Genomic DNA, 144,179 nt, shown 5'->3' with positions numbered 1-144,179 from the left:
GGGTGGAGACTCGCAGCAGAGCTATGCTAGGATCCTATCATGCATGTCCTTACCTCAGGCTTTCTTTCTTTGTTTCCTTGTTCTTTTGGTTTTGTTCTTTTCTTTATTTTTTCTTTCTTTCTTACACCAATACAGCAGGGCCCTCCCACTTCCCTTCTACTCCCTCATTCTCTCCTCTGTTTCTCTTCAGAAAAGGGTAGACCTCCCATAAATATCAATCTTGGACATTAATCATGATCTATCAAGTTGTAGTAAGACTGGGAACCTTCCCTCATATTGAGCATGGACAAGGCAATCCATAGGAGATAAAAGGTCCCAAAAGCAGGCAAAAGAATAAGACAGGCCCTGATTCCACTGGTAGGAGTCACACAAAGATATATATACAGAGTGCCTAGGTCAGTGCTATGCAGGCTCCCTAGTTCTAGGTTCAGCCTCTTTGCGTTCCTATGAAACCCGGTTGTTTAATTCTGTGGGTTTTCTTGTGGTATCCTTGACCCTTCTAATTCCTATAATCTTCCTCCTCCTCTTTCTCAGGATTCTCTGAGATCCATCTAATGTTTGGCTATGGGTCTCTGTATCTGTTTCCATCAGTTACTGAATGAAGCTTCTCTCATGACAACTGGACTAGGCACAAATCTATGAATATGTCAGAATATCATTAGGAATCTATCCTAGGTACCCAAGGCTATCCAGCAGCGGGCCCTGGACCTCCTACAAGTGTGAGGAGGAGTTTCTTTCTTTCTTTCTTTCTTTCTTTCTTTCTTTCTTTCTTTCTTTCTTTCTTTCTTTCTTTCTCATGACACAGATCTCAAGCAGGACCAGTCATTGTTTGGGCACTCCCAGAATTTCTGTGATACCTTTACCACAGCACATTGTGTAGGCAGAGAAAATTGAGGGTAAAAGTTCTTGTGGCTGAGTTTTTATCTCAATTCCTTCACTTGAAGTCTTGCCTTATTATAGTAGATACCATCTCAGGCTCCCAGCCCCATTCCTAGTCTTAGCTAGGGTGACATTGGTGGCTTCCTGGGAGTTTCCTTTGTATTAGGCTTCTAGCTCATCCCACTCATGCACCCCCCATTTCCAGTTGTCTCTACCAGCATTCTCTTCCTTCACCCTCCTACCTCAGCTCTTCTGTTTCCATAACCCGAAGCCAACCCTTAATCCACACAGAATTCTTATTCTATTTCTCCTTTATAAGGAAACCTTTGAATCCCTTGCCTTGAGCCTTTTTTTGAACAAAAGTTTCAAAGTAGGGTGAAAGAAGGGAAGCAGAATAGAAGAACAAGCTGTAAGATAGATAATTCAAAATGTTATACAACTAGAGAAGCCTCCTCACACATATGTGTATGTTTGCATATAGACATAGATAGAGAGAGTTTAAATAAAGGTTCCATATAATGGTGCCTTTGTTAGTCACTAGAGGCTAACAAATAAAAGCCCTAGTACCAGCAACAGGGTATATTTTTTGAGTTCTTGACCATTGAGGTTCAATATTTATTCAATTACCAAAGGCTATTGCCATTGATTTGGTTACCATTCAGAACCTAAAAGTAAGACCCCATTGCTGAAGATACCGTATACTTGTGTAACAAAACATAAAACTGGTACTTACTTGACAGCTTTAACCCTACAGGCTAGCTTTCCTAGTGATAAAAGATGTTATATATGTGACCATAGGAGAAAAGTAATCATCACTCCTACTCAGCTTCGAATGACAGGAACTACAATAAAGAATGTCCTAGAGCAATCTGCCTACTAGTAAACCTGTGTCAAAAAAATAATGGGAATACCAAACTACTTTGTGCTTGATCTACTCCATAGAATCAAATCTATACTGGGTACATTATCAAGCAAAGAGCTATGGCTATACAAGTTACAAGTTGCAGAAAAGAACCTACTAGTATTGTTCTCCTAAATGAATGTTGTATTATACTGATCCCTACTGACCTATCATTATACCCATAAACCAATTCTTTTCTCAATCTCTCCTCATTGGAGAAGCTTCTATTTGCAGTAGATAGTGATTAACACAGGAAGACATAGCTGGCCAATGTTTATATATTAAGTGACCATGAAAGCTTCATTCTAAATGGAACAAATGGGTACCTCACTCTAAATGGAACATACCTCACTCCTTCCTCCCTGTTCAGGGATGACTGTAGAATAGGGGAGAGAACTAACTTCAAGGAAGCATCATTTTCTGGAACTAGGAGGGCAGCTTGTATATAAGCATACAACGATTGTGATAGCAGGAAGAAAATCTCTACAAACTCAAGCTTGATCAAATCCCAGCGAGGAGATGGGAGTTGAACTCAAAACTCGCACTGCTAGACACAGTTGGCAGTTGCTCGCTCCTGTAAGGCGGAAAAGCCAGTTTTTTCTAAGAGTATAGTCCAGATATAACCTCAATCAAACTTCAGTGGAAGACAACACACCCACAAATTTTGGGCAGCATAAATTGGTCTTGATAGGTTTCCAAAAGTTGAAGGGGTAGGCAGGGGTGTGCACACAATATTGTGTGGGTAGAGGAGAAAACATGGATCTGAGAAGAGTCAGAGGAGGAACAACGGGTTGTAGAAAACTCTCAAGAACCAATTCATTTTTGTAAGTTAAAAGTATAACAAAAATCCAATGAACAGACTCAACTAAAGTATTTTAGGAATCATTTATAGGTTTAAAGAAATAAGAAAGAAAAGAGAAGAAATGTGGGATAATGGTACATAAAGAAACACATATTCAAGAGAAAATTATCACAAAATAAAGGCGAGAGATTAATATAAGGGAGTGGCCAAAAGGAAGAGAAATAAATTTTTAGATTGAAATGTCAATTATTTTCAGAGAAACATTGAGAGGTGGACTGGGATTATAGTTTACTGTGAGATTGTGACTCTTAACAATATTAGAAGTTCTACCCATTGAAGTCTCACCAACATGAATACCCAATGTGAGACAAACAGATACAACATCAATGGAATTGACAAACTGGACAGGGAAAAGCCTCCAAAGCTTTGATTCAATGCAACGAACTATAGGGAATGGAGGAAAGCTGAGGTTGGGAGAGTAATCGTCCTCAGAGAAAAGCAGAGCAGTTGATTATCTAATGCCAAATAGTCACCCCTTGAAACATACATGCAAGTAACTTTATATGGACTGAATGTGCTATATGTATGAATATATATATATATATATGCATAAAATAGCAATTAAAGAAAAGGAGGTCATGAACTTGTACAAAAGTAAAAGAGTGTATGAGAGGGCCTGCGGGGAGGCAAAAGAAGAATATATAATTAAATTATAACCATTTTTTAAAACCCACAAAATTAATCATTTATCTCTTTAAAAATATAGGATCTTATCTAATTCAGACTCACCTTGCTTGTAACCATGGCTGTAATGCTAACATATGAGAGGCAGGAAATCATGTTGTCTTTCACATGCTAGGATTACAAGCCTATACCCTATCATACCCTTTAACAATTTTTAAAATGTATAGTTCAATAGTGTTAAGCATATTTCTAGTCAGCCACACAAGTATATGCCTAGTGCTCTCCATTTTACAAAATTAAAAGGCCACCTCTTCATTCTTCATACCTCCCCATCCCTGGCAACTGTCATTATTTATATCTATCTTTATGAATTTGACCCATAGGTATCTAATATGTTGTGATTTGAATATACAATGATTCCCAGGGACTCATAATTTGAATAATTGTTCCCTAGTTGGGAATGCTATTTTGAGAGGTTCTGAGCCTGAGGAAGTGGGTCCTTGGCAGTATAATATTCTTGACCACTTCTGGTTTCACTCTGTCTTCTGGTGACACACGGGAGCAGCTGTCTTCCTATTGCCATCAATTCTGCCCCAATAATATGGCACCAAGCAGCCATGAATTGGTTGGTAAAACCATCAACCAAATTACTTTTTTTCTGAAATGTTTGAATTGTGCATGTGATAACATAAGGTAACTATTACATTTTTCTAAGTGGACCTCACATTGCTGTTCTCTGGGTCCTCTCCTCCAAAAATGTTGAGGGAACATTTTTCCCTAAGGCTAAAGCTGAAAATAACATGAAAGTAGTAAACCCCATCAAGTGACTGTAATTTGATGGGACCTCTCTACCTTTATTTCATTCAGCCTCATATCTGCATATGAACTGTGTTGTATCATGTGTTAGAATTCCCTCCCCTTCCTTCACCACCCCACTTTCCTAATAGATAAGGTCTCACTCTGTAGTCTAGGGTAGTTTCAGACCTAGTCAATCCATCTGCCTCAGGCTACCAGGTTCTAGGATTATATATGTGAGCTATTTTGACTTTACGATTTCTTTTGACTGTGGTTGATGTTACATGTTTTTAATCCACTCTGGAAGCAGATGTAAAGAGATCTCTGCGAGGTTGATGCTGGACTGGTTTATATAGTAAATTTCATGCTAGCCAATGCTATACAGTAAAACCTAGTCACTCCCAACACCAGCCATCAAAATAAATAATAAACAGATAGATAAATTATAGATAGATAGATAGATAGATAGATAGATAGATAGATAGATAGATAGGTAGGTAGATAGATAGATAGGTAGATAGATAGATGATAGATAGGTAGATTAGATAGATAGATAGATAGATAGATAGATAGATAGATAGATAGATAGATAGATAGATAGACAGACAGATGATAGATAAAACAGATCTCTCTTTCAAAGGCAGAATAATACTCCTTTGGAAATAATGAACACAATTTGTTCCCCATTTACGCATCACTATACACTTGGCCCACTCATGTTTTTTAAGTGACTGGAAATGGTTGTTATGGATATAATGTACCAATAAATGTTTGAGAAACTGTTTTTAATTCCCTTGGATATGTATCCAGAGGAACAATTATGTGATGGGTCAGTCAGCAATTCTATCATTGTTGTTGTTTTAGATATAAAAGGTGTAGTGTTTTTCATTTTAGCTTGTTTCTTTCTTCCATTTTCATTTTCTTCAGTAGTAGATTTATTACTTTACATTCCCAGCAACAAAGAGGGTGTAAATTTCTCCACCGCATCAACAATAAAAATAATTACTTTAATAATAACCATCTGTGCAGTATGTGAACTGTAGTTAAAAATTTGTTTTGTGACATCAGGCTTTATGGCTAAAGTACAGTTCATGTCGCTTAGTGGGCAGATGCTCTCAGGTCTCCCTGCATTCCCATTCCTGAAGGACCCACACAGTGCTTTTCAAACTAGCAAGTCTGCAGTCTGTTGCTGCTCTGCGTCCAAGAGTGCACACCTCAGTCACCTCTGCCACATCTGTTGCAACTAAGAAGACAGTGCAAGGCCCACCACCTACCAGTACATTTTTGAACGGGAATCTAAATATGGTGCACATAATTACCATCTTTTACCTGTATCCCTGGAGAGAGGAAAAGGCATTTATATGTGGGATGTGGAAGGCAGGCAGTACTTCGACTTCCTGAGTGCTTATGGAGCTGTCAGCCAAGGACATTGCCACTCAAAGATCATAGATGCCATGAAGAGTCAAGTGGACAAGCTGACATCTCGGATTTCTATGACAATGTCCTTGGTGATAATGAGGAGTACATTACCAAACTTTTCAACTACAACAACGTTCTTCCTGTGAATACAGGAGTTTTGGCTGGAGAGATTGCCTGTAAACTTGCTCGTTGGGGCCACACTATGAAAGGCATTCAGAAATACAAAGCAAAGACTGCTTTTGCTGATGGAAACTTGAGGTCGAACGTTGTCTGCTGTCTCCAGGTCCATACACCCGACCAGTTAGGAGGGCTTTGGACCCTTCATGCCAGGCTTTGAAACCATCCCATTTAGCGATCTGCCTGCATTAAAATGTGCTCTTCAGGATCCAAATGTTGCTGCTTTCATGGTGGAGACCATCCAGGGTGAAGCAGATGTTATCATTCCTGATCCAGGATACCTGACAGGAGCTTGAGTACTCTACCCCAGGCACCAGGTCTTGTTTATTGCTGATGAAATACAGACAGGATTGGCCAGAACTGGTAGATGGCTAGTTGTGGATCGTGAGGATGTCAGGCCTGACATGGTTCTTCTTGGGAAGGCCCTTTCTGGTGGCTTATACCCCATGTTTGCAGTGCTGTGTGGTGATGACATAATGCTGACCATCAAACCAAGCGAGCATGGCTTCATGGATGGTGGCGACCCACTAGGATGCTGAATTGCTATTGCAGCTCTTGCAGTTTTAGAAGAAGAGAATCTTGCTGAAATGTGGACAAGATGGGTGCTATCTTGAGAAAGGAGCTCATGAAACGGCCCTCTGACATTGTGACTGCTGTGAGGTTGCTAAATGGCATCATTATCAGAGAAACCAAATATTGAGATGCTGTGGCTCTGAGGCTTCTGGCCAAGCTAACCCACGGCAATATCATCAGATTGGCCCCTCCACTTGTGATCAAGGAGAATGAGATCAGGGAGTCAGTGGAGATCAACAAGACCATCTTGTCCTGAGAGTAAGAACTCCCCGGAGTCATTGTCAGACAGAGCTTTTGTGAAATTCTGCTAGCAATAGGCAAATTCAGCTTGCCTGTCTCCTAAAATACATTTTTAAAAGTATATATAATATTTTTCAGTTGCTGTGTGATAGAGTGACACCTGGGAGCCTGCAGGTGGCCTTGTCACAGAGGAGTGAGAACAGGAGGCATTTCTTAAGGTTTGACTGTGTGGGAACTTTCTAAGGAAAAACAGATCCATCTGCATACAGCCTACAGATCTGGTCCTGCAGTAATTTACATGTGTTTTTACAATGTCCTTGCTGGTGGGAGTGTTTTGTATTTAGAAGTTATTTCTGAGACACTACATAAGAAACTAACTTAACCTCGTGCAGTTGAATCATTATAATCAATAAATGTTAAGATGATTGAAGGTTAAGCAGTTGTAAAATGCTAGTTTAAAGTAAACCACATTGGCCACCACCAGAATGTATTAAGAATTCATTACTAATAAGTGCTTGATTGCGATTCAGAAAACATTTATTTTCAGTATTTCTTTGAATAAAGCTTAATTTTTCTTTTTACTCCAACGGAGTATTTTGTATTTCCATTTTGGTAATAATCAGTATATTCTTTCACCCCTATGACTGATTTCATCTCCTGTTGAGATCACTGGGAGTATTTCAGGCTTTTTCTTCTAAATAAAGCTATGACCAGTTCATATCTGTTAAAAAGAAAAAGAAAGAAATTTGTTTTGTTTTGTTTTGTTTTGCACTGTCCTGGATTGAGTTCAGAACCTTGCTGTGCAATCACTCTACTTCCGAGCTACAATCCTATCCACTCGATTTCTTTCGAAACAGGATCTTGCTGAGTTGTCCAAACTGGCCTCAAACTGAAGAAATCTCCTCCCTTAGCCTTCACTGTGGCTGGGATTATAGACGGATATCATGAAGCTTAATGGTACTTAAAGATAGTCAATCCTGTCCTAATGCTATCTGCGTTTCAGGAAACACATTCTGGGTAGCAGCATTCTAAATGAATTAATTCTCTGGTATAAAGAAGACCCTGATTTGGTAATAGAATGTATATTTCAGGTATAAAATATGCACGGTTTTCATAGGTTCTCAGCAAAGGGTATATTTTTCTTTCTTTCTTTCTTTCTTTCTTTCTTTCTTTCTTTCTTTCTTTCTTTCTTTCTTAACAGCTCACTACCTACTGCCTGGCTGACCTTTTGCCTCCTAAACACAAGCTCCATGAGCAAACACCTTGAATTCATAAGATAATGCCCCTTGGTCACTCAAGTGAAAGGATAATGGTTTTGACTTTATTGACTAATATAACTTGTTAATATTGTTTTGATTGTTCCTAAAAACCATACCACATTTGATAAGATGCCCTCACCCTGCACAACCTGACCTCTTCCACCTTTGCATTAACACCTTCCTCTCACACCCAAGCCTAACCCATCGCTGTTAATTTTTAACACCTTACTCTCCTCCTGAATAGACCAACCTAACAGTAACAACCACTCTACTGGCCAGACATATGACCAGACGACTACAGGTACCCTCACCAGAAGCCCAGTTGTCAGTAATCAGAGTATATTTGGTCATATAAGAGGAATCATGAGCTAGAGAAATAGACACAGTAGTGCTGTGTATCTCTCGAGGGTTGGTTAGGAGGAAACTACCTTACTCTACTTTGATCGGGTATGTCCTGAAGATACCAAGGACAGTGATATACTGTGATGTCTTTTTTGTTTGTTTGATTTTGGTTTTTCTTTTTTTCCCCAATTTATTGGATATTCTCTGTATTTAAATTTCAAATGTTATACCCTTACCACCCTACTTCCCTCCCTGCCCTCTCTCCTTGCTACCATGAAGGTGCTCCCTATCCCAATCACCCTTTCCACCTCAGTGCCTTGGCTGTTGATGATGCTGTTCTTTCCATGAGGGTGCAAACATTTCATCTCTTTCAGTCCTTTCTCTAGCTCTTTTATTGTGGTCGCTGTGGTCAGTCTGATGTTTAGCTAGAAGCATCTTCATCTGTATCTATATGACTCTGGGAGAGCTTCTGAGGAGACATCCATATCTGGTTCCTGCCAGTAAACACCTCTTGGAATCAGCAATAGTGCTTGGGTTTGGTGGCTGCATATGGGGTGGTTCTCCAGGTGAGGCAGTCTCTGAAGATCTTTTCTTCAATCCCTGTTCCTCTATTTGACCTTGTATTGCCTCTCTTGTTTTGTTCTCCATTCTAGGAAGGACTAAATCATCCACATTCTGGTCTTCCTTCTTTTTGAGCTTCATAAGTTCTGCGGATGATTTCTTGGGTATTTTGCTTTTTTTTTTTTCCTTTTTGGGCTAGTATCCACTTATAAGCTTATAAGTGGGTGCATACCATGAGTGCTCTTTTGTGACTGGGTTATATCACTCGGGATGATAGCGTCAAGTTCCAACCATTTGCCTAGGAATTTCATGAACTTATTTTTAAAGCTGACTAATACTCTGTTGTGCATATGCACCACAATTTCTGTATCTATTCCTCTTTTGAGGAACTTCTGTGTTCTTTTCAGCTTCTGGCTATTGTAAATAAAGCTACTATAAACATGGTTGAGCATGTGCCCTTTTTAGATGTTGGTGCTACTTTTGGGTATATGCCAAGGAGTGGTATAGCTGGTAGATCTGGGTTCTGATGTTGCCAGGTTGTCTTGGTTTCCCTTTCTTATAATCTTGCACTTGTCTCTTGCCATCTTATTATAGGTGATGCTAGGTGATCTTGTGTCTTACTGAAGGTTGTCTCTATAGTGGGCCTGTGGGTTCGTGGTCTCCAGAGAGAGATTCTTTCTGGGTGTTCTTCTCTCTGGTTAGACTGTGATTTCTGATGGCAGAGCCCAATCTTGATGCAGCTGGGCCGGGTCTGGCCTTGGGCTGAAAGTGTGCACTCCCAGGCAGTACTGCTGCCTGCACCGTGAGAGTTCTGGGCAGCTTCTCCCAGGCTAGACAGTAGGCAGTAGAAGTTGTCTCACCCTGCCACTTAGGATGGAGAGTGCTCCTGCAGCTCTCCCGAGCTCCCAGTGACCTGTGATCAGGCAGACCACCGGTCCTGATAAAACTGGGCCAGGTCTGTGTGTTAAGGCATCTTATAGTACAGTGAACTTATGTGATTGCTTGATCCTTATGAGACAACATCAGCTACAGAATAGGGTTAAGTGTGGTATCTCATGCAGAGATAAGATAGATAGGTCATGTCAAATTATAAGTGTCTGAAGGGGTTTTCCTGAACTTGCATTGTTTTTCAGCTTTATGGAAAATATTTATTCAACACTTTTGCTTTGTTGGTAAGATACAGAGATCATGCAAATGGTGGTTAGTTTCAATTGTCAACTTGACATTATGTAGAAAACCCTCCTAGATATTGTCTAGTTTGAGTTGGATTATGGACATGTGTATGGGAGCTAGTCTTTATTTAATTCATTGAGGTTTAAAGCCTCACAAACTAAAGGCAGTACCACTTCCTGTACATTAGTAGAGAAATTGAGTGCATGAATGAATCACACTTCTCTGCTCTTGACAGTGGCTATAATATGACTAGCTATTTCTGTTGCTTTGTCTTCACATGTAGATGGATTTTAAGCTAAAGATGGGAGTCAAGTAAATCTTTTCTCCTTTAGTTGCTTTTGTCATTCTACTTGATCATAGCCACAGGAAGAACAAGTAAGACACTAGTATGTTCTGATATTTCACAGTGTGCCTTAGGATGACATCTAATCAATTTCCATTTTGCCTCCAAGATTCCACATATGCCATTGAGAGAGCAAGTAAGAACAAAAGAAAGCACCACTTGCTCAATATGTCACTCCACTATTCAGGCAGTGACCTGACTCTGCACTAGAATGTACCCTGATGCCCTAGACATCCTCTGCCATGAATTCCTCTGTCACCTGCACACAGGGATTTTCCCCTGTAGATCTTCAAATGACACAATGTTCTCTGCACTACCTATTTGGTATCTGTTCTGCTTGTTAGCAGAGATATTTCTCTGCGTGTGCTGGAATATCTCATTCTATCAGATAACCTTTGGGTATCCTACAACAGTTTCAATCACTTGAAATGATTCTTGATCTAACAGGAAACTTACTGGTAGCTCATCTTCAGCAAGTCTGTTGCATCAGAAACTATGGTTTCTTTTTATTTTCTGTAGTGCTAAAAGTCAAATCCAGAAACTTGCTCAAAAGGCACTCTGTCACTGTACGCTCAGCCCAAATGAGATCTTAATTAAAATATAGTTCATTTTTATGACAAAGGATTTCTGGCTTTATCAAACCATTAACTTGAGCTGACTTTGGATAGATGCTGAGTCCCACACTATTGAAATCATTTTCTAAGAAACCCTTCAATCACTTCACAAAAATTCATTTCCCTGGCAGCACCCCACCCAAGAGAGATGCACAGAAGAACCTAATTATGGAGTTGAGATTCCTTCTATAAAAAAAGCTGGGCTATGTAGCCCTGGCTTGAAGGCTAATACTAACACTAACTTGTCAACTTTTTTTCATACAGTAACCTTTCCAAAAACCTAGAGACATCTGTATTTATGTTTGTGTGTGTGTGTGAGAGAGAGAGAGAAGGGGGGAGAAAGGAAAGAGTTTCTATGGTCTGAACAGTCACCCTGAACTTGGTGTCATTCTTCTTGGCCACTCTTCAAATATGGTAGTTATGCTACTTGAAATACCCTGAATCACTGTTGGTGAGTCTGGTTTGCCATTTGTTTATTCACACATTCACTTCATGGTAGTCATTTGTGTCCTGGGTGAGCCAGATAATGCTTTTGTCATGCGAGTGTGGAAATGAACGGTACACAGATTCCCGCCTTTCTATTACATGATAGAAACAAGAACCAATGAGCCTGTTTATAACTTAATTATAGAGTTTATTGAAGTATGGCCTTGATAAGTGTAGAATAAGTAGAATATGGATGAGGGTACAGGTGCTCCCATAAAGCACAGAAGGGATGGCCCAAAGACTTGGAGGCCTTGTATCCACATAAAAGCAGCCTAGCCTCCTAATACAAACGGGCCTGCTATCTGTGGAGGGCCAAGTAGAACTGTCATGCAACTAGAAAGAAGTCCTTAGACAGGCAGTGAAGGAGTTAATCAGAAGAAAAAGCAGTAGAATCTGGTCATATTTTAATGCTGCACCAGTGGGATTTCAGCACTAAAATGATTAGGGTTAGATGAGACCAGAGCCAGAGCCAGCAAGGGAGAAGAGAACTTGATTGTGACTCAGACGTGGGACTTGTTTGGTTAGGGTATTTAGATAAAATGGGAATGTAATGTCCTACTTACTTTACATTCAATAGGGAGCTTGGATGCTTACTGCTAGCTTGCCATGTTACCATCCAAATTCCTTCTGAACTAGGCTCAGATGAATATTATATTACCTGAAGGTATTCTCCTCATTGAGAGCTTAAATAAAGTCTGGCCAGTAACTGCCAGAAAAGTAAGGCCTCTCCTAGCTCAGGCTTCTCCGTCTCAGAGGCAGCGAAACTTAAGATCTTGTCCTGAGCTGCAGATTGCTTGTCTTCCAGACTAGGGAAGATGTTATATGATATATTATAGAAACCTCTTTAGATTTTAGTAGGATTTTAAGAAGATCCTTGAGAAAATAAATCTGTAATGCATATTTTATACATAGAAAGGCTTGAAACAGATCTTAGTTAGCAGAATATAATATTCTGGAGATTTCTACAGTCATCATACTCTCTTCCTTGTTTGCACTTGCTCTATTAAAATACCCAAAATATTCCTTCTAGAATTGACACTAGGAACATACCTCTGTTTCTCAAGAAGCTTGCCATGGCTATGAGGTTTCCAATTCACAAAATTAATTTCTCACTGTGATTTGCAAATGGTCTGTTTTATTTCTCTGAGTGCGCCTCGGAGAAAGGTTTAGCAGTAATACTATGGTGAGCAGGCAGGTCTAATCTTCGTCTGTATAAAATTTGTAATCTAGCAGAAAGAAATTAGCATTATAGAGCATACTTGGTGGACCAAACAAAACAGACCCAGAGATGGCAAGGAAGAAGTCTTTCCATAACTAACCACTGGGATGAGAAGATTGGACTAATCACACTTGTCAGGGGGCCTAGAATACTAGCAAGCCCCAGCTAGTATACCTAGCTAAGGTAGGTATATAGAGTTTCAAACCCATGAAATGTCTTCTACAACTTAAGGGAAAAAAGGTACCCTGTGAGTCATGAATCTTCATCAATACATATGGGTGTATAGTGGGTTTTCCCAACAGGGAGAAGTATTCATTGACTTAAATAGATAGATACATTTCCCCCCAAATTGCTAACAAATATTTAGTGTTCTTTTTTTTTTTTTTTTTTTAGTTATAGATGCGGATATTTAGCTACTACAGTAATAATAATACTGATATAGGTTACCTAGTTGAATTTAAATTTTAGAAAAATGAATACTGTTCTAATAAAAGCATGCCCCACATACAATATTTGGAACAAATTGGAATTTAAATGTAACTGGTCGGCCTAGATCCAGAGCAGGCTCACCACAATCAGGACTCATGAACTCCCGACAGAGAGCTGAGCACCCAGAGGAGATGCAGGAGCACTCTCCCTCCTGAGCCCACAGGTGAGCCCCCAATTGCTCTCCACGGAATATCTGAGGAGAGACAACCAGGAATTTCCAGGGCTCAGGTATCATCGTACAGCTTGGGTCTGGACCCCTCCAGACTCCACCTGTGCTCAGAGCTAGAGCCAACCGATCACCATCAGAACTCACAACCCACCTGTAGAGAGCTGAGAAACCAAGACCAATCTCCCTCTGGAGCCCACAGGCACACAGATGCACAGGAGAGCCAAGCTCCAATCACTACACCCAAAAGAAGCAAGAAAATAATTGTTTGCAACAAAACCAAAAAGATACAAGCACACATACATAATTCTACCTCTAACAACAAAATTAACATAAAACAACAACTATTATACCTTAATATCTCTTAACATCAATAGACTATATTCCCCAATAAAAAGACATAGACTATCAGACTAGATATGTAAACAATAAACAGCATTTTGCTACATACAGGAAAATCATTTTAGTGACAAAGACAAGCATAACCTCAGAGTAAAAGACTGGGAAAAATATTTCCAAACAAATGGTCCCAAGAAACAAGCTGGTAGCCATTCTAATATCGAATAAAATAGATTTTCAACCAAAAGTTATCAAAAAAGATAAGAAAGGTCACTCTATACTAATCAAAGAAAAAAATCTACCAGGACGAATTCTCAATCCTGAACACCTGTGCTTCAAGTACAAGGGCTCAACCATTCAGAAAAGAAAAGTTACTACAGCTCAAAGGATATATTGTACCACAAACAATAATAGTGGGAGACTTCAACACCCCACTATTATCAGTGGACAGATCAAGGAAGCAGAAACTGAATAGAGACACAGTGAAACTAACAGAAGTTATGAACCAAATGGATTTAATAGACATCTATATAACATTTCATCCTAAAACAAAAGAATATATCTTCCTCTCAGCACCTCACAGTACCTTCTCCAAAACTGACCATATAGTTGGTCATATAAAAGGCCTCAACAGATACAAGAATATTGAAATAATCCCACGCATCCTATCAAATCACCATGGACTGAAGCTGGTCTTCAATAACAACATAAACAACAAAAAGCCCACATATACATGGAAGCTGAACAACGCTCAACTCAATAACTTGGTCAAGGAAGAAATACAGAAGAAATCAAAGACATTTTAGGATTTAACAAAAATGAAGGCACAACATACCCAAACTTATGAGATACAATGAAAGGAGTGCTAAGACATAAACTCAGACTCTGGGTGCCTCCAAAAAGAAATGAGAGAGAGCATACAGTAGCAGCTTGAGAGCACACCTGAAAGTTGGAAAACAAAAAGCAGCAAATGCACCCAAGAGGAGTAGACAACAGTAAATAATCAAATTCAGGGGTGAAATCAATCAAGTAGAAACAAAAAGATCTATACCTAAAACAAACAAACAAATAAACAAAAACAGGAGCTGGTTCTTTCTTTGAGAAAATCAAGATTTATAATCCCTTAGGCAGACTAACTAGAGGGCAGAGAGAGAGAGAGTATCCAAATTAAAAAAAAAAAATCAGAAATGAGGGGGAGTCATAACAACAGAAACTGAGGAAATTCAAGAAATCATCAAATCCTATTACAAAAGCTTATACTTAACAAAACTAGAAAACCTATAGGAAATGGACAATTTTCTAGATAGATACCGGGTACCAAAGTTAAATCAGGCTCTGATAAACCATCGAAATAACCCTTAAAGAAATAGAAGCAACCATCAAAAGGCTCCCAACCAAAAAAAGCCCAGGACCAGATGGGATTAGTGCAGAATTCTATCAGATCTTCACAGAAGGCCTAATACCAATTTCTCCAAAATATTCCACAAAATAGAAAGAAAGGGAACACTATCCAGCTTATTCTTCAAAGAAACAATTACACTCATACCTAAACCACACAAAGAGCCTACAAAGAAACAGAACTTTAGACAAATTTTCCTCATGAATATCAATGCAAAAATACTCAATAAAATTCTTGCAAACTGAATTGAACAACACACCAAAACAATCATTCACCACGATTAGGTAGGCTTCATTCCAGGAATGCAAGGATGGTTTAATATACAGAAATAGATCAGTGTAATCCACTATATAAACAAGCTGAAAGGAAAAAAAAATAACATGATTATCTCATTAGATGCTGAGAAAGCATTCAACAAAATTCAACAACCCCTCATGTTAAAAGTCTTGAAAAGATCAGGAATTCGAGGTCCATACTTAAATATAGTAAAAGCAATATGCAGCATACCAGCAGCCAACATCAAACTAAAAGGTGAGAAACTTGTAGCAATCTCACTAAAATCAGCAACTAGACAAGGCTGCCCACTCTCCCCTACCTATTCAATATAGTACTGGAAGTCCTAGCCAGAGCAATCAGACAGTAAAAAGAGGTCAAAGGGATTCAAATTGGAAAGGAAGAAGTCAAAATATCACTATTTGTAGATGATATGATAGCAAACTTAAGTGACCCCAAAAACTTCACCAGAGAACTCCTACAGATGATAAACAACTTCAGCAAAGTGGCTGGATATAAAATTAACTCAAACAAATCAGTAGCTTTACTCTACTCAAAGAATAACCATGCTGAGAAAGAAATAGGAAAAAGACATCCTTTATAATAATCACAAACAATATAAAATAAAAGAATCTGTATGACAAGAACTTTAAGTCTCTGAAGAAGAAAATTAAAGAAGATCTCAGGAGGTGTAAAATTTTCCCATGTTTATGGATTTGACGGATCAAGATAGTAAAAATGGGCACCTTGCCTAAAGCAATCTACAGATTCAATGAAATTTCCATCAAAATTCCAACTCAGTTCTTAATAGAGTTAGAAAGAGCAATTTGCAAAATCATTTGGAATAACAAAAAAAAAAAAAAAAAAAAAAAAAAAAACAGAATATAGTAAACTATACTCAACAACAGAAGTTCTTCTTAGAGAATCACCATACCTGACCTCAAGCTGTACTACAAATCAATTTTGATTTAAAAAAATACAGCATGGTATTGGTACAAATACAGGCAGGTAGATCAATGGAATTGAATTGAAGACCCAGAAATGAACCCACACATCTATGGCCACTTGATCTTTGACAAAGGAGCTAAAAACATTCAGTAGAAAATGAACAGCATCTTCAAAAAATGATGCTGGTTCAACTGGCAGCATGCAGAAGAATGCAACTCAATCCTTTCTTATTCTCCTTGTACAAAGCTCAAGTCCAGATGGATTAAAGACCTCAACAAAACAAAGTACACTGACACTAATACTAGAGAAAGTGGAGAAGAGGTTAGAACACATAGACACAGAGGGAATTTTCCTGAACCGAACTTAAATGGCTTATTCTCTAAGAGCAATAATCAACAAATGGGACCTCATGAAATTTCAAAGCTTTTGTAAGGCAAAGGACACTCTCATTAGGACAAAACAGCACCCAACAGATTGGAAAAAACTTTAACAGTCCTACATCTGATAGAGGATTAAAATCCAATATATACAAAAAACTCAAGAAGTTAGACTCTAGAGAAACAAATATTTTTATTAAAAAAATGGTTACAGACCTAAACAAAGAATTCTCAACTGAGGAATATCTAATGGCTGAGAATTACCAAAAGAAATGCTCAACATCTCTCATCATCAGAGAAATTGAAATCAAATTAACCCCGTGGTTACATTTCTCACCAGTCACAATGGCTAAGATCAAAAAACTCAGGTGACAACAGATGCTGGCAAGGATGTGGAGAAAAAGGAACACTCCTCCATTATTGGTGGTATTGCAAGCTGGTACAACCACTCTGGAAATCAGTCTGCAAGTTTCTCAGAATATTGGACATAGTACTACCTGAGGACCCAGCTATACCACTCATAGACATATACCCAAAAGATGCTCCAATATATAACAAGGACACATTGTCCACCATATTCATAGCAGGCTTACTTATAATAGCCACAAACTGAAAAAAAAGAAAAACAAATGTCCTTCAACAAAGGAATTCATACAAAAATTGAGGTACATTTACACAATGGACTACTAATCTATTATATTTATTCTAGAAAATTTTCTAGAAAGTATTCTATAAAAAGATAGCCACATATTCTGTGCCTATAATTTCTGTAGTCTCCACTGTTGCCCTGACCCTCCAAAGTGTAACACCCCTTCCTGTTTCCTTATTTTGTTCAAACTAGGAATTTTCTCCCAATGCCAGGTGTACCCTCCTCTTATTCCCCCTGCCCATACCAGATCCTTCCATCCCTTTTCCAGGGCAGCCCCTTCCAAGGTATATAACATAGACATACACTAAACTTAGAGTATGTTCTATGTACTAATATCATTATAAAGTTTGCCTAGACTGGCCTGAGCTGACTGGGCATCTTGCCTGGAATGCGGAAATAAAATGAATTAAATGGTATGCACTATAGGAACCTTGATTTAGAAGTAATTCAAAGATCAGGATTTTGAAAGGATTTTCCCCAGAGAAGAGCACACCGATTGGTTATCCAACACTAAATGGGCAGACCAGAAAACAGATGTACAAGGAACATACAGACTGCAAGTTGTATGTATGTATTTAGGAACACACACCACTGTTACTACAACCATCACCACCATCACCACCACCACCACCACCAACAACAACAACAACAACGAAAACCCAAAAACCAATGCAATAAGAGGTGCTGAGTTTGAAAGAAAATGGAAGGCTGTATTTTTTTTCACATCTGAGAATGACACTTCATATATCTATGTCTTAATTAGGGTTTTATTGCTGTGAACAGACACCATGACCAAGGCAAGTCTTATAAATGACAACATTTAATTGGGTGATATGTTCATTTGACTGGGTTATATGTTCAGAGTTTCAGTCCATTGTCATCAAGGTGGAAGCAGGCCAGTATCCAGGCAGGCTTGGTACAGGGGAAACTGAGGGTTCTTTATTTTCATTTGAGGGAGGCCAGGAACAGACCAAGCATCCTCAAGCAGCTAGAAGGAAGATCTTCAAGCCCAACCTCATAGAGACATACTTTCTCCAACAAGGCCACACCTTAATATAGTGCCACTTCCTGGAACAAGCATATTTGCAACCAACACATGGAAACTCATGTGGTTATCTAGTACTGTGTGGTGGTAAAGATTCAGACACCATGCATTCAGATTGAATCAATTACAGTGTAGGTTGAAAACATTCATTATAGCTGCTAAAGTCACCACCCACAAGATAGGTGAAGTTTGCATATTGTCAATCAACTATTGTGAAGAACCAGCACAGTCCATAAGCGTGATTATAGTAAGCAATAGCTAGAACATGGAGAAAGTAGGATTAAGAGGTGGATAGGCAAAATATCATCACACACTCTTCTCACCTAACTGCCTCAAAGACAAAGTTTGTGCCTCTGATTGGGGGGACTAAGTTACTATCTACTACATTTTTAACCATCTGTTTAAATTTATAAGTAGACTTATCTGTACATGTGTATAGGTGTGTGTGTGTGTGTGTGTGTGTGTGTGTGTGTGTGTGTATTAGGGTAATGTGCTACATTTTTCTTGTTTCTATAGCCAAAATTACCCGACAAGGAGAAAGATCAGAACAGACATGACAGAGTTTCAAGTAGCAGGAGAGTGTGGCTGGAACTTCTTCTGGTGGACTGGGAACTAGAGTTTAGACAAGAATCAGCATGCATATAACTGGTAAGCACCTCCTTTCTCTAGTCAGCTACTTTTTCTACCTTGGTTGCACCTTCTGAAAAGTCTCTGAGCTTTCCAAATAGCACTACCATCTCTTGACAAGGAACCAAGACCCAGGAGACTCTGTGGGACATTTCTTTTGTTTCCTTATTCTTTCTCTTTTTAAATTAATTATTCAGTTTGTTTACACCTCACTTTTTGTTTATATCCCACTTCTGTTCACCCCCCATCCCACATTTTCCCTCTTCTCCCTCCACTTTGCCTCTATGAGGGTGCTCCTCTACCTGCCTACCCTCTCCTATCCCACTGCTCCAGAATCCTCCTGCACTGGAATTTCAAACCTCCACAGGACCAAGGGCCGCCCCTCCCATTGATTTCAGACAAGGCCATCCTCTGCTATATATGTATCTGGAGCCATGGATCCCTCCCTTTACATTCTTTGTTTGGTGGTCTAGTCCATGAAAGCAAAGGGGATGTGGCCAGCCAATGTGTTCTTCCCATGGGGTTGCTATTCCCCTCCAATCCTCCAGTCCTTCTGCCTGCTCCTCCCCTAGGGTCTCTGGCCCCAGCCTGATGATTGGTTTCAAGCATCTACATCTGCACTGGTCAGCCACACCAGGTTCCTGTCAGCAAGATTCTCTTGGCAATGGCAACAGATTCTTAGGTAGGGCAGTCCCAAGATGGTCCTTCCTTCAGTCTCTACTCCATTTTTTTTTTTTTTTTTTTTTTTTTTTTGTTCCTGATCTTTCTTGGGACAGCAACATTTCTAAGTTTAAAACTTTGAGATAGGAGAAATCAAGATGGAGCCAGAGGAGGAGGATATAGATCTAGGTAGTTGTAATTAGCGATAGGTAGATATATTTTAAAGGTTTCTATACGTCTTTTTATCTCATATAGAAGGGCAGTTTGTATCAATGTCCATTGGATGTATGTTTATTGTGTAGAAGGTTTGTGGCTTGAGAATTTAATATATAAACTTGCTTCTTAAGCTAAAGAAACAAAAACAAAAAATCCTCCAAACAAACAAAAAGCCTTTGAGAGATATGTGGGTGACCACATCCCTTTTTGGGTTCCTTGCCCGTCTACTGCAGGTGGTCTCTGCAGTTTCTATCTCCTCCCTTCTTTGTGCATTTCACATTTCTGCCAGTCATCCTCTTGGGTCCTGGGAACCTCTCATTTCCCTGGGACTCTCCAGTGGCTATTCCAAGTTCCTCATACTCCAGTGTTAAATATTTTTACTCGATTTATTGACCCTCTCTCCCATCCCCTTCAGTGCCTGATACTGCCCCCCCCCACCCCTTTATTTGTTAGTTTATTACAAAACCATACTTTGTAGGGGGTTGAGAAAAACTCTCTGGGGTCCTCCTGTACCTCATTTCCGGGGTGCTGCATTTACAACAGTTTTACACTCTGCTATGCTGAGTGAGCTAAGAATGAAAAAAAATGAAATGGCAGTTAAAATAAATGTTAGGTATATGCAAATGTATGTGCATTCAAGAAAACCTGGGGAATAAGAAGTGGTATTCTTATTTAAAGAGATCTCTCTGGAGCCTCTGGATGGCCTTCTCTGGTGAGTTCTTAGCCAGAGGAGAGGGAGAGAAGAGATAAGGGAAAGCAGTGGAGGAGGGAGGGATGAATCAATACAGCTTCTGCCGCATACCAGCAGGAAAGCTGCAGACAGCAGCCCCACGTGACCAGCCCTCTGAGAAAATGAAGCCAAAAATAGCTCAGAGCCTCACATTTCCTGGCTGGCAGAGGCACGATTTTTCATCCACGGTTGGGAGTGGTGTTCCAGGGGCTCTGAGCCTAGCAACAAAGAAAAAAAAAAATATCAAAGCAGCTCAGAAGCTTTGGCTTGTTCTAATCTGTACACTGGACAACAGCAAATGCTTGGGTGTTTTCTTAACTCCAATGCCCATCCAGAAAATCCGTAATGTGTTTGTGAGGATCATAGGATAGCCCTCGGCAACATTTATCAGGGGAAGATTTTTGGGGGCAGGCTCCCAAAGAGATTCTGCCTTGTGAACATAGGTCCCCAAGCAGAAAGTGCTAGAAAGTACAAGGTGTCCCTTGAGTAGGGGAAGACAGCTGTACTTTTAGTTATAGCCAAAAATTCAGTTGCCCTTTTCTTATAGAAGAATATTATATTGTACTGATAGATTTGTTTGAAAGCAACAAAGCAATGAATGTCATCTTAAGCAATCAATTTTCATGGTTTGCTTCCAGGGCATGATTCTAGGGGAAAAAAAAACCCATAGAGAGGGGTATTTGAATAATCTTAGAAATTCAAATGAATTAAAGGATTTGTACTATAGGAAACCTTCTTTTATAAAAACTACTTTAAATGCATAATTTAATAACCTATTCTTAGAAAACCCAGTCCACAAGTAAGCTGAAGATTCTGTACACTTATTTGTTAATTTATAAATAAATAGATTCCATGAAATATATCTGTGCCCTGCTGTGCAATGACACTGTGATTTAATATCACAGATGAAAACAAGTTTTGACAATCATGAAAAACACCCTTAATTAACCATGAAGAGTATAGTTTCTTCTCTCTGATGTTCTCAGAAGGACCCTTACTCACTCAGGGATAACAGGAAGACAATAAACAACTGAAAAATGAACAAGCAGGTACCATGGGGAGGTCACTGCTATAGAGGACATAAAGAATGCACTCCGGTGCAAGGTCAGGCCTGGGAGCATTTCCGCTGAGGCTAGTTGAAGAGCTGAGGGCAGCTCTTCCCGAGCCTGAAAACTGGAAGAATGTTCTTTTCTCTGAGAGGAGGCAGGGGCTAAAAATAGCAGGACTTTTCCTCCACGAAGTTCAGGTCTGATGTGTTTCCCACTCTTGTGAGCCATAACACAGGACAGAGATTTATGACCGCCAGGGTTCTAATGGGTTATTTTGAGCTTCTAAGTCAGGGCAGACACATTTGTTGCCGTGCTAATGTTATAGGGAGATAAATTCTCAGACCATCTGCCAGTGAAACGTGCTTTGGGTGAGCTAGCTATGGAATGAGAAGAGGGAAGACCTGCAGGCTGATTTCCCGGTACACCCAGCTTTTCTACCGGAGAGCGTTGGAGGAGAGCTAGCTCTGTTCCAGAAACTACTCTATGAAAACATATAAAGAAGAGCCACGCTAGACAGGGTTTCCTAGGTATCCGCAGGGTGCAGTAGCTCTCCATCTTTTGTGAAATACCCAATGAGATACAGTTAATGACAGAAAGACTTTCTAGCAGAAGTGTCTTCATTGTGCGTGCCACACTCTCCTTAATTCTGAACAGCTCTGGTGTCTACTCAGATCTCAGTTCATGCAAAGGGAACTAAGAACAAGGAATTGGGCTCAGCAGCTGGAGGATACCTTCAGCCTCCCAAGTTAAAGTGAATAGGACTCCACAATGAATAGAGATGCAAGGCCACAATCCTGTTTTGAAGTACTTGTTTTGCCCTCTGAATACTTCAGTGAAGAGTTTACATAACTCTCCTTGCAGGCTTTGATAAGGCTACTGTAGTCAGAAATCTCACAAATACTAAAACACTAAGATGTCCTTTCTTTGTGTTTGAATGATGCATGGATATTAATGCTTATCTTTGGTGTGAAGTACATTTTTTCCGCTCAGATTCTTGGCCCTCTCTCAGGCACCAGGCAGAGATGCCTTCTACTTCGAGTTTTAGCAACCTGAAAGTTATCAATACAGGAAGTTGCTGAGAGAGATGGACCTGGACATTATCATTATCTTTTGTTTCAAGATTTTGCAGGAAAAAAAAGAGGTTGCCTATTTCTTGAACGATCATTCCCCATAGGCTTATGAAAAGAGGAGGATGATAAGTATTGATATCCATTCTCTGGCCTGAGATACACTGGCTAAGCTGTCGAGATAGTGTCAAGGCCATGAGGCAGCTAGTATCATGATATGATAGATGTTCTGGGGAAAAGGAAGGCTCAAATGATGTTTTCTAGATAATAGGTCAAACTTGTCCTGTGCCCCAGACCTTATATTCTCTCACACCTGAGGCCAGAACTGACAAATCTTTCATGGTAGTAGCCACTTTGGCCACCAACAACCTAGAAGATAAGAACACTAGTTATTCATTCAGACTTTAAGCTTGTGTTTACATTTTGACACAGTAAGAGAAAGAACCCAGATGGTTTGCCAGAAGGCCTCAGGTGTCAATCATCGGACATGTTTATGATAAATAGCTAAGTTGTTCAAAATAGTCAATTAGCAAGCATCCCCTCCTTCATTTTATTTATGGTGTTCCTGGTCAAGTCTTTTAAAAATCTGTAGTTCTATTTTACAGGAATAGATGGGCTCAGTCCTAGAAATTCCTGTGGTTACAGAAAAACCCCAAACATGAAATTCTGAAGATATTTGAGAAAATGGCCTTGCTAAAAGTTGGAAGAGTGAGCAGGTCTGTTTCCTCTTCCTTTCGCTAATTCACGAAGTATAGAGAAAGATGAGACCAGAAAGCACTATGAATTGATGAACACTTGGAAAATAGTGTGCTGTTTAACTAAGAAGTAAATTAACTGAAAATCTTAGTTGCAAATCAAATCAAAGAGTAGCCATTTTTTTTCCTGTGGATGAAAATAGTTTTGAAACTCACAGAATCCTCTATGGATAGACATGAACACAGCACTAAGGTAATATTCTATTTTCATTGGCAAGGCTGGAGGCACGCTGTGTTCTAGTAGGGACTGGGCTCTGGAAGCGGGGGGGGGGGGGGTTCATCCATCATCCATTCCATCTGGTGTCTGAGCTATGTCGTCAACTTTCTAGTGAAGACTTGAAGTTATGCTTCTGTGAATGAAGGCCAGAGAAAAGCACCCACAGTATAATTGTGCTGAAAACACTTGTCACTTTCATTTTCTCAAACACTGACCTTGCGTCAGGTATAAACCAAGTTTAAATTGCTCACCAGAGTTTTCATGCCTTAAAGTACAAGCAGAAGAAGAGATTCATTTAGTAAAGAACATCGGGTTGACGAGCTAGACCTGGCTAAACTGACATGGTAAAGGAACGGTGGCAGGCAGAGCCACTGGGGTGATCTAAATGTATGAAATTATGGCTTGTGTATCAGAGAGGTCAATATTGTGCAGGGCACAGGGACCTCAGCAGAGATCTCCATTCTGACAAAGATCAAGTGGTAACTTGGAAGAAGGCTAAAGGTTGAGATTGTTTTTGTTACAGTCTACATGCAGGGTCAAGGTCAGCAAGTAGAAAGCCACCCTCGATAGTGAGATGTCTGCCCTGGATGTGGCTTTACTGCAATAGTAGGTAGAATGCTTAAGTAATGTTTATATGGGTCTGGATGAGGGCGATTATTTAATAGAGATAGAAAAAGCAGGCCAAAGGTGAAACTGGGTAGAGGCAGGTACACCATATAAAAGGCGACTTAGACTGTAGCCCCATAAACCTGTGAGTTTCTTCACAGACTCATGAGAGCAGGCTATATCACCTACCAGTCAGTTAGAGCCAGAGCCTCCAGATCTCTGGGCTTGCTCTTTCCTGGAGCTTCTCAGCCTGCTCCTCTCTGCACACTTCCCACTCCACCTCCCCTGGCCTGGCCTTGGACGAGCTATTTTTGTTTCCAAAGACTAGCATCTCTCTACTGTCCTTATGACCATCATACACCACATACCCTCTTTTCCTCTTCTCTCATTTTGTTTTGTTTTCTCTTCTTTTCAAGATATAATCTCACTATGTAGCCAGACCATCCTTAAAACCATGAACCTCCTGTCTCAGATTCCAAACATCTGGTATTCCAGTCAAACCCTACAACAATTGGTCTGTTACTTCTTTGCTGTCCACATGTCCCTTGTTCCTTGGTGCTACCTTTTTATTTAGTCTATATATAAAGATCTATATAGTCAAACAATTGTTAATTTTCAATGTACCTTTTTCTTTCAAAAAATCTATCCTTCTTTATACTGTAATTAATTTTAATTTTCAATTGATTCTAAATATACAATTTCTCTTTAAGTCTCAGTCCAAATATTGTACCACTTGGTAACTGCTAGAGCCTTATGTTTACTTAGGAAAATGTAGTTATGATACTCCAAAGTTTAATATAAAATTAGAAACTACACAGAATACATATATTTATAAAAGTGGATTTGTTAGACTGGCCAACAGTCGTGGGGTTAAAAACTCACAGAGGTTGTCTATAGATGGTTCTGTAAAAAAAATGAGAAGCATGAGAACAAAAGGACCAGTGAGGTGATGCAGTGTGGAGATCCATTAGAGGTATTCGAGGGCCTGCAACCTGTTGTGTAGCTATGACGGTAAAGGTAGAAACTGTCTACAGTGGTAATGGTAGAAAAGTGTACCTGCTTCTGAAAGTGCAAGTGACAGATAACTGCCCCTTCCACTTCCTTTTTAGTCCAGGATCAGACGGCCCATTGCTCGTGTGCCTGGTGAGGGAGCTGGATAGCTAAGGAGATGAACACATGGTAAAGCTCATGTAATAAACTGGAAAATAAAAGTAGGACCTGAGCTTCCACAGTCTCCTCCTAGGGCATGCCCCAATGATTTAAGGACCCCCCACTAGACCCCACATCTCCCAAAGTTCCCCCACATCTGTACCTGCTTAAGAGACAATCAGAACACAGACCATACATGCCTTCACGTATAATGCACGCAAGGCAAGCCTGCACAATGAGAGCTAGAGTATGCCCAAGGTAGGGGACAAAAGGAATAGTGTGGACAGCCCAGGTAATTTGAATTAGCAATGATTCTTTAGGCATTATTTTACATATCTTGGGAAAATTACCCTACTCTGAAGAATTCAGGCCCTGAAAGAAGTAATGATGGTTTAGTATAAGGAACACGGTCCATCAGGAAAGCCAAGACTGCAGTGCTAGGCATGAGGGAGAAACAGGACCTTGATCAGAGACATAAAAGAGCATAGAACTGAGATATTGGGAGTGGGACGGAGCTTAAAGCCTCAGACGGGTGTGATTTGTAATGATAGAGTGCATATATGTAAGCAAAGTATGCATGCCATAAAATGAAGGTTTAAAATAAAATGAAATCTTAATGTGCCACATGTCCATCTTACTCAAGATCTGTTTAGCTTTATATTTATATTGGTCCCTGATATCCTGAATATATGTTTAAAAGCAAACCTACCTTTTCTTTGTGAGTTTTGAGAGCAGACAGTACTTGAGTGATTAATCCCCAGAGTGGCCACCTCTGTTTTCAAGGCCTCTCAGGAGACACCTATATCATGTTCTGGTCAGCATGCACTTCTTGGCATAAGCAATATGTTTAGGTTTTACTGCTGAATATGGGCTGGTTCCCCAGGTAGGGCAGACTCTGCATGGCCATTTTTTTTTCAGTTTCTGCAACAGGTTTGTCTCCATATTTCCTCCTGAGAATATTTTGTTCCCCCTTCTAAGAAGAACTGAAACATCCGCACTTTGATGTGATGACCACATCCTTCTGGAGCTGCATGTGGTCTGTGTATCTTGGGGATTCCTAACTTTTGAGCTAATATCCACTTATCAGTGTGTACATACCATGGATGTAGTTTTGTGATTGGGTTACCTCTCTCTGGATGATATTTTCTAGGTTCATCCATTTGCCTAAGAATTTCATGAACTCATTATTTTTGATATCTGAGTAGTACTCCGTTGTGTAAATGTACTACCTTTTCTGTATCCATTACTCTGTTGAAGGATATCTGGGTTCTTTCCAACTTCTGGCTATTATAAATAAGGCTGCTATGAATTATAAGTTCACAATAAGCATATGTCTTTATTGTATGTTGGAGCATCTTTTGGGTACATGCCCAGGAATGATATAGCTGGGTGCTCAGGTATATGTCCAATTTTCTGAAGAATCACCATACTGATTTGCAGAGTGGTTGTATCAGCTTGCAATCCCACCAACAATAGAGGAGAGTTCTTTCTCCATATTCTTGCCAGCATCTGTTGTCACTGAAGTTTTTGATCTTAGCCATTTTGACTGGTGTGAGGTAGAATCTCAGGGTTGTTTTTATTTGAATTTCCCTGATGACTAAAGATGCTGAATATTTATTTAGTTGTTTCTTGGCCACTTGATATTCATCAGTCAAGAATTCATTTTTTAGTTTTGTACCCCATTTTTAATAGGATTATTTAATTCTCTCGAGTCCAACTTCTTGAGTTCTTTGTATAGATTGGATATTAGGACACTATTGGATGTAGGATTGGTAAGATCTTTTCCTAATCTGTTGGTTGCCATTTTGTCCTAATTACAGTGTCCTTTGCCTTACAGAAGCTTTGCAATTTTATGAGGTCTTATATGTTGATTCTTGTTCTTAAAGCATAGCCATTAGTGTTATGTTCAGGAAATTTTCCCCAGTGCCCATGTATTCAAGGCTTTTTTTCCACTTTCTCTTCTATTAGTTTAAGTGTACCTGGTTTTATGTGAAGATCCTTGATTTATTTGGACTTCAGCTTTGTACAGGGAGATAGGTATGGATCAATTTGCAGTCTTCTACATGCTGACTGCCAGTTGGACCAGCACCATTTGTGCTGGTTTTACTAATTTCTTAGTTCCAGTTGACCAGCATCAATAGTTCCAGTAATGCTTTAGTAGTTCTGGTATCTTGTTAATCACAGTTGATTCTTCAGCCCCAGCTAACCAAAACCACAGAATCTTCACAACCAAAACAGCAATGACCCTGATAAGAGTCTAATCTTCCCTCTGAAATTTCACAAGCCAGGCCTCCATTGTTTGCACTGTTCTCAACATTATCCTCCAAGATCCTATAGAACATCCCACAGAGCTCTTAATATCCCAATGGTTCTTCTAGCCCAAAGTACCAATGTCCTTCCAAAGTCTTCCCCCAAACATAGTCAGGTTGTCACAGGAATACCCCACTATGTTGGTACCAATTTGTTTTAGTCAGGGTTTCTATTCCTGTACAAACATCATGAACAAGAAGTTGGAAGGAAAGGATTTATTCAGCTTGCATTTTCACTTGCTGTTCATTATCAAGGAAATAGGGACTGAAACTCAACCAGGTCAGGAAGCAGGAGCTGATGCAGAGGCCATGGAGGGATGTTACTTACTGGCCTGCTTCCCCTGCCTTGCTCAGCCTTCTTTCTTATAGAACTTAGGACCACCAGCCCAGAGATAGCACATAATGGCCTTGGTCCTCCCTGCTTGATCACTAGTTAAGAGAATGCCTTATAGCTGTATCTCATGGAGGGATTTCCTCAACTGAGGCTCCTTTCTCTGTGATAACTCTAGCTTGTGTTCAGATCACACACACACACACACACACACACACACACACACACACACACACACAAACACACAAAACAAAACAAAAAAACCCAAAACAGGCAGTCCACTCCACAATAAAACTTATATTACATTTTCAAAATGTGTTTTGCTTTAATTTCATCTAGATTAAAAGTTGTGGTCCATATGCCCTAGTTTTCTGGGTACCAAGATTACGCTTGGCTCAACTCTATATCATCTAACTGTTTTTATTATGTGTATAATGATGATTAATTATAAGGAACAATATCTTGGCGGTTTTCCTGGGGAATTGTTTTTTCTTTCCTTTTGGAGGGATTGTAAAAATGATAATTTTAATGATATATTAGTTTATTATATATATAATTTAATATAAAAATATGGGACTTCTTGAAAGTAGCTGCTGCCTTGTTTATAGTGGTTACATTGGTAAAGAACATAGAGATGAGATATCATGTGGTTTATAATAACTCTCAAATGCTTTCAAAGAACGATGTACATATATTCCTCACTATAGAAATAAGACCATTTTTCTAGCTTTAGCCTCAAAAGCCTTGGAGGCACCATGGCTCCAGAAGCATATGTAGCAGAGGACGGCCTTGTATGGCATTCAGGAGAGGAGAGGCCCTTGGCCCAGTGAAGGCTCAGTACCCAAGTGTAGGAAAATTCCATGATGTAGACATAGGAGGGAGTGGGTGCTGAGGGGAACACTCTCATAGAGGCAAGAGTGGGCAGATGGAATAGTGGGATTCCAGAGGGGAAACCAGGAAAGGGTATAACATTAGAAATGTAAGTAAATAAAATATATAATAAAATAATAAAGTAACAATAATAATAATAATAATAACACCCAATATTCAGAGAAATGTTGGTTATCTTTTATTTTCTGTGGTTACCTGTGATTGAGTTCTTCCTTATATTTTGGTAATTCACATTCCTCAAATCCTCTAACATCATCATAAGGTATGATTTTAAATTTGAATCTCGCTGTTTTAGTTGTGATAGTATTTTTGCCCATATATTGTCCTACATAAAATCTTAAACTTTGCTAATTTCAGAACTACCCAAACAAAGAAACTGAAGACTGAGAATAGCTGACAGAAAATATGTATAGAATGAGACAGCTTCACATTTTCCAATTTAGAGATGATGCCTTCTTCTATACTCACAGCGATTATTCTTCAGTATTTCAATGTCTCTTCATACTGTGGCAACTGAGACCTCTGCAGCCTTCACCAGTACATCGTCACGATCCCCACTGTTCTCTATGGAAACTGGGGCTGGTTTTCATTCAGTGAAACCGTCTATTTCTTCCTTTCATTAATTCTGAGAGTCTTTTAATTTAGTCATTGGGAATTTTCCCGGTATAAAATCATACCAAGTACGGACAATGGTTATCTTAAGTTTCTGCCTTTCTAGGAATTCATTTAAAACTTATATACTATGGCATCAGCCAGAAAATCTGGAAACTATTAAACAAATAAGAGTTACAACAGGTGGTTTTTATTATGACTTTAATAGGAATGTCTTTAATTTTTATTAATAGGTTGCTTCTACTACTTACCAATATTTGCTGAATGCATCTAAGATGTTAGATTCTGTGCAATGCCAGATATACAAGGCAAAGTGACACAGTATATGCCACCTGAGAAGTTGGTTTTGATTTTGAAGTAAGTGGCCATACTGTGCAGCATTCATTAACTAGTTCAGTTTGATGCCCTGGGCTGGGTGAGGCATCCCGAGCAGCCATCCTCCAGCGTAGTGAGCTGATAGAATTCCTCCTCAGATCGATAGGAGCTTCTTATTTGTTCGTTTGCATTTTAGGCATATTGCCCAGTCATTTATGAACAATGTTGATTTTAGTCTGTCTTCCACTAATCACTCTTTGTAAATATTCAAATTTCCAAATGCTTTGTCAGGTTTTGGCAATGTATTTTAGGAGGCAAGTTTTAGAAGGATCATAACTTTCCCCCCATACTATGCTATGTGGAGATGAACGTGGTTGGCTGGAACAGACTACAGTAAATTGCATGAGAATTTCTCACCCCATAAACAGCAAACTGCCATACTTTTTGAAATATTTTTTTCTCTAACCCAGCTTTGCTATGAAAGTTTCTGAAGCTAATGCCCTGATCCGTTGCCAAGAAGCCCCATCCTCAGAGGGAAGATTTCTCCTGGAAGGAATCAAGGCTGTGGGGGTGCAGGATATCTTGACACTGGTTATTTTGAAGTCAGACACGTCTGTGCACAAGCATGTGTGCACATGCACCTGTCCGCACACACACACACAAATGTATATTATGCGTGTTGTTCTTATGATAAGAATGCAGCTTTGCACATTAAAATTTTTCAGATGTGTGGCTCCCACGAACAGAAAAGGTGGCACTAGGCATGGCGGGATTGACACAACAGGGACCCGGTTAGGAGAGCTGCTACTTTTGATCCTCCGTCGTCATTAGTGCAAGAATTGCCTCCCACTAACTTCTGCCACCTCTGTCTCATAGCTCCCAGGTGTCCCTGCCAGCTCTACTGAGGAGCCAAGTATGGCGAGCAGGGAAAGCCCCCAGTGGATGGAGTCCTGAGTGAATGTGCGCTGTTGACATGGGCACAGACATGTCAAGGACCACGGCTACAAACATGCAGGGAAATGGCCAAGCTTCCCTTTCTGTTCCATCCGTGGATGTTGACAGGGTACATCAACAATGTCTACCATAGCATCCTGCTCGCTGGATGTTTATAGGCTGCAGACCACTCCCCTAATTTACCTAAACCTGTCTCCTTGATTCAGCTGTATTCCATAAACCCTGCCTCCTAGTTTACCTGGAGGCAATAGACCTGACTCTCTGTTCAGCTCTACGTAATAAACATACTGTGCTTCTAAGTAACAGTGCTTCTCCATCGCAGAACCCATTCCACTGGTCTGCAGTTTCTCTGTCTTTTACTCCCTCCCTCACACCCACCTCCCAATCCCTCCTGTGTCTGTCTGTCCGTCAATTCTTCATTCGTTTACCAAACTTGTCAGGGCAAGTCAGACTGTGTCTAGGAATACAGCAACATACAAAGGACACACCCCCACCCGTTTCTTCGCAGAAATGAGGAACATTCTGTTTGGCCAGAACCATATTTAGTGGGTCGTTCTTTCCCAAATCTTTACCCTCTGTTCCTCCGAATTGCAGTCTAAGGAGACAGCTACCCACTGGATGAGCCCGAGATACACTCTGCTCACTTCCTACCATAAGTGTAGGACTGAACGGGTACTACATAGGGGATGAGTTAACATTGTCATTGATAAATTAGAGTTTGTCGTTAGAGTTTTAATCATTTCCTTTTTCCCCTTTCTTTTTGAATGAGGAGAAATGATAGCTCATCAAACAATAGCCTGACAGTAGCTACTCAAAATGTGTTGCCTATGGCCTGGTGTAAGGAGATTGGGATAACAGATCCTGACACCACACTACTGTCCCTTGGCATTTGAATGGACTTGCATGAGGAAGGGTCCCCGTAGTATTCAGAATACTCTCGTTTATGTCATTCACACAACAGTGGCACCAGACACTCTAGTTGCAAAGTGGGGGTTGTTTATTGCCTGTGATGATTTTAGCAAAAAATACATGCAACACTGGAGCTGTCAAGCCCATGAGGTGATCTTTAGGAAATGCCTGCACAGAAGTGAGTATTGGCAGAAACTTCACATGGGTTTTTCACTTTCTGTTCGCTATTGATAACATTGGAAGCCAATGGAGATGTTTGCCTCAAAGGCCACAGGCCCTTCCCTCTGTCTTCTTTCCTCCCTGTCCTGTATCCACACCCACCACAGCTACCCCAGGCTTCACGGAACTAAGCACACAGTTATACTTATGTGTTGAAGAAACAACACACATTATTTTCCTTACAAAATGAGATGAAAAAATAAATCTAGACACACTTTTCAAGTGTCACTCTTCTTTAAACTTTATATATAGATAAGATAAAGATATGTGTTCTTATTTTTCATAAGTATACTCTACTTAGAACTTTTAAAAAATAAACTTTCTTTTTTTTTGGTACCTCTGGTTTCCTATATATGTCTTGGAAACATTTAAAAAATACATCTTTCTAGAACTCTTCTGTGCAAATAATAAACATAAATAACATTAACATTTCTTACATAATAATAAAAGGCCATTTCAAGGATTTTGTTGTCACCACAATTGGCTGTGGCCCTTTGGAGGTGATACTAGAAGTAACTTGAAGTGACTTGTCCCTGTAAGCTGTGCAGGTCCTGATCTGGCTGAGGTGGGTTGGGCAGGAACTCACCATCCGGCTTGTCCATCTGTAAACTACTTCTGGACAATTGCAAGACACTTCCCAGCCCACTGGCCAGTGACAGTGAGGAGATCCAGTTTAGTGAGCCAAAGCTGGGCAGATGGAAGAGTGACGACAATGGGGCTGTCTGACTAGCACTGGTGGATTTCCTCGAGTCCCCAGGACACTTTTCTGAAATAGCATCTCTGGGGATGGTGGACCCTAAGGCCTGAGAGCCAAGTCCTTCCAGCAAGGTGTTCTCTCTTGATGGCATGTTTGTATCCACTGCACTGGGCTCCCCACTGGCCTCTGGGGAGCAAGCCAGCTGCTGAGTGAACTGGGAAGCTTGAGAGGCACAATCTCTAGGGAGAGACTCAAAAGGTCCCATGGTCTTCCTCTCTGAAAGCTCAGTTTCTGAGTGTCCAGGCGGCTGTCCCTGAGCAAAAGACTCTTTGGGAACACAGAATTTGTTGAGGGATTTCTTGGCCAATTGGCGTCCTAGCTGGAGTTGGGTGGGGAAAAGACTTCCCTGAAGGGCTTTGAAAAACAATCTAGAAAGAAGACACACACAGAGGAAAAAAAAAAAAAAAAAAAAAAAAAAAACTCAATTAGATTCTAAACTGGGCTATGACTAAGCTTCATGAGACTCACCCACCCAGGCCCAAGCACGGCAAAGGCCAAGGGATGTGTGTGCTGCGCTTGCTTATCATTTGGCCGTACCACTCAGATCCTCACCTGGGCAGCAACGCAGCAACCGGTGCGATGAGACAAGTCAAGTAGAACAGCGGGTCACCCAGTAACGTCTGCATGGTCCAGTAAGGGTTAGATGGAGGATAGCATGTGGCACAGGAGGTGTTGTATATCAGAGCCACAGAGAAAAACAAAAAGGTACTGAAGCCACAGGCTAACCAGTTGAGCCAGGTCTAAAAGGAACCAAAAAGAGCTTTTACTTCAAATTAACAGTGGGAAGAGTGAGAGCAACAAGAGTTTATCAGGAAGGTTAAGGGTGTGCCTTCTAGGTCTTATCGGAGATTCTTTTCATTGATGGCCACTTGGCCTTAGTGGAGCAACCTAGGACGGGAGCATGAGGGTAAGGAACAGGGAAAGGCAAAGGCATAGTGGTGGAGGAGACAAAAAGGCAGGCAGATAAATGGCTGCTCAGGAAATTCAGTGATGGGTCACTTGAGGCTAGGCCAGCTTTGAGTAGGTGTTATGTTCCTTCTCGTCACATAGATAAGACAACTTTGTAGTCTCCTATATGTGCAAAACACCTGCTGGGAACTATGTGACTTGTAGAGTATAATGTTGTAGAGTGTAATGTTGCCCGTGGCTCTCACCCAGGTTTTGGTTTCAATACCCAGGTGCAGCAGGAAGGTGAACAGTGCTATTGCTGTGACAGGGGTCCCCCATGTAAATACATCCACGTCGGAGTCATAGTAGGCCTGAAAGAGAGAAAGCAAAATGGTTAAGTTCTGTGTAACTGAATGTGCCTAGAAGCAGCTAAGGGGAAACCTATGCTGGGTTCCTACTTACCAGGTAGGGAATGTAGAAACATACCAGGCTTTGGAAGGCAGCATCCACCATGTTTAACCAGAATGCTAGTGGTCTGTACTCCTGAGACAGAAAAACAAAGAGCGGTCACAGGAAAGGGCTTGTCTCCTCCAAGGAATTTTTGAGCATGGGATACCATAAATACTCCACACCCTGGAGGACAATGTTCTGTTTCCGGAGCTGAGGAGAGCGAGGCTCCAACATGGTAGATGAGAAACCAAAACAGGCAGAGCCAGAGCTGCAGGTAGCCGGGTGACTGGGAACCTTTGAACTAAGAACACAGGTTCTCTAGGTATAGATTGGCAGAGTCATGAATGTGGGAGGGACGTGGAGGAGGGGTAGGAAGAGTTGGAGGGGAGAAGAGGAAAGGGTAGACATGATGTCAGTACAGTGAGTACTCATGAAATCCCCCCACACCCTCGCTGCCCGGGGAGGAAAGGGGAGAACAGACACTGCTCACTATGAAACTTTTCATCAGGAAAGAACATCTAAAATATATACTGAGCATGTCCCCCTAATCTGCATCCCCTCTCGATATGCTCCTCACCCTGGATCTGCGCTCTCCTTCCACTTTGAAACAGGTTTTATGATGAATCCTTTGAAAGTCAATTAACAATTAGCCTTAAATCTTAAACAGTGGATGTTTCTTAGTGATTTTTAAAATTGCCTATTCTTATTTTATGAATATGTTTTCAACTGTATATGTGCAAGATAAGTATTCTGTGCAAGATAAGTATTCTGCCTGGAACAGTAAGTACTCTTAACCACCAAAGTAACTCTCCAACTTCTCATGATGTTGGTAGAACTGTTCGTGAACAGTTGGGAGGTATGCCTTTGGAGGAGGTATGCCTGCTTGCCTGTTGCTATATTCCCCACCATATGTTGCCTGTGGACTCACCCTCTGAAACCTGAAGTCCCCAATTAAGTCTTTTAAGAAGTTGCCTTAGTTATAGTGTTTTATCACAGCAAAAGAGAAGTAACTAAAACACTGACATTGGTATTATGTTACAACTATTATGTTATATTATTATGTTATAGCCAAGCATACTTTTAGAACTCTAGACCCATGGCAAAATGTTCCTGATAGAGACAAATGGACTGTTCAGGTACCTGGGTGACACAAATCTGTATTTAAAGAAGCAACCAGGACCCCACCATCTCCTCAACAGCAGCCCAGAAAGTCCTCAAGTAGTTGCCAGAGGCTTGACTGTCTGCAGGATACACACAGGAACATTCACCAACACTTAAAGGAAAGGCTGGTGACATTTTCATGGGTTACCTCATGTCACATGACAAGTTATCAATGTCCTGTCTCATAGCTGGCTGAGGACAGTAGGTCAGCTGATATGGGAAGTCTGTCATGACCACTGGTGAAACACAGGATCCCCTTTCTCTCCTATGAACTGCCTCCTAAGCTGTGAAGAACTCACTGTCAGCAGAGTAACCATAGGAAGGTAACCTAAAGCAAATACATTCTTACTCTGACATACTGCAGAAGCAATAGGGTGCTTCATTATTTTTGCACGCGAAGCATGACTTAAGGGCTGGCTGGGACAACTGGCCATCAGTTTGCCAAACGTGCTGTGCTGATGTAAGTATATATTTACATCTATCTGTTCACTGAGTGGTTTCCCTGTGAGTCTGTTGTTTAATTCACATTGAAAAGTGACACTTTTTTATCTTTAATTTTGACTGCTTTAGCAAAATCGCTTAACACCTGTGACCAAGGCAGATTTACCAAAGACATTTCTGGCCATAGCTGAGGTGGAATATGTTTTTTATGTGACATACTTGAATGTATTTGCTTTCATGAATGACAGCAATGGCTTTCATTTAGGATGGCCCCCTGTGTACAGAATCTTGGTTTTCATAGCAGCATTTGAGGGATATGATAGAAGCTTCAGGAAATGCAGCTTAGTAGAAGGTTCTTAAGTCACTGTGGCCATGATGCTGAGTGGATGACAACTTCCTATTTGAGTGGATGCCTTTTTTATTTGCTTCCTGGTTCCTGACATGAACAGTTTTCTCCAGTTTGTGCATCTCACCAGTGTCCTGATGATCAGTCACTGTTACCAGAAGGTTCCTTGGGGCCCAGTTTGGACCGCCTTATCCTAGATTGCAAGTGATGGAACCCTGTGTGCAAACAGTCTTTTTTTCTTGTAAGTTATTCTTCTCAGGCGTTTTGTTATAACAGAGCAAAGCTAACACAATATATAGCAGAGCCTAGCAGGCAGCACCCATTCCACAGTTTCAATGTTTCCCCCAGGGGTGTCTATTAGTAGAGATTTGGGGGAATTTTGCTTTCTGGAAGGTTGAAAAGGAGAATAGAGGACCAGGAGGTGGAGGTGGACTCATAAGGGAGCTTACCTCCATGTTTTGGCCACTTTTGTAAAGCTGTGGCTCTCTCAGCAACATGTCAGCTGGAACGTCCTTATCCAGCACCCCAGTCACCAGCTGGGGAAGCGACGAGAAGAGCAGATTAAAGAAAATCAGATACCACTGATCAATCATGGAAGATGCAGAAAAGCCACAGTAAAACTGGAACCAAAACAAGAGACCCACAAACATCTGCAAGAGAGAACAGAGGCATTAGGACCAGTCTTTGTTCATTTGTTTCGTTTTTGTGGTCCCTACAGAGACTCATCTGAAGAACCCAAAACCATTGTAGAGATTTTCTGTAGGTAAGTGGCTAGACAGTGATTTCTTCCCAAAAGACAGCCCTAACTTCTAGCCTTGTTGTGAATCTGCCTCAAGACATTTTCTAGCACAGCCTCCTGTCTTCAAGAGACTCCCAACAGGAATTTGAAATTCCTAGAAACATATCAGAGAGAGGTGAGACTTTGTCTCAGGAGAGTTGGTGATGACATGACCAGTGCTAACCAGTTGAGGTGTAGCTGGGTTTATAATGGCTCTTTTTTCACGAGGGCCTGTGGCGTGTTCCTTGGGGCCTTCTCTTTTCTATCTTCTTATGTACCCTAGGATACAACTCTGAGCCCATGTCCTCTTGTATTGACCCCATTTTCTTTTTGTTTTCTTTTTTCCTCTTTTTTTTTTGGGGGGGGGCCAAGGTTTAACCATGTAGCCCAGGTTATCCTTGAACTCATGGTCCGCTCCCCCATCTGCACTTTCTTTTTGAAAATGAACAATAGAAAACCATCAACAGCTCCCAAAAGACAAAGGCATACATGAGTGCAAGGCCAAGGCCAGGATCTTAAGAAGCAGAGGGCCTAAATGACCTGCTCAGCAGTGCTGGAGCTTAGGTATGTTTTTCCACTGTCACTGGGTCAGGGAGTCGGTGGCTGGAATGCATTTACATTGGGAGCATGGCAGTCTGATGACAGATGTAAAACATCATGGTTCAGATAGTAAATGTCTCCCAGAGGATCCTAAGTTAAAGGTTGTTTCCCAGATCATAGAGATATTTGGACATAGTGGAAGTCAAAAGAGTTGGGCCTAGTAAAAGGAAGCCAGTGAGGGTATATCCTTAAACAGAATACTGGAAACTCAATTCGCTCTGCATCTCTGAGAACCATGGGGTAAGCATCTTTGCTCCTATCATGATGACCTGCCTCACCATAAACCCAAAGGAAACAGGGCTAATTGTCTATGGGCAGAAACCTCTGACACTGTCAGCCAAGATAAAAACAGTTTCCTTTATAACTTATTTATTTTAGTTATTATAGTATAGTGATAGAAACCCAACAGATTATGTATTTTCAGACTCACTGTGTAATCTAGCACAAATCATAGCACCATCTCTACTTCAGTTTCCCTGTCCATGACAAGGCTATACCAGTGAGACCTACTTGGGGCTGGGGTTGGGGGTTGTTGAGAATTAAAGGATCTGATGTCTTTAAAGAACTTATTAGCTCTCTTGAAATCTGTGTCTCTTGTCAGAGGAATACTGTTCCTCATTTAATGTCTTCATTTCTTTCTTTGAGGCTCAGACTCATAGATCTCTTAACATTTACAGAAAACTAATACTTGATCAGAATAAGAGTAACAGATCCAACTTGTTCAAACACAGATGGATCTTGGCGGAGGGTGCAGGGGCCAGTCTCCAAAGGAGATGGAGTAGAGTGCGCCACTGGGCACAGTGAGGACTGGGTTCTGGAATCTGAAGCTACAGCTCTTCACGGCTCTTAAAACAGTTGCTTTATGTCTTTAGCTCTTGGCATAGCTACGTTACATCTCTTTGGGCTTTAGTTTCTTGCTTTGACAATGGCTTCTGAGGATCAGAAGAAATGCTAGTCCGTGTGGGTGGAAGCTATGACTAAATCCCCCAAGTACTGTTTTAATCTATGACTTAAGTTCCCTAATATGCAATCTTCCCCCTTCACACCAACCACTGACAGTCTCGGGCTTTTCATTGATTTTCTCCCCTGCCTTCCGCCCACAGCTCACTCTTGCTCACCCACCGTGGGCTCAGCTTTATGAGTCATAGTAGAGCAAATGGAGTCAAAGGGAACAGGAAGAAAAATACTTAGATAATTAAGAGCCTCCCCTCATAGTACCAAAGAGCTTTATTCCCAAACCTCTGTTACTATGGAAACTGTTCTTCTCTGCTTTTTATTGGAAAGGCCAATTTATTCTTAAAATTAATGACTCTCTCCTGTGAGGACTGATTACCCTTGAACTCCTCACGTGGATAAATGCTCTTAACAAAGCCCTGCATCTTATATGAAGGAAAACAGACTAATTCTCCTCCCTGTGTTCTCCAACAAAGGCAGGCTTAACATGGTGGGCAGAAGGAGAGAGTACACACCTCAGGCTGCCACTTTGGCTTCTATTTACTTCTAAAACTTTGGGAAAGCTTGAAGTATGCTATTCTCACTACCTTCGAAATTTGGCAAACTTGAATTGGGGATTACAGATACCAGCTGGCTAAATTCCTAGTTGTGAGTTTTTGTTGGGGGGGGGGGTGGAATTAAAAAATTATAACCCAAAGAAGTCAAACAGACATGGCCCACAATTTATGATGCCTCAATTTAGGATGTTTTTTTTTCAAGTTTTGATGCAGGAGTGAAAGCAATATGCATTCCCCCAAATTTTGAATTTTGAGTTCCTTCTTTGCCTGGGCTTTATTTTCTCGGGAGATGAAGAATAGTTGTTTTGACTCAAAGCTCCCAGCTGTAAGGTAACAATATTTCAGTGTATCAGGCTACTAAGCTATGATAGTAAATGATCTCAGTGGACTGAGTGTGTTTTTTCAACTTGTGATGAGTTGTTATCAAGACAACAAAACCCTACTATCAGCTGAGAGCAACTATGCTTAAGATGCCATTAAAAGGACCTAAGAAAATGAGGTTGCATTCTATTCTAGCCTACTCCACCAGAGTCATTCAGTTATGCAGAGGAAATTGGAAGCCTCTAGGCTCTGCGTATCTGAGGTCTCACTATACTGTTAACTCAGTACTGGCTTAAAAAGAAAGGAGAAATGAACTCACAAGGGCAGAAACAGCCCAACTTTTTTTTTTTTTTGGAAGTGATCCCAGGCATAGCTTAATCTAATTTAATTTCCAAATCTACTCAATTAGCCATGTCTTGATTGGTTCCAAGCATCTTGTATTCATTTGTTAGAAGACATTTTGGAAATCAGGCAAGTGGTTGGGTGGGAGAGGTTAGGAAAGGAAAATGTGTCAGCCTCCACAATGAACTGTGGAGAACACAAAAGAGCTGTACTGACATCAGCTCAGGGTTAGCATGAAGGTTTTCATATAGAATTTTAAAAAACATTAAACTTATTTTACTCTTTGTCAGAAGAGCACAAGATATTCTTGACCCTGGAGTTCTGGTACCTAGACAGTGAGATTTATGGGACAAGTTTACATCCTCATTTATCCCAAGAATTCAGTTTGTCTCCTTGTTGGTTCACTCAGGCTCAAGCTGCCAGAGGCAGAGCCAAGAGAGCAGCAGTCTAACAGCCCTTCAGGAGGATGTCTAGAAATCTCACAAATGAGTCAGAGTTCTGTGATGCTCCTGTGGGCCATCCTGCAGGCCTATGGAGTATGGAGGACCTAAGATTAAACATGAGGACCATATAGGAGAGATCAGGACGGGCTTAGTATTCAAAGCCCCTGAAAAGACACAAATGTTCACAGCACATGTGGCCTAGGCAGAATCTTTCCTTAATGGAGTTTCCTTTTAAGCTAGCTAGAAAAGTATTTATCTACTCTAAGCAGAGAAAGATGTTCAAGCCTCCTTTTTTTTTTTTTTTTTTTTTTTTTTTTTAAACTAGGTTCAAGGATACACTTGGGGATTTGTACAAGGCATTATGTGAATGTGTCTCTAATAGACACCTTTCAATGCCTCAGCTACAAGCAAGATTAAGTAATTTTCTGATTGCAAGGCCACTAAGTACTCTTCTCTTTAACCTTCCTGGCCTATAGCAGAGAAATCAGTGTCCTACTATAGACAAGCCAGTGAAGAATTTCTACAAAATTCATGCAGAAAAGCTGAAAACTTGAGAACAGAATTAGATGTCAGCTATGGACACAGACTTAGCAACCTCCTGTCAGACCACTTGGTAACTGCTGGCTTTGTCATGATGCTACTTTACAAAGTCATATATGAGCAGTCTTGCGTGGCTTGTCTGTTTACTAGAACTTTCCCCCTTATAAAGCTGTTTTCATTTCCCAGGAGTTAGTCTTCAGATATTATAAGGTACAAGGCCAGACTAAGATCACAAACAAACCCAAAACAGGGAGGTATACAAGAGACCCTGATAGTTTATGAAGACAGCCATCGTACAAATTGTAAAACTCTAAAGACTCATGTCAAATACGTACTGTGTTTTTGTAGAAGAAGTACAGCACCATGTTGGCCAGCCTGGAGTAGCACCAGTGTCCATGGACGATTAGAAGTCTCTCCAGGTATCGGAATCTTGGCACTGCAAAGTCGCTTGCCATCACAGCCTTGAAAAGGACAGTAATTCTCATCACTGCTGATGCCCCACTTGGCATGGGAAAACAAAAGCAAGGCAAAGAAAACAGGAGAGAAAAAAAAATCCATCCTAACACACTGCTAAGTGTACCTTTGTCTTATCAACTCGTTGAATTAAAAAGAAAAAAACCATTCAGTGATCCTTGTTGTTATCGAATGGTACTTTCTTGAAATTTTTTTAAGACCCCAAACACTAGATATATGATTAATGAGTTTATACAGGCTTCAAATTTTCTTTTCTAATGCTGTTTCCTAAGAAGCCACAAAAAATAGAGATGTATGGAATCTCCCTCACCCCACATTTCTCCAACCCCAATGGTACTTTTTTTCTATATTATATCCACATTTCAAAGATGAGCTAAAGCTGACCAACCAACGGGTATCAGACAGACAGAAATCCTGGGAGGTGCACTTTGGAAACCTCTTCCAGGAGAATAAATAGTTTTTATGGAATGACAAGACAAAAGGATCTCTACATGTTTGGCACTCAGGCATTTTGTTCCAAAATATCATTCTCTTGGGTGCTGGGACACGCAGATGGAGAGCATATGGCTGTGAAGGGAAGGGATTGTGTAGGCCTACTCTCAGCCATCTCCTTCCCTCCTGCTGTCTCCAACAAGGTTCACTTGTGAAACTGAAAGAGGCCACATTTGATTTTCTCTTGTCTCCTCACAACAGCTCAAGAAATACTTGTTGAATGAACAAAAGAAAAAATTCATGAGAGATTTCTCAGAGTTACTGTTTTTTGTTTTTTTGTTTTCCTAGTTTCCCTAAGAAAGACTAAGGAAGAAAGTACGTGTCAATCCATATGCAAAGAAAGCCAACAAAGGAATCTTTTATATGATAATCTTTGATGATGGGCACCTATCGAGGAGACTTAGTTGTTACCATTCTTGCTAGGCCTGAGGAAAATACATAATTCCCCAGCCATAAAACTTGTCACTTGAATCTTGTGAGCAGTGGTTGGAAGAGCTGGGCCAGTAACTTTGAGAAAACAAATTTCTAGGTAGGATGTGGCTGAATACTTTTCTATGTACTTCAAGTTACATGCAACGAAGGATGTATTCTGCAAGATGGCCACACCTCTTCTGTTGACCCTGTTGCTGCCACTATCCTGAGCTCTTCTTGTTGTGTATGGGTGTGAAAAATCTATACTGAGTCCCTTTGGATAAGTCAGGCTAGGTCACCAGCCCAGCCACTCTGGGATAGCCACCTCAGGTCAGGAGCTGGAAGGAACCCCAGCTGAACAAAGCTTCTATTCCTGAGACAATCAGTCTCTGTGGACCCCTCTGGTCCACCATGTTGTGGAACAGACAGTAGACAAGCTCTGACAGAGGCAGACACAAAGTCAACACAGCTTCTACTACCATAGCTCTAGCAGGACAGCTGGAAAAGCTAACAACATTGGTACAGGCTATTTCTACATAGAAACAGGTACTGTGTCTTGGCTGGATTTGTGGTGGGTAGGAAAGGCAGAAGGCTAGAAAGACCAGTGAGCTTCTTCAGGAATTCTCAGCATTTGAGGTGTTTCCAAAGACTGTCCCAAAAGCTACCCTGTGTCTTATTAATCCATTTGTTTTTCAGCACCTGAGATCCAACCTGGAGTCAGTGTGTGCTAGAGCTGTGTCCTCCTCTCCTTTTCAATGACTGTCCCCATTTTTGTGAGTTTCTAAATTAACTCCACAGGACAGTGACTAAGTCTGATAATGTCTGTTTCTAAGTCTGTGCCAGACATAGTGGAAATTCACTGATTTTTGAAAGAATGAATAACAGGGTAAATGATTGAAGACCCACAGTGCACATGAAGCGTTTGGTTCAGAAATGGATGTTCCATTAGGCATGTAAGTTAGCCTTTTGTATTTGTGGAACAGAATCTGTAGACTCAAACAAATGTGGATATTCAGTTCAGTAAAAATGTATCAAAAATGTAGAAACTATTCTCTCTAAACAACACAGTATAACTACTATTTACATAGTGTTTCACTGCATTGAGTACAAGAAATCATCTAGTGATGATTCAAAGTATATAGATGGGTGTGTGCAGGGTTTATTCAAATATAACAGTTTAAGTGGGAGACTAATGCATCTTTGAATTGTGATGCTGAAGCAGCTCCCTCTATAGTGAGGGGCAACTGTACCTACCATCTGACTGTTGCTTAATATAAGACCAGAAAATGAGTGTTCTCTGCACAACTTTATATACAGTGCGTTTTCCATAAATCATTTCTGATTGAATAAGTGATTTGAATGGTGTATGAATGGTGATAAAGAATTAAGATTTTTAAAAACCCACTAAATAAATTGTTGTCTAAAATTTTATCAGGCATACATATACATGTGCGCACGCACACACACACACATATGTATATATATGGCTCAAACTTGCTCAAATTTTAGAAGTTGATATAATGTTATATCCAGGAGCAGCACATTTTAAGTTAACTAGTACGTTTAAATTCTGGAACATTCGGAACTGAAACAGAGAAATGAAAAGCACAGATGGAACTTCCACGGGAGTCCGGATGACTACATTTCATCATCCGAGGCATTTTGGGTTCCAACAGTGTCATAAAGCAGCATTTAAAGAATATTGATACTGTTGAGCAATAGTAAACATAATGCTTCCAGGGATGATCCAGGGGAGGCTCTGACTCACCTTTTCTCTTAGAGTCAGAGTTTCCTAAAATATACGTGCGTTGATACAGGCAAAGATATTTAGCACACATGGCTTTATTAACAGAATGACATTATATCTCAGTTTCTACTAGCTTAGCAGAAGGTGAACACTGGACCATATGGAAGGCAAATACTTCAGATGAGAAAACTTGTGCTATAGTGAGATAAGAGAGTCATTTTGCCTACGGGACAGTCCAAATGGTCTTTTACCTGCATGCCCTCTTGGCCTGAGATCCCCACGCCCACATCTGCCACCTGGATCATGCTGACATCATTGGCCCCATCACCTAAAAACAACACAGGCAGGAAAAATCATTGCTTTTGAGATGCATAGAAGCACATGGACATGTTGAGCTTCTTAGGCCCCTGACGGACTGAGTTCTGTGAGAAAGATCAGGGAAAGGGCAGAAGAGCAACTTCCTGGGAAAACTGAATTAACTAATCAAAATTAGGCACAATACAACATAAAACTGCCAATCACATCAACCTGCCCCTAGTAATCAACTAGCACTTAGCCACCATCTTATTCAATGGGCTCTATCCTTTTAGGATATGCATAGAAACGGTCCTTAATGTGATATCTGACACAATAAGAGAATCCAATATCATCATCATCACCGTTCCAATAACTCTACTCTGGTTATTAGCAGCTCTCCAACTCATAGTTGCCATACCAATTTTCTTACTACATCAAGCAGGTTAAACTCTGTTCAGCATTTTATGCACACCGACTAACCCCTGTGGATTAACACACATGTGCTTTAGGGTTCTTTGTGGCAGAGCAAACTTCCATTTGTTCCATCAGGCTGTTGACTGGTGAATGCTAAAACAAGAAGTCAGAGACCTTGACATCTTTTGAAAGTCAGACACAGACATAGCCACTATAATTGAAGCAATAGTGGGCATTCTTAGAATTAGATTCACAGGAACCCAAGGCAAAACACATATGACAAGCTGTAAAAATAAAACTAAGATACACAAATGTCAGAGCAACTCATGATGTGGCTATAGATTGGCCCTTTTATTTCTGTCTTTCCCCCAGTATTACAAATCAAACATAGGGATTTCACAAGTATTATGCCACTGGCCTATATCCCAAGTCCTCTCTCCACTTTTGATTTTGAGACACGATCTCATTGAGTTTGTCTTGATGGATTATAACTTACTAAGTACTCTAAAGTCTACCCTTAAATGTAATCCTTTTGTCTCAACCTTTTCCATAGTTGAATTTCCTAGGTATGACAAAGGTCTGGATTAGGGTGTCTCTTCCTTGTAATTTTATTGTTCTTTATTGGGCTAAGCTCAACATGGATGATCAGTTAGTATTTGTTGAATTAAAATTTGGAAAATAATAGGAATCTCTCTAGCTTCACATAAAGCTCCATCTATAATGAATTACAATACACAGTGGGCTCTCTAAATCTAAACAGCTGGGTTCTTAAGACTGCAGCACACGGTCCAAAAAATGATGGACCATGGGAGATTCTAATGGGAGATTAGCTTCTCCTTTTCTGGAGGAGATGCTACCTTCCCTCTTCCCTGGAGCCTGGGCCAGGGAAGCCATGGTGAGCACTCTGGTCATGTCTCCTAAGCATGTACCCTTTTGTCCATCTGTGCATTTTTCTTAGTGGATATTATTGATCTCTACAACTCTTGGGGTGTTCAGACTATGTCAACCAAGTGCTCACACTGAACACAGGACTCTTCCTAGTAGACAATGTACCCAAGGTGATAGAGGAAAATACTAGACTTTGTGCAAATTATACTATAAATACAAGTCTGACTAATTGGTAAAGATATCTTTATCACTGAGCCTACTAGTTCCTGGGAGTGGATCATAATTATAATGGTGTTATGATGTTACTGCCTTCCTGGCCTCACCAGAAAGTGGCTAAGCCTGTGAAGGAGAATATAGCCAATTTAGAAACAGGAAGAGATGCTCCCTAAGGGGGTACTAAGTGACCTCTACCCTGTCATTGAAGAGAAATCTAGAAGCTTCCCCATCCACGAGTACTTACAAAGAAAAATAATGTTAGATACAGTTCTTAAATGATAAAAACTGTGCTGTATTGAAACGGATATGTGTCTGTCTTTGAAGTATTAATGAGATGCTTATCTCAGAACTTCTCACCAAAATTCAGCTAAGAAGAGTCACTGGGGCTTTTGGTTGGTACAGTCTGGGTCCTTAGAACATCATAAAGCCTTGACACCAAGATGTATGTAACAACTCAAAGCCTTTGAAAAGGGCCTGCGCTAAGTCAAAATATGCTAACACAAGACATCACTGTGGCTGGGCTGTGTAGAATAGGTAGTTATCTAAAGTACTGTCTTTGAAGACTTGGTCAACACTCCAGCTTGTCTTCTTAAATTAGCAATCGCTGATTTTATAATACTACATGTGTCTGCTACCACATTTTCTGGCTGTTAGATGTATGCTTTATGTCTGTAATACTCCACTTTATCACACTGGGCATAATATTGTAAATGGAACAGATGAATAGGCTTTTCTTATTTAATAGTGATAGATGGAAGAGGATCAGAAATCTGGGTCACATTGAGAAGGAGTGGCTAAGTAAGACAGCTGCAGGGCCAGCCTAAGTACTTGCCTATGGCCAGGGTCATTGCCTTGAGCTTGCTTCTGACAAGCTTCACCACCATGCTCTTCTGCAAAGGGGTCGATCGACAGCAAAGGACGGAGCGACACTGCTTGGCAAGGAAAAGAAATTTGTCCTCCAGGCTGTTCTCAAGGGCATAGGCCAGACTTCTCCCATCAATTACAAGGCTTGGGGTGGATCTGGATTCAGAGGATGTAGAGGCTGGGTTGAAAGAGAACCCCACACTCAAGTTGCTATCAGAGTTCTGAGGGGTACTCCTGGAGTTTCTGGAATGCACATAATTGAGGCATTGGTCCAGCAGGGCTGCACATGCTTCCTGAAATTGACACACAACAAATTTCAGTAGGGTCATGTCACTGATCTTGGATATCTGCCTCAACACCCCCAGCTGAAGTCCTTCTAATTCACTTGGCTCATGGATCTTTAGACCCCTGAAAAGGAAGTGCAGCTACAGAGAATGACTTCCTGCAAAGGAGAGAAAGAACTTAGATTCCACAGGATTATACTTTATCACTATGCTGGTGTGCTGAAGTTGAAATGGAGCATGTTCACTTTCAGAGGTATGGGTGCATTACTGCTATACTTCACATGATTAGACTGAAGGTTCAACCTGTGTGCCTTTAAGTTTTCTAGGGCTTTTACCTAAATCTTCCTGCCTCATACTGAACCATCAACATTAGTACACCAGGCCATTTCAAAGCCCTTGCTGCCTGCCTATCTATCTATCTATCTATCTATCTATCTATCTATCTATCTACCTACCTATCAAACACTATATATACACTACATATATCCTATATATATTTTCTCTCCATTTTAAGAAAAGAAAAAAGAAGTCCAATTACTGTGTTTTTAAATTATCTCTGTCACCCCAAACTGAAGCTGAGTTCCAAAGGGTAAACATGGATAGTAATATTCTTTGAAGACAGGAGCCAGAGACCAAAGAGGGTGCTCATTTCCAGGAACAAACACATTGTGGAGAAGTTTGAAAAGTTCCTGTCTTCCTGCAGCCAGACAACCCACTGGCCTAGAGCCTAGTTCCATACAGCATACTGTCGACATTGAGCTGGGTCCAATCAATATTTACCAAAGATTGTTACATGCAGAAACTAATAAATCTGAAAAGAGATGGCCAGTGCCCTTAGAAAGACTTGGAGAAGAAGACAGGCCCCTGGCATAACCACTTCCAGTCATAGATGAGGAACACATAGACTTGTGACTGGAGATAGAATCCTGTGCTAGAGGAGGATGTTCTGATAACTGGGGAAGACTTAAGAAGAATGTGGATAGAAAGCCATGAGATTCCTGAACCCATTGCAAAGCACCAACATAGCTCGTTCTCTGTGAGATGAAGCAGGCTCACCTCATTCTGTTTCTAACCTGAGGCAGCTGTTGTGCCTGGGCAGGTGCACAGAGCCGCTACCCATGAACTCTGAAAGAAACAATCGCATTTGGATAGGGCAAGGAAATTATCATAATAAGGACACCAAAGGGTCGAAAATGTTTCATTTTACCATAAAAGCCTCTGACATGGTCCAAGAGACTGAGGAATCAAAAGTGGATACCAGAAAAACAGGAGCTCAGAATGAAACTCTGGGCTCTGGCTGTAGAAAGAAGAAAGAACACTCCAAAAACTCAGACAAGATTTGAGAATTCTCTGATTTTTTTTTTTGTTTACCTTTCCTGTTTTCTCCTAATCCTCATGATATGGGTTTTGCTATACTGGCAGCACACAGAGCCATCTAGGAACGAAGACCCAGAGGGAGCGGAACCTGTCTCTTCTCTCAGGTGCTGTGGTGTCAAGACAGCAGTATATTGGTTTATGTCCTACCATTACATATAGGTGGGGCTGGGGAGGAAAGTAGGTAAAATACACCCTGGTTTTCTCACCACAGGAAATTAAAGGGGAATCCTGGGAAACAAGAACGTAATGGAAAGATGGCAAAGAAAGACACTTTGGCTGGCCCTATAATGCTTCTTATGAATTCATGGGTTCCCTCTATGGTGCACACACATGAGCATAATCCTGATGGGATAGTAACACTCGAAGAATGACACTCTGATACAGTCCCTATCCCTGCTCCAAAAGATGTTCTAAGAGAAAACTATGTGCATTCAAAGATGGGCACTGGGAACAGACAAAGAGCAAATGACCCATTCAGAGTCTGAGCAGAGCTAGTCTAGATCACCTGTTTCCAGAACTCCATACTCAGAGGTATAATAAAGGGTGTGTGTATGAAGGGGTGAGAGTCATAACATAATTGACACAAGTCACATGACAAAAGATCAGTGTCACAAGAACCAGGAAATCCCAGCTCCTGTGGAAAAGCACAATGAACCAGTGTCCCTGACACTAGAATAATCTAACAAGGACATTAAAGGAGCCATCATAGAAAAGCTCCAAGCAAGCATTATCATTTTGAAAATCAGTAACAAAACAGTTTGGGTAGAAACATTGTGAGCAACACACACACACACACACACACACACACACACACACCATATAGAAATGGGGATGTAATTCTAAATAATTTATGTAGAATCTCTGCCCTCAAGGATGTAAACTGCAGCACCACACTCCTCAAGTTCGAATTCACATGGACTTATTTCCAAAGAGTTCAGTATAGAAAACAGTGGGAGAAAAATCTCCGTTCCTTGCAAAAGCGATACAAGGGGCAAATACTAGGTCATCACAAACATGTTGGCATGGCTAAACAGTGTGGTTAAATAAAGATGCCTCACATCCTTCACTCAAGATTCACAGCTGCACTGTAGTCACAAGGAAACCATCAGGTAAATCTAGCAACCAAATCAGTCTATAAAAAACTTTATCAGCCCTCTTCAAACTGCCAAGGACATGAAAGACAAAGATAGCCTTAGAAACTGTCACAGCTAGGAACATTCAAGAGAGTTTTGATGAACAGAGTTAATATGAAGTCCTAAAACAGGCTGGGAGGAGCCAGGTAAGACAATCTAATATAGCATTAGCTTTAGTTAGAACATGTGTTAATATTCGTTTGTGGGCATAAAAAATATGGTATGCTACCGTGAAATGCTAATTGGGGAGAAATTCGAAGTGATATGGGAATGCTCCCTAGGCTTTTCCAAACATTTTAGGAAATCTAAAACCATCCTATTTATGGAATTTATTTTCTACTATCTTCACTATATAGGCTTCATAGTAAAGAGGCAATGACAGAATACAGTCAGAGAGCTTAAAATACAAACACGCCATGCTCAAACTGCTTAGAACAAGAGGCAAAGAAGTAAGTTGCAACATAGCCACTCAGAAACATTGATTATTCCACAGCAAGGGTTCAATGACTGTACTGATTTCAGTTGAAACCATTTTTCTGGAAGGAAGTGGAATATGGTGAGCATGCTGAATAGAAATAATTGCCATTTCAGTCTTCAACAGGCAGGGAAGACATGGTTCCAGAAGGAAGGTGGAGTTAAACTAGTTCCTGAGAAAAGCAACAGTATTTGTTGTCAGGGGGCTTGCCCTCTTATGTCAGACTCAAGGGAAGTAGTGAGCCAAGGAAACTCAGGAGGTCCTGTCTCCTGACCCTTAAGACAAAAGAACTGAACCATTCTATTTGTCAACTGAATGGCTCTGACTTTGGAAAAGAGAGCACCTGTGTCCACACAATGGAAACTAATATAGACTATTTATTTGGCTACTGAAATCTAAAAAAGTTAAATGAACTGAAACATTATTTAATCAAGTTGGATTCAAACTAGGAATCAGTAACAAAAACCTGAAAAAACATCCTATATACTTAGAAATAAGACTGCCCCATCTGGGGATCCATCCCATATGCTGCCACCAAACCCAGTCACTATTGCTGATGTCATGAAGTGCTTGCTGACAGGAGCCTGGTATTGATGCCCCCTGAGAGGCTCTGCCAGAGCCATACTGACACAGATGAGGATGCTGGCAGCCAACCATTGAACTGAGCATAGGGGCTCTAATGGAGGAGTTAGGGGAATGAATGAAGGAGCTGAAGGGGTTTGTAACCCCATAGGAAGAACAACAATATCAACCAACCAGATCCCCCAGAGCTCCCAGGGACTAAACCACCAACCAAAGAGTACACATGGAGAGACCCATGGCTCCAGCTGAATATGTAGCAGGGGATGGCATCAAGAGGAGGAGAAGCTCTTGGTTCTATAGAAGGATCGATTCCCTAGTATGGGGGAATGTAATGCCAAGGTGTGGAGTTGGGAGTGGGTGGGTGGGACGGGGAGCTTCCTCATAGAAGAAGGGGAATGGAGAATGGGAGAGGGGGAACCAGGAAAGGAGATAACATATGAAATGTAAATACACAAAATACCCAATTAAAAAAAGAGAGAAAAAGAAATGAGACAAAATATTCTACAATAACCCACAGACTTAAAAGTAAATAGAAAATATTTATAAAGAACATCATGAGCTCTATGTACCTGCAAACATATTTCAAAATTGTTAGGTGAGCACAAATAGCACTGAGTGAAAAGGTTGCAATGTGTATCTTATGTTACAAACGAAACTGCTTAAGCATAGGAAATAAAAGCAAAGAAGTACAAGAGGAAGACGAGGAGGAGAAGGAAAACAAGAAAAGGAGGAGGAGGAGAGGGAGAAGAAGAAAGCTCAGATCATTATCAAAAAAACTTAAAACAAACCAACAGTAAAAAGAAATTAAGGCAATACAAAGCTTGTTCTTGAAGAGTTGGTAAAATTGATAGACTGGCATCAAGAGTAATCAAAGAACAGACACCAAATGGAGCTCATGGGAGAATCAGATTTTGATCAGGGAGGGGCTGGGAGTCGAGAACCCCAGCATACTTGAGGATTTAAGAAAATGAATGTGACTAGACCAGAGAAGTGGAAACTAGAGAAGTTCATGATAAATAGATCACTGCCTTGACTCTGCATTCTAGACATGTAGCACCTTATTTTAAAAAACTCCAGTGACATGAAAAAGAAGTTGAACCTTGCATTAATAAACCCAAAATGCACATTCTTTTATTAGAAAATCTTAGATCCAACTTCTTCACTGAGGAGATACCCTTTTCCAGGGGCTACCTGGTAAGTATAGTCCTCATCCTTCCTCAAGGAAGCTTTTATTTGCTACAACTTAGAGACAATTACAAAAAAACTACAGACAATCAAAATGCAGTGCTGTGAAGCCCAATACCAATGAATACATTTTAATACAGTTACTAGGCAAGGAGAACCTAAGGCTCAGGGATTATAGGGTAAACGGGGCAGAAAGGTCATAAGAACCAGAGGAACACAGAGTTCGCTGTGAGATTGTTTTTTTTTCTAGAAATATCAGAAGCTACACCCATCAACAGGGCCACCTAAACATGACCTGAACAATGACAGTGGAAGACAAGCTAATATGGATGGTAGGGAATCCCAGGAGTCCTCACCCTACAGAAAGAACTGCAGGTAGCCAAGGAATGCTGAGAGTAGAAGAAATACATATGTCACAACAATTAACTTATTTTTTAAAGTTGTAAATTTGAAAAAGAATGAAGAGGTATGTGAGAGGGTCTAGAGGGAAGAAAGGAAAGAAAGAAAAGATGTACTTACATTATAATTTCCAAATAACAAATAATTAAAGAAGAAATCCCCATCTTCCAAATGATAAGAATGTCCCAAGACTCAGAAATAGGACACATAAAGGATGCCGTGGATAAGCATTCTTCTCATGGTGGCCACCAGAAATGGATGCCTTGGTGGCTTTCTAATGTAACTCTGTCTTTGGAGCCTACAGAAAATATCCCCCCTCACCCAATAAGGTGCAGCCTCTCTGGAAGCTACCTACCTGAGAATCAGCATTCAGTGTGATGATCTCTTCACCGTGGTCCAGCAGTTTGCAGGCATATGCAATATTAATGGCCGTTTCTTGTTTGTCTCCTGTGAGTACCCAAATCTGCAGGCCAGCCTGTCGCAATTTGGCAATGGTTTCCGGCACTCCATCCTGAAGGCGGTCTTCTATTCCAGTGGCACCTGGTTAAATGTATGACATTCCCACTGAGTTCATAATCACAATTCATGATGGGGTACACATGCTATGTACCAAACATACCAAAGGCACACGCGGCAGTACCAACTACCTAAAACTTTCTTGAAGCTCACCTGCCAGATGACATTGTGTGCAAAAAGTCCCCCTGGAAGCCAGCTAAAATGATTTGCCGTTTCAGGACTATGTAAGACACTTACCATAGCTGTTGACGTAACTCAGTCAAGAATATGTAAAAGGTACAAGGGCAGTTAACAAACATAGTTAGATATAATCATAAAAAGTTCCCTGAAATCTTTCGGACTAACAAGCAGCTAACTTTACATATATAATCTGACAACTGGGACTATGGTGAGAGGAAATTACCATATGCCCAAAGAACTAAAAGAAAAGCCTTAGTAATTACTCATCTCCTATCCTCCTTTAGAAAGCTTTCAATATATAAAATCCAATGTTTGTGGTGAACCAAGTCAACCATTTGTTATCCAAATGAATGGTGTAGAAAGATCCAATAGTTTTCTTAAACATATTGTCATGAGTGCTTTTTCCACAAACATGAAGAATTTAAGAGGTAAGATCTCCTTACTGACTTCATTACGCGTGGAGACTTATGTGACAGGATGAAAAGGATGAAATCTGAAATTCTCCAGAATCCCTAACTTGTAGATCTGACACGATCTCATAGGAAAGATTACAGTCAGAACACGAGGGTCAAAAGTGTCTGAATGTGCCTTCAGGCTATGCATAATGTGTAAAGTATAAAAAAGATAAGGTCATACTCTCTTATGTATGTAAAAGAAAGCACAAACAGTCAGAACCAAAATACGATTTTCCTAAGAATTTGGGGTGAAGAAGTCTCAAGCTATAACCAGTGCCCAAGTCAGCCTCCACTCCTCTTCTGCATATGTCCCGATAAGATGGTTTCTGCATTCCTACCTCTAGAAGTGAACTGCATCGAATAATTTCCTGGGACTCAACTCTGGCCATGGCTTCTTGCCATTCCTATTTCAAGCTCCCTGTACTGGAGCACTGTTATGAACTGCATGTCTGTGTTTACAGCTGCCAACAATGCTTTGAGATTCACAGATGGAAGCCCTAACTACCAATGTGACAGTGTTAGGAGGTACGGCTTTGCTTGGGTGATTATGTTTAGATGAGGTCTTGAGAGGGAGGACATCCTGAATCCCATGATGCAGAGAAGCACGAGTTCGGTTCTGAACTCTTCCATTCACCCACCTTACAATACTAGATCTAAGGTGGCTTTTGATGAAAGGGAAAAGGACTGAGGGGTTTCAGAATATATTTAGAGTAACCACAAAGAAATCTAGGGAGAATGAGCAGAATGCTACAGTTAAGTTTTGTTTCCTTTCCAGAGAAAGCAGTTTAAGAACCCAGTATGAAGGTGACCCTTCCTGATAAAATGTTATTTGTGGGCTATTTAACATAATCACCTAAATAAAAAGACTTAGAGGAATTTAGCTTATAATATTAAAGATATAAATATCTTATTTCATCTTTCTTAGAGAAGACAGGGAGGAGTTGGGGAACTTCCTAGATGCCTTGCCCCTTGGTGAAGCTGTGTTAGTTAGTTGGCTCTTTCTCAAGCTTAGGTTCCATCACTTAAAACAAAATTTTCAGGTTATAGGAGGTTAGAAGTGGTTAATAACTGGTCTTTGAGAGCAAGAAAGATCTGGTGGATTGTTGCTTACTATTTTCATGAACTCATGCAGAAGATCAAAAGGTGTGTTGATTTCACTTTCAGTGTGAGACTGAGGTCAACTAGAGATGTTCTAATTTAGGGTATATGATCAAACACACATTAAAAAGATGGGAAATGGTGGATGTCCAATTGCCAGAGACAATTTATAGAAAGAAGAGCAGTCTGGCCATCTCAGGTGTGAGATTCATCAGAATGCCAGTGGCTGAGGTAGAGCCCAAGTCCAGGCAGCACTCAGTGCTTCATGCCATCTCCTTCATCCACCCTGTGGCAGCCTTCCCATACCGGAATCATTCTCCACAGATAATTAAACGTGGATGAAAAGACTGAGTAACTGGTTCAAGCATTCATGACTATTAAGTGGCAGGACCTAGAGTGGATAACCAAGCCAAGACTCCAAACAGAGAAGAGATATAAGGTAGGGAAGGAGCTCACAGTCATCCTATCATGGCTCAAGAAAGGGAATAGCTTCTATCTGCTTTGCAAACTTCACTCTATCTGGGAAGATAGATACCACTTCATCAATCACCCACCTCAGCCATGGAGGGAAGGCGCTTTGGAGCAAAAAGGTTGAGCAGGTGGTCCAGAAGCACCAGCAGGGAACCCTCTCTCTTATCACACTAGCCATCAATAAAGAACATTCCAGAACATCTCGTTCTACATTTTTTATGGTGGTTAATTTTTTTTAAAAGACCAGGCCCCTCTATGTAGGGCAGGCCAATGTCAAATTCATATCCTACAGACTGTACCTTCTCATCCAGGACTTACAGGCATGTCCCACATTAACTGCCTGTTGTTTGCTTTCTGAAGACATCAGTCTCACAATGAAAGCAATCCTAATTCAGTAATCAAACCAGTGGCATAAAATAGGCAGACATACTTTTGAGGGCCTTTATTTAATTTACCAGTGATAATATTCACTATGTCTCTGGGTTCCGAGCCCTGAAGCTTTCTGAGTAGGCTATGGTCTGTCAGACAAAGTATGTGGTGGTATTTTGTCTAGAGCACATCATGCTATTAAATATTAACAGTAACTATTGTAAGATATGTGTATATATAGAAATATAGATTCCTTTGCCCAGAAAATGAGGACAGTGGAATGCATCCTTTGTTAGATAAGAAAAGATAAATTCTCTGGAATTGTATGCAAGCCCAGTGGAGCCTGAGTAACATTTTCCAAAAGGTGTACATTATTGTCAGCTAGTACCAGTGTGAACACACATCACATATATAACTGTGGAACACAGCTGAACTTATTCATTATTTTAATATAAAACATTAAACCACTGAAAATTTAAATGTTAAAATGGGTAACAAAGTGATAAATACCTTATTGTCTTCCTAATAATTAATCAGAGTTTATTTGGATTAAATAGGGGCAAAGGAGGAAATAAGAGCCATTTTCTTTTCACCCCAAATTAATCTGAAATATTTATGAGATGCAAAACTTAGCATTTCCATGAATGTTCCCATAGTTACCAGGGGACTGAAATCTTTCCAACTATCTACTGTCAAAAGGCTTGTTCCTTGTAGCCATTTTTGTTGGAAAGTGAAGCATAAAGGCATCAAGGAGACAGCAAAGCTAGAGTGCCCCGCACATGTGTGGCCCATGAAAAGAGCCTGCAGAATATGTTCCTGCCAACCTGGGAACACTCTAGCTTCAGGCCAAGTGGTTCCTCAGACATGGCCAGACAGTTGAGAACAAGAAGAGCAGCCACACCAGTCACTGGCAAACCCATCCAACCAGCACTGCTCAATAGAGCAGGCACCTGGAAAGCTAATTACCCAGTAGGTGCAAGTTTGTCTCCAGGCGAACAGCAGACTGGAAGAGGAGCTCCTCACGGCTATCCACAGAGGCCTCAGCTTCTATGTGGCTCTGCAACCAGCAGGCATACTCTTCTTTGCTCAGAACCTATGGAGACACACTGTTGAATGCTACACTGGGTTCTGTGAATGGGAGGCTAGGGGAGAAGTTGTCAGTTGCTACCCTCATGAAGGTGCCCCACACTCACCCTCTTGGCAATGCACAGGGTGCGCAGGCCTTCTAATGCATAAAGGTTGAGGTAATTCTGCGTTTTACTCCGGATCTTTTTCTGATGCCTTCCTCTGGTGTCATCTAGGTCAGAGTACAAGCAGAATCAGTAATTGTACCCCACCCGAGTGCCCCCATGAAGGTGTTCCTGGTGCCTGTCACATTCATTACAAATGGTGTGCAAATTTCATAGAGCTCAAAGTCAGACAGCTGCTACTTTAATAACGGAATCTCATGAAAACACAAGTTTAGGGTTGCTTATAAAATCATTTGAGAAGCACAGGAGAACAAAATTTTATCCAAAGTGGCTTTACATGTTTTGTAAATTCTACTAAATAGAGGTGTATACTAACTTACTTATGAAAAGAATTTCAGACAAAATCTCATTTCTCTCCACACAACATTCCCCACTGGTGAGAAGAAAGGTGTCCAAGTGTTGTATATGTCATACTTTGACTAAACACACACACACACACACACACACACACACACACACACACACACACACACATCCTGAATCTAAAATTTAGGTAGAGCTGAATAGTCTATAGATTGTATTTTTAACCTCTGGCAATTCTGAACCATGAGACCTCTGGACCCAGGAAGCCTTGTCTACTATTCAATTTCATGTCAAGACAAGCTGGACCTGGCCAGCATTTCAAGAGGATGACAAAGGATGCAAGGGGTTGACAACTGGGACAAACAAACAAACAAAAAAAAAAATCTCATTCTCATGTATGAAGCAGAACATAAACAAATAGTACACTTATGGCATGAAAATTTCTTGGCAGGCAGGTTCCTTAATGGTGGCCTCTTATAGTCAGTAATGATCATTAAGTGTTGTCCTGAACTATTTAACTTTAATATTGAAATTTACTGAATGACAAGTTCAAAAATATCCTCAGTTTGACTGCCTTATAGTGTTTTCTCATCAGTCTTGAATGCTTCCTGATGCCCTGGTCACTGCGGTACTTTGAAATTAAAATGCAAACCAAGCTCTTCATTGGTCTCTGGAGAGGAGGGGGTGGATGGCTCAGGAGAAGAGGCAAGTAGGGCAGTGATTCTGATCAACAGCAGTTATTGAAAAATGCAGAACAAGTCCTTGAATTAAAGTAGGCTCTTAGATGGAGAAAGGCCATAGGCATCCATGCCGAGGGTGGGTGGAAACCGAGGTATAGGAGAACAATCAGCACGGGGTCTGGTATGAGGAGCACCTGCACTGCTCCACAAAAGCTGTTCACTGGTCTGCACTCAGCTCAGACACAAGGACACAAGACTCTAGCACTTTTGGATAACCCTTTTTCTAAATGATCAGGAAGCTTCCTATATGAGATTCCTATAGCACCAAGGCCTGGCAGTCTGTGGAAAAACATGGTGCTGGAGCTTGATGGACCTGTTTCTATGCTGGGATTGATCTGTGATCTGGTGGAGGATTCAGGAGGTTGGAAAAAACGCAAGCTCCACATGAGTATCACTTAAGAACGTTCTATGCATCACCCATTAGTCTACTCTTATCTTGGACTGGAGTCACGGTCTGCTGACTCAGGCTAAAGTTATAATATTCTCAAGGCATGTGATGTCATAGTCATGCAAAAGCCCCCCCCCCCAATATTCTACAGCAATCCATGTGGCTTTTACCTACCTACTAATAAGAGGAAATTCTGTATCTGGTGTCAGTGCCTAGATAATGGAAGGCCAGTACACTCAGAAGTGGAATAAAGGCAGCCAGTACCTTCATTGCTAGTGAAGGAATCTATGCAGAAGGATGCTGAGACTGAATCAGGACTGAGAGAGCAACAACTGGCCAGACACTGGGAGGCTGCTGCTGCTGCTCACAACCTGTGAGGCTCCCAAAGGGGAATCCAGTTTCTCTCCCTGATATCAAGGTATATTTTTATAGAGGGCTAAGTGGTATTTCTTTATACTTTGGAAATTATATTTTTCCAACAAAGGGAAAGGTGATTCTTTGATTGTGTGTGTGTATGTGTGTGTGTGTGAGAGAGAGAGAGAGAGAGAGAGAGAGAGAGAGAGAGAGAGAGAGAGAGAGAGAGAGAGAATAAAAAGCTGGGCAGAGGGCTACCGTGAACATGAACTCTGTCTTTGCTTTCTCGCAGAAAGAAAGGCAGAGCAGACTGAACTTACATCTTAAAGTCTATCTAAAGTGATGACTGCACCAAATGACAGGTAAGGAAATCTTGAGGAGAGGAGACAAAAGAGTAAGAGTCCATGTCAAACCAGGAATTGGGCCAGTGTGTACAGGGCTTGCTGCGAGGCAGGCACTGACACACAGAAAGTGAATGACTCACTTAGCATTTAAGAGCCAGGAAGTCCAGATCTTGTATTTGAACAGAGGTTTGTGAAGACTTGGGTGGGATGGTACTTTGTACCTAATACCATGTTACCTCCCACCATGGCAGGCAAGAAAAAGACCTGGCTATGCTGATAATGCCATGTAGCCCCTTCTGACCTATCACATTCACTTCCAGTAAAGTGCTGTGAGCTCTTTGAAGAAAGTGTGTGACTTATATCCATCTAACAGACATGGGGACGCTCCGACTAGCATCATTTGTATATAAGTGGGGTGGCCTGTTGCTTACTGGCTATCTGTAACAAGTCTGTTCTTCTCCACACCTGTCTCATCTTCTCAGACGAAAAGCTAAACAACGTATGGACATGGTCATGTGTGCAAGGGGGTGAGTTCACAGTAATCTCAGTGTTACGCTACAGGGGCTCTTTCTGCTCTTTACAGTTTCATTCTCAACATGTCCAGTATCCTTATACATCCTTCCTATCCAAAGCAAATGCAACATTTCTCCGAGGAAGGTGGAAATCCATACAAACAAATGATTTTCATTTACCTACTTGCCCTGTGGCACTTGAGAAGGTAAAACAGAACTGTTGTCACCTAGGTTTCCCAGTATGTAAGGCACTTGAGTTCTGATCTTATCTGCAGCTAACTGCAGGCGGCAGGCTCCTGCCAGAGGCCTACCATAGGGAGCAGATAGGAATACGGCACACTGAGGGGAATGGGCTGCAAGGCTCCCCAAAGAAGAGTGTGGGCTCCCCAACCTTTACCTTAAAGCTGGTTCTGTTTATGTTTTGTAAAGGGTAAATATTTTCTTCCTTTGCAGATGCTGCACAAGAGCAAAGCCTTAGGTACATTTAGCAGCTGCCATCTCTGGTACTCTGTTATGTTCCCTCCTCAGCCATTAATGAGTGTCCTGACAGTGCCCTAGATAACGCTCCTTCCCCGGTGGCATATTAGGAGAAAATGATGCATAAGATGGGAAGCACTCCATACTATTACATTTATTTAAATGACATCTGTTTATGAGATGCCCTAGCACTGGTTGGTTTCAAAATGTCTTTTTCACTACAAAACCTATGGAGTCAACTAACCTGGGCCCTTGGGGGCTCACAGAGACTGCAACACTAGCCAAAGAGCATGCAGGGGCTATAGCTAGGTCCCCTACACATTTGTAGCATATGTGCACCTTTGTTTTTATGTGGGTCCCCTAACAATTGGAATATGGTTGTCTTTGACACTGTTGCTTGCCTCTGGATCTCCTTCCCCCAGTTGGGCTGCCCCATCTGTTCTCAGTGGAAGAGGATGTACTTCCTGCTATAACTTGATATCCTAGGGCTGGTGCTACCCCAGAGGGCTTCCCCTTCTTAAGGGAGAAGAGAAAGAAGTAGTGAGAGGAGGGGCTGTGATGGTGGGATAGGAGGAGAGGAGGAAGACTGGAACTGGGATGTAAAGTGAATGAATAAATTAATGGATGAAAAAAAAATGTCCTTTAGAAGTGAAACAGCAGTGAAGCAGGTCCTCCATAGCCTGTGTATTATAGGTTTGGTCCCACTATTTTGGAGCAGGGTAGTGGAAGGTTGGTGGAAGTTCATTGGATCATCACACATATGCTTTCAAAGGGGTAAATAGTACCTGGACGGCACCCCTTCCAATCTACAGCAGAAAGGAAACTTGCAGAACTTTAGATCTAAAGGCTCCCCAGTCTTCATTGCTTATAATTTAAGTGGGAAGCTTTGCAAGAATTCTCCAACTGCACTATGCTTACAGGGCAGAAGAAGGTGAGGTCAAGGTGTAAAACACTAAAAACACTGGGACTCTCTCAAAGGGTCTGTGCTACAGGTGGGATCAATGAAAATCCCTTTACTTAGCTGCGTAGAATTTCTCAAAATGCCCTGCCTGGCTCTAGGGTGCCACATACAAAGAGGAGGCTAGTTACCTGAGGAGCAGGGAAGCAGAAGGTCCATAACCACTGAATCAGCCCCCTTGGTGTACACATTGATCTCATCAGTTAGTGGGTGGCGGATCACCACTGACATCCTCTTGCGGATAGAGTCGAAGCCAAGTGTGTGCAGCAGCTCGAAGGTGAGCCTGCCTAGGTGGGGCAACTCTACGGACACCTGGTCATGAAGCCGGTCCACCAGTGTACAGTTATAGGCTCTGGCTGCATACACCAGCGCAGCCTCATCTGGGCTCTCAGCCTCATATCGAAGCTCATCCTCCCGCTGCTCCCTTTGTTCGCTTGAACACTTCTGCTCAAGAGAGCACTCTGAGGTCCAGCTTTCTGACTGGCTTGGTGGGCTGGCATAGCCATTGCTGGCAATGACCGATGATGTTTGATCTAGCCTCTCCTCCAGCCTGAGAATCATGCTGTCTTGAGACAGGCTGGGCAGAAGAGTTGTTCCGGATTTTTGGCTGGATTTGTTGGTACTCAGGTTGCCAATACTGCTGCAGCTAGAAGCCAAGCGGCTGGGCGTGAACCTTCGAAGGAAATCTTCTATGGTCTTCACTGGGGACTTCAGCTCAAACCTCACTCTTACCTGAAAGGGAAGCAGGTCAAAGGTAGATGAGAAAAATCCCACAAATCCCTACTCTTCGTAACTGCCTCAGAGGAGCAAGTGGTTCACAGACGTTCAGCACAAAACTGGGCCTGTTTCCTCCACCTACACCCCAATTTAAAAAGCCACTGAAGGCCTAGAATAGTGGATCAAAGCAGCAATCTAAGTACTCAGGAGACTGAGGCAGAAGGATCAAAAAGTCCAATCCAGTTCTGGCTACTTAAAGGACTAGTTTATATATTCTTTTGAGTTCTGTCAGTGAAAATGTTTATGTACCAGTCACATGTCAAAACCCAAAGAAATCTTTCTCAGCAATTTAATAAATAGGGTGATTTGTGATCCAAATCACTAAAAAAAGTTTTTAACAAACATACTAAGCCTACCTTCTGTCATGGTACCATATGTCCTTGCCCACCAGAATGACTAAATATTCTATATGTCTGAATAGGGAAAGGTATCCTTCTGTAGTACCTGATGCCTCTGATGCTCCTGAAGGTGATATTTACCTAGATTCAGGAACAGAGATGCATTCGGAAACATACTCATTTGGCAGTACAAGGGTGGGTGAGTAAACATTGTGTTCCCTCTATAGAACAGCACGAGTAACCTTTAAAACACACTGTATGCTAGGCAGAGGGTAACTTAGGAAATGCTCAGTGCTCCAGGGATATTACATGCTTTGTGAGAAAAGTTCTCACAGCCAGTTAAGGGATTCCAAAGCAGCTTGCTGCACAGTAGGAATATGCTTCTCCTTCGAGCTGCCTATACACATCTGAGTGAATGTTTTAGAATCTTTCAGGTCTCTTAGGGCCTTGCTAAGTTGAAGTAGTAAGAATTAGTAGCACAGCTAAGTGGCGAATGTTTTCTGATACCCTGCCATAGTAGAGAGTATTGGTCCTCCTTGCTCACACCGCATAACCTACCAGAGGTTCTATTAGTGGAGGCTGAGCCAGGAGGCAGGAAGGGGCAGGTTGAGGGCATACATTCAGCCTGGGACACCATTTTCATGCACTACTAACTTGATATGGACAACCGGGCTCAAAGACATCCATTATGCAGTCTGGTCCATGAGCACAATTCTGTGAGGAACACTTGGGCTACACAGGAGCCCTTTTCACAGGAGCCATTCCTCTCTCCAAAAAAAATCTTAACGGTACACCAAAGCAAACTCAACTTTGGTAGTGCTATTTAAAAAATTCTAAAATAACCTCTGACTTAATCCTTCTCATTTACTGAGAGGATGATGATACATGCATTAACTACCATCACCTCATATCTTCTGTATACCAAAACTTGACTCACCACAGCTCTATGGCCCAGATGATACAGCAGATAGAATAAGCTCTCTAAAATGCTTCCAGTCAGAACTGAGGCTTGCACATCTCCCAGAATCTGTTTCCCAGTCTATCTTTATCATCTCTCTTGTATGATGGTGGAAGCCTAACGCTCTTGATAAAATCAGTTTGGGTTGCCATCCTTCCACCTGTGCCCAAGGACACAAGGCCCACGTAGTCCCAGGGTACATGTAGTTTCCTTGAGGTCATGTGTTAACCTTGAAGTCAAGTTTTCACTGGCCTCTATGTGAACCCCCCTCTATCATGGACTCAAGAGGTATCTAAACAACCTGTCCTCCAATCTACTGTAGCTTGATGCCCTCTTTCCTCCATATAAAACACCCCCATTGCATCCCCTTATGCCTGAGGCACTACTCACGAGCAGCTTCCTGCAGGAAAGTGAAGCATGCTCACTACCTCCATCCAAGTGTCCCAGTGTAGGTCTCAGGGAGTGTCAAGGGCACTTTGGAGTCTCATAGGGATTGCAGAACTTGCCTTTTGTCGTGGCTGGTCTGGAGAGGTGACAACGACTGTATTGCAGATGGTGAGTGCGATGAAGAAATCAAAAATATCAGACAGTTCGGGTGAAAGCTGGGCCAGCGGTTGTTCCTGGTGCCTTGCAATGGAGAGGCATCGGTCACACTCACTGACCTTCTCCAACAGCATGGGGTCAGGTGTAATGTCTGTTTCCTGGGAAGAAAATAGAGCTGCATGATATGTTTGATTCATTAAGGTGCCAAGTGGTGTGGTCCCTAACTATTTAAGTAGACTTGAATTTATTGAAAGGTATGACTAGAATTCAATCCCACCACAGATACAACATTTTATAATTCTACATTATATGAAACTTCAATTGTTTAAAATACTTACATATTTAAGTGAATGCATATATTGCCATTATTCGTCAATATACTTCTTAAAGAGATAAAACAGATGTATACTACCAGTATACAAAAATTCAACAGATCTAGATCTTAAGAGACCACAAAATATCTACTTTTTGAAAGCCATGTTACACATTTTTTTGAGATCTCATCTCTCTACATTAGATAATTAAAAGTTTACATACTCAAAATATTTTATATGAAAATCGGCAGTTTTATGTCAAAGCTTGTCATTGAAATGTTCCCATGGCTTAAAATTACATTTTCAAAACATCCCACAAGGGGACTAATACACTATGATCATTAGCTATACTGTCTCACTAGATATTTAATTTTTATTTAAACAGTTGTGACTTTTTTTTACTTATTTTTTAATTATTATATTTATTTACATTTCAAATGTTGTTCCCCTTGACAGTCTCCCCTCCACAACCTTTCCCCCTCCCCTTTGTCTCTAAGAGAGTGCTCACCCATCCACCTACCCACTCCCTCCTCAGCCCTGTAGCATCGCCTTTGCTAGCGCAACAAGACTCCATAGGACCAAGCGCCTCCCCTTCCCTTGATGCCAGATCAGGCAGTCCTCTGTTACATATATAACAGGAGCTATGGACCAACTCATATCTACTCTTTGTTTGATACTTTAGTTCCTGGGAGCTCTGAGGGGTCCAGTGGGTTGATATTGTGGTTCTTCCTATGGTGTTGGAATCCCCTTCAGCTCCTTCAGCCCTTCCCCTAATTCTTCTATTGGGGTCTCTAACCTCCATACAATGGTTAGCTGTATCTACATTTGTCTTAGGTACTTGCTGAAGCTACCAGAAGACAGCTACGAGGCTCCTGTCTGTAAGCACTTCTTGGCATCAGCAATAGTGTTGGGGTTTGGTGTCTGCAAATGGAATAGGTCCCAAGGTAGGGGGCAGTGTCTATGGATGGCTTTTCCTTCAGGCTCTGCTCCATGTTTTTGTTCTTGCATTTCTTTTAGATAGGAGAGAGTCTGAGTTAAAAATTTTGAGAGGAGTGGATGGCCCCATCCCTCAACTGGGGGCCATGTCTATCTACTAGAGGTAGCCTCTTCAGGTTCTATCTCCCCACTGTTGGATATTTTGGCTAAAGTCATCCCCATTGTGTCCTGAGAGCCTCTTGCAGGCCTTGAGTCTGGGACTTTGTTATAGTTCCCTGCACCCCCTTACTCCCCAGCCCCCCAGCTCCCACTGCTTTGCATTTCTATTCATTCTCCTGGCTCAAAAGACTTCTCTCCTGCCTCTTCCCACACCTAATCCTGCTTCCCCTTTTCTCTTCCCATCCCCTCTCTTACCCAGGTTCCTCCCTCCCTCTGCCTCATATGATTAGTTTATTCCCCCTTCTAAGTAGGACTGAAGCCTCCACAATTTGGCTTTCCTTCTTGTTAAGCTTCATATAGTCTGTGAATTGAATCATGGGTATTTTAAACTTTTGAGCTAATATCCACTTATCAGTGAGTACACATCATGTATGTCCTTTTAGTCTGGGTTACCTCACTCAGGATGATATTTTCTAGCTCTATCTATTTGCCTGCAAAATCCTTGAAGTTATCATTCTTAATAGCTAAGTAGTATTTCAGTGTGTAAAAGTACCACATTTTCTATATCCAGTCTTCCATTGAGAGACATCTGGGTTAGGTCCACCTTCTGGCTATTATAAATAAGGCTGCTATAAACATAGTGGAGCACGTGTCCTTGCTATATGTTGGAGCATATTTTGGGTATATGCCCAATAGTGGTATAGCTGAGTCTTCAGGTAGAACTATTTCCAATTTTCTGAGGAGCCACCAGACTGATTTCCAGAATGGCTGTACTAGCTTGCCAATCCACCAGCAATGGCAGAGCGTTCCTCTTTCTGCATATGCTTGTCAGCATCTTCAGTTGCCTGAGTTTTTGATCTTAGCCATTCTGATTGGTGTAAGGTGGAATCTCAGGGTTGCTTTGATTTTCCTTTCTCTGATGAATAAGAATGCTGAATATTTATTTAGGTGTTTCTTGGCTAATTGATATTTCTCAGTTAAGAATTCTTTGCTTAGCTCTGAACTCCATTTTTTAATTGTGTTATTTGGTTATCTGGAGTCTAACTTCTCGAATTCTTTGTATATTTTGGATAATAGACCTCCATTGGATGTAGGGTTCCAATCTATAGATAGCCATTTTGTCCTATTGACAGTGTTCTTTGCCTTACAGAGGGTTTTCAGTTTCATTCGGTCCCATTCATCAATTATTGATCTTTCTCACTAGATATTTAACCTTCCTCATTCTGCCGGTATAAATAATATATCAGTAAACTTCTGCTATAGTACTTGTTGACTGAGTAACTGAATTGCTGGATTAGAAAATTTGAATGCTTCCTGTAGTCTTGATATACATTGCAGAATGCTGGAAGGGAAATAGTTTCCTCTTGCATCACACAGCCTTCCTTCCCGCATGACAGATGTGAACCCAAGATTAGCATCCACAATTTTAGATACCTGTATTTAAATGGTAGCTTCTGCATAGGTCTAGAATGTCTTAAAAGAATGAGGCCATTCAAAGTGATCATTACTAATTTCACCTCTGTTCTTAAAACATAATAAAAGGACCCTTTCAGAACCTGTTACTCACTTCGAGAAAGTCCCCTGCCTAATGACAGCAGTCCATAATCACATGGACCACAGAGAAGACAAGAAAGGAACAGTTTTATTTGCTGTGTGCTCATCTAATTAAAACTTTATGGGGCAGGTAATTGGCTCTGCCTTCTCACATGTCATCTTGTTTTGTCGTTTTCTTCATTTCATTTGGCTAAGCTTCCTTCCCTTTGTCATCCTCTTTAGATGGCTCACTTAGCACCCACACAGCATCAGATACTGATATGATCAAAGAGGCTGAATAAGTGTTTCCGGAAGCAGAAAATGGTATAGAGGGGTGTTGCTAGAAAGGGTCTGTTCATAAAGCGCAGCCAGACCTGAGTGGATTTGTGTGATTAAAAAGAGATAATTTTGATTATCAGAGACAATGGAAAATAGAAAGAAAGCAGAGTGACAGGCCCCCATCCCTCTAGGAGGGCCACAAACTGCCTGCACTCACCATGGGGCTGCTGAAGGCAGTGTGCTTAGACAGCATGCTGGCTCTCTTGGCCTCTGCCCGACTGCTTGTGCGCCGGTGGGACTTGATACTTTGGGTCTTATGAGGCATCCAGATGCTCTGATGGCTCCCAGTGCTGCCACGGTGGGATATTGTGCCACTCTTGGACATCACTTCCTCCTCTTCTGAGTCTATCTCTTGATACCTGGCCAGTCGCTGGGCTATAGAGATGGACAAAATGTTAGAAATCAATGGGGGCAGACTGAATTTATTCAGCATGGTGTAGGTCCTATGAGCCTGTGTCCCAGAGGTACCCAATCCCACTCTCCAATGGTAAGGCTATATTTAGTGTCTAAAGAGGATTTAAAATGTTCCTACAACATCCTTACTTATATTCTCCATGAATGGAGTTGAGTGAATAGTGAGAGATCTGTCTACGTGCACCACTAGAATGTGAAGTGTTGTAGACCAGTAAAGTTCACTTCCTTGAGTTTGCATAACCCAATTTTATATAGCCAGTTCTGAGCCCAGCCAGTGAAGCTCTATCCAAGATCTTGACTAAGGTTCTGAGCCTTTAGCCTTGGGAATTCACTTGCCACTGACATCCCAACATTCACATAAGTGCCTAAAACATGGCATGAAGAGGAGCTAATGTTACTGTTTTTTTTTTTTTTTTTTTTTTTTTTTTGCTAGTTGCTTTGAACAAGTCTTACCAGGAATGTCAGTTTAGGATGGCTCTCTGAGACATGGGTAAACAATAAGCAACCTTATCAGAATGACTTCTTCTAACCAGGTATTTAATCAGAAGTTCAAGTGTAGGCATAGTACTTGGTCAAATCATTAGGGCAACCTAATATCAGGGCACTTCTGAGAGATGCCCAGAGAAGAGGATGCCCATGTATTAATCAACCATGTGAAAAATTCTTTTCTATTTATCACCAACCCTTCCTTCAGAGATAAGAAGAAAAGGGATAAAGAAGGAGTCACCTGTCTGCTGTCATCAGATTAAGTATTTCTTTGTACCAGGATGCCAAACATCCTATCTGTTTGCTGGTGACATACATTCTAGTGTGCTAGCTAGATTTCAAGAAGGAAAAAAGCCTGTTGTGCCAACTTTCTGGCATTGTGCATTTAATTATAACCCTCAGGCCTCCTCCTTCCCCCTGAAGTTGTGGAGCCAAGAACGAGCCACTTCTGTTGTACTGTGAACTGAGGCCTGTTTCTACCTCTAGAGGCCTCAGTGAAGCTTACACATAGGCATGCAGTTAGCTAGCTGTAGGTTATTAGGTCATTAGGTGAGAGTAGAAGATACCCATAGTCTCTGTGGCTAGCTCTGGTCCATGGCACAGATCTGTATTCATTTACTATTGAGTGTCAAACCATGGGCTGAACCAAGTGGAGATATCTGTTTCACTTCTGCACATCACGTCATGAACATGAATAAAGACTTATTTCTCAAATACTTAGCTGTTTCCTCTGGAAGTGACAGAACCCATTTGTCTTATCTTTGCATTTGGCTTCTGTCAAATCTATGATTCTATCCCATGAAGTCTGAGATGACAAGTTTATCTTTTTAATTTGCTATTAATATTATCTTTTATTGACCAATCATAGATGAACATATTTAGAGAGCGCAGATGTTTTGTTTTGACATAGTATAAAATGTGCTATACATACACACGAAACTACTTAATATACCCATCACCTCACCAAGAGGATGCATCAGCATTGATTGATGGCACTGCTCTGCTAAAGATCTCAAACCTGCTCTTGCCTGTCTGAAACTGAGTCCCAGCTCTACAAAGCTGCTATAAACACAATGCCTAACTACGCTCCAGTGCACAAAGTTGAGTGGGTGGGAAGGAGAAGGGAAGAGGATTAGAGTGTATGGTACGTACAGGGGGATGAGGTTAGAAAGGTAGCCAGGGTAGATAGGAAAAGGCATGGAAAATACCAATAGCAGTTTACTTGGGGTGCAAGTGAAAATGTTACACACTAGATAGATCCCTATGCCTTCTGTTATATTGTATACAAAGAAAGACAGTGGTCATCTGGATAATTCTTAGGTGCTGGAACAATAGCTCAGTAGCTACAGATGTGGCCATTCACTGCTTCCCCATTCATGCTCCATCCTCTTGGCATGTTTCTTTGTTCTTATTGGAAAGAAGGTAACTGTGAGGGGTTGGGGATGGGAGAAGCTCAATTCAAAATGGCTATTACTCCATAAACAGGACTGAAGAGCAGGCACTTTCATCTCTCTGTCTTCTCCTGGCAAGGGGCTTAGGAAGCTTGGTGGTTTGGTCTGAGCCGTTCTTCAGCAAGGAGGGAGGCAGCAAAGGATAAGGAAAGGAGAGACAGGAGGCTGCCTGAGTAACTAATGGCACGGAGCCTCGTTTCTTTCAGGCTCGAACGGACATTGTGTTCCAAGGCTAAGAATACAGTGTAAGGCACACACTGTCCGGGAATTTTCAGCTGATAGCTGAAAGAAAAATGACAATAGACAATCTCTCTGTCCCTCTGTGAGACGAAGTGAAGCCACAGCAGCAACTAGCACTTCAAGGGTGCTCTGTCTGGCTGCTGTGCTTGCCTGGCAGAAAATGAGCCAAAACAGATGCATATCATTCCAGACACGGGAGCAAGCACAGCAATGTCAGGTCATTCTATAAATAGTTCTGGGCTCCCAAGTGATCACCAAAGATTTATCATCCCTTGAAAACCAGCAAGCCCTGAAGATGGCGGACTGTTTCTTCTGTCTCCCGCCCATGCAGATTTGGTGAGAGAAGGTTCCTAATTCAGCCCAGAGTTGAGGCCTCTGTCCTAACACTCACCGTTGGCATCATGAGAATATTCTATGCCAGACACAGTGCACCGTCGAAAGACCATCTTGTTCTCAGTTAATGTGCCAGTTTTGTCTGAGAAGATGTATTGTATCTGCCCTAAGTCTTCTGTTATGTTCAGAGCTCGGCACTGCAGCTGTGAATCTGTCTCTTCATCATACAGCTCTATATCTTGGTTAATGAAGTATACCTGGCACACTTTAACAATTTCAATGGAAACATACAAGGAAATTGGAATCAAAATCTGGAAGATAAAGGCACACAGGATGAATGATTACGGGGCACCAGGGAGCAGTTTTCCGTTAATACAATCAAATCAAATGACAAACGACCAAGGAAGCAGGAACTGTACTGTACCTTTAAGAGCTTAAATGGGGTGGCTTAAAGTCACTATTGGAAAAGGATTAAAAGTACTGGCAAAGAGTTTAAACTAGAATAGCCTAGGCTGGAGCAATTGCAGAGCGGAAATCCACTCCTATGTCTGGAAGGATAACGATGGCCTGGAGACTAAGTTGTGCTTGAGAGGGGCTAAGAAAGGAAAGAGAGAAGAAAAGAGAATAGGCACAGTCAGAGTCCTCATGAGCAAAGTCACCTCTAACTACAGCAGCCCTCTCCCTCATGTTTCCCCTGAGCCCCGGTGACAGGAGCTGTGTATTACCCAAGGATGTACTCCATAGTCCAGGAGGCAGCCATGGGATGAAAACGGTTGTTTCAGAGGCTGGTTTTATGTTGCAGGTCAATTTTGCCATCTTGTGCAATACAGAGCAAAGGGAGGATGGCATGAGAAAGAAAGTGCAGTTTCGGTGTGATCATTCAAGACCAACTTTCCTGAAATGGATGTTTGTTTATAGAACCACAACACTGAACTAATATTTATGGGCTCAGAATATCATCCTTCTGACTAACTCGGTTCTCTTGGTAAATTAATTATGTTAATATGAAACCCATTATTTTCCTAACTCAAGGCTAGAACAAAATTTACATTTACAAAAAAAAACAACGAAACATAAAACCTAATTTGCAATGTTAAATGAGACTGTTTTCCCACTGTAGGAAGGAACCACTTGTGACAATACTCGGCTGAACACAGCCTCTGGTTGCTCTGTCCTCACAGAGGTTAGTGGTGACCCTCACTGCCCCTTAGAGCTCTGGGATGTTTTTTACTCCCTATCATACATTTTTGCTGCTGCCTTTCAGTTACAGATGGTGGGCATGTGAATGCCTACTACTGCCACTGAATGCTAATGCTGATAATTGCTGCAGCGGCAGGCAGGATGAATCCTAGGAGAGGGGGCTCATCTGCAGAGATGCTGTGAATGAAGTAGTTTGCATTTTTTTGCTCACAGCAAAATATTCAGGTCAGTTTCCTCTATTTCATGGAGGAGTACTTCAACAGAACACACTCATGTCAGGGAACTGGGTAAGGGACACGTGAATATTCTCTATTAGTGTCTGAAAATTTCTGTAGATCTAAATATTGTTCCCATATTAAATTTATTTCTTAAAACCATAGTGAGGATGTATCTCAATGGTTAGAGCACTTGCCTAGCAAGTGAAATAATAATAAATTAATAATAATTAATTAATAGTAATGGAAAAACAGAGAGACAATGGGAAATCTCAATCCCCAAAGCATTAATCATTTCAAGGAAAGCAAAGAAGAGCATCATCTGGAAAGTCACCAAAGAACCTTCAAACAGAAGAAAAGGCAACACGTATTTGTGATTATTCAAGATGCAGAAATTTATAGAAAGCTCTTAGCAAGGGTTTTGAGTTCTCTAGAGGAAACTAAAGTAATTACCATATAACGTGTATTACTGTTACCTGTAGAACTATTATCATGGTAAAAAAGGAGTAAACTGCAGCCGTGGCTGGAGATAAAGAGCTGCCATCAGACTCAGGAACATCAAACAGTGCTTTTCGCTCTTGATAACGCCGAACCCACAGTCCATGTCCTGTGCATGTTTAAACAGAGACATCATTCATCTGACAGGAAAGAAAGAATGCTGCTTGGGAAAATTAAGACATGAAGACATTCTTTTAAGATTGTTACTGATCATGACATATTTGTTCTATGAGCTTTCTCCGCTGTCAAAGAAAGCATGGCACATAGTATTCTTGGACGCATTGGCAGGTAGCTGGAAAGAGCGCACACTTTGTGTTTTGCTTACCCTGAGAGTTTCTTAAACAGTGCATGGTACTACACTTAGGATCGTGTCACTTGGGAGGCTAAGGTAGGAAGATCAAATATTCTTGCACATCTTGGACAATATAGCAAGAGCCGCACAACGGCACCCAGAGGTTTCCTGTTGATGGTGCTGAATGGCATCATCATAATATAAAAACTGTCTGGCCTGCGTGCTGGGAGAGTGACTTCATCATCCAGATACCTCTAAAAGAGTCATAAGGGCCTGGGTCAAGAAGCATTAGGACCTCAATACTACCCATGTGGTCCTCTCTTGGAGATTCAGCTTTAACATGTTACATTTTCTAAGAAGTCAAGGGTTATGCATGTGTTTATCTCAACTAAGCCCCATACCTATCTGGTTACAGAAATCATTTGGTGTTCTGTCTGGCTCTGTTTTAAACACCTGAGACCATTTCTCAAGACCATGTTAGACCTGTCTGGTCCAGGCTGACAAGCGATAAATCAAGTGCTAGAGCCTCAAAACAAGTTAGGTACTGCAAAGGTTATGAAACCTTTTGGTCCCCTTTTAAGACCCAAGTTATTGTTTTCTCTTTTTTATACAACCTCATTGCTTTATGTATCCCCCCCCCCCCCGCCCTCACTGCTGTTGTTAGCTTGGTTCATCATTATTGCTGAATCCTCTTCCACTGGACCCATTACTACAGCTATGATGGATTCATCCTCCCATCCAAGTGGTCTTCAACTCCAAAAGGAACATTACTGTGCAAGCTCATTCACCAAAGCGTGGCCACGCTGATGCTGATGCAGGCACTCCTGGAATCCAAGTAGTGAAAATGATATTTTGATCTTTAAGATGCTGAGTCTAGTGGAGTCAGGATAACTCCCCAAGCTTGCCTGTAGGCTGTTCTACAGTCTACTTCACTGGGGACTCATCTCGGGAGACTTACCAACCGCCGAAAATAGAGACATACAAACGAGGAGAAGGACACACCAGAGCACATCACAGTTCATCTGCCTTTCAAGTTGGCTGCGCTTGTAACGGGGCCCACTATTGTTCAGCAGGGCTTTGGTTTCATGTCCTGCAGAGAAGGATTGAGGGTATGGAATACCAGTCTCCTAAAGAGGGGGACCAGGGATTGGATCCCACAGAGTAATTATGCAGGATTACAGCTCTCTAAGAACCTTGGTCAAAAAAGGATTTAGAATGAATTATATAACAACTATAAAATTAACAGAAAAAAAAATACATACTAAAGAAAAAGGAAGAACTCTATTGACTGGGTTGCTATCCGAACAAACCATGTTTTTAATACTTTTCTGTTTTCCTAAATTTTAATTTTCCCATTTTCTACAATGACTATGCACAACTCATATTATGAGATAGAATATAGAAAAAAATGTTGGGGAGCATGAAGCTCAGTGTGGCAGTAGACGGTCAAAGGTTTAGCCCGTGCCTACCTGCGTAGATGACAATGCCAACCACGGCTTCTGTGTTTCTGATGGTGCAACCTCGAAGAAGCAAGTTTTCCTTATGCAGCCCAGCTTTCTCCCCATTGCTGTGGATGCTGTGGAGAAATATGATGCATGGGTGAGCAAGCACTTATGGAAGTCCCTGAGAAAGTTCTAGATGCTGGACAGGGAAGCAGACAGAAGTCTCCATCATGGCTGTCTCGTTGAGTTTCCATAGCAGCTCTGTGGGAGCTGCTGTAAATTGGCAGAGACCCCAAAGCTGCTATTTATCTACTTTGAAAGGAATCAATGGAACTGACTACAGAAAGTGTCAATTCTCTAGTTGCAGAGCAGACCTGGGAAGCTGACAAAGACAGTCTCCCAAGATGATTGCTGGTAATATCTATCTATTCTTCCAGAAATGATAACCTTAGGTTGTCACAAAACACACACAGCCCATGACAAGGGATGGCATCTGTCTGTCAATCTGTCTGTCTATCTATGGTCTATGTATATGTGAACATGTGTGTATATGTACCAACATGGAGGCCAGAGGTCTGTTACCCCATTCTACTGCTCTTTATTTTCTTTCCTTGAGACAGGGTCTATCACTGAACCCAGAGCTTATCTTTTCAGCCGAGCTGTATGGCCAGCGAATACAGCTGTCTTTCAGCTTCCATTCCCAGCTTCTGCTTCATGTACTAGCGCCACAGGTGTGTATGGCCACATCTGCTCTTTACGTGGATGCTGCGGATTTGAACTCAGGTCTTCATGTTTACAAGCTCTTTTATTCACTGAACCCTTTCCTCAAACCCAATTTTGGCATCATTTTACAGCTATTTTTCATAAAATAATGAAGATATTAATATATTTAATCTGAGATGTATGTAAAACAATCAACATTACAAATTGTGTCCGTGCTGTGTATAAATTTGAAGATACTGTTTAATTTTAAGTCATTGACTTTAAAACTTGTCCTCTTGGTCCAAAGCCCAGTGCTGTCCAATAGGGTCTACACTATCGCTACACTAAAATAGACCCACCTTTCCATAGCCACCATAGAAATCCTTCTCCCCACCCTTAGTCAAAATGTCTCCTCTTGGCAACTCAGACGTATCTGAAAGTCTTTCCTTCCCGACAGCTCCTAGGGTGGTGCACATTAGCTGCAGAAATACATTTTCTATTGAAGAAGAGAAACTACATAAAACGAAGACTAAAATGCTTGCTGTACTTAAATTTATTGTACTTAATTTAACAAAATTCATCACAGTGCCAGTTCTTCTACAGAATATGTAGAAAGGGACCCTCAAGGGACAATTAAATTATCCCCTTGCCAAGGGCTCATGGCAGCAAACCCAAGACAAAGGTTCAATATTGAAGACAAGCATCAAGAGATTAGGCAGATGCACAAAAAGACAGATGCATACAATGCCCCATTACTGTTCCATTACCATAGAGAGAACTTCCATGTTGTATCTCTCATGTAGATATTTCTCTAGGGACAACTGGACATGAAAAAACTTCTCTGGTCAGCAGTAAAAAAACAATAACCCAGGCAGAGCGGAGCCTGGCCTACCTGCCAGGCGAAATGGCGGCTCATAGAGGCTGAGCAACTGGCGACTTCCAGACACAGAGTGGAGCCTGGCCTACCTGCCAGGCGGAACAGCTGCTCATAGAGGCTGAGCAACTGGTGAGTGGGAGACCAAGACTGCAGGGGAGCAGAGAGATCTCTGCGGAGTGCACACGGAAAGTGCACACTGTACCTTGCCCTGCCCCGCCCCGCCCGATCCAGCGATTGGGAACAGAAAATTAGAACTTCTGTTTCCACCCGGAGGCGACTTCCGGACGCAGAGCGGAGCCTGGCCTAGCTGCCAGGCAGAACGGCAGCTCATAGAGGCTGAGCAACTGCGATTGGGAACAGAAAATTAGAACCTCTGTTTCCACCCGGAGGCGACTTCCGGACGCAAAGCGGAGACTGGCCTACCTGCCACCCAGATCGGCGGCTCATAGAGGCTGAGCAACTGGTGGGTGGGAGACCGGGGCTGCAGGAGAGCAGAAAGATCTCTGTGGAGTACACAAAAAAAGTGCACCCCCTGCCTTGCCCTGCCCTGCAAGTTGTTATGTCGCCCCTTTCCTTTCTGATTTTGTTAATTTGGATACTCTCTCTTTGCCCTCTAGTTAGTCTGGCTAGGGGTTTATCAATCTTGTTGATTTTCTCAAAGAATGAACTCTTGGTTTTGTTGATTTTTTCAATGGTTCTTTTTGTTTCTATTTGGTCTATTTCTGCCCTAATTTTGATTATTTCTTGCCGTCTACTCTTTTTGGGTATATCTGCTTCCTTTTGTTCTAGGGCTTTTAGCTGTGCTGTCAGGTTGCTGATGTGAGCTCTCTCCAGTTTCTTTTTGGAAGCACTTAGGGCTATGAGTTTTCCTCTCAATACTGCTTTCATTGCATCCCATAGGTTTGGGTATGTTGTGTTTTCGTTTTCGTTGAATTCTAGAAAATCCTTAATTTCTTTATTTCTTCTTTGACCCTGCTATCCTTTAACAGAGCATTGTTTAGTTTCCATGTGTATGTGGGCTTTTTGTTGTCTTTGTTGTTGTTAAAGACCAGCCGTAGACCATGGTGATCTGAGAGGACGCATGGGAGTATTTCAACCTTCTTATATCGATGGAGGCTCGTTCTGTGTCCAATTATGTGGTCAATTTTTGAGAAGGTGCCATGGGGTGGTAAGAAGAAGGTGTATTCTTTTACTTTGGGATAGTATGTTCTGTATATATCTATTAATTCTAGTTGGTTCAAAGTCTCTGCTAGTTTTGCAGTGTCCTTGTTCAGTTTCTGTTTCCCTGATCTGTCCATTGGTAAGAGTGGGGTATTAAAGTCTCCCACTATTATTGTGTGGGGTGAAATGTATTTTTTGAGCTTTAGTAGGGTTTCTTTTATGAATGTGGGTGATTTTTTATTTGGAGCATATATGTTAAGGATTGAGAGTTCCTCCTGACAGATTACCCCGGTAATGAGTAAAAAGTGTCCTTCCTTATCTTTTTTGATGACTTTTGGTTGGAAATTTACTTTATTCGATATTAGAATAGCCACTCCAGCTTGCTTCTTGGAGCTGTTTGCTTGGAAGTTTTTTTCCCACCCTTTTACTCTGAGATAGTGTCTGTCTTTGTCTCTGAGATGAGTTTCCTGTATGCAGCAAAAGGCTGGATTTTGTTTATGTATCCAGTCTGATAGTCTATGTCTCTTTATTGGGGAGTTGAGACCATTTATGTTAATAGATATCAAGGAATAGTTGTTTCTGTTTCCTGCCATTATTGCTTTTTTGGGTTGAGTTGTTTCTGTGTTTTTTTCTTCTTTTAGTTTTCTTGTTTAGGAGTTTTCTTGTTCTTACTAGGCTGTATTTTCCCTCATTGTATTGAGTTTTCCACCTATAATTCGTTGTAGTGCTGGGTTTGTGGTCAGATATTGTGTGAATTTTGATTTGTCTTGAAATATCTTCGTCTCTCCATCGATGGTGATTGATAGTTTTGCTGGGTATAGTAGCTTGGGCTGGCACTTGAGTTCTCTTAAGGAGTGCATGATGTCTGTCCAGACTCTTCTAGCTTTCATAGTCTCTGTTGAGAAATCGGGTGTGAGTCTGATTGGTCTGCCTTTATATGTTACCTGACCTTTTCCCCTTACTGCTTTTAGTATTCTTTCTTTACTTTGGGTGCTTGATGTTTTTACTATTATGTGTCGGGAGGTATTTCTTTTCTGGTCCAACCTATTTGGAGTTCTGAAGGCTTCTCTTATGCTCGTGGTCATCTCATTCTTGAGGGTAGGGAAGTTTTCTTCTATGATTTTGTTGAAGATATTTACTGTGCCCCTTAGTTGATACTCTTCTCCCTCTTCTATTCCTATTATCCTTAGGTTCGGTCTTCTCATTGTGTCTTGGATTTCCTGGACATTTTGGGTTAGGAGCTTTTTGTTTTTTGCATCTTCTCTGGCTGTTTTGTCTATGTTTGCAATGTTGTCTTCTGCCCCCGAGATTCTCTCTTCGATCTCTTGTAATCTATTGGAAATGCTTGCTTCTGTGACTCCTGATTTTTTTTTTTTTTTTTTTTTTTTTTTTTTTTTTTTTGGTGTTCTGACTCTAGGGTCATCTCTTTTAGTGTTTTCTTTATTGTGTCAATCTCTGTTTTAATTTCCCTCTTCCATTCCTTTATTTCTTTGGTTCTGTTTTCCTCTAGTTCTTTGAGTTCTTTGAGTGTTTTTCTTGTTTCTTCTTTAAAAGCTTCTGAATCTTTTTGCTTTTCCTCCCTTTCTTGTTTAAGTAACTCTATTAGCGTCTTGAGGCATGATTTCAGGTCTGTGTCTTCTTTTTTTGGAGTGTTTGGAGGTCCGATGTTTGCTGTTATGGGAGAGCTGGGCTCTGGTGTTGCTAGATTGTCTTGGTTCCCTTGGGATATACTCTTTCTCTTTCCTCTTGCCATTTTGTTGTCAGTGATATGTTCTTGCCTTTCCCTTGTACCTGGTCTGTGTCCCTGGTTCTCCAATGGTTAAGGTGTCAGATGGGTCGAGCCCTGTTTTATGCCTCAGAGTCGTCCGGTGTGAGGAGAAGTTCCAAGGTTCTGTTTCTGTTTGCTGGATCAGGCAAGGCAGGGCAGGGCAAAGCAGGGGGTGCACTTTCCGTGTGTACTCCACAGAGATCTCTCTGCTCCCCTGCAGCTCAGGTCTCCCACCCACCATTTGCTCAGCCTCTACGAGCCTCCGTTCCGGGTGGCAGATGGGCCAGGCTCTGCTCTGCGTCCTGAAGTTGCCTCCGGGCGAAAACAGAAGTTCTAATTTTCTGTTCCCAATCGCAGCTGCTCAGCCTCTATGAGCCGCCGATCCCGGAGACAGGTAGGCCAGGCTCCGCTCTGCGTCCGGAAGTCACCTCCGGGTGGAAACAGAAGTTCTAATTATCTGTTCCCAATTGCTCGATCGGGCAAGGCGGGGCAGGGCAAGTTAGGGTTTGCACTCCGCAGAGATCTCTCTGCTCCCCTGCAGTCTAGGTCTCCCACAAACCAGTTTCTCAGCCTCTATGAGCCGCCGATCCGGGTGGCAGGTAGGCCAGGCTCCGCTCTGCGTCTGGAGGTCGCCTCCAGGTGGAAACAGAAGTTCTAATTTTCTGTTCCCAATCGCAGTTTCTCAGCCTCTATGAGCTGCAGATCCGGGTGGCAGATAGGCCCGGCTCCGCTCTGCATCCGGAAGTCCCACAATGTATTTCTTATACTACTATATCAACTCATTTGAAGTACAAAGTTCGCGTTTATACACGCAGAGATATGAGATCACCAGCAAATAATTCAAGACTGTTTTCCCTACTTACAAAGAAACCCTATACCACTGCCAATTCTTCCCCTTCTTAGGCTATATTTTTCCCCAAGCTCTGCTTACCCCTGATTCCTATTGTCTCATCCTCAGACAGTCCTACATTTCCTATCAGTGGAACCTTACACTGAGGCAAATGCCACCCACTCTATATAATGGCTTCTATATTGCAAGGTATTTTACATGGTTCTTTTACTTGCTTCTTGGGGTTAACCTGAGGCTGAAGGAGCAGTCATACTACCTACAGAATCTGGCAAGGGGGAGGGGGAGCTAAAATCCTGAGTTACATTTTTTAAGCAACAATGACTATAAATCCCAGTTTGAATTAGCTGGTCCGTAAAAGAACACAATCTCCAGGCATGCCTAGGAGTGAGATAGGCGGCATACCATGGCTCCCTGCAAGTAGCTTCTATCTCATAGAGACTGATGAGAGGCCACTCTGAGAAGATAACAGAAGGAGCACCTGAGTCCCAGACCAAGGACAGATCCTGTAGCTAATGCATTTTTTTGAGCTAGCCCCCATACAAGAATCAGAATGAAGGTGGCTGAGACTTTCTTCACAGAAGGATAAGGAACCCAGCACCATCAGGCCTGCTCCTGGGAAAGGTATATTCCTCAATCCAGATCCCATCCTGATATCTGCTCTCCTGAATCCCTGCCCTCCCTCTGTGCTACTCCCAAGAGGGCAACACTAGTATGGCTAGCTGAAGCAGAGCTTTTCACGCTGCAGCATCTCAGGATGCAGGAAAATGTCTAGTATGCTGCTGCCAACAGGACACCTCCAGAAAACTACCCAAAGTGAGCATTGGAGGAGGGGCCATTTTCCCCTGAGTCTATCCCATGGCCTACGTAAACTATTGTGCCCCAAAGAGATGGAAAATCATTGTGATGTGAGTAAGAATACAGTGGTGTAGGCAGATGGCACTCAGACCACCTGTGTCTCTATGTCATTCCTCAGCAAGAGCATTGTGGAAACAAGGTAGAAAAAGTAAGAAGTGAATGACTGGAAAGCTGGGTATAAGCTACATCATACTGTATTGAATATTTCTCTCTGGAAACGTGCCAACAGGATACTTATTCTGTCATCATCAGAAAAGCTCGAGTTAGAAAAATGAAGTCCACAGATGAGGTGGCTTCTATAGTTTCCAGAATAGAAAGCAGAATTAGGATGCTGAGCCACTGAGGATTAGGTGCTGTGGGTAAGCAAAGGGCTCCAAGGTACTCCGTACTCAAGACTCACCCTTCATTTATTACTGCCTTCATATCCCCCTTGCATGTAACTAAACACATTACTAGGCATAGTTTTCTCTTACTTTTTCTCCTGACAACCTTCATCCCTGAACTTGACCATTTTCAGAAAATACTTCTTGAATGCTGAGCAATATGCTTCTCCATCTTCTGGACACTGGCCTTTCCATCTAATTTTCAATGGTGGTCATCTCTTGTACTCTGTAGAATCCAGAATACCTTTCCAGTGTCTCTAATGTGTCTCCTCCTATGGTGGCATTTCTGTCACATCAAAGATGATGTTCCTAATTTCTAAGTCTATTTTGATTTCATTTCTTTCATTTCTTTTCTGTGTTCTTTTCTTCATGGCCTGGCCTCTTGACTGACTAAATACAACATCTAGGCAAAGGGTTCTTAAATATTTATCTCTAGTTCCATCTTTGCCTCAGTCCCTGATATGGTTTAAATGTGACATGGTTGTCTAACGAGTTCCAAGTTCTGAACTTCAGGGCCAGTCTAGTGCATGGCTGGTTCATTTCCAGTTCACAAGTCCACTTTACCTTCTTTTGTGACACTTCCATTTACTACCAAATCCCACTGTCCCTATTCCTGGATTGGGCACATGCTGCAGTGCTGGGTGCTATTAGCAAATCAGGATCTCACACAGAGAGTTCCTCAATATAAAACCCATTTTCAAACCCATTTTCAGGAAACCACTTATGAGGGGAGGCTGCTCTGCACTAGACTGTGGCAGCACAGGGAGCTAAGTCTATGGGTTCTACTCTTACAGAACGGATCCCGTGGCAAGCCATGGCAGCCTGAGCCTGGGCATCCTTCGGTCTTTATCACTTGCTTTATTCTTCATGAAACAGTTCACGCAGCTTCACCTTTCAGTTCGGTAATTCCACATACATGCCATTCTCAAGTCACTGCTTTCCCTACACTGTCATTAGCAAATCAGGAAATTATTCAGCCAGTCCTCCATAACAGTGCCTTTGACAAGTTCCCACTGCTGACTGGATCTTACAAAGTACTTTCAAGATCAACCAAAAATAAATGATGTATGTGGCAAAGACTATCCATGAGCATGCTATGAATCTGTGTATCTCTGTGTGCATAGGGTTTAACAAAAATAAGAAAGCTTGCAAAGATACATGATACTCACATGCAGCCACGAAACCTACTCAGGTCATTGTTTGGCTTCTCACACTCAATTACGCTGGTGAACGTCAAAGGATTGAATTCAGAGACCTAAAATAATAGCACATATACACAAACATTAGAGAAACCCAGGCTCTGCTCATTCTGCTGTAAATGGTTTTTGTTAATCTGGTTCATATCCATGGTAGAGAAATCATCATGGACTCTGGTGCTTCCTCCAAAGAAGTCAGAAGGAGAAGGGGAAAGAAAATAAAGGAGAAAAAATGGAGTCAACAACCCTAATGAGCCCAGTGAAAACAAGGGATTTCTTGTTTCGTTCTTTCTTCTTTTTTTCTTTCTTTCTTTCTTTTTTTTTTTTTTTTTTTTTTTTTTTGTTCTTTTTCAATCAGTCTTTGGTCAGGTTCATTGGATTTTCTGTCAAGTGTCACAAAACAATAAGCTATTAAGCTGTCTTTGCTCATATACATCACTGGAAAACCAAGCCAAAACATAATATTAGGATACAGATACTGCTGACATCAGTACAGATGAGTTATATTCTATCACAGCAATGTATCTCCTTATTCACAGTACAGCCATAGAGGATATTACTCCATTGTTACATTTTAATGCTCCCCGTGGTGTCCTGTGGACCTTAAGGAGGAATTATCTGGCAATACTAGATAAATTTTAAAATATTTAAGATTTTACTTATTTTAAAGTGCTAAGGTTTGAACCTTTGGCGTTACAAGGGTGAGCTCCCCCTTCTGGTCATGGAATGCCATTTACAAAGGTTTTTCTTAAAGTCTCTCAGTCATAAGTCTCTCTCCTTTACTAAAATAGCCTTGCATTCCATTTGCAGAGCTTCAGTTTCTAGTGTTTACTTAAAGCTGTATGAACTATGTTGAAACTAGTGGACTGCTTTTTCCATAGCAGACAGTGGCAGATACAGCAGACAAGATGGCCATGAAGGGAGTAGCCTCTGAAGAATGCCAGGACGGTTTTCTGGCATACAAAGAAGGTATGACTTAAAATATTCCATTTCTCTTTATTATTCATTCTCACTAAGAAAACTAGCAATATGCACAGCTTGGAAACAGTAGGACATTCTGTCCCCAGGGCTTCATCATAGCATTTGTAATGTTCTGTCCTAACCATGTGCCTTGGGAAGCATACATGCCCAGAGCACAGAAGTCTGGCTTCATCTGGAACCGGGGAGGATTTCAGAACTGGAGGAATCTTCAGGATCTATTACAAGTTGAATTGTACTCCTCTCATGCACAGAATGTATATGCTGGGGTTATAACCTCCAGGAATATATAATGTGCTTGTGTTTAGAGACAGGCCCTTTGGAGAACTAATTAAACTAAATACAGTTGTGAGGATAGGCCCAATCCAATACACTAGTACCCTTATAATCAAAAGCAGATATGCCACAGGCACACTGGGCAAGGGTAGGGAGAGCAAAGATGAGTCTATGAGAAGAAGGTGTACATGGAAGAAGTCTCAGGAGACATCAAACTGCTGGTACTTTCAACTCAGACTTTCAGTTTTTTCAACCATGAATGTGTCTGTTGGTTCACCCTTCTCTCTGTGGCAGACCCAAGGCCACTACAGTTTCTCATTTAAAATGTCTCTCCCCGTGGAGATAGAACTCAGTGGTAGAATACCTGTCCAGTCTCTGTAAAACCTCAGCACACCTGTCCAGCCTATATGAGACCCTGGGGGTTGTCTAGCACATGTGAGATGCTACATACAGTTTCTGTGAAACCCTAGCACACCTGTGGAGCCCAAATGATATCCTAGCACATCTGTCTAGCCTATGAGAGACCCCAGGCACCTGTCTAGCCTACAAGAAATCCGAGGTCCCTTCCCAGCATATGTGAGACTCTAGGTCAGCCTCTGTGAGATCCTAAATCCCTGATTAGCATATGTGACACACAAGGCATCTGAGTGTGTGGATATTTTTGACTGGATCTACCTCTTCTGCTTTTATTTTTTAACTAGTTTTGTTAACTTTCATGCCCCCCCCCCGGACTGAGTCTAAAGCCTTGATTACACTAAGCACATGCACTGTCATAAGCCACACCCATAGCCAATATAAACAAAGTTTGAAAGAACCATTGTCTTACATCAGGGTGAGCATGGTCAACCTAAGAACAAATATTTGATAATACGCAAATGTCAGGGGTTATGCTGTGGGCAGTGCTCTTTCAGAACTCTGCTGGGGGAGGCTTTTTTTAAAGTATATTTTAGTTTTAGTTATGTGTCTCTGTGTGGATATGTACTCATGAGTGCAGGTGCTCTCCCAAGGCCAGAAAAATGTTTCAGATCCCCAGAAGCTACAGTTACAGCTTTATGTGGGTTCTAGGTACTGAACTTGGGTCTTCTACAAGAGCAGGGCATGCTCTAAACTCCTGAGCCAATTCTCCAGCCCCCTCAGTTTCTTCACTACTCAGAATTTGGGATCCTTAAGCACTTTAACCAAGGTCAGAGAGACCTTGCAATATCTAAAGCTGACTTGACCTCTGAGACACCCAGTTTCCCCCAGAGATAGACACTGGATGCTGCCTTAACATGAGACCATATCACTTCTAATGTACCAGTGCAGTAGATTCTATTTCTCTTTAAAAAGATGGTGACGATGATGGTGGCTCAGTGTTACAGAAGGAGTAATATCTACAAGAGTAATGTTCACATGCACAGACTAGCCCTGAGCTAAAGCTACAGCCTCCAGCAGTTTGGCCACAAGCTGCCAATATTCTGGGATTCAATGCAACTGATGATAGGAAAGTCTCCCCCACTGCATAGCAGCTGCAATATAGCTCACTGGCTGTGTAATGCTTTGAGTGCCTGCTGTTCTTTAGACAGCTCTGAAGTTTCAGCACATAAGATAACATAGATGGACATTATTAGCTGGAAAGAAAGAAAGAACCGGCATGGTGATGCAGCTGAGAGCCCTCCTCACCTTTCCTTGAACTTGTATTTCTGCTACAAACTCCTCAGAGGCTCTGTCAGAGCCATACTAATACAGAGGAGGATGCTTGCAGCTAACCATCGGACTGAACACAAGGACACCAATGAAGGAGTTAGAGAAAGGACTGAAGGAGCTGAAAGTGTTTGCAACCCTATGGGAAAAACAAAATGATCAACTAACCAAACCCACCACAACTCCCAGGGACTAAAACACCAACCAATGAGTTCACATGGAGATACCCATGGTTCCAGGTGCATATGCAGCAGAGGATAGCATTGTCTGGCATCAATGGGAGGAGAGGCCTTTGGTCCAGTGAAGGCTCATTTTCCCAGTGTAGGGGAGTGCCAAGGTGATCAGGTGGGAGAGGGTGGTTGGAAGAAGGAGCACCTTCATGGAGGCAATAGGAGGGGAAGGGGGAATGGGAGTGGGGGAAGGAGATAACACCTGAAATTTAAATGCAGAGAATATCCAATAAAAAAGAGAGAAAAGAAAAATGAACAAATAAAATTAAAGAGAAGTTTTCTATAGTTAAAAAAATTAAAGAAAGAAAAAAAAAAAAAAGAAACTGCATCAGGAAGCAAAGTCAGCAAAGTAAGTGATGCTCCTCTCTTTCAGAGAACCCAAAGCCCCCAAAGCAGGGTGTCTGCCTAATGCTCCACCCACTTCTTTAAGTCCGATGATTCAGGAGGATCAAAACAGGTACTATGGAAATGTGTGCTATTTCTCACAAGGGGCAGGAGCACCTGCAGATTTTTATACCCTCAGGGTAGAGGCAGGGAAACTTCGAACCAATTCCCAACAGATATCAAAGTAACATGGCATTTCACACTTGCGTTAATTAAATTACTCATCATTTTCCCATGAAATCAAAGCAGATTTCCTGCATCTTACTACAGTAGCAGTGGTCTGCAAAAGGACATTTCCAGTTCTTAGATGTGAAAGAGGTTAATCTTTAGGCTTAGCTGATGAGGTTAGTGAGCTGCATGTGCCTATGCTACAGCACTGCCTACAAGAATCCTGCCTAACTACTGGGTAGAACTGAGATTCAGAACAACTGTCAAGGTAATTTCATGATATAGATGGAGATGTGGTGAGATGTAGGTTGATGTCAAGGTGATACATGATTGGACAGTAGAGAGTGGGGCAGGAACAAAGTCTTGGTAAGATGGAAGAGAAAGAGAAAGAGAAAGCAGGGAACTCAAGAGGGAGCAACATGGATGCAGAGATGTTTCTCTCAGCACATCTCAATATGGATAAAGGTTGTTATGACTGTTTTATAAGGGATGGAATTGTACAGGATTATTTGACATATCTAGGTGGGTAAATTAGATCATACCAATTGGATCAGAGTGTGTTGGAGTGGTCTTTGATGTGGCCACTTAATTGAGTTCAAAGAAGGTGCATGGCGGGACACACAAAGCCTGCCACGGAGTTGGAATGTGTGTGTGTGCAAGGCTTGGCAACAACCAGCCAAGAAAAAGTGAGTGAAACAACACTCTGGGGAAGTCCTGGACCACCCAGGATAGAAACAGCTAGGGCTAGCAGAGTGGATCGCCTGGGAAGGGAACTGTGTGGAGAGGGTGGCTTGCAGATAGTGAGAGAGTAGCAGCTAGGTCTGCACATGACATGTAGCCCTAAGGGTGCCGGCACTAGCGTGGGATAAAAGATTACCCTTTTAAATATTTACTGCTGTAGTGAGAGTACATGCTGTGTGTGGCAGCCTCTCCTAGCTAGCCAGAACCACCGCCTAGCTCTGCAATAAGCACTTAGAAAACACTCCTACCTGTTGCATCTGGACCCTATTCTGAAAACATCCTCAAAACAAAAACCTCCAGGTCCTTCCTCCACCTCCAGTCTGTATGCCACCTCTGGACATCGGCCTCTAAATGTTTGCTCACTGGAACAGTGTCTCTGCCTGTCTTCCTGTATTTTTAGGTCTTATCATTTGCCATAGGCGAGCCTAAGCACAGAAGTATTTTTCTGCTATTTCGTAGAAATCAAAACACATCCCAAGACCGTGCTGAGGCTGTCAGGATAACGATCCTGACTACCTTCCCTGCCCGAGGGATAGAAATAAATAGCTCTCTGTGTCCTCTGTCTACAAAAATGGATAGCTGTCCTGATACTTATACTGCTGTTTTCCCAGGAACTTCTGATAGCATCCTAGAGATAGCACACATACACACACACACACACACAGAGAGAGAGAGAGAGAGAGAGAGAGAGAGAGAGAGAGAGAGAGAGAGAGAGGGAGGGAGGGAGGGAGAATATTAGCTTCCTGCCTCAATTTGAACACCGTGAAAGGTTGAGAAGACTCATGTCTCTTTCACTGGATCACAGATATCTTGAGAACAGGAATTGTGTACCCTGTGAATCAGCACAGAGATTGATATTTAGAGATGGTCAAGAGGTAATGTCTGCTTATTCTAAAAAGATCCCATGTACTACACACTTCTGCATTATCACACATCTCTGTGCTGGGCTCATTGGGTAGAATGTTTATTGACTGCTGTTTGTAAATAGCAAACAGGCTTTGGCTGGCACTAGGGAAGGGGTAATTGCTAAGAGGCTACAAGAGTTTCCTCCCATAATTCCAAACATCAGAGTCTTTTATTTTACAAGGCCAAGCATGTTTTATATATATATATATATATATATATATATATATATATAATGATTTCTCCACAGCCCATAATCTCGTTCCGTACCTCTTGACAGTGTGTGAAAAATACTGATCTAATTTAGGCAAGCATTTTAACCCAAATTGATGAAGTAATTACCCCATTCTACTTCTGCACTTGGAAGGCAATCTGTGCTGCACACAAGCCTGGAAGTGTTGCCGGGATTCCCAGGAGACCACTGAGCCAATGCTATACTAAACGAGTGGGTGAACCAATGAGTGGGTGAACTTCTTTGCCAGCATCGGTTGGACTAATCAAAATCTTCAACTTGTTCAGGAAGTAATGTGTCCAGTCCACTGTGGCTCGTCTGACATGCAGTGGAGAATTCAAGCCCATTTGTTAAATAAGTAAGTGTTCAGATGCTGTTCTCTACCTCAAACCCCGAGGGTGGACTGCTTTGAACACATAAGGGAAAAAGTCAGTGTCCATATTCCAACCAGCTTCACAGACGTAGTGTTTACATTAACAGTTTCTGCCCAGATACAAATATTAAGCACGGCCCATTTAAATTAAACTTAATGTATGACAATTGCTGGGACGGTGCTATTTTAAATGATTTGATTATACACATGCATACAAATAACACAGGATATGACAGTTGTATGTGTGCCTCACCATTTCCTAACACCATCATATCCAGGAAAGCAAAGCAGAGGCCCTGAGAAGAGCATCAGGACATCTTCTTTAGGAACAACTTCACACATGTCCATAAGTGAGGATGGGAGTCTGGGTTTTTGCACATTTCTCTTCTAACTGCAAATTTTCTTGTCATAAACCCAAGCATTAGAGACTAAAGGGGCATTTCTTTGAGAGTAGAAAGCCAGCTTTTCCCTCTCTAATTCTTTTCTAAGCCTTTCCCTCCCCTCTCTTCCCACCTTTCCATCCTTTGTTCCCTTGGCTCCTGGCTGGTTCACAGCCCAGCACCCTAGAAGCTTCATTTAGATGGTGGCAAAAATCAAAAGGCTGGGAGTGTCGTGCTTGAGCCTGGATTCTGAAAATCAAAGCCTTTCTTTTCTTCTTGGCCACAAATACTTCATGCTGCTTTAGTGGGCCAGTTGTCAGCAGAACCCGGCATTACCTTTTATCGAATGTGTTTAAGTGCATCAAAGACTGATTGTGCATTTAGATAGCGAGTAATGAATGGCTGCTTCACCCGGTACTGAAATGAGCTGGCTCGAAGGAGTCTGTACTTATTCCAACACGGTGCCGCCACAGGAAGCACGCTGCAGTGGCGCTGCTGAGCTAATCTGTACAGCCAGGGCACCAGTCCAGGCTCTACTCTGCTGTGGCAGGGATGACGTTAGCAAAGATGGGCTTTAGCAAAGACATAGGTTGTGACCTATGTCTAGGAGACTACTGATCACATAGCTTGGTGAGAAAAAAGGCTATCCCACTGGGACAGACCTAGTAAACACCTGTGAGTTTGGGGGTGGGGGTTGTGTGTTTGTTTTCTTTTTGGGTTTTTTGGTTTGTTTGTTTTGTTTTAATGAGGCCATAAAGAACTGCACCCCAGAGAATAAGTGAATTGAAAGTAAGATTTCTAGCACACAGAGGACAGGTACCTCAAAGTAGAAAGCACCTGGGGCCTCAGGTTTACTAATATGAAAGCAGTAGTTCATTTCTCGCACACATATTTCGAGGAACATTAAGATGAGAGATACAAAGAGACAGTCACCTAAAGCACTCTTATTCCAACTTGGAGGACGGCCTCAATGGCAGCTGGGACGTGACATTCTAAAGCAGAACCAGATTTGCTCCTTCATCAGCTTCAAAAGACAAATCAGCACTGCAGGCCTCGGGAATGTAGACCAGAGCTCCAGCTCCACACAAGGACATGCTGGGACAGAATGTTCAAACCACCTCTCCCAAATACCAACTTTAGTAAGAGATGAAGAGACATCAAGCCAGGACTCACATAAGGCAGAAACTCAAGAGAGCTGAGGTCAGGTGTTGCCAGGGCCCCTTTGACTTAGAGGTTTAATCACTCTAAAAGAGGACGAGTGAGCCTAGTGGGACAAATTCCATAGCCCAGGGAGTTTATATTCACTTTATTGTCACTGCAACAAATAACCACAGATTGGACTCACAGATTGGACTCAAAGTAACACAAATCTGGTACTGAGCTGCTCTCTGAACTGAAGTCTAGGTACAGGCTCTGAGGCAAAGGAGGCTCAGCAAAGAATCCACTATCCACCCTGGCTTTAGGTTTCCATTCATTTTCAAAATCAGCACTGAGAAGGCTGGTGATTTCTCATATGGAATTACTTTGATAATTTGCCTCCTTCTTCTTGCATGGCTACACTAAATCCAGAGGGATAATCTGGGACCATCTCTGCGTCATGAAGAAAACTGTGTAATCATTTAATCTCATTTGCAACCTCAGTTTCCCCCTGTCATTAGCTCAATATATTAAAAGGTTAAGAGGCTTGCAATGTACACTACCATACAGCCTATAAAGAGAAGGATCTGATGAATAGTCATGTATTTTTAATGAGTTCATGGAGAACTTCACCCCCAGAGGATAAGGGAACTGAAAAAGAGATTCTGATCATGGAGATAGCATAGCAGGTACCATGTAAAGTTGAGTTAAAATAGCTACCTAGCTGAGAGTCAATTGGAAGTCCAGAAAATATGTCTGAAAATACAGATCGTAGTGATTTCACACACTTAAACATCCAGAAAGGAAAAAGTCCCCTCTCTGTGTAGAAAAATGAACATGCACACATATGTACATGTACATATATGTCTATATGATCCTAGTCCTCAATTTATTTGTAGGAATCAAACTTCCAAGTACAATTCAGATATATTATCAAAAATAGGAACATAGAAAAATAAATAACTATCTATCTATCTTTTTATCTATCTTCTATCTTCTATCTACATACCTACCTATCTTCCATCTACCTATCTTCCATCTATCTATCTATCTATCTATCTATCTATCTATCTATCTATCACAAACACACACACAGAGAGAGAGAGAGAGAGAGAGAGAGAGAGAGAGAGAGAAGGGGGGAAGGGAGGGAGAGAGGGAGAGAGGGAGAAGGAGAGGAGAAAGAGGGAGAGGGAGAGGGGGAGAGAGAGAGAGAGAGAGAGAGAGAGAGAGAGAAGGGGGGAAGGGAGGGAGAGAGGGAGAGAGGGAGAGAGGGAGAAGGAGAGGAGAAAGAGGGAGAGAGAGAGAGAGAGAGAGAGAGAGAGAGAGAGAGAGATGGGTCTAGACCCTTGAGTCTAGAAGCAGTACTTTGAGTGAGACTGTCTCAAAATAGTAATACAACAACAAAATGCTGCACACCAAAAAAGATTGACCAAATAACACAAACAAAAGCACAGCTGGAGACATGCCTTGTTGGGCAATGACACTTGCAGCACAGGCCTGGAGACCTAAATTCTATCTCTGTCATCAACATAAATAAAGGTGGTCTACACCTCTGTAAAATCACCCTCTGGTTCCCACACATGTGCTGTGCCATATGCCTCCATATATCATTCACACATAGTAACAGAAATCATAAAAGTACAACAGGATAAAGAAAATTACTGCCAAGGTGTCAAGAGAAAAGAAAATACTAAATAAAGCTGTTCAAAGAAAAGTGGGGGAAAAAAATCTTCTTAAGACAGCTAAGACACTGAAAGAATGAATCCAACAAAAATGGTTGAGGTGTCTTGGCTGGACTATTGGCAGCAATGTCTCCGGGGCTTGCAGACAGATATGGTTGCAACTCATGAATGCATGCACTCCAAGAGAACAGAAAGCTAAGAGGAATTAGGGCATTCTTGCACTATCTATGAGAGTACAAAAATAAACCCTTAGTGTAATCTGTAGTGTAAGCACAAAAATAGCAGTAACAAACCTCTGAAGAGAGGATGATAAAATAGTCAAAAGAAGAAAAGGGGGAAGATAGATCAGGCAGAAAAAACAAAAGCTATGAATGCTAGAAGGAAATAAAACCTCTCAGTAATAAGGGACTAGAGAGGTGACTCAGCAGTTAGGAGCACTTACTGGTCTTGCAGGAGACCCAAGTTCAGCTCCCAGAACTAATGACTTGGAAGATCCAAATCATCTGTAGATCCAGGGGATCTGACACCTTCTTCTGGCCCCTCACAAATATAAGTACTGTTTTAATCTTTTATAAAACCCTCAACGCTAAGTTTTTAAATGGGCCAATTAAAATCATTTAATGAAATCACAAAGACTGTTAAACTGAATTAAAAAAAAATAAAACCAAAATATTGGTTTTTTTATAAAAAATAACATAAAACCATACAGATACAGGAAAAGAAGGTGAAAAACTAAAAAACAAAAAAAAATAACTGGTGCAGGTAACAGAAAGAAACTAGTGTAACTGTAATAATATCAAATACAATTCATAAAAGACATTCCCATGTATGACACAGATTATGCATCTGAAATGGCAACATATCAATTAGTTAGGACTATAAATTAATTAAGAGCAGGGGAAACATTGATACAATCTTGATAACAGTTTCACATGAAGGAAACCAAAGGGAAGTGTAAACCTGTCCAGTAAAAACAGTCTGAAGCAGATGGATTTACCAGTGAAGTGACCAAAGAATGTGAAGGGGGAACCACATCCCATCCACTGAGAACAAACACTTTCAAAATCTGACCCCTGCTTACAACCCATTATAGCAGAAAATTACATGCCATTTCAATTACTGAAAAAAAAAATCCTTACTAAAACATGGAACACACTGAGCTGGCTCAGGTATAAAGATATAAAACATACTATACCAAAAAGAGACATGCTCTGGGAGTTCATTGTTAGCTTAGCATTCAATAAACCAATGTAATAACATCATGGACACAAGAGAGAAATCCTGATCATCTCAGCTGAAGCAGAAAATGTAGACTTTTCCAGACATAATTCTGCCCTGCTTCGTGATATGTTGTCAGAATAAGAATAAAAGGATATTTGTGAAAGTGTTCACCGGTACCCCAACTCAATCTCAAGGTCATTCATTGTGCAAAGTTCGGTTTCCCTTTGAAAGTCCAGTTTCAAATGCTCAACTTTAAAATGTGAAAACATATCCACACAACTGTCCTAGTTTTTCACTTTCAGGACAATCTTCATTGTTGACACATTTAGCAATTTATTTAAACATAAGGCTCAGTGATTTTGCCCAATCACAGGCTAATGTGGTAACCTAAGCATGTTTTGAACAGGCTGGGGTAAGGCACAGTGTGGGTTAGGAGTACTGTGCACTTTGGACTGATGACATGTTCAACTTAACAACACATTTATTAGACTGTCCGCCCATCAGAAGCTTGGAAGGATCTATATTTTGTCAATTGTTTGTCATATCAGGCTCTAGGGTCAGCCTGCTTCCTGTTCCCAACCCTACTAGAAGAAGTCTGTGCTATAAGTTTCAAGTTTTCCCTTCCATCAGAAGACACTCTTCCTGTGAATGCTACTCTTGTCTTTAAAGGTGCTCAACTATACTGCTTATAATTTTGACTTACCAAAAACAAAACAACAACAGCAATAGCAACAACAACAACAGTCTTGAAAGGGAATAACAAAACCTTATCCTGCTTAAAATCTAATGAATGCTGAAGACCATAAATATCAGTGGAAAGATGGACAGAAGATACATGTACATGAAAACACAGCCTGTACTTATAGGCTGTGACTTAAAACTGTGATGACATCATACTGCGTCCTCTGGGCAAGCCAGTAAGAGATTATCTAGATTAAATTGTGGGGATGAGAAGACCCTGCCTGTAGGAAGCAGCATTCTAAAGGCTGGATTCTATACTGGGGAAGAAGAGAAAGCATCCTGGGCATTGACTTCCACCATTCTCTGCTTTCTGACTATGGATGCAGTGTGACCAGCTACCTCAGGCTTCTGCTGCCAGGATTTCCCTTGTCACCATGAACGGTAATTTGAATTGTGAACCAATATAAATCCCCACTCCCTTAAGTTACTTCTGTCAGTGTATTGTATCACAACAAAGAAACTCAGGCATTACTCTACCAGATCTCCAAATGCAGTGTTGTAGCCTGTCATGATGCCAGCAGGCTTTTTTATTTAGTTAGTTTTTCAAGAAATGGAAAAGCGAGACCTCACATTGATGTAGAATTGCAAAGATCAGAAACAGCCAAAATGATCCCCAGAAAGAATAGAGAAGTTGATTTCAAAATTTAATCCAAAGGACTACAGTAATTAAAGCAGTGTGGTATTACCTAAGGCCAGAATATAGAACAGCAAACCCAACAATTAGTAGTACCTCCTTGAATACATAGTCAAACGATATTTGAGATTGGTATCACATCTGTGAATGGGAAAAAATAGGTGTTCAAAAAATACAGCCAGGGCAACTGAGTTTCTACTTGTAAAGGAATATTTGCCCAGCACACAGGAGGCAGGGGCAAAGCTCACTAAAAGTTCAAGTCCATCCTGATCTGTATAGCCAGCCAGTGCTATACATTGAGACTCTGTCTCAAACAAAATAAAGCAAAGGACTAGAGAGATGACTCAGTTGGTTACTGCCTGCCCTATAATCATGAAGATCTGTGTTCAGATCTCCAGCATCCATAGAAAGATAGGATGTCTATAATCCAAGGGCTGGGAGTTGGGGTACTAGAAACAAGTGGACGCTTGGAGTTCATTGCTAATTGGACAGCCAGTCTAGCCACATTAGCAAGACCTAGATTCAGTGAGAGATGTCTCAAATAAGATAGTGATTTAGGAAGATATTCAATGTCAACCTCTAGTGTACATGGGCACACACACCAGCATGAACATACACATACACTACACATGAAAACAAACAAACTAAATTTCTCTGTAGACCTATACCACATTACACATAAATGATAATACAAGATCAGTCAGTGATATAAACATGAGTTAAAATCGTAGAAATATTAGCTGAATATGTAGTATATATTCCTGAAGTATATAATGATGATCTTTAAAATATCTGAGCAAATGCACAAGGAAAAAAATGGGTAAAAAGAAGTTTGTAAATACTAAGAACACAGGAACACGAAAGGATGTTGTCATTAGAATAAAAAGAACTGTTAAAAATAATATCTTCTGGTAGCCTAAAGACATTGTAATCATATGTCCAATGGGAATTTAATAGAAAAATAGCAATCAAAACAAAGAGAGTCGATAAGGACATGAGCCAATTGTGAGGCCCAAGCCTTTTAGCACTCAGGAGGAGGTTGCTGTGAGCTCAAGACCAGCCTGGTAACAAGTTTCAGGCTATTGTGAGCTGCATAATAAAACCCTGTGTAACTGGAGAGGGGGGGAGGGAGGGAGGGAGGGGGAGGGAGGGAGGGAGGGATGGAGGGAGGGAGGGAGAAAGGAAGGAAGGAAGGAAGGAAGGAAGGAAGGAAGGAAGGAAGCCAAAGCCAAAGGTAAATAACTAGAATGAACAAACAGGAAAAAGGCGATTGGTTGCACCTAGCATTGAGAAAACAAAAATCACTGTTAAAATATCTGATCTATAGAAACACATACCAAAAAACCAAAGTCAGTGTTGGCAAGAAAGTGGAGAAACTGGAGCTTCTGGGCATCCCAAGTGAGAGGAAACAGGAGTTGTCAAAGGCTGAACACAGAATTCCACAAGCTAAATGTGTAGAGACACAAGCAGGTAGATTACCAGGGGCTAGAAGCTTGAGAAACAGTTTCTGCCTAGAGTTTTTATGAGTTTCGGTTTGAAATATGATAGGTTGGGGGGCAATGTGCTAACACTATACAATACCTGTAAGAAATTTTTATAATTAAACTGTACATTTAAAATGACAATGTGGCAAATCATACATCATTCATGCCTCCACAATTCAAGCGTGCACACTGGGAGACTGATCCTCAATGTCAAGTGCCTGGAAAAACAAGGAGGACTTGGAAGACTCATGTCCTGCTGGTGGGTTGTAAAATGGTTTGGCCCTTTTAGAAAATTCTCCAATTGATCAAGTAAGTCCACATCTGATTTTCTTTTTTGTTAACTCCATAATGTAATTACCTCAAATATCTATCAACTGCTGAAGAAGACAACACAATATAATTAGAGAACTGAATATTAGTAGTTATAAAAAAAGTAAACTATTTATCCACACAGTGTAGCCCAATTTCTAAACATACATACTAAGGGGGAAAAAAACAAACCCAAAATTTACAAAGTGCATTTACACAACTTTTTGGAAAACCCCAGTCTTAAGTGACTTAGAGATCAATGGTTTGGGGACTCAGGGAGAGGTGCAGAAAACTCCTCCTAATGAGAGGGTGACAGTTGCCTGAGTGTTGTGGGGTTTCTCATTTTTGTCAGGGCCCCTTCATGCACCTGCACACGTTCACTATGCACAGTCGGATATGTGTCAACCTCATCACAATAAAACAAGTGTAAACACAAGAAGTTGAAATTGGTAACATGTATGTATGTGTGAACTGGCACATGTGTGTTTTTCCTGGGTGGCATACTAGATTTTCCTTTCTTTTTTGAGAAATTGTTAAGAGGAAGCTGATAGAGATGGCTAACAGGAGTAACACTGTCATAGGATTTGTGTTTTTAAGAAAATAATTACTTCCTACCTCCATACACTTACAAAGTGAGCAAAATTACTTGCTTTGAGTTCTGATTTGATTTTCCAAAATCCAAAATACATGTGTACACAGTTTTCGTTATTGTTGTTTTATCTTTTTTTTTCAAAACAGGGTTTCTCTGTGTAGCCTTCGCTGTCTTGGAATTCACTCTGTAGACTAGGCTGGGTTCAAACTCAGAGACTCACCTTCCTCTGCCTCTTAAGTGGATTAAAAGCATGCACCATCACTGCCTAGCTGTGTGTGTAATTTTTTAACCAGATGATTGTCAGTGAAACTGAGTTCCTTTTTTCATTCTAACTAATAAATAAAACATCCATTTATTAGGTTCAGAGTATTAGCAATGGGTAAAGGTAACAAATTCCAGATGACCTCAAGGTTCCAGTTGGAGGCAACTCCCTTCACTTCATCTCAGGACTCACTTTTAGGACACACAAACTTTCCTTGTTCCTCCCTAATACTTGGTGTGGTGGTTTGTATAGGTTTGGACACCAGAGACATATGTGTTTGAATGCTTGGCCCATAGGGAGTGGCACTCTCAGGAGGTGTGGCCTTGTTCAAGTACATGTAGCCTTGTTGGAATAAATGTGTCACTGTGAGGGTGGGCTATGTGGCCTTGTATGCTCAAGTTCCATCTAGTGTGGAACATGATCTTCCAATCTCCTGGCAGCCCTCGGATCAAGATGTAGAACTTGCTCTTCTAGCTCATGTCTTCCTGCAGGCTGTCAACCCTCCTGCTGTGATAATAATACACTAAACTTCTGACACTGTAAGCCAGCCCCAATTAAATGTGCTGCTTTTAAAGAGTAGCTCCATTCTGCCTTTCATTGAATCAAACCCTCCCCAACCCAAGTCATGTAAACCCACCTTCTGGCCTTCTGCTTGCTCCCCACTCTGACCTTAGAAACATCCAGACTCTACAACATTTAGCTGACAACTACTACTCACAACCGTACTTCTTTTATACTGAACGCAAGCTATGTCACACTTTCAACTGCTATAGTAAAACATGGGACACTGGGTAAGAAACTGGCAAGTCCACCAGCATAGAACCCAAATCTAGTGAGACCCTCTTTGCTACTGCATAATATGCTAGGGGCATTATGTTCCAAATATCATATGAGTGCATTTAATTCTGATTACCTCCCAGAGGCCCTGCCTCCAAATAACATCAACATATAAGGCTGGGCAGGTTTTCAGCAGAACTTTCAGGAGAGATATTCAGCTATAGCAAACTGTACCTTAATCTGTCTCTGATTCTGAGGACAGCACAGGCAGTATTGTTTAATTGATGTTGTACATCCAAGGCAACTAGGCCACAGAGATCATATAAATAGCCCCACTTAAGGATAACAAGAAGCTAACCCCCTCTCAGTCACTGTTCCTCTTCCTTATCTCTCTCATTCCCTTTAGAAATTCCTTGTGCGAAGTGGAAGATGGAAGCTCGCTTTCTGAGCCCTGTTGTCTGTGCTGCTGTGACCTTCAGCCACACTTATCTTTCACCCCCTCCTAGAGAAAACACACTGTTAAGATCCACGAAGGCAGAAGTAACTTTTCCTGCACACGATGATTTAAACGGTGCCCAGCAGGCCAGCCACATGCCTTCTTGAAAATTTCCCAACCCTTGTGAGGATTAGAATGAATGGAACCCTCTGTGTTGCAGAGGACCAGAATCAGACAGCAAGTCCTCTATGCCTACTATACTCTCAATGCTTTCCAGTTTTCTATGCATTTTCTATAGGATGAGGGTGGTCCAGGCTTGGTTGTCACCAGGCAGAGAAGGGGTCCTTGGGTCCTGCTGAACATAGAGCTAGTGGGGAGGCCTCCTGTCAAACCTACAGCCATCAATCCCATGAACTCCATGGAGTCATGTAGACAAAGGCAGAAAACAAACAAACAAACAAAAAAACATAGGAAACTAAAGCACAGAAAGGGGGTGTGCTGGAGTTTAAGTTTGAAGACTGCTACTGCACTCAAAGGTAAGGTCTGCTTGGTCCTGGGATTCTAATTATTCAGCCTCCCTGTTCACACACATGTATGAATAGGCTCTAAAGGTATGTGACTACTGTGAGGCATTACCTGCACATCCATCCAAGGGTCTGCAAAGGGTATGCACACCCAGCTACTTATCAGGGAGGAGCAACCAGGTGTAGGCCTTCTGCTAACATTTATTTTAAAACTTATCGTTAAATCTTTCTCCTTTAATCCTTCATAATGGACATAAAATATGGCAAATTATAAGAGTTTGGGGCCAGAGATTTTATTTTTTTTTTTGGGTTGGGATTTCTTTTTATATTTGGGATATTTACATATACATTATGATATATCTTGAAGGTAGCCCAAAGTCTAAACACAAAATGCATTACATCTTAAATTTATAATTTGTTAAAAATAATTTTGCTCATAAAACAAAATTTAATAAAATGTGACTTTCTACCAAAAAAGTATTAGGTTCCGGAGGATTTTGGATTTTTGGCTAGGAATTCTCAAGCTGTATACTAGTATTCTGACCTACAAAATAGTAATAGAGGTTGGGCATGCATGTATGTGGTAGAGAATTTGTCTTCCACGTATAAGGACCTGGGTTATATCCCAAGAATAACAGAAAATTTAAAAATGGTTTAACCTAACATGCAAAATCTAATTTATAAGGAAACAAACACTCAAGCATTCTTCAGATTGGGGTACATGGCAGGAAAGTCTGGAAACCACTGATAAACTGTGAGGGCAAAGGACAAATAGCCAGACAAAACCATCTAGAACATCAGGTCTCTCATGCACTGGTCCCTTACCAGTTAGATCCACCTTCCTTGGCTCTGAGTTGGTGTACACAGTGTAGGTGGCTGAAATACTTCTGTGGGCTGAGCACTAACAGTATGACAGGAAGTAACCCCAAGTAAGGGTTACTGGAAAGACAAGGTTCATGGGGAAGGTCCAACCCACATGAAACACAGAGAGCTGGGTGAGTGGGGTTTACTAGGACTCAGGGAAAGTTCTGCAGAGAGAGGTACTAGGCCTTCCTTCACTGACAGAGGATCTGATCAGGTGTCCAAACTGGCAAAAATCCAACCCTTCAGTGCAAGAGCTTGGTGCCACCAAGGCCCTTACTGTTTGATAGCACTTGATCCCATCCAGGCCCACTCTATCCTCTCACAGCCACTTACAATACTTCAATAGCACCAAGAGCTCCAGCCAGGCCCAAGGTAGCTAGCTGTGTTAGAGTAAACTGTCCACTAAACATAGATGAGGCTCTGACCATGTCTGTGAGAATTACCTTAATTAACTGAGGTGGGGAAGACCTGCCCACTGTGAGTGGCACCATTCCGCAGGCAGTAGATCCTGGCTAGTTAAAGAGTACAGAAAACAACCTGACACTCTTGTGTACACTGATTTCTTCTTCTTACTACACAGCTAATATGACCTCCCTGTCAGGATGGGTTATTAACTTGGAACTGGGGAATAAAAAAAACGTTCTCTCTTAAGTATCTTTTGCTGGAGTATTTCATTCTAGCAATAGAAAAAGAAATTGTGACCATCACCCTAGCTTTCCTACAGAAGGATCAGACACAGTCATTATATTGCATTAACAAACAGGGGTTCAACTGAAATCTTCACCCTTTAGAGTCTGGGTCTTTTCTTTCCCAAGGAAGATGGACCTGTGAATGCAGTGTGAGAAAAAAGAGCATGCCTTCGGCTGTGTCTCTCTCACACGGGAACCTTATTATATTCTTGTGTGTTCTTTGCATTTGTAAAAAAAAAAAAAAAAAAAAAAAAAAAAAAAAAAAAAAAAAGAGCCAGTCACAACCTCATACTGGCCAGCTGCTATGGGCAAATTTAGAGTCGGATGGGGAGCACACAGAGGTCACAGAGGTTGGAAGGTTGTGATAACTGGGGTGCAGGTGCACACTCATTCTCTTTGCTCCTACCTGACACTATGCATTGCAAGGTCTGCAGTTTTGTTCATAAAGTGTACCACACAGTGGAAGAGGGCAGATGGGGACTCAAGAGGCCTTGTGGTCCTACCATGTCCATTCATGCCAAAGGTCCTGGGTCTGGGTGAGAACTGACTTGCCTAAAACCTCAGAGCCATGGCTTCACTCAGCCCCATCTACTGCCCAGCTCCACCCCACCCCCAGGCAATGTTCCATCCTGCTTTTTCCACTCCTGCTCCATTAAGGGTTGGGGTAGGAGGGCAACCAGGATGATGGTGGCCCTATAAAGGCATCACTGGCAGAATGGTCCTTCTACCAGAATCCTCAGCTGAGTTTCAGAATACCTCTTCCCCTTTAACTGCTCTTACTGTTGCCAAGTGAAACAACACTAAACAACAATGATATGCATGTGAGGGTTGCCTACATAAGTGAGTTTGAGTGGGTGTCCAAGGCAAACACTGTTGCTGTGTGTGTGTGTGTGTGTGTGTGTGTGTGTGTGTGTGTGTGTGTGTGAGATCACTAAGGAAACTGGACAGAGCCCTGGCTGTAGGTTTGTGACCAGGACACAGCAACACAAGAACTAGTCCTGAAGCATCAGCTCTAAGATGCTCCACCCCAGCAAACAGGCTCCTCGTGCTTCATAAAATACTGTTGCATAGCAACGGGTTCTTCCCACATGGATCAATTAATAATCAGCATGAACAAAGCATACCTAAAGACACTTGTATAGAAAGCTTTCAAAACTTTCTTGAAACAAAGTACATTTTGTATAGTATAGTGTGTGTGTGTGTGTGTGTGTGTATGTATGTTTTAAAGAAGTGTCTTAGTGAATTATGGAAGGAAGAGGAAGGCAAGAAGAGATGGGTGGCTATTTCACTAGCGTCTAGAAAACAGATCAGTAAACAGGGAACCTACCTCTGTCAACATGACCCTCACTGCAAAGGTTCTGTCCTGCCCTATGCACAGGAGCCAAAACACTCGTGGATTCCCAAACAAGGGAGGGTGTGATTCAACCATCTCCTGCTCAAAAGTCCTACTGAGCAAGGATCCACAGCTCTGGCCAGGTCTCACCCAATATCTACACTTGTGAGACTCTGCTTTTGCTTCTTGGGCGGAGGAGTCCCTTTGTCACTGCAACACAACCTGCCAGCAAGATGGTGATTTTCACTGACATGGTAGTTCCTTCTTTACTTACCTCCATCACTTCACCTGCGAGTTCAAATTTGCCCTCTTTGGGGCAGTCAATGAGGGCAGCTCTTGTGTAAAATAGTGTTTCCATGACAGGAATGCTTAGTACCCACAAATACTATGTTCAGGGCAAGTGAAACAAACATGAGAGCCCCATTTCACACTTATTAAAAGAGTCCCAGAGAGATCAAATGACTTTGATGAAAACACAGCCAGTGCAGGAGGCAGATCTCACAGTTCACACTGACTGCTACACCAGCTCACTTCAAGTGTCATCCAGACAGATTTCTATCAACACCTTCCTTGCCATGCTTTTCCAGTGAGCAAACAGAAAGAGGCAGAAAGACAGGCAGCCACAAGCTACAGAAAGCGTGGCCTTACATGCACAATAACAGGGCCAGGGCTGCACCAGAAGGTGTCTAGTCCACCGGTCCAGCTCCTCTGCCCTGTGAACCACAGGCTTTCTTCTGACAGCTACAAAGGAGAGAATTGGGTGTCCAGTGCTAAGCACTTAAGATACAGGCATTCTGTAAAACAACAACAACAAAAAAAAAACACAAAACAACAACAACAAAAATCCTCTGTGATTTAAGTGTAGGCCAGTAGCTCAAAGTCTCTTGTTTTGTGAGGTCTGGTCTCAGCAGCATAAGAAAACTGTAGTCTGATTCAGTTCTGCCTAACAACTAAGGTTTCTTACCTTAAGCTAAAAGAGTTTTGGCCTTTAGTTTTTGTTTTTCCCATTTCCACTACAGGACCTGACATTCTAAAGTGCTCTGAGAATCAGAGAGAGGGAAGAAGCCTTTTAGAGCCATGTGTAGACACTGTCCATCTGCTTCTAGATGTTCTTACTCCCACAGCCACCCCGGCCTGCTCTGTCCAATTCTCAGGTGGGCTAGAGATGAAAGAGGGGAACAAAATGCACAGCAAGGACCATCTCTTTCTCTTCACCACAGCCACAGCACCATAAGGTCCAAAGAGCCCCAGTGCATGCCACTGCTCTGTGTGGGCTCTGGTACACTGTAGGTCTTTTCTGCAGATCAGCCCCCTCCCATCCTACTTTGCCCAAATATGTAATGTGCTGTGTACACAGGCCACCACCCAATCCTCTTCAACTTCAAGGGGTCTCCTTATGGCCCCTGCCCCATGTGTGGTAGGAACAATTAATAGAGGCCCAGTTCCCACATCTGTAAGGGAAGCAGACTCCTGAAGTCCAGGTCTTACTCTTCTGAATCCTGGAGCTCACTGTATGTGCTTAACTGCAAAGGGTCACAATGCCTCTGCCAAACCACTGAGAGAAGAGCTACATTGGGGGTCAGAGCCATCATCAACAATATAAAAGTATTTCAGAAATAATCTAGTGAGGGTTTTGTCAACATTCTAAATTAGTGCAGACTGCTTTTCAAATCAATGACCCCCTAAGTGAGCCCCATAGTGCTGTATTATGTGTAAAGATACATATATGGATAGACATTTTGCTCCTCCTGAATTCTTGGCATGCACAGCTTCCCCGTAGACAGGCTGTTCTCTTCTGCAGCATATTGCAGTCAGCTTCTTGCATGGTAATCAAATAACCTGCCACTTGCTCTGGTCTAGGGATCCATTCCTCTGTTTCAACAGAGAGCTCAAAGTACTTCTTCCTAGTGAAATTCTTGAGCCAGTGTTCCAAGGTCAGAGCCATTCTTTAGACATGGCAGCCTGGCAGCAGCTGCCGCAAAGCATGCGCTAAATGCAGAGACAGACTGCATAGCATGATGCAGCACTCTTGGGAAGACAACTGAAGGAGCCAAGCTGTTGTGTTTAAAGTGCATGACAGACTAGACCCAGCATACATACATACATACATACATACATACACACATACATACATACATACATACATACATACATGCACAGATACACAAATACATACAGGCATACATACATATATACATACACGCATACATTCATACACACATAAATACATAAAATGACACAGGTAGGAAGCAGAAGGCACACATGGTACATTGAAGGCACACTGAGGTCTCTGGAACCTCAATGCTGGGTTTGATGTGAATAAAAAGTAAGACCTCTCAAAACCTAGCCCCTCGCTCATAAGACAAGGAAGCAACCACAGAGTGCTTCAAGCATGGACCCTTTTGAACGCAGAGAAACCTCAGGACATGACCCACCTCACAGTAGTGGGCCAAAAGATCTATTTCTGTTTGCTAACATATAGCCAAGGAGCCTGCTGGGTCCTGCTGAGGATCACGTTCTGATCCCACTAGTAGCTGGGGTATATGGGTAAACAGTAGCCACCACTGCAGGTAAAGTGTCCCTGAACACAACGGGTCAATGAGACTCCAAATGCAGAACAGAGCTTGATCAGAAAGTATCCAGAAAAATTAATACATTTAATTTAATAAAATTAATTAATAACATGCTGTCAGTCAAGACACAGCCCAGTAGAGTGGAGAGAGGTCAGAATTAAACCTTCCCTAGTGCTCTTGCTGTAGTTAACTGAGAACATTGGGTGGACAGTGTAATAAAAGAAATATTGTTCCTTTTGCTTAAAACAGCGTTCATGCTCTCTGATATCCTTATTTCACAGATGTAGTCTTATAAATACAGGTTTGTAACAGGGCAGTGGGGCAGGGGCCCAAGCCAGAGATGTGCCCCACTCCTCCAGCAGACAAAACTCTGCCTACCTTCGACACACCAGGATTCTAAACAGATTCTCAGTAGATCTTTCCTTGCTATTTTTTCATTAACAACTGTGGGAACAAAGCAAACCAAGGCCTGGATCTTTTTATGATGTAAAACAAGCACCAACTAGGAAATTAATTTCCACTGCAAGTTAATCTTCCTTCAAGTAGATTTTAGCCAGGGGTTGGAAGTTTTCTTTCACTATTTCTACAGAAAATACTTGGTAAAAAGATGTTCCATTTTGGCAACTGATACCTTGACATTGAATACATCTCTAAAAACAATAAACAAATACACAAACAAAACCCTCTAGCACATGTTCTGAAAACTGTTCCACCATAGATTCTGGTTCCTTCTGATGCCCTGTCACTCACAGATTTTAATAATGAGAGAAGGTAGCCATATATTAGTAAGCCAAGGTTCTCCTCCACTACTGCTGACATTTCCAGGCAGAAACTGGTCACTTTCCACTTCTGGGAGGAGAGTGATCTGGAATGAACTCGGAGAGTTCATGGAGATGAGCAGTGTGACACTGTACACAGAGTAAACTTCCCTCTGAAAATACACTCTGGTGGTTCAACCGTGCCCCTTCCCAAGTCCTGTGTAGCACGACCAAACATGACTTTATACATGGAACAAGCCCTTGAAGATATCAGTTTAAATGGAGTGTTAGAGCAGGCCCTGACTCATTGTGACTGTCTCCTCATAAAGAGAGAAGATGGAGTCATAAAGGAAAGACCCTGTGAACACTGTAAAGAAATTGCTACCGACATGCTAAAGAGAGAAGCTCAGAGGGAGCCACCCCTACCAAGTCCTGGATCTTGACCCCTATCTCCAGAACTGTGAAAAAGAAATTCATGTTGAAGTTCCAGAATGTCTAATTCTTGGTTTTAATAGTCTAAAAACTGTGTTTTGGAAACCTCAACCACTCTGCCCATGCTGACACACATCAGCAGGTGCCTCTACTCCTGGACTCCTCCAGACTGAAACTGAAAATGACCCGAGATGACTGAGCGGTGCTGGGCCCTGAGCTCCGAAAGCTGGACTATGAGCTGAGAGAGACATCCACACCATCACGTGAAGCATCACTCTCTTGGCGAGACACAGCTGCGCTTCTCCTCCACTCCACCGGACATTTTCTGTTAAGACCTAGGGATGTGTCTCTATGTGTTTAGCCTATATTGAAAGAACTGACACTACTCAGTTTCCATAGGGCAGTAATTTTGGAGAGCCTGGTAAACCTGGGCAGCACAGGGCACTTCTTGCTGTTTCCTTCAGAGGAGCACTCCAGGAAAACTGTGTCCTCACACGACAAAAAGACTGTGAGTATCTCCTAAATGTGACGGCAGTCTCCTGCATGATGCCATCAGAACTGGGTCAGTTGGAAGACGTCATTATGGAACAGTGAGACCACTGACCACTTCCTCTCCCTTGTCTCTTTCTGACCACAAGTGAGTGAGTTTGCTCAGTCTGTGTGTTCCCACTACAGCTACAGATCCAACAGGTCATGTACTGACAACTCCCAAAGGAATCAAATAAGCCTGTTTGTCCTGTCAGTTGGTTATCTCAAGCAGGTGAAAGACACAGAACCCAAGCTAGCCTCAAATTCACTATGATGCTGTGGATGAGAGTGAATTCCAGATTCTTTTTCCCGATTCACACCCCTCAAAAGTGTGCAATCTTTGATTGTTGATGCTAGAACAGTCTGATTTTAGCCTTAGACTCTGACCCTGCCTAATCCCTTTCCATCCTCTCTGAATGAAATGACAACAGCCCACAGTACATAGGGTCTCCTGAGCCAAGGCAAAAAACACAGGGTTCAGAGTCTACTCTGGAGAATTTCCTGTCTGGTGGTCAAGGCTCCTCATACTTGATAAAGGCCGGATGAGCAAACCAACCAACTATTTGTTGTTTTGTCCAAAACAAACGTAGATCTGTAAGCCTTTGAAGTTGACCTCAGTTAGCCTTTCTCTCCACACAATGAAAAGCCTACTTTTAGCCCATGGCAGGTGCCACTGATGAAAGTCAGTCACTCCAGGTAAACAAGAACTATTTGTTCTTTAACTCAAAGACAAAGTTTAAATTCAACATTTTTGCTTATTTGAATCTTTGGAATGGGAAGCAAATTGAATTACTGGCTGTTGATCTGGGGGTTTCATACACCCTAAGTGTCCACAAGTGAGGGAGGGTTAGACAGACAGAATCAGGAAGAGACAGAGACACAGGGAAACAGAGAAAGACCAAGAGATGGATGGAAACAGACAGAAACAAAGAGAAAGACAGAAACAGAATATCTTTAAAGAGCTCTGGGCCAATTCCTGACCTAAAGATCTTTCCCTTGATGTCCCTAAGTAACTTACTTTGGAGCTTAGGGGAGGACATTTCTCATCACAGTCAGTAACACCCACATTTCCTGGCCTTTAGTAGGTGAGGAACAGTGGGGAGTAAGGCATTCTGACAAGTACACTTTAGTATGAGTGACTAAAAATTGCTTTACTGAATCTGACAGACTAGAGAAGTTTGGTTTTGTCCCAGTCTCAGATTAGTTAAAAGATTCTCAAGGGGCCCTTTAAGTCACTCTTCCGCACGTGAGTCATTCATTAGCATAAAGAAAGTGGAAGGCTCTGAATTCATCTCACTATTGGATCCCACTTTGATCTTGTCAGATAACATGATTCCATCCACACCTGCGTAGGTGACAGAGTGTTCTGAAGGTGGTTTCATGCCTTGTAAGGTCTGCTTTGCATCCTGATCTTACAGCTTCAGTCTCCCCTCCCTGTGGATACGTGACACTCCGAGACGCACTCTCACCACAATGAGAATGGAAACACGGCTTTTCTCTTGGAAACCACATGCAAACTAAACAAACCATGTGGTGAAATGCACAGGTATACCTGTAGACCTCGGGAACAATGACCATACCCAAAATGCAGTGAGCTGGTCCCTGCTACATTCTATGGACATGGAGGAGTTTCTGCCTATGGGACACTCTGCTTACAAGACAACCGGGGGACAAATGACTGCAGGAAGGGCACTTGCAGCAAAAAGCAGAGTGCGCTTTAGTGCACTCTGTAGTGGATGGACAATCTGGGCACAATGACCTAAGGCCTGCATTCACAACCATGTCAACAAGACTGGAGGCCCTGTTCCTCAGAAAATTAGCTGAGAGACCCACTGTTAGAGCACAATGTTATCAGTGCAGAAAAGATTATTTATCACTCTGTAAGCTTAAAAGTAATACAAGTCACATGTGCTGGCACGTGCCTGTAATTTACCACTAAACAAAGCTAAAACAGGAAGATCACAAGGCTAGATCCACCTGAGCTAGACCTCGCCTCTAATACTAAAAAATGCAAAAGTACTGCAAAATATTTGAACGTACTTAATGTATACACATTCTTGTGTACAGACACACACAAAACCATATACACTCACACCCACTTATAAACAGAAACTTAGTATCAACTGGAATAGCAGATCGACTCAAGAATAAACCATCAGAACTTCAGTAAATCAGATGATGAAGAAGCCATTCATAAAGGGCTCTTTTCCAACAGTAGCAGCCTCTGGATTGCCCTGCCCTCCTCATCACACCATCATCTGAAAATCCAAACCAAACCCCACCCTGCTTCATGACCCTACTTCTGTTTCTTTCATATCCACTTGCCTCTTTAACTTTCCACCCCATTCAATTACTTCCATAACACTGATGAACACCAGAAGAAAATGCCTCTAGTTTTGATGAATGCAGCTTTGATGCCTAATAGATGAGATGCTCAATAGATGTTTGTTGGAGTCAATCAAAGTTTAGAAAGTTGTATATGACTTGAGATGCATAAAGAATACCTGACTCTCCAGAGATGTGCATGCAACTATTACAGGTGAGCTAGAACTTCTTCCCTGGGCTTTGCTGGAGTTGACACAGCTTCCGGCCAGGCTTGGAGGTCTGTGGGAGTGGTTGGTGAACCCACAGAAAACCTGAATGCTTCTGACCCCTGCCGCCGGTTCAGACGGTATCTGCTCGCTCCAGCCCCACCCAGCCCAGCAGTATGAAAGATGGTAGGCAGGATGTCCATGTTTGCCTTCTCTGTTTCACACTGGTAACATCATGAGATTATCACTATTTCATAGGATTCTTTTCTTTTTAGAATATGTTAAGTTTTAGAATTAATGCTTACTGGACCTCAACTGCAAAGGTATTATAAGAGATCAAATGTGATACACAAATCTGAATGTAATTTTTAACAGTGGGATTCCTTCCTGAGTTCTTGGATTGCTACCATTCAATTCTAAGGTTTAAACAGAACATTTCTCTTTAAGTCTAAAACTCCGAGTTTCCTTTGACAGAACTTGAGGATGGAGCTATCAGCCCAGCCTGGACCCCCATCCTTATATTAGTTCTGGGTGGGACGTTACCATCACCTACCACCCATCCTACAGCCCCTCAACTATGTCCAGCTTTATTCAGTCATCTCCATTAAATAAGCGCGTTTCCACCTCAGGGTGTGTGTACCTCTCTGTGTGTGACAGCAACAAAGAGCTGATACCCTTCTTAACATTTCTTCCAACCTTCAGATGACTTTCAAGCACCTCTTTCTAGAAACATCCCTTGACTGCTGAAGGTAGGCACTTTCTCCAGTGGTAGGCCCTAACAGAAGCATCAGCTGGAGGATCTCTTTTTTACAGTCTCCACAGATGAACACTTCAGCCAACATGAATGAGCATGTAAGAGAGGTGCTAAATTCTTCATTGTCAGTAGAGGGCGCTGGTGCAAAGTGGAGTAAATGGCTAAATCCAGGTGAGAGGAAAGGAGAGGAAGGGGGGGGGGGGAGAGACAGAGAGAGAGAGAGACAGGCAGACAGACAGACAGGCATTGCATTATTTGGCTCACTTCAAGTCACTTAGCTATACTTTCTCCATAATTTATTTCAGGGTAACAAAACAAAAACTTCTGTGGGCTAGGCTCCTTGGTGTGACTGTCTAGAAAGCATCTGCCTGTCTTGATGACTGCCCCCTGCAGCTGCCAGGGCTGTCCATCTCTGAAACACACAGAGTGTAGCCTCCCCAGTGGCCAATGATCAGAGGGTCCCATGGTAGCCAGTAAATTTCTAAGCGTCGCAGCTCTCTATGTTCCTTTGTGGTAGACTTCCAATACGTTCCTGAAGTACAGTTCCTCATTAGCCATCCCCACCCCCATAGGCTATGGAAGTCCCCGGAGTTGAAGCCTGTGTTTCATCTTGGACCTGCTGCTTCCTATAGCCACGCCTCTACTCATCAGTCTTTGCTGTTTATCTCATATTACATTTGCTTCCCACGTGCGCTGGAATTTTTGCTCCACAGCAGAATACCTGGCCAGTGAGACAGACGCCCTGTGCTCCATTACTAGCGCCATAAAAACATATAAAAAAAATCCTTAATAGACTTTCTCTGATGTAGTCATGGATGACTTGTCTCCTGACTCCGATGGCACACTCATCCTGTGTGGAAACAGCCAGGTTGTTGGTTATTAAAGAAATACAAACATAAAATCCCCTTCTAATTGAAGTTTTTCCGCAGTCTACTCCATCCAATTTATTATCTCTTAAATGGGTAAAATATTTCCTTGATTTTTATATGAATCAAGATCTGGTCCATTCTTCATCTTTCTATGCCTTCAAAACAAGACAAGCAAGCAAAAACCAACAACCAAATGCAGAGACCTTGCCTTTGTAATACTGCTACGAGAGGCTTGTCTTGTCAGTTGTTGGGCATTTAAAAACCAAAGACTTAGGGCTTTTCACTTTCAGGAAAGGAAATACATACGTAAATTTCTGAATTATAGTGTATAAACAGTAATTATGAAAATGAAAAATGCATCAATACGAAAACCAAAATGTGCAAACATCTTGAAGAATTTTGCTGCTGTCTAAGAAACCATTACTAAAAGATCAGAGTTCTCTACATTTCTAGTCTAACCCAATCTGACTAGATTATGACTCAGTTCTACTGGGCTTCCTCAAAGAGGAAGGTGATAGGGAACAACCTTCTGTAGCACTGGTTATTTTTCCTGCTGTGACAAGCGCATGACAGACAGCAGCTTGGGGGGTTGTTTCTGCACTTCCACAGGTACAGTCTACCACGGTCATCATGACGGCAGACATGTGAAGCAGCTCAGTCACACACAGGACATCCGGAGTTAGGAAGGGGAGCCTGAAGGATGCCAGTGCTCGGTTTGCCTTCTCCTTTCTACTCAGTCCAGAATCCCAGGCTGTGGGATGGTGTTTCCCATAGTCACGGTGGGATCTCCCACTTCAATGAACCACATAATCCCTCAGAGACATCCCAAAGATTTGTTTCCTTGGAGATTCTCAATCCTATCAAATTAAAAGAATTAACCCAACATACCAACTTTGAATCTTAAGCTTTCCACTTACACCCGACTTTTTTTTTATATGAAGCGTGATGGAGCTACAAACTATCACAGTTGCTGCATGAGAAGTAAGAGGGGTTTAGGTGAGTTCAGAAGTTGAAGAATAAACAACAGGAGATGAATAAGTTCTTTGGAGTCAGCTAAGGAGTCAGACCCATCACCATCCCTGCCACTGTGCTAAACATGAACCCTGTACTCTTGGTTCTGCATATCATAATCTTTCTCTCAACTTCAGAGACTCACTCTTGTTCACTTAGGTCTGCCTCAGCCTCTACACACTGTAGTCCTTCTGTGCTGCTCTTTGTACCCCATCCTTTCTCCTGGTGAGACCCTGAAAACTGAAAGGGGTCTTGTGTCCTTTGCTACATAGTGTTAATCCCCTACGCATCATCTACTTGTCTCCTGGGGAGAAGTAAGGGGTTTCATGTTCTAGGACACAGTGGGCCTGGCGGAGAATCCTAGGTATAAGGCTGACGTAATGGGAAGCCTTACTAAACACACTGTCCTGCATGTGGACCCACACAACTACCAAAGTCAGGAGAGCATAATTATCGGGAAAGGTCAGAAATGGCACGGAGGAGCCCCTAAGAAACAGGCTTGGTTGATTTCTGTACCTTCGATGAAAGCACTCCAATTAAATAGATGAATATGTATGTTTGTCTGGCATGTATGCATGTGTGCGTGTATATATGTTTATACACATACATTACATTTTTCATGGTTATTTTGTTTTTAATAATGTCTTCTCACATAGCACATCTGGGCTTTGAGCTTTCATTTCTTGCCTCAGTTTCCATCCCTGATTATACGCATGCACCATTACAATAATTTTAAAATTTTAAGCCTGCGATTTCACAAAATATATTTGGTATAAAATCAGAGAGGTTTTTTTGTTTGTTTTTTTTTTTTGGGGGGGGTCGGTTTTGTAGTCAAGTATAAATGAGGAAATTGGGGTGAAAACGAGAAAGAGCAGGACACTAAGCAAAGGTGTGTAATGAAGTGACATCCATAGAGGCAGCTGGCTCAAAAACTCTGCCACAGGTCTCAGCATTAGTCTTCCTTTGAGGCCTTCTCAGAGCGTGAAGTGACATCTCTGCCAGTGATGGTGACTGAAGCAAACTGCAAAGGCACTACAAGAATGGGAGGTGGGCAGAGCTCCTAGACCCACCCTCAGGAATCCTGACCAAGGAATCACTTCATCCACAATGCCTGCGGTGCCTCCCTTCAGAGACATAAACCATCAAACAAAGCCAGTTGCTAAAACCAGCCCCATGGACTCTGTTCCTAAGCCCTATTTGCTGGAGAAGTAGGTAGGATGACACCATATGGCAGAAGAAGTCTCCGATGACATCTCCTTTAAATGTGGGACTCACTTCCTTTGACTACTTTTCAAAGCATACTCAGTACATCAATGGCCAGACCTGAAGGAGTGACTCAGACAAGCAATGTGGGATAGAGTAGATATACGGTCAGGAGGAGGCTTCCTCACTTCCTTTTAGTCACTTCCGATGTCTGGGGGGCTTGTGTCATAATTTTGCCCAGTGTTAGCATTGGTTGTCCCTGCACAGACTTAGAGGGGGCAACACTTTCTTAAGGACACCTGTGGAAAAACCTCTTGGGGGTTCTGCATTTCTTAGTTTCTTTGTGGGTAAAACCTCCCTTTCTGCTCCCCAATCAACCCTACTCTTAGCTGTTGGTTAACAGAGCTCAACTTTGGAAACCCTGAGTCTGAACTGAAGAGGTCCTTAGAGGAGATAATGTTTCCAACCTACATGGGAACAGGATGTGACTGTGCTATTCTGCCACTTGGTGACCTAGCACACTGATTCAGTAAATGTTGACTGTTTCAGAATGTTCACCCACAGTTCTGCAAAGAACAAATGTCAATTCTGAGAAATTCATTAAGCATACACTGCAAACCCCAGTCAGAAAACAAAAGAAACCCCATCCCCACAGGAACAAGTTAAACATGGGCTTAGGCAGGAAGAAGGGGTATCAGACTCTCGGTTACTAGGAAGAGTGGTCCAGCCAAACGATAAAGGCTTTCAGGAGAGACTGATGCCTGTGGTACTCTGAGAATGCAGACCACTTACAAGCTCCGAGAAGCCACGAACCACTTGCCGCCGCTTCAGGTTGGTCTCTCCATCCAGGTTAGCAGTCTCGATGTGGCACAACCCATCAGGGTCACTGGATGACAGCAGCAAAATGTCCGCAGGTATGATCTCATTGCAGCAAAGACGGACAAAGTCGCCCACTCGGATCTCTTTCCAGTATCGATTCACATACTTCTTTTCTTCCCTAGTGAGAGACTTTGATTAACATGGTTGACAAGATCCAGCTGTGCTGAATTTGGCCAAAGACTACTTGGGAGTCACTGAAAAGTTATTTCTATTTTTTCACTATAAAAAAGTTATTTAAAGCAAAAACAAGATTAGGATTATAAATGCTTATCACTCTCTTAGAAATGGCCAGAAGAGACAGAACTATAGGGAGGAACTGTGGAAAGCTACTATGTTTGGAAGGTAGGGAGATGGAGACTGACTGCTTATTGAGCAAGGAGGGTGCTTTGGGGCTGACAAAATGTTCAGGAACTAGACAACGATGTGGGAGTTCAGCACTTCTTCACTTCCTCACTGGAAAAGAGTCAAAAGGACTACTCCCAGCCCTGTGCCCCAAAGGGCAGAAAGCAAGGATTCATACAGACCATCTACGTTCATTGTGGGTATGGCAACAGCCACAGCGTGGAATCAACTCCTCCTCCCACCGATGGAGACAGACAGTGGAATACTACCCATTACTTAAGAAAGAAAGCTAGAGTGCAGGTGAGCCTTGAAGATGCTAAGTGAAGTGAGGATTCTCATGCCTCCACTCATGAAGGACCTAAAGCAGGTATGTGTACAGATGAAGAAAGACATTAGAATTACCAAAGGCTTCATGAGGAGAAAACAAAAAGTATTTCTTCATGGATATCATTGTTACCTGGTGATGGGAAGGTTATGGAAATAGTAATGTTTTAACTGCATGACATCATTAATGTTACCAAATTATATACTTAAAATAGTTACAATGGTGGATTTTGCTATATGCCTATTTTTTAAGTTTAGGAATTGAAACTTAATTGTAATGGCAATCTTTAGGTTATGTTTATTTGCCAGAAATAAAAAGAACATCATCTAAAAACATTAAGCCCTGTGAAGCTAGAATTATATTGCATGTGTTTAACAAGACATTGGGTGACTCTTAGAGCTCTTGCAGGGCTGGGAAGTGATCTCTGAGCAATGCCACAATTCAGTGTCTGGTCTGCAAAGTGGACATGAGACCAGATCCATCCTCGCCACTGAATCAAGAAGAAACCATGACACCAGCTACAGTCACCAACCTCTATAGCCTTCAGGCCATTCATATGATCACTGGAAAAGCAAATTTCCAATCCAATACAAAATTCACCTTTAACAGTTTCTTGGGTATTAGGTATAGAGTACAGAGAGCTAGCTGGGAACATTTTCAACTGCTTTAAATTCCACACTGGATTCAAGGAAATCCCCACAAACCTCAAGGGCTGTCACCTTCCACTTCTTCTCTGCATCCCTTCCCTTTCTCTCTCTTCTTATCTCTCTCTGCCTTGGTCACTGTCTCTTGAGACAAGGACTGTTTTGCCCAAGCTGGCCTCAAACTTCTGGACTCAAATGACCCTACCCCAGGAGTTCAAGTAGCAGAAGCTGCAGTTACAGACCACCACACCTTCCATCTTAAGCCCCTATTTTATTATGTTTTAGCACTTCAAGATCCACAAAACCAACCATGTGCAAAGTACAACACTGGCCATTATAAAATAAGATTTAAATGTAGATTCTATCCTGGAATCTAAATGCAAAGAGAGACACAACCACTAGAGAGCACCCTGTGGGCTGTAACAATCAAGCCCACATACCTGACCATGCACCCCATACAATAAAACATGCATCCATCTGTGTCTACTCTAATGGTCATATAGATTTACTACGTTTAGCCCAGGGAACTATATGATCCTCTGAGCACACTAAGATTCCCTTTGCCCTTCCCCACCCCACCAGAAATGGGTAGCTCTGACAGAGCACATAGAAGTGACATTCCATCACCCATCTTGCTTGCTAATTACTAGTATGATTGTTTCCAAACTTAAAAAAATTGGACTATGACGTCAAATATATTAGATTTGTTAAGCACACTTACAATTCCGTTTCCAAAGGTCAAAGGTCAATCCCTGAGTTTATATCATTAGAAGTGTTTGCCTCTAATGTCTCTTTCTAGCTTTCTACATAAAAAAAAGATGCAAAGTAATTTAAAAAACTAGTCCTTTTGGAAGACATTTTTCATTACAGAGAATGGTAATAGATGTCCTCAAGTTCATGGGTAAGACTTTGGTTCAATGGGACCCCTATATTGTATGGTCTTGGAACCACTCCAGTACAGTGATGATAGGAAATAGAAATGCTCAGCAGCACCATCAGTTTATACACAGCATCAAAACACAGGAAGCTCAGCTTGGCTTCCCCTATCAGAGCTCACTTTTAGAACATTAAAAGAGAGGGGCATGTGCATCCTGAAGGTGATTCCCTAATACAGCTAACCTACAGGGGCACTATGCAAAATCCTAAGGCCAGTCATCAATGAGCCAAGAGCAGCATCCATACCGTAGGGTACCTAGAAAAATGAGATTCTGGGGAAAAGGTGCAGGACCAGGAATTCCTATCATGGACAGACACTGTGAAGCCTAAAGTTGGGAATGATTTGTAAACTAAGAGTACACAGAGCACTATATTGCCACAGTAGACCAAGGATCTCTTAAGTTGTGTTCTTTTTATGATACATGTTGGCCCACTTATGCAGTACATATAAGCCCAACTTATGGGAATAATAATACATGTTACATATTTCTTCTCAGTCTTTCCTAATATTATGGGGTGAATTGTGTCCCACTAAATGTTTATGTTGAAGTCCTAACCCCTACTACCTCAGACTATATTTGGAGACAGTGTCTTTCTAGAGATGTAGGTCTCAATATTTGGAGACAGGATCTTTCTAGAAAATTTGGTCTCAACTTATAGGTTGCAACTCTTTTGACAGACCTCTATTTACATCACTATTTTAACAGTATCAAAATTATAGTTATAAACTAGCAGCAAAAATAGTTTAATGGCTCAGTCACCACAACATGAGAAACTGCATTGATGGGTCACAAGGATAAGAAGGCTGAGAATCACTGCTCTAGGGGGAACTGACTGAAAGAAGTGTCCTGAATATTCTACTTTGGGTTGTGTCCTTATACCAAAGGATGAGATATCAGAGATGTCCACATGAAACAAATGTGGGAACAGTGGTTAGATGAGCATTATAGACTAAGGACACATAACTTCTCAGGACCCAAAACTGATACTTGGCCCTGGCAGTCCACATAGGGTTAATACAGCACATAACTAAGTCAACAAGGCCTGCTTAGTGCCAGCTGTCTGCTAAAAGGTTATCATCACATAATGACAGGAAAGCTGTGGAGCACCATGACTAGTAGAATGCATGACTTTCTGTCTGCAGTGATCCTGGTACAAACAAAGCTACTGTACTGCAAGCTGCACTTAGCACAGCAGAGACAAGCATGTACAGGACATGGAGTGGTGATGTCACTGGCTTGTATGTTTACTGCATATTTCATGTTTTTCTTTTTTCCCCTAATCCTGGGGGAACCAAGCTTCTCTACTATAGAGCTAAACCTCCAACATCTTCGTGATCATTTTAATGCACACATCCACTTATAAAAAAATGTCTACTGTAAAGCAGTGAGCTGCTTCCTCTGGGAGGAGATTCACACACCCATGGTTACTGTGTCTCTTGGCTGAATCAAGAGGCCACACTGAGTGACCAGCATATAAGTCTTTATAACTATGTGTGGATTGCTACAAATGTTCCCACAAAACAAGATGGTCTGAAGTTGTATGTGTGAGAAAGCATCCCCACTGGTAGGCATTACATGACTACTATCTCTCTGGGGACTTTGAATCAAATATGTATCTAGTTAGGAACAGGCTGAATTGCCAGAAAAGGGTGAGAAGAGGATGCAGGTTTGGTGACTGCAGCACACTATGATTTATCCACATGCTTGTGCTCTACAGCCTCCATACCAGGGTACAGGAAAGCTCTGTAGAGAAGGCAGAAGTAAATTCACCTGGTACACAGTGGCCTCTTGGAAGTACTCTCCTTGAGGCTTTAGCCAAGTGATCTAGGTTTATCTCCACACTTTTTAGACTTCTGTGCTTAGTACTCAAGTATTTATACATTCAACTACTCTTCTACACAGGGAACATCCAAGAGGTCATAGTACTCCATTCTCTGCAATGCCTTCAGTCTAATCCACCCGAAAAGCTACTCTTTTCCAGGATCCTTGGGCCACCTGAGATACATGGGTTGAACTTTCTATAGCAACAGAGTTGTGTTGGTGTTGTCGATTACTAGTAAAGACTATGTCAAGGATATATTAAGTCCTGGGTTTGATCCTAACCCACATAGATAGAAAGATATATACATGGATGGATGGATGGATGGATGGATGGACAGATGAATAGATGCATATAGACATACATGAATTCAGATATCAAGAAAGCAATAAAACAACCAACCAAGAAAGCAAGTGAGAGAGAGAAGTGGGGAGGGAGGAGATTAATAGGGTTTACAGCAATCTAGTCCTCAACACAGCAGATGAGCTTAGAGTAATTTTAAAAGTGACACTATTTTTAAAAAATACCGCCATACTTAATTATTTTTAAAGACAGATGTCACCCCTATGTGGCAGTAGATTCCAAGATGACCCTAAGTCTCATAACACTGTTAAACAGTATCCTGCATGGCTTCTGTGAGTGATCTGAAGTCAGTCATGAAACCCAGATGACCAATCATCATGTTATAAAGTGACACATGGGGCAACTTTATGAGTCTCATAAATTTGTGTCTGATGTCAGAGACAAGAATGTGTACAAGCAAAACGGGTCACATGACCAGGACCTGAATGCAGCCCTCACCTACCACCAAGAATGGAATACCTTAGACTGTCTTACTCAGTTTTTTGTTGTTATGCATGAATACCAGGGACTGGACAATATACAAACCAAATGGCTCACAGTTGTGGAAAGTAGGAGGTTCAGAGCCAATGGGAAATGCTAGTGAGTGATATCTTTGCAGGTAGGAAACTCGCAGACACACAAAGCAACACAAGTTATGAGAAAGGGCTACAAAGACTGGAGCCAAACCAGCTTTTGTGACAGTCTTGCTATAACCCAGCAGTTCCTTATTCAGTGGGAGGATTAATCCCTCAGTGTCCCATTCCTTAGTCGCTTACAATGAGGATTAAATTTCCTTGTAAGCTTTTGTGGGGGTCAATCTAATTATAGCGCAGACCTACCTAATGGGAAGAGGACAAGAATACATTCTCCTAAATACAGAAGCCGTGGAACCTCCTATATGAGGACAGCTGATACCTCTGCCCTGCAAGACTCAGAGCAGACAGTCCAGCTAATCTCTGCAGGCCACAGAAAGTGTGATGAGATCATGTTTGTGTGGTGTTTAGCAGCTTGCATGTGTGACTTTTATTACACAGCCATAAAACCAACACATGTCAATTCTAAGTCCTGCACCAAGGCAATGACCCTCTATCTCCTTACCCTTTTTCTCTGCTCTCTCCTCCTCCTACTCCATTTTCCCCCTTCTTCTTTTCCCCTCTTCTCTCTCCCAGGCAGCCCCATAGTCTATATATTCCAAGCTGTAAACAAGAAATATGCCCAGCATTTAGTTTTACAATGTCCATGCCTGAGTAAGAATTACCTCATGAAAAAGTAGTGTGGTTCACCAGAGGGTAAAATGACATAGAAGCAAAGAGATTTGACAGTCTCCGGCCTTGAAACATGAGCTGGGATGTGGTTACACATCATAAATCATGGTCACTCCAGAGGAATGACAACCAGCTCTTCTGTTAGCTGGGTTCAACACTCAAGATTCAAGAGGGGGCTAACCTAAGACTGTCAATCCAAGAAGAGTTCAGAGAGCAATAATGAGAGAGAAAATGTGCGTGGTTCTTGAGACCCTAGAGAAGTGATTCTCAAATGCTGTAACCCTTTAATATAGCTCCTTATGTTGTCGTGACTCCCAAGCAAAAATTTATTTTTGTTGCTACTTTATAACTGTAATTTTACTACTGTTATGAAATGTAATATAAATATGTTTTCTGATGGTCTTAAGTGATGACTTCTGTTAAAGGGCCCTTCAACCTCTCCCTCAATGGGTTTGTGACCCACAGGTTGATAACCACAACCCTTGAGAGACCTTCCGCCTCTTTTCTAAACCAATTTCCTTTCTAACTATTCTGATTACATACTGTTATACCTACAGATAAGTGTAGCCCTGAGTCCTCATCAAAGACACTCCCTTTTACAACAAATGGAGACCACTGCAGAACGCATAACTCATCAGTCTGCACAGAGTAAGCAACTGTGGTATGTTCAGCCCCAACTGATATGTTTACAATGCAATCTTTACATATAAGGCTCAAGGCATATTGAAAAGAAGGTGAAAATATTGTAAGCCAGCAGCAAAACAGTGTTATCTAGACATGACAAGGAAATTGGCACCGTTACATCTTAACAACATGGATGCCTAAACAAGACTTCCACAATGACAACACCAGTGGGTATGCTGATAAAGACAGGAGAAATCTCACAAGAACTACAAGCAATCCGTGACAGCTGAAATAGGAATTCAATTTTCGCCAGTGGTGAGCTCCCTGATAGGTTATCTAATCCCATGTAATCATCCCTAAACATATTTACATAGGAGCAACACTTAATGGGCTCAGTAGTTTGTGTGTGTGTGTGTGTGTGTGTGTGTGTGTGTGTGTATGTGTAACAATAATGAAGATATCGTGAATCTAAAGAGTCACAAGAGTTGGTAGAAGAGAAGGAGGAATGGGAATTAAATAACTGTAGTATTTATATATAAAATTCTAAAAATAATTAAATAAGAAGTATAGTACTAAAATAAGAAACAAAAAATGTCTTGTGCTTAAAAGAACCAGGCCTAAGGCTACAGACATAAGCAAGTGAAGCAAGGCATGTCCTTTCACCTTAGAATGGGATAGAAATTGTGCCTGGTCAGTCAGCCACAAATCACCTATATCCATCACCTTTCAGCCCGTTTGCTCTGCTAGAAAGTAGAGGTGTTTAACATAAGCGATTAACATGACAGTACTCCTTTGTAGTTCTTCACACACACACACACACACACACACACACACACAAAATCAATCATAATTTCCAATTAGTATATAATTCTACTGGCTCTCGAGTATCTCCATGGTGAGAAGGTCTCTACTGTGTGTTTACTTATCTCTCTAAAGTAGAGAAGATCTACTTCTAGAATGGAACATGGAGAAAACTAGAAGAAATGAGATATGGTCCATGTCCATTTTCAGTCTGACTGGGTTTTAAATTACCCAGGAAACACACCTTTGCAAGGTGGTTTCTAGAAAGGTTTAACTGATGTGGGAAGGCCATCCTTGAGTGTGGCTGCCACCAATCTGTGAACTGTAGTGACAGACCAAAAAATTCAGAAGGCAGAACCAGTAATCATGTCTCTGTACTTCCAGACTGTGGACACAATGTGGCCAGCAGCCTCCTGCTTCTGCTGCTACAATAAACTATACTGTCAAATGGTGAGCCAAAATCAACCCTTTCTTGTCTTCATTGCTCTTAACTGGTATTTATTACAGAAGTGAGAAGAGTAACTCATACAGAAAATAAAAGTTTACTCTTCAACTTCAATGAATTGCTCTCAAGAGGATTTCTATTTAGGCTATTTGCCCTCAGAAGTAAAGGAAGAAAGGGTTTGTTTTGCTTTGCTTTGTTTTGTTAGGTGGAGACAACTCTGGCGTTTCTCACAGCCAGTTAATACCTCGATGGCCTATTGCTGTCCTATGTAATTGAACAGACAGTGTAATTGTTCAAACTGTCACTATCCCTTTGTCCAGCACGGTCTCCGAATTTGAAAATGTAATGGTTCCATCTAGCAGAGTCTTTCTATGCCACACAGGAAGGTGTAAGAATAAAAAGCACACTTGCTTCTGGCTTGGTAGTCAGTCCCTCTTCATAATGATGACGCTGCTATCAGCACAAAGTGCCATGAGCTTTTTCAGTAGCATGCCATCCATGCTTCTGAGAATGCTCATAAGCATTTTGTGGTACTACAAATGCCCATGCATGCCTCTTCTGTGATTCTCAAAATGATGTAGGGGGTGGGGGTGGGGGAGACAGGCAGAGGTGAGCCTTGATCACCAGGTTTGGGAGTGTTAGGAGGACAGATAGCCACAGACTAGAACAATGAAAGGCCAAAGGCAGGTTCAGAGTGAGGTTGAGATTATCAGCATCTGGGAGACACTACAGCACCAAATGAAACCAAATGGATGAGGGATATGCCCACATTTGGAAGGTGAGCATAGGGTTCCACAGTGCCTACCCATGTCCCGTGAGCACTGAAAACAAGGGACTAGAATGCTTTGCATTCTGCACAAAACCCCTGCCTTGTCCTCCCATGCTGAAGGAATGCACTTGCCAAACAGTCCTGGAGTGTGTTCGAGGAATTGCCACATCCTCTAGCTTTTGAAACTGTAGCTACCCATGACTCACCCACACACTCAGAGGGTCATCTTTGCAAACATCTGGCATGCATTCATCTCCCCAGGGACTTATTCAGCACTCAAATATAACAGACTATTTAGTTTCTTGAAAGACATAACTGTTCTTCAGAAACAGCCTTCTGGGGAGGGACATGGACCAGCACATTTATTTGGGGTCTGCGGCGAACATCAGCTGGTCCAGATGCTTTACATCACATTTTCTCTCAGCACTGTGACTCCATCATCTTCGTACTGGCAGTAGTTACAGCAGAAAAGTGAACACAGCTCCCTCCACACTACACAAATGAAGTCACCACACAGTGTGCTCTCCAGCCTGCATCTTAGGAAACCCTCTTCTGTTCCTAACAATGATTCTAAAGAGACTGAGCAGTCCATTGTCACAAACCTATGATACTCTGGGATTCACGATATAGAAAAAGGTCTGACCTTAAAAGCCCATCTGATCTGGTGGCCTCAAGAAGGGACGTCTCACATAGACTTTGGAAAACGCTAACAAGAAACTCTACCTCCCCTGCCCATTTGAAGTCATGCAACCAGAGACTGGTGTAGTCTGTGAATGCTATGTGTGTACTCTTATGCATGCTAAAGAAACAAAAGGCAACTGAAGCAAACACCACAGGGCTTGAGAGGCACAGACCAGCAACTCTAGTTCTTTTTGTCAAAATGCCTACACATTTGTAAACAAAGGGACCTAATCTAAGGTCAAAAGACACCAAATTATAGTTCGTGTACAAATAGACACGTGTGCCAATATAGGCCTGAGCAGACTGAGAGATAAGCCATTATTCCTGGGACCACATGTGTCCAGAGCCATCACAGGACAGTGCTGCACTGTGACCTCCCACTCTGGGCTCTTTCCTCTGGAATTCTGTCTGAAGTGGAAAGCTGTTTTTCCTCCTGAGTGACAGCTCTGAGCACTGCTCCCTCCTTATACAAATCAAACCTGACTGCAGAAAAAACCATGGACCTGAGGTTTGTGTGTCATGTGGTACACAAAGCCACTCTACAAATTCTCCAATGGTCCTTCTACAAAGCCTCTGACTTCGGTGGGATCAACTGTTGCTAAGGATGCCTGCCTCTCAGCTGGCCAGTGATTTCACTTAAGATCATACAGCCAGGTACATACATACTCTCCCCTGACATGTGACTCATCCCCAGAACCAGGCTCTGGTTTCCAAATGCCTTGGCTTCCTGATCTATAAAAGAGGAGGCTAAGCTAGTTCAGTCTCCCAGAGAGCCTGCCCCTTCACACCAGACTTCCCATAACTCTTTACCCCTGTCCTACACACGTTACCCTCTCCTGACACCTGACAGAAGAACTTCACTTTGCAGGCTGCTTTGTGTGTTGCCTTTGAAGCAAGTGTTTTCCTTCTCAGTCATAGAGTCAGAGGCCCCAAAAATGAGCCAGGAGTTACCTCTTACACTTAATTTGTGGTATGAAATTAAAACAAGAGCTGGCACGCTGTTTACGAGAAAAACACTGCAATTGTTCACAAGATTTTAATGAAATAAATCACAGAGGTGCAACTTCAACATGATCATATAAAATATGACCACACGGTTAGGGTCTTCTCTTTATCCTATTTAATTACAATTCATGTAACAGCAGGGCTCTTTTATAGACAACCATGGTGGCTTCTGGTCTGTGTGAGCTTACATTTCCTGTTAAGACATCCTGCTAGGACACAGTGAGCACATTACCACTGAAGTGGTTATATTTGTTAAACCAAAAGAAATGCAGTTGGCCAAGCATGCCTAGATGTGTCCGTGTGTCCTGTTTTCAAAGCAGCCAGATGTGTTTTACATGCTCCAAAGTTCATCACGGTCTGGTAAACTTAAAGGTAAATCTAGTGAGATCCACAGAAGATACATCTAAGTAAATGAAAAGCACACAGAACTTAGCCGACCACTGAAATCAGTTCCTCCGAAACTGACTGGTCCTTCTGCTCACTGAAAGGGGCTCTCATAGGACTTCTTACGCAAACAAAGAAGTCTTTCTGCAAGAAATAGAAAATTTAAAAAAACAAGAAAAACCTTAAAAAGAAAAGCCAACAACTGCAGAATGCGAGGAGAGGGAATAAGTAAATGCTTACAAAAAGGCACGGGTGGGTCATAGAGATTTCCCGCAGGAGACAGACTGCCATCAGACATCTCTGAACCTACCATTCATTACAGAATATGAGAACAGGAGTTCAGTTATCCTGAATGTTGAGTTTTTAGAGATCCACAGAATATACCACCACTTCATCAGCATCGGGCTTCACCTGCTGACCCTGATGAAGCGAATACCCACGGTCTCCCCATTTGCAACCTCAGTCTGCTCCCAAACCAAACTGTCTTTCCCCTCTTTCGAGCTCATCTGTGATCTCTCGGTTTACAGAGTCTCGGGACATAGATAGTGAGACAGCATCGCACGACTGGGACAGAAAATCCTCCTTAGTTTGTCAGATGACGGAGAGACACATGAGCGTGCATGCACGCATGTGTGTCTGTGTTTAAGAGAAGAAAATGGGGAAACAAGAAAGAAGAGATAAAGAAATAGAGTCAGAACGAAACAGAAATCTACACTTTTAAAATTACCTAAGGATTATATATCCTCACTACACAACAAACAGGGAAACCAGAATGAGAGGTAAGAGCTTTAAAGGGTTTCACAGTTTCAACACAACTGACCTTCTGAACTGAGCAGATTTGCTTCACTTCCCACTCCCAGTACTGAATGTTGAGCTCAGGACTCACACATACTGAACAGGTCCTACTGAGTTATAGCCTCCCTTCCTACCTTCTTTTCCCCTAAATTTTGTGACAGGGTCCCAGTAAGTTGCCCAGGCCTCCCCAGTAGCTGATAGTAGTTGTTGATTACAGAAAGGTGTTTTCATATCACAGGGTGCTGAATAGTACTCCGGCACCCTTCCTCCTAACTGGAGAAATTGCCAAAAGCCCTTGGGCATCAGTATCGGCCCTGATTGAGAGGTGTTGCATTGAAGCACCCAAGAAAAATAATCTGGAAAATGAATTATTAAGTAAACATTGACAGGAGCAACATATTTTAAAAATCATGTAGGTGCAAACTCATCACTGAAACAGAATGGGCAAAATCCGAAGCAGAAACCTGAGCCAAATGTGTTACGTAACACCCAGGATGGCTCTTCCTTCTACCACAGCTCAAACATCTGCTCTTTCAGCACCATGTGCTGACTGATTCAGAAGCTGACATGAAGTCAGAGGCAGTGAAAGATGACGCTGGGGGTGGCTCTTCTGAACCAAGCCTTCCACAACTACTAAAAATACCATCATCTAAACTATCAGCATGAAATGTACTTTCTGGTCTCACAGAAAAGTTGATCTCACAGAAGTAGAGAAGAGGGGGACAAAAACAAAAAACAAAAACCAGACAACAGCAGATAAGGAAAGGAGGGAAGCTCAGAGAGGCCGAGAAGAATGCAGCAGACAGAAGTCAGTGGGGAGGTTGGAGGAGGAACGGTTTGGTAGATACGTGGTAAGTTGCAGTCAGCAAGAGAAATTAATTCTGTTTGTACTGCATAGCTACATGACTCTGGATAACAAAGACATATACTTCAAGAAATGTAGGACAATGAATGGAACTTTTCACCACAAAGATGATACATATGTTCCTTCTGACTGGACATTCCATAATATATTCATTGTCAAAACATCAGATGGTACCCCCATAAATAGGTGCAATGTTGGCATGCCAGCTAGAATTAAGTGAAAATAAAACACACACACACACACACACACACACACACACACACACACACACACACACACACACTTCTTAAATTATTTTCTATTCCATGTGTCTTAAATGCAATATATCAAGATGAACAGAAAAACTAAACATGGAAGCACACATCTACCATCAAGCAAGGGGCAACTGAGCCACGAGGCTAATGACTCTGAGCCCAGCTTAGGCTACCAGACAAGACCAAGCTCAAAAACATCAAAAACCAACAACAAAATAGATAGATAGATAGATAGATAGATAGATAGATAGATAGATAGATGATAGATAGGTAGGTAGGTAGATAGATAGATAGATAGATAGATAGATAGATAGATAGATAGATAGATAGGTAGGTAGGTAGGTAGGTAGATAGATAGGTAGATAGACAGACAGACAGACAGATAGATAATGGGAAACAGTGGCTACTTCAAGGTAAAGTCAAAAAGTTCTGTGCAGTGTCCTGGCAGTGCTCAAGCAGACATGAAGCCCCTTGGCTTCTTTGAAAACAGGCAAACAGGTCAAGTTTCTCAGTCCAAGAAGAGGGCCGACTGAACTATTTAAAGAGCACAATTATGAATGCTAATATGACACTGAACACCCAGGATAAATGACTATTTTCAAAGAAATACACCAGCCCAGGAGAGCAAAATGATACCTGAGTCCAGATTGGAATACAAACTCTGTGAGTCTTAAAACACTCCTCGATGATGCTCATTTCTAAGGTGGTCATTCTTTGGATAGTAAGGATTTTTCTATCCTTACTAGGTTCTTGGAATCCTGGAGGACTTGGCCAGCACCTCATTTGGATACCCAAATCCATGTGACCTGTGAGTTTACCTGCACACCGTCTCCTCACTTCTGTTTTGCTTTCTTGATCACCTGACCTGTGGGAGCACTTACATGTAAACTAGAAAGTTTTCTGTCTTTTCCCTTGAGAAAATTTTCCATTAAACTACAATATCTTTCTTACTTCTCTTCCTCCCAACCTCAACACTTCTCTTGCACTTTGTGCTTGGGGTATGACACATGGCCTTACATATGTAGATCATTAAATACAACTGATATCTCCAGGAGGCACTCTAGGAGCATCTGGTGATGGTGGTGGTTCCTTGTTAACTTTATTGTGAGGTGAGTAGCGAGTATTTTCCTTAAACAGTTTAAATGTTCACACCATCTGATACTCATCTTCATGCTATAACTTGAGTGAGGGTCTATATTACTTTTTTTGTTGTGACCAAATAGCTGAGAAGAAACAGCTAACAGAAGGAGGGATTTTTTTTAATCCACAAAAAGGATACAGCCATTATTGTGGGGAAAGGATCTAAAGTGTAAGATGTGTGAGGTGGTTGGCACATCATGTCTACAGTCTAGGTGCAGAGGGAGAGAAAACAGGAAGTGGCACTAAATTATAACCATCCAAGGCCTGCCCCACAGTAGCCCACATTCCACTGTGAGGTTCTATCTAGTAAAAGTACCAAAACAAGAACTATCAGCTGATGACCAGGTCTTCAAGTAGGCAAACCTATTGAGCACATTTCATATTCAAACCATTTAACTCACTATTATATTAAGCCATTCTCTCTCTCTCTCTCTCTCTCTCTCTCTCTCTCTCTCTCTCTCTCTCTCTCTCTCTCTCTTTCTCTCTCTCTCTCTCTCTCTCTCACTCTGTTTTTTCATGTCAACACCTCACTCATCTGACCAAACAGGGTATCTGATCAGTTCCACCATTGTCCTGGAAATAGGGAAGAACTTTCCTGATAATTTACTGAGGCATCCCCTCTCTCTGGGTAAGAGAAGCCTCAAGGCTATGCCCTTGAGACTCAGACATGTGATGAGTGAGCTTCGACATTGTTTGCTTTGGAATACTTGTGAGTCACACTGGTTTCAGTGTCTGATGCAAAAAAAAAAAAAAAAAAAAAATTTTTTTCTCGTCTTTTAAACAACTCTGGTAATAGAACCCTTTGGGTGGGACCAGACAGGCTTGCTGCTGTTCCTCCCTAAAAGCATTCCTTCCAATTGGCTCCAGCCAACACCACTCTGGGTGCTACCTTCTCTCCACAATCAAGAATTAGATATTATGAAAGCAAACTCTTACCCACAACAACCAAAGGCTTTTTAAAAAATACCACCAGAGCAACTTTTCTGGGTAATGTACTTATTGCAAATGTCCTAAATCATGACAAGCTGTACACTTAACATCACTCAAAGTCTACAAAGAAACCCTGCCATATCTTGATGGGTGCACACTTGAATAAAAGGCTTGTAACATATGAGTTGAAATGTGCTATTAATATGCAGTTCCTTCTGATCCCACCTGTTGAATGACAAGACATTTCTGTAAAGTCCCATGTAGGGCCAAGGAAAATGATATATGGTCTTACTCTTGTTCACTCCTTAAAATATACACTGTGGTTTACTGGGGATGTGGCTGAATATAACTGGGACTGGGGATGCAATTTCCTCAGAGTACACAGTATCCTAAGTTTGATCCCTAATACTGTAGGAAAACAAATGCTCCTTGGGGTGAGGGGAAGGATGGAGTTTTTGTTGGGTTTTGTTTTTTGTTTTGCTTTTGGTTTTGTTTGCTTGTTTGTTCTAAGTCCTTGTACAGCTTCCAGGGCTTTGGAACTGACTAGGACCATGAGGGAGTGGAGAGAGCCAGACGGAGAGCAAAGCTTGTTTCGTTCCCTGCTAGACAAACAACAGCACCCTGGAAGCTCAGTGTGTTTGCCATATGGAGTTGAACAAGGGAGGCAGGGCTATTGCACACAGCTGCAGAACAAGAAGGTAGACTTATTACATACAAGAGAAATAAAGAAGCAAGGTTAGTATATACAGAAGGCTCAAGGCAGCTGGGTTATTACATAAAGGTAGGTCACAAAGGCAGGGTTATTACATGAAGAAAAGCAAGGAGGCACAGTTGTGACACACAGCTGGATCAAGAAGGTAGGTTTAGCTAGTCTCCGTAGGATCAGTCTCTGCAGAGGAGCAGTTTGTATTCCCTAAATACAGTAGAGGGGAAAAGCAACAGTGTACGCATTCCGCATGCACTACAATATTCACACGTGGACAAGAAGGAAAAGTGTTGCTGGTGTCCTCTGAGTTTCACCCCCAGAAAGAAGGTATTGCCATGTCCTTCATGGGTCTGAGGCTCTGAGGTCCCGGACATGGCTGTACCAAGTCAACAACACACAGTCACTCGGGACTGCACTCAGGTTTCTTCTCTCCCTATATAGGTCCAGCACTGTAACTGTTGCACTTACCTCTCAGTTTTCAGTCCTTCCTATCAGAAGCACTTTCACCACTTCTAAGTGCTCACTGTTCTCTGCACTTCTGTAACTATTCTTGTGCGTCTTGACTCCTCTAGGTGTGAGTTCTATTGTCTGACTCCATACTCTCCCGAAGTGGCCAGATGCCACAAGTCAAAAGTTATGGTTCTTTTTTATCAGACTCAGGCTCTGTCTGCTTTCTAACATGATACCAGGTTCTTTCCAAGGCAAGGTGAAGGGGTGTCTAAAGAACGGACAGCTAGAGCTTCCTGTAGGTCTTTCTGGAAGATTTTGTCATGGAAGCAAAGAAAATGAGCCCAGGGTTAGCGAGGTAGGTACCCTTCCTTGTACCTTTCCCCGTAGAGGTCCCCTAACCTCTGCAGGCTCAGCTTCTCAGGACTGATATCAGAGCTGCCCTCCATGTGTGTCCATGGGACTAGTGCTGCCCACACACCTGTATGAAGTCAAGGTCTCTCCCAGAAACCTGGACACATGGCACCCTGGGTGGGCAGTGGAAGATGGAGAACAGTTCGTCCAAACTTCCATTTTCCCAATGCCCTTCGTTCCTCCAGATCAGAACTACATGTTAAAGGATATGTTAAAGGACTTGATCACAAGGGTCCTCCCGCCCTCCCTTCCGCCTTATGAGAAGTCTGACCACCAGGAAGGCAAATAAATGGTCTTTCTCACACACAAAGAGGAGCAACCTGCATCCATAATGAAGCTGCTTCCTGAGGCTTGCTGAAGCCCCTCGCTGAAAGCACCCCCTCCCAGCCTACCCCAGCCCACCCCAGCCCACCCCAGCCCACCCCAACCGATGCCACAATGCAGAATCAGACATCGTAAAAATCAACCTCTTTTTAGCCAAAAAAAAAAAAAAAAAAAAAAAAGAGGCTCTCTAAAAATGCCACCAGAGCAACATGTCCTGATAATTTATTTACAGCAAATGTCCTAAATCACGGCAGGCTACACAATTATGATCACTCTGGGATCGTAAATAAACAGGGTATGTCTTGGTGGATGCAGGCACTGGAGGAAAAGGGTTGTTACATATAAAATTTAAAAGTGTTACTAGGATGCAATTTCTTCTGATGCTACTTGTAGGGTGACAAGACACCTCTGTCATTTAAGCTTGGAGTTCACCTCCCAGCTTTCTTCAGAAAAGTAAGAGGGCTGGCAGCCCCTAAAGAAATTGCCCCCATCAATTATTTTCAGAGAATAAGCAATGGTATTAGAATTCACAGCAAACTGCCATCCTCTAAAACTGAAAGCCATGATCAGAGAACCCCAAGATGACTGTGTTGTCCCTATTGTGTTCCTGTGAGCTGTGCTATCCTCTCTCCAAATTTGAAGAAACTGACAGGCAAAGAAGATTAATATAACACCCAGCTGGGAGTCACTGAATGCCCCCCAATTAGTTAACACGCATCTTGTAATTGTAGGTTGTCCGACTGGAAAGAATGCTGAGAAATGCATGATGCTAAGCTGCTGTTCTTGCCTATAACTTTACAAATTACATTTCCCTTTCCGTAGAGAATGTACTTTACAAGTGGTTAGGTATCAGTCTCTTACATCACCCCTCGGGCACTTAAATAGAAGCCAGTTGTGATGGTACCCACCTGTAATTGTAACTCTCAAGTGATTGAGGCTGAAGGATTAACTCAAAGCCATTCATCATAGATGGTATGTCATAGATCTAGTGGTGACCCTGTGTGTATCCACAACTCTGACTAGAATCTGGAGGGCTCCACTGGGTGACTATGATATTTTTGTACATACATAAATGCCTTAAAGACGAGTCACCAGGGGGGACTATAATCCTCCATGGGCATTGTGGGACATAGCCTCTGCTAATGGATCAATCTATAGGTGACCCTCACAGTTAGAAGGGCATACGCAGGTTGCTACAGCCACAGATATATTGGACTGGTGTGCTCTAACTGAATGCTGTTTCATCTGGGACTGGCTGGCCAGGCAGAGGGATAGTTTGTGGCAGGAGGAACCTAAATTCTTAATGAACAGATTTCCTTCTTCCTACATCTCGAGAAACATGCTTTCATTTTTTTATGTTTTAGATTTGAAATTATTAATAACTGTCAATATACATGTGTGGGTACAATGTGTCATGCTGATGTATATGCACAGTCAAGACAAGCTATGGAACATATCAACCATCACACATCTTTGTATGTTTACAGAAAGAGACATTAAAATCAACTCAGCAATCTTGAAATAGACATTAAGTATAGTCACCCAACCATACTGTGCAACATAGAATCAAACTTATTCATTCAATGTCTTAGACCTTGGATACTTTGAAAAACAGCTAGATATTGTCAAATTTTTAATCATATTTATGTAGTGTGTGTGTGAGAGAGAGACAAAGTGTGGGTGTGGGTGTATGTGTGTATTCCCTAAATTTTAACTTGTGTGTGTGTGTGTGTGAGAAAGAGAGAGAGAGAGAGAGAGAGAGAGAGAGAGAGAGAGAGAGAGAGAGAGAGAGAGAGAGAGTTTGCAATTGTTAGTTTACCATGTTGTTCTTCCTGGAATTGAACTACAGTCCTCAGTCTTGCAGGCAAGCACCTAAACCCTCTGGACCATCTAGACAGCACCGAAGCCATCTGTTCTCCTCCCTCCCTCCAGTACATGGCCAGCCCATTCTGCCTGTCCCTGTACAGGCTTCTTTGTGTGTGTTCTACATTCATACTAGGTACTTTAAACAAAACATCAAAAAGGTTTTGAGTGTCCGCACAATTCTAGAAGAGGAAATTTGATCAGGTTTCGTGAGATATGTTACAGTCAAAGCAAAAGTATGCTGAGAGCATCGAATGAAATTTCCCTTATGCTATGTACATGGGGCATACAAATATACAAATGACAATGACATTCGTGTTTTAAACTTGTGTCCTAGCCGAAGACAATTCATTGTGTATACATTAACATCCAAGTCAGAAAAATAAAAATCTGAAAAATGTTGGTCTTACAAATTTCAGAGAAGGAATCATCAGCCAATCTAGATAATCAATGTCTGTTTGTAGTTAGATCCTCTCATACATTTCTAGATTCTTCTGCATTACAGCACACTTTAGGTTTTGTTTATTTGCTTGCTTGCTTCAGAAAAGGTTTCACAAAATACAATTCTCTGGACTCCTTGTTCCACTGACCAGGTTTGGAGAAGCCCTTACTAGCCCTGTGGGGGTTGCAAGCTCTAGATCTCCACACAATTTTCAAAGAGTCTGTTGACCTCAACTCAAGTTCCTCCTTCCCTTCTCTCCCACTTTACAAGTTTGTACTGTTATTTTTTATTTTAAATTACTATTTTAAAGACTCTCTCACAGAGTTGACACATCTTCAGTCTGGTCTAGCACCGGACTCTTCAGCACTGGACAATTGGGAGTAGTCCCACAGGCTCTACTAAGGTATAGTGTCTTGGGCAGATAACCCCAAGCAAGTTTCTTTACATGAGTACTTGACACCCGTAACACATATCAACTGTCTTCCGGTGGGAAATGAGAACTTAAGGTACCCCTTCTGAACTGCACAACACAGCCAAGCACCACTTTCACCCTGAGCACTGGTTCTGTTTGGTCACACTCTACAATGACATCCGTCAAACTATAAGTTTGTCACCCAGAAAGATCACCCTCTGTTACATCAGGCTTCGATGAAGAATGAGATGACACTTTGCTGTGGTGTACTTGGCCTTTGTAAAAATGCAACCTCTACAAAGACTGTTGGACCTCAAAAGGGGGAAGCTAGATTCTTAACAGGACAGGGGAAGCCCTCACTAGCTGCCTTCCTCTTGTTACTGATTACAAATAACCTGCTGGCAAAGCTTGCCTGTGCCACCCACAGTGGGTAGGCTTGGCAACAAAAATCCAGCATAGTGGGAAAAAAATGAACCCTAAAGCCAACAACAAAAAAAAAAAAAATTCTGGTCTCTCTCTGGGGTAAAATGTACACTGGAAGTACCTGGAACAACGTGTCCCTCCTGCTTGAGGGCCTGAATCCCAGGAAGGGCCAGACCCAGATCAATCCCATCTCCTGCCGTGTAGAAAGAGGCAGCACATTTGGTCAGCCCTCTTCTACCTCTGGCCAGAAATCTGGAGGGTCCTCCAAGACCCTTAAAGATAGCTGTTTAGATCATCTGTTCTAGAAAGAAAAAGAAAGCGCCTATGAATGACATATCACCGGAACATATTGAAAGGTATGAAGAGTTAGGGAATCCGATGGCCTTCCAACGCCGGTCTGGACAGTTTACCAAATGGCCGGGGCACACCAGAACAAATGGGAACTTCAAATCACCAGCAAAAAAAAAAAAAAAAAAAAAAAAACACGAGCCCTTTTGTTCTGCCTGTGAAGTGCTAGATTGCTATCTGACACAACAGCTTCCAGGTTCCTAAGGCCAGAGAACACAGTCTGTGTGGGGACACACAGCCCAGCCCCCAAGACATCCTGACAGCTTGCCAAATCCCCACTCTTAGATCTGACATGCCCCCTCAGATCCACAAGCCAGAAAGAATAACCCCACCTGGAGGCCCCATCTGGACCAGCAGGTTCACCCCTTCACGTTAAGCGTTTCCCTCCTTCAGAGAAGGAGGGCTGAGGAAATCTTAGGTAGCCAGCAACTTGAGATGAACCACAAAAGTTAAAATAATAAATAAACAAAACTTTTGTTTAAAACAAGAACCAAACAAAACATTCAACTAATCGACATCAACACAGTCCGTAAAGAAATAAAAGTAAAAACACTGGGAAGGCGTGGCCCAGGACCAGCAGTGTGGGTGGGTCTGATCCAGACCAACTGGATGGGTGGATTCATAAACAAACTCTAAGTGCTAGACCATAGCTGCTCACCTTCCGGCCCTCTCCCAACACTTAAGTCAACCACCGGAAGGTCAGCAACAGTTCTTCATGTTCAGGGCTCCATGCTCAGCCTTGCTGCTCGTATTCCAGCCAGTATTACGGGTTTACCTAACGACGCACTTAGTGCAGTTTTAAATCAGAACACTCAATCAATACATCACCTTCAATCCATTTTAGAGTTTTTGTTTGTTTTTTCTTCCTTCCTTCCTTTCTTTCTTTCTTTACTTATTTGTTTGTTTGTTTGTTTGTTTATTTATTTATTTATCTTGTCAGTAAGACACTGCGCTCTGTGAGGCCTGGCTAGAACAAATGAGAACAGTCACAGTCAAAAAGAACAAACAAAAACCAAAGTGAAATAAAGGTGCAACAATTACATTCCTGTGCAAAACCTTTTAAAAGAAAAATATTTAAATGTATGCAAAAACAGCACTGACAATGAAAAGGCTGGAAGAGCAAGACTGTAGTAGTGGGTCCTGTGCTTCTGTAAATGCCTCAGGCTTCTGACGCTCTGGACACATGAGCACTTTCTGTTTACTCAAACTTCCAACAACTTTACACCCAGACAACTCTTCCTCCCTTTAAGGCCTCAGTCTCTCTCTCTCTCTCTCTCTCTCTCTCTCTCTCTCTCTGTGTGTGTGTGTGTGTGTGTGTGTGTGTGTGTGTGTGTGTGTGTGTGTGTGTGTCTGTCTGTCTGTCTCTATGTCTGGTTCTCTCTCTGTCTCTATCTCTCTCTGTCTCTATCTCTGTGTCTCTCTCTGCCTCTCTCTCTGTGTCTCTGTCTCTCTTTCTCTCTCATTCTCTCCTCCTTCCCTGTCTCCACTTTTTCAACTTCTTATATAAATTATGGAGTGCACTATGATGGGATATGTGTGCCCCGCGGAATGACAGGATCAAGCGAATTAGCATATCCTTCACATTAACAGTAGTAATGGGTTCTTTCTCCCTAACAGAATTTATCATCATCTCCAACTCCCTCAGTCCTCAGTTTCTGTTAACCTTCCGACAACGTCCTGCAGCTATGAGCTCCACTGTTTTAGATCCCATATGTGCAGAGAATATACAAGTAGGAAGTGGTATTTCTGTGTCTGAGTTATTTCACTTAGCACCTTCTCCTCTGGACCGTCCTTGCCTGTTGCTGCAAAAAAAAAAAAAAAAAAAAAAAAACGGGTACCCTAATATCGAGGTGCTGTAGATCTGTCTTCCACACACTGACGTGCATGGTTTGGACAAAGTGGGATAACTGGGTCACATAATTCTATCTGATTTTTTAAACCCAAAGGAGACATAATCTTTGTGCATCCTTAATAGATATGTCTTCCTCTTACTTAGGACATTTTACTCTTTCCAGAATTATCCCACTATTAGAATGTGTGCTAACCAGAGTGAGCATCATTGTATGCCTTTGAGGGATGGCCATGGTGTTCTTTAGGACTAATTTGCATTACCACCAACAGTGTGTGCAAATTCTACACACACACCCCGTGTGGCAGTGGGACCTAAGGTCACAGAAGTTGTGCTTACAAATGAGAGCATTCCTGAAATCACTTGAATAATTAGTGGGAAAGTGAGTTACCTGTGCTACCCAACTGGGCATACATAGTGACCTTGGACTTGATGAGTCTGCACTGGATGAAAGGAAATGAATGGAAACGTGTCCCAATTGAAATAACTGACCTTAAAAGAGATAACTGTTAGGTGCCTCCGGGGAGACGGGAGTTCACGCAGAGTCTTCATGAAAGTATGAATTAATCCACACTGTGCTCTGTACATTATGGGATTTAATGCATGTCTCTAATGAGCAGGCCATTCAGCCAACAGCAACCCATGCCCCAGGTGAGCCGACTGCAAGGCAGAAACCAGAGTCCCAGTACACAGAGGTTATTTCTCTCCTTAAACCCTGGCATGAGATGTCATGAGCTGCACAACCCACTGGGTTTGGACTACGCATCCTCAAGTGCAAAACAGGTAATGAACTAGTACAGTGTCGGTACGACAGGCAATAAAGCTGGGTATATATCGTGCGACATATAAAAGTTTGTGAATCTCTAAGACACACAAAACCATTTCTGCTCATCGCCCAGGAAGCAATACCAGCACCTGAGCACCTGTTTATCAGACCTAAATTTACCTGTGGGGTTCCTCGTCCAATCTGGTGGGGGAAGAACTGCTTCTTCAGAAAACATACCTTTCTGTTCTCTGCAGCTCCAGAAAACCTACCTTTCTGGTCACTGCACCTGCTCTGGCCTGTTCTCCCTACATTCCACACAATAGGGTAGCAGTGGTGTCGTGGCCCCAATACTTAGTTCTGACCCCAACTTCGTTGGCTAATGGGATGGCACAAAAATCAATCCAGGTTATTAAGTAGCTGGTTGCCAGCACTGGACGGAAGGCTGGATACTTCCTGGTAGTCTAAAGCCAAGGGTCTCATCAGCATTCTTATGAACAAAGAAGACATGTGTTTCGCATGACTGGGTTCAACAAGGTTCAACAGCAAACACAAAACTGCCCTTGTTCATTTGGTAGGCTTGGTAAAAACTACTTTCCTATATTAAGTTAGCAAGATGTTGCTTAAGCTAGAATTACTTGGGACCTTTCCATCTGGATACTTCCTTCTTGGAGAACAGTACAAAAACTGCAAAATGCACTGTGGAAATGACATAGCCCATCATCCAAAGTTCTTGGGGTTACTTCATGCTACAGGGAGAATACTGCTGGGCTGTGCCCCTGAGCTGCTGTTTGAATCCCTAGAGGAACTCTTCTGTATATGCCACTGGCCTTTCTTACTGCTATACCAGATTTCGAAAAAATTAGTAGCTAATTCATTCCAATGTATTGTCTACAGTTCTTTAGGCAAGAATCCCAACAAATGAGCAAATTCAAGAACCCAGTAGAGATTTGAAGGCCCAGGCAGAGGTTTCTCATAGTCTCTCTCTCTCTCTCTCTCTCTCTCTCTCTCTCTCTCTCTCTCTCTCTCTCTCTGTGTGTGTGTGTGTGTGTGTGTGTGTCTCCCTTCCTCCTCCTCCCTCCCTCCCTCTCTGTCTTTCTCTCTGTCTCTGTCTCCCTCCCTCTCCCTCCCTCTGTCTCTCTCCCTCCCTTCCCCTCTCTCTCCCTCCCTCCCCCTCTCTCCCCCTCCCTCCCTGTCTCTCTCTCCCCACTCTTTCTCTCCCTCCATCCCCCCCCCCCCGTCTCTCTCTTTTTTTTCTCTCTCTCTCTGTCTGTCTCCCTGCCCCCATGTTCTATAGGACACCTCTATTCCTTAATGTGCACCCCATTTTCAAAACCAGCAACAGTGCCAGGTCTCTGCTTGAACTGGCTTCTTACTGCCTTTCTCTTCTGTGCTTTAAGGACCATTGTGACCACACTGTCCTAATCATGTCATCCAAAACAGCCTCCCTACAGATGATTATCACATTAATGCCTTCCTTCTCTCTGCCATGCAAACCAATAGACTCACGGCCTCTAAAGATCTGAATGTATACATCTTAAAGGCCTCTAATTTGCCTAAAATGTAACATCAGCAGAATTTACCTAAATCTATAATGTCCACTCGAGGAGACATGGCTGATGCCTATTGGAGGGTACTGTTAACACAGTTTCCCAGAACCCAATTTTAACCTGATGTTACTCCATATTGCATTAGCTATTATTATAAATCTTCTAGGGATAATTTAATAGGCACAGATGCAATGTCAGCATGAAGACTTGAATACCTGAAGTTGAAATCAGGGTCCTTTAAACAAACCTTGCAGATATCAAGAAGCAGGTGTCTTAGAAGAAAAATGCTGACTCCAAGTTATAAAAACGAAGACCAGATCATTTTCCTTCTCAAATTCATTTATGTGTGGAGATTACTGAACATTTCACAGTCTGCTCAAACAAGACCCTACATTTATTTTAACAAGAAAGACACATTCCTGGTGTGACCACTCATATCTATAATCCTAGCACTTAGGAGGTGAAGAAGGCGGGTCTTGAACTTAAGACCAGTCTGATCTACACTGCAAGTTCCAGACCCACCTAAACTTCATAATGGAACAAAGTCCAGAAAAGAAATGGGAAAGTAAATGATAGGAGGAGAGCAGACCTGTAAGCTCTACAGTCCCCTTAAATTTGGAGAGATGGGGACTGGGAACTAGAAGAAATTATGGCAGGTGCATTTCCTAATTGTGAAACAGTTTCCCCAATCTACTTATTCTAACTGTAACAAGAAGCCCGTTACAAACAGCATATAGAAGAAACTGCCTCATGGTGGAACATAACTTAATTTTTTTAAGGAAAAGAATGTGTAGAGTTTTATATATATATATATATCATCTTAACTGTCACACGTGCCAAACACACTAGTAGTCTGAGAAGATGACCCCTCTGGCTGAAATTTTCTCCCATGCACAGTTCTTCAACCTGCAAATGACAGTTACCCAAAGCCTTCATGCATATCAAGTGTTCTCTAGTCCCGAGGCTCATTCTCATCGTAATATTCGCTTATGTCACTGTGGCAAGCAGCTGCAAGGATTGTTTCAGCACAACACACAGCTGTCCTCCAGCTGAGCTCAGTTCCCAGGTGGGAAGACAGTCCACATCAGTGACCGCTATGGGTTATTACATCACCGCTCTCGCCCACTAGGTTACCAGCTGGAATCCTTACTCGAATTACATGCCAAATATTGTGCCACTTTGGGGGAAATCTGCAAAGCTTTCCTATGGAAGGTTGAGCCTTACCTCAGTACTCGACAGATTTTCCGAGGCTTGGAAAGGGTCCTGAAATTAACTGTGAGGACATGGAACACTTCAGTAAACAGTAAAACACTAATAGAAAATAAAAGACCATAAGGCCCTTGTTAACCAACCATGGAAAGAGGGCACTTGATGGCTGAAGTGTCCTCTGTGTTCTGCAGAGGTTTCCAGGCTGCATGTTGAAAACAGAGAGGAATGAGAAAATGTCAACGAAGTGTAGGGAGGTGAAGGGTCCAGAACATATCAGGTGGAGGAGAGCCAGAGAGATGGGTCTGGGAGAGAGCTCATGCCCAGGAGGTGAAGCATCAGAGAGACTTGGTGTGGGCGGGGGAATGGGAAATGTGCTTTTGGTTCTTATTTTTCTCAGGAATGTATTTCCTTTTAAAACCAAAGAAATAATTCACATGACATGTCAAAGATTAACTGAAGAAATCCATGCGCCTCATCAGGAAGTTGCTATGAAAGAATGTGTGTGTGTGTGTGTGTGTGTGTGTGTGTGTGTGTGTGTGTACGCACATGATAAAGCCCATTTAAAATAATCCATAAATTATATTTGTGCTTTGTAGTTTGATTCATTTTCTTCTTGGGAAAACTCCAAAGTCCTTCACATTCCATATGTGCAGCTTGGGCCTGTGAATAGGCTTCCATGGAAGGAAAGCTGGCCAGGAGGGGCCTCCACATATTCCTTCTGTAATCATCGGAATGACACCATGTAACTGAAGCTTCCTACCAAAAGTCCCCAAATGCAGGACCAATGAGATGAGAGAGAGAGAGAGAGAGAGAGAGAGAGAGAGAGAGAGAGAGAGAGAGAGAGGAAGGCTGACCAGATGACCAGATGCCCTCCTTCCCCGTGGCTCTTCCCAGTTTCACTACACTACAGCTACCCAGGTGGTAGTATCAGGGCTGATCATCCAAAGGGAAATTGAGCTCCTTCACCAAGGCAAGCCGTCAATTACCCACGCTGAGGAATACAAACACTGCAGCCTGACAAACTGTCTGAGCAGAAGAAATGAATCCCAAGGTTGTTTCTTCCTTTTTAATAACACCAAAAATATTGGCGTTTATTTTGGAGACATGCCTTCAAAGTCAGCATTATCTAGAGCGGTTAGCATCTGCCAAGCCCGAGGTTCAATTCCCAGGACACACAAATAGAAAAATCTGGTCATCAGATGAGAGAAGACTGCTAACCGTTCCCTTATCCCCCTCTATGGTCCACTGCAATGTGAGGAAGGAGATGGTAACAGAGAAGGAAAAGAATCCTAAAGGATCTTCCACACCCCAAGTCTTCTTGTGTGATCTGCTGCCAGATAACCAAATAATCTGAATCCGAGTCACTGTTGTCCATAGCACAGCTGTTGTAAGAAACAATAGAGCTGCTGAGGATAGCTTCCACAGGAGAAAGCCCCAAGCTCAGAGAAGCTTCCTACCTCCAGAAGAACTTGTCTGCAATGCTCAGCATGTGCACTGTGCTCCGTCTGAGGACAGGCATGGACTGATGCTTACATCGGTCTCGCGTCATTTCTTTAAATCTGAGATGTTCTAAGAAAGGAGTCTTGTTTACTTCTTTCCTAAACATAGTGCTGCCTTAGTGGTCTGGATACACAGACTGTTGATGGATGCTGACCAAAGCAAACGGTAGCCTAACAAAGCTCAAATCGTGTGTCCAGTAGCGTTTGCCCCATCAGTGCCTTTAATAGCCACAAAACCAATAATATGTGATTGTACCCAGTGGAATACAGAGTAGGCAGTTCTGACCACAGGAACAAACAAGGGATAACCTGATTCTGAATCTCTTCAAGACCAGTGGTAAGCATCCAAGTCAGGGAGATGAGAGTGTGTGAAAACACAGTAAACCGAGAGCTAACTGGAAGTTACCCTGCATCCTCTCTGCTACCTACAGGTTCACATGTGACTGAGCCCCAATCTAATCTCGCTATAACCGAGTTGCTTGTGTTTACTTATTTATCCACAGCAGGCAGGAATGGGGTGCTATCCAGACCTCTGTCACTTGAACCACACTCACAAGCCCAGTAAGCTGTGCTTTTAAAACTCTTGTTATTACATTTTATTTATTGATAAGGGGACAAGGACACGGATGTGGCACAATGAGCATGCAGAGGCCAGAGTACAAATTGCAGAAGTAAATTCTCTCCATCGAGTGTCCCAAGGATTTCGTTCTGGTCATCAGGTGTGGTGACAAATATCTTTACACCGAGCTGCAAGCTGTACCTGTTAAAGGGGTCTGGAATTCTATCATCAGGTAGAGATTCCAGCCTTCCACTCTGCCTAGAGGATGCCCTTAGCAAGACTCTGTGTCACAGTATTTATTCAAGCCCATAAATGCTTGTAAGTTATCTTTACAGCAGGAGGAGCATGTCAATCATAACTGATTGACAGGTAGACAAGCTCAAGGAAGGTACCCTGTCCAAATCCAGAAGACTCTCAGGTAGAAGGGGGACATTCTAGTGTACACTGGCCTAGAAAACATACGGGAAACCCTGAGACAGAAGCAATCTTTTCTTACAGACAGGGACTTGCCACCAAGAATAATGAATTACTCACAGCAAAACACACAGCTGGAAGGAAGAAGACAGAACTAAGAAAAAAATACCCGAGGTAAAGATGAAGGAAAGGCGTAAATGAGCATCATGAGGCATGCTGAGAAAGCTCTAATACCTGCCGGTATGGAGACTCCACACTTGAGTGACTCCTCTGGCTTTTCACAGTGGCTCCCTCTGACCCAGCAGAAAATAAGCATCCCTTAGAGATGGCGCATATGCTACTATTTTTACTTATTTCTTTATTTAGAGCCAGTCTCACTACGCTTGCTGGCCTGGGACTTCTGCTATTTTTAAAGTGTTTGTGGCAGGACTATATGCAGAAAGTAATGTGAAAACTTTTAAGAAAAGAGATTTTTAAAAGGACTTATGAGATGATGGGAAGACACCATCTCTCTGTACATGTGGTACTTGACCTGACATCCCAGCATGCCCATAACAGCCTAACCCATGCAGCCTCCCAGGGCTTCCATAGCCCTACCTGTCATGCCAGGCTAGACTTTCCCTGCGTTCCTTAATGGAAGTACTGAGACAGCACAGAATGCCCTCATGCCGGAGGAAACTTAGACATGCTACTAGAAGCTATAGGCAGGCTGAGCGCTATAGTCCTAGTGGATACAATGCCTCAAATGAGATCCTACAGACTCATTCAGCACTTGCTTTAATCGCCTAATTCAATAGTTATCCCCTCTGAAATGGATCTCATCATAATTAAGAAGGTACAATGCTCACTGTGGGGAAGAAAAATAGTTCACAGTCATACCTAGTTGTGAACTCTAATAGCATGGCAAGCTATGTCCGTGGGTGTAAGAATGGAAGGAATTTTGGGGTAAAACTCTTCTTCCTTATTAAATTTAATGCCCTCCCTACAAGAGGAAACACATACCTGGTACTGTAAATCTGGTCAATAACACATGCTTTTGGGGTTCATAGGTCAATGAATGAACCTACTACTATTATTTAGCTAAATGGAATTAGTATTAAACTGTTCCCTACGTCATATCCCTTCAGTTTTAGAATTCATCAGATGCCGTCAATAGCGGTTATCCAGAAGCTGAGGGACTGGTCAAAGTGAAAAGAGTGTCAATGGAGAGCTCAGCCACAAATGGTACATCTCACTTCCACCTTCAAATCTAAGACATAAAGACCATCATGAAGGAGGGGGCAGAAAGAATGTAAAAGCGGGGGGGGGGGGGGAACAGAATAAAAAAGTGTCTTCTGGATATGGTAAGACTATTACACACTTAATTCACAGCATCAGTGGCTGCCTGCATAAGACCTGCATAAGATCAAGCCAGTCAACATTTTAGCATGAATTAAAAACAGGTTCTGTGACTTCCTACTCCTAGTTGGGGAGCCATGGACATCTAATGGTTACATTCCATTTCATAAGTAGTTTTATTTATTTATCAATGAATGGTCTTACACACACATACTAACACACACACACATTAAATCAGTGGAATATTAATTTATTTAAAGAGGGCACCAAGTTGAGAGGGGAAGCATAAAGAAGCATGAGAGATCAAAAAAAAAAAAAAAAAAAAAAGGAAGGAGTTGAGATGAATCTGATAAAAATATATCCTATGAAATGATTAAATATTTAATAAAAATGTACATACACATATAATATAAAATACACACACATATGTATAATACTTAAAATACACACATACAGAAGAGGCAAAGTGAATTTTCCTAAATGCAAAACTGGAAACTGTGGGCTGGACTGGGCTGGGCTTTCTACACAGCTGAAAGCTAGAAGTTAAGACCCAAATCATTTTTCACGTTAGTGTCTTTTTTTTTTTCTGAGTATTCACTGGCAAAGACCATGGTATCAATCACACTCAAAACAACAAAGCAGGAAACAGGAACCAGCACGAAGCTTCTCGCCTGCTACAGAGAACTTCTGTAGTTTGATATCGTGGTCTGTACACGGGACCAAACTGTTTCTGCTTTGTAATGTGCAGTGCTGTGTTCTACTGCTACACAATCACTCTACGGAAATATTACTATAAAAATAAATACATTTCTTTTTTCATTCAAAGTGAAGGAAAATAGCCAGGGCGCCCTGAGCACGCCCACAAGCCTTTTCCCTAGAACACTTATTTTTTCTTAAGTCTGTAAGAATGTTTTGCTGATAGTATCTATGTCTCAATTTATCTACAATCAACCTGATTCAAGTACAGAGCAAAACAATACTCATTTTGTTCCACTTAATATTAAAGCAAGATTTATTCATTTTGAGTTTTTATTATTATTATTATTATTTTGGAGGCTGTCTTTATTTTTCTTTCAACTCAGAGGAACACACTAGTATTATTTTCTCTTGGCAGCCAAATATATTATTAATCTCTGAACTGGATGTGTTTTTAAAAAAGAGCATAATTCTTTTCTTTTTGACAGGATCTACTCCAACTCATTCCTAGCAGAGGATGGCCTTGACCCTCCCACTTCTACTTCAGAGGGCTGGCACTGCAGGTATGTGCTACCAATGTCCTTGGTTTTATGTGAAGCTGGGGACAGAAGCTAGGAGTTCATACGTGTTGCACGCACTCTAAAAGGTGAGTGAGAACCCCAACTCCACACAAATTAATTTTCAGCAATGACCCTAGCTCCACATCTGTCAAAGATGCCATTCCAGCCCACAATCTACCCATCTCCATCAAACAAGTGACCTATTTTTAACTCGTGTTTTATACACTGAACTATAAAAACAGATAATGATCCTCCTTTAAGGCCAAAGGCAGGCCCATTTCATTCCAGCAGTCTCCAGAAATAAGACAAGGAGCCTGGCAGTACCCTGGTCTCAAATTTAGAAACCATAGAGCTTAGGGCATAGAGAGAGCAATAAGTTGCAGAATAGAGCCCTAGAAAGTAGCTTCTGGGGTCTTCAGAAGGTGCCACTGAAGCTTTGGCCAAGTCTTGATGAGGAAAAAGAGGAGTAGGAGTCCCAAAGACTGTTGCCTGATTTGAGCATCTCAAAAACAGTTCTAGTTCTCACCAGCCAGGAGAGAAAAACAGGACAGTTCAAAGGCCAACAGATGAACTGGTGGAAGTTATCTCAGTCTCCGGAAAAGTGAGTCCTAGAGAAAGGGTTGCTCGGATCCCACCCAGGCAAAGTACAAAGGAGGCCTCCAGAGAGCCAAATGACAAGTTAACTAATCCTAAAACCACTTGGGAGTCTACAGCCATACCACCCTGAATGCACCCCCAATCTTGTCTAAAACCACTCAGAAGCCTGTCTACAAAGGAACATAAATGGTCACAGTTCTGTAAGGCACAGTGCACCATGGGAGCCTCTAAAAAAAAGATGGCAGGCATGTGAAAAGGCAGGAAAGTTCACACAGGACAAAGAGAGTAAGAATCCCATGAGAGAAAGATATAGAAACGATACATATGGTAAAAATGAGGTGACAGGGGTGTCAGAACAGCAGATATGTCCACATGTCCAAAAGGTCAGAAGAAAGACTCAAGCATGTAGTGACATGTATAGACTGAATTTTAAAAATACTTTTAAGGATGGGAACCAACTGTGTAGATTTAAAAATCTATAAAGATAGATGAGATCAACAGATTGTAAGAACTGTGCTCTGTGAGAGAGTTTCTCAACCTGAAGACGCAATGTGAGAACCAATATGAAACAGTCAAAAAGAGCAAGAGCAGTGAGCTGACGCAGTTTAAACAGAAACCAGAGTGGGGCTAAAGGCATGCTTTTCAAAAATTTCCAAAAGGATATAAAACTACAGCCACAAATTCAAAATGTTCAATGAATCTCAAAGCAGGGGGTGGGGGGGTGTGAGTAGACCCAGGCTCACAAAACTGCTGAAAATTAACAACTAAATTGTAAACACACAAGTAAATCATGATGTTCAAGGAGGTAGAGATAAAGACAATAACCAAATCTCATGAGAAACAATGAAGCAAACAGACTGAAAAAAAAAAATAATGAAAAAACAATTGATGAATCTTATAACGTTCTACCTTTAAAAGCAATGTATTTTCAAAACAAGAAAAAGATAAAAACATTCCTAAACTTACAAAAATTGATATAAGGTATTAAGGGTAAACCAGCATGTACAAGTTAGTCCTTTCCAGCAGGATTAAACAATCTGGAAGAATCTGCAAGTGTGCCAGAGAACAGAGGGTACCAAACTGGAGATGGTGCCATCTACTTAGTTTCTCTGACAATGGCTGATGATCAACACCCTGAGACAGGGACCTAAACCCATTTGTCTTTCATCGTTGTGTTAAGTGGGACTCTGTAAAGGATCTATGTCCTTGTGATCCCTGGAGATGCTGAGTTGTAAAACTGGCTTGACAGGAGCTAGTTTCCTCAAACCAGCTATGGCACACTGCCTTTGGCATTGTTATTCTTTCTACTTTGGGAACTCTTTTTGTGTCTGTGATAAGATGAAAAGAACGACTTTTAATTTCCCAGCTGAGGGTAAGGAGACAACAAAGATGCTGAATCACATGGTACTATAAAGTCTGTCAGAGTTTGGGATCCAGGCTGAAGACAGACGACTACATGCAGAAATTTGTTTGTATATGCATAATGTGCCTTAGAAACTGGAAATATCCATCTCGTTTTCGAACAATGAGTTTTAACAAAATTCTCTTCATGGACCAGAATGTCCTTTTAAGGAAAATGATACTACAACTAAGTTCCAGATGGCTTAGTCTATATGCCTGAAGAAAATACCCCCCAATCCCTATACTCAATAGCAAGCTTACCCAAGTCACAAAGCACAGAGGTTTAACTCCGTGAAACTCAATTATCCAGCACAAACATCAAGGCCAGGGATAGACACCCAGCACACAGAAAAGGGTAGTTTTAAGGTACTGAGTAGGAGAGATTAGTAGTACCCTAAATAATTACTATGACTTCCAACCTCAGATCAAAGAACTGTGTACAAGGGCTTTGACCACAGATAGGCTATTCCCATGTTCCACACTGGATTCTCTTTGTATATGTACACAGACTTCTTGTTCAAGACAAGAGTGAAGGGAGCACTAGCTAGTCCAAGGTTCTGAGCCTAGCACTTTTGAGACCCTTTAGAAAGTCTATTCTAAAAAAAAAAAAAAAAAAAAAAAAGAAAGTCTATTCTATGGTGAACTGGAGCGTATGATAAGCTGTTAACAAGTGGCAAAGTCCTCCCAAAATTGCTATCAGAAACATGTTTGTGAAAATCTCCCTATCTAATTTATTGGGAAACTCAGTAGCTAGACAGTCAAGGTCTTCCTCCCGATACACACACGCACGCACAAACACAAACACACTCATACACTCATACACACACTAACACAACAAACACACATAGAAACACACACTAACACACACATTCTCTCTCTCTCTCTCTCTCTCTCTCTCTCTCTCTCTCTCTCTCACACACACACACACACACACACACACACACACTTGTCCTGGGTTCTCACATTGCTTAGAACCTCCTGCCATCTGAAAACTTTCCAGAGACAAGAGTGACCAGTTAGTAAGACATTTTGAATTGAGGGTGTGGCTCAGTAGCAAAGTATTTGTCTGCCATGCCCCATGAATGAGGATTTAAATATATCAGCTTCATCAAAGGCAAAACAAATGCCCAAAACATTGAATTACTTCTACTAGTGTTTATAGAAACC

At 41.9% G+C, this 144,179-nt stretch overlaps 2 protein-coding genes and 1 pseudogene across 3 annotated transcripts; 1 reads left to right on the top strand and 2 right to left on the bottom strand.

The window, feature by feature from the left end:
* Positions 1-5,803: 5,803 nt before the first annotated feature.
* On the top strand, positions 5,804-6,486 carry LOC308419238 (ornithine aminotransferase, mitochondrial-like; annotated as a pseudogene). Its single transcript has one exon. The product of its transcript is annotated as an ornithine aminotransferase, mitochondrial-like (transcript).
* Positions 6,487-31,693: 25,207 nt separating this feature from the next.
* Positions 31,694-43,795, bottom strand: LOC308419137 (phospholipid-transporting ATPase VA-like). The gene is made up of 7 exons (XM_080914725.1): positions 43,722-43,795; positions 40,682-40,807; positions 36,261-36,461; positions 33,876-33,956; positions 33,680-33,784; positions 33,078-33,265; positions 31,694-32,893 (listed from the first exon to the last, which is right to left on the bottom strand). Exons 1-7 carry the CDS (start codon positions 43,773-43,775, stop codon positions 32,275-32,277), a joined length of 1,374 nt encoding a protein of 457 aa, XP_080770851.1. The 5' UTR covers positions 43,776-43,795; the 3' UTR covers positions 31,694-32,274.
* A 2,284-nt stretch (positions 43,796-46,079) lies between these two features.
* ATP10A (ATPase phospholipid transporting 10A (putative)) lies at positions 46,080-138,698 on the bottom strand (the record flags this gene model as incomplete). Its single annotated transcript, XM_080914448.1, has 14 exons — positions 138,655-138,698; positions 110,744-110,948; positions 80,233-80,318; positions 72,495-72,601; positions 71,984-72,115; positions 70,712-70,842; positions 68,879-69,131; positions 66,054-66,271; positions 62,579-62,773; positions 60,131-60,731; positions 55,867-55,970; positions 55,640-55,766; positions 51,940-52,124; positions 46,080-46,442 (listed from the first exon to the last, which is right to left on the bottom strand). The coding sequence occupies exons 5-14, from the start codon at positions 72,045-72,047 to the stop codon at positions 46,080-46,082; spliced, it is 2,241 nt and encodes a 746-aa protein (XP_080770574.1). The 5' UTR covers positions 72,048-72,115; positions 72,495-72,601; positions 80,233-80,318; positions 110,744-110,948; positions 138,655-138,698.
* Between the last annotated feature and the right edge of the window lie 5,481 nt (positions 138,699-144,179).

Source organism: Micromys minutus (assembly GCF_963924665.1).
Source record: "Micromys minutus genome assembly, chromosome: 3".
In the NCBI taxonomy this organism is placed as follows: Eukaryota; Metazoa; Chordata; class Mammalia; order Rodentia; family Muridae; genus Micromys; species Micromys minutus.
Note: the sequence above shows the minus strand (reverse complement) of the source record. Positions and strands in the feature narration are given on the sequence as shown.

Bases quoted from the DNA above. Each gene is read 5' to 3' on its own strand.
- LOC308419137 (XM_080914725.1), bottom strand. From the start codon at position 43,775: ATGATCCAGGTGGCAGATGTGGGCGTGGGGATCTCAGGCCAAGAGGGC. The intron at 36,462-40,681 runs GTACGTATTTGA...TCTCTCTTGCAG, and splicing joins ACTTCTTCTACAAAAACACA to ATGTTTGTGGGTCTCTTGTT. The intron at 32,894-33,077 runs GTGAGGATCTGA...TCTTCTTTCTAG, and splicing joins GTTGCTGCGTTGCTGCCCAG to ATTGTTTTTCAAAGCCCTTC.